Raw genomic sequence first — 143,722 nt, forward strand, 5'->3', positions numbered from 1 at the left:
TTCTCACACTTTGGTAGTACCCCACCTCCCCCCTTTCAATCCCTGGGACATTATATTTCATTCATTTGGTACCCAAGCACCTCTCTGGTTCTTGGCCCCAGACTTGCCCCACCCCTCAAGGGAGGCACAGGTGTGGAAGAGGCAAGAGGGAAGAAGGAAGACTAAAGGGCACTGTGTGTTCATCTGACATCCCCTGACTCACTCCCAAGACCCAGAAATTTCAACTGTCTTCAGGACAGATGTGGGTTTTAGAGGGGCACAGGAAGGGAGTGTTAATTTCCTCTGTGCAGCCTCAAGGGACCCCCAAGTGGAAGGTGGCTTGTGTTGGTTTCTGTCAGAGTGACTCAGTGATTGCAGGGCTCCCTGATTGTTCGGGGGCCTTGTTGGACGGGGACCTTAGGACCTACTTGGCCCAGATCTACTGAAGGAGCATCTCATGGGGATGGAGCCCAGGACCCCGCATATTTAACAAGCTCTTCCAGGATTTCTGATGTCTGGTTATTCTGATGCTCCTTCAAGCTTGAGAACCACTGCTTAAGGTCTGCTCTACTCAGACCGTCTGAATGAGCATCTTCCCCCCCGCGTATGGCCGGGATAGAGGGAAGATGGGTAGGCTCTACGCCCGAGCGTGTAAGGTGCCAGTAAGGGGAAAAATCTGGCTAAGGACAAGTGGACATTTTATTAGCAAAAATAAATACAAGCCGGGCAGGGTGGAAAGAATGTGGACTGCAGACACAGTGGAGACGTCCTGAGGGAGCCAGGGGATCAGTCTACAGGCTGAGATGGGTGGGCGCCAGGGATGACCCGGGACCTAGTCCCCCACCCAGCGGGGGCAGCAGCGCAATGAGGGGCGTCTCGCACTCCCCCAGCAGCACATCCCTGCGAAGTCCCGCGCCCCTGTCTAGCACCTTGGCCCTCAGGCTGCGGGCGGCCAGGTCCGGCGGGCCGAGCCCGTCGAAAAAGAAATCCTCGTTGAAGATGGGGTTGGCGCTGCACTTGACCACGCGGCTCTGCTGCTCCCGCGGCCGGACGCGGGGCCGCAGCCTCAGCACCACACAGCAGCCGCCGCCGCCGCTCCCGGGGCGGGACCGCGGCCGGGGCAGGCCCTCGGCGCTCACTAGGCGCAGCCGCAGCCGCCCGGGCCCGGCCTGATATTCGGTGGAGAGCCGCAGCTGCCCGCCGCGGGGCCCCAGGCGCAGGACGCTCTCGCGCGTGGGCCGCAGCTGGCAGCACAGGAAGTCCAGGTGGAAGAGCGGCGGCGTGGGCGGCCCGGCGCGGCGCGGCGGCTGCGGGCTGGTATCGGCCGAGCTCGCCTTTTCTGGGGACAGAGAGTGAGGCCTGGCCACCCGGCGCCGGCCCAGGCCCGGCCGCGGGGAGCCGAAGGGCGACGAGTCCGGCGACGAGGCCGTGTCGCTGTCGGGAGCCCGGCAGAGGCGCAGGTCCGGGGCGGAGACGTGCAGCCGGGACTGCGCCGCGGGGAGTCCCCCGGCCGGGGCGGGTGGCGGCCCGTGGAACAGGGATTCCCGCCGGCGCGTGTGCGGGCTCTCCGGCAGGAAGGCCCAGCCTTCGCGGCCCGCCAGGTGAGGCAGCGAGCAGGTCGCGGGGAGGCCGCGCCCCGCCACGTCCCGCCGGGCCACGGGCTCTGCGCCGCCCGGGTCCGGGAGCCGAGGCGGGATGAAGAACTGCGGGATGCGATCCGGGGTGAGGACGTTGGGGCAGGCGCTCGTGGGCGGGCCCGGGACGCGACGCTTGGAGAACAGGCCGGAAGGCGCCCAACGGGCCGCAGGCTCCGCGGCCCCCACCTTATAGCCAGCTTTTTCCAAGAGCCACATGCGGTGGGTGGGGTAATGGAATTCCGAATTCCGCAGGGTGGAGAGGGTCCAAATCTCGTCTCAGATGGGAGTGCTCGGCGGAGCGGGGCTGGGCGAGGAGAGAAGAGGAGTCAGAGGTGAGTGATGCTGGCGTACACCGGGCGGTCAGCCACCGCGCCCCTCTCTCCGGACCCACTGGGAGCGCGGGCCCCTATTTGAGCAGAAAAAGAAAGGGCGGCGAAGTCTGGGGGGCTGGGTAGAAATGGAGGGAGCGAAGGGCCAGTCAGTCACATTTTCAGATACGGGCCTCCGTCACCAAGTACACAGATTCTCCCGCTGGTACTAAAGATACCCCATTCACCTTAGAGTTAGAGGGCCCATATAGTACCCACTAGAACCCTAGGGTACTATTAGGACAAATAGGATAATAACCGCATTATACCAAAAGGACCCAGATCCCAAACCCCCTGCGACACCGCGCCCTAGGCGGGCTCACGCCCTTCTCCCCCGCCCATTTCGAAGACTTGGGTTTTCCTCTGGGATTCAGTCTGGCGCCCCTCGGGACTTCGTCCCTTTGCCAGGCTGCCCCGGCGCAAGCTTCTCTGGCCCTGAGCCATCCCTCAGTCCTAGCCCCACCTGCCTCCTCTGGCTCCTCCCTCCCCTCCTCGAGTCGCTCCAAGCCAGAAGAGGACTCACTTCTGCTCCTGGCAGCCAGGGGACACACCTGGCTGCTGACCTCAGGACACCCTGGGCTGGTCCAAGGAGACGCACCTCCCGGGGGCACAGAATCCCACCCCCCGTAGCCCTGACCGTCCAGCTCCCGCGCCTCCCAGCCCTACCGCATCCCGCGTCTGCAGGGCGGGGCCGGGCCGTTGGGTTGCCCCTCCCACTCTCCACTCCTTTTCTCCCTCGGAAACCACCGAGCACAAAGGCAGCATTGATTCTCCGCCACCCTTAGAGCGGTCTCCGGAAGGCTCCGCCACCACGCGCTCGCCTCATCCCTGCGCGGAGCCACCAAGAGCACCGTATTCCGACCTTCTGCCCTGGGATCCGAGCTCGCGACCCTCTCCGTCGCGCGCCCGGACTGCTGGCCTCACCTGTGGGTCGCCTCTGGGTTCTGGCCTCAGGCCCTGACACTTTCAGAGCCAGAGGGGAGCAGCTTTCTCTGCAGCTTGCTCCCCCAGCGCAGTCCTTCTGGGAGGAGCTGGCAGGGGCCTCCGCTGCCAAAGTCCTACCTCTTTTCCTGGATAAACACAGCTCTGTCTGCGCGGCCATCAGCCCGGTCTTCTGACTTCCTCCAGCTGAAGCCAGGTTTCTAGCAACAATCCATTCCTGTGCCCAGGCCTCCTTTGCTGAAGCTGGGCTGCTTAGGGGTGGGGGAGGGCTACGGAGAAGAGGCAGACGGCCATCAGTGGACAGTGGCCACTTCTTTGGTGCTCGGTTCCAACCCCAGCCCTCACAGGTGAAGTCCGTCTTCTGTAAAACCCTCCTGGTTGAAATCCTGCCTTGGCCCCCAGTGCCCTGTTCTGGAGCCATTCCAACAGCTCCAAGGCAGAGTGACTTGCAGTGATCAGTTCTCTGCATTATTCTGGCTAATAGTTTTCTGAATTATTCTGGCTAAAGGAAAAGTGGCCAGACTCAGGATTTCTGGACTTAGAAACACTGAAGATAAAGCTGGATCCAACAGTCAGGATCCAGCTGGCCTATGCCCTCCATCCCTGACAGATCTTAGGAAGCACAGGCCACCACAAACAAGATGAGACCATCAGTTGCACTCTAGACACACCTACCATCCTTCAATCTCTGAAAGGAAGCAAGGCTAGTTCCTCGCCTAGGACCACTCTTCCCCTTCATGCTTCAGCTCTGGAGGCCCTCATTGACACCCTCCCATCTAAATTAGGGGCACCTGCTGTACACTTTCATAGTACCTCATACTTTATGGCATTGATTACAGTTTTTCCCCCTCTATTTATGTGGTTATTTGTTTAATGTCTACCTCTCTTACTAGACTAAGAATCTTAAAAACAGTGCTTGGTGCAAAGCAGGTACTCAATCAGGATGTATTTGATGAGTGAAGTAGTAAGCAAAATTATACTTGAATCATTTTGTTCATCCATTCATTGAAGTGCCTAAAATGTACCAGGCACTGTGCTAGGGGGATACATAGAATAGAGAGCTGTCTAAGGGGAGAGACAGACAATAAACATGCAAACAACAATAAGACAAATTGTGAAATGCAGGAAACAAGATGAAACAAACCTAAATGCCATGATTATTGTGTCATATGATACTTGAAGATTTTAACAAAGCAAGTGTTTCTTTTGTGGCGATCCCTGGCGGCTTCCAGACCTTCCATTCCTGTGGCTTCTGACTCAGCTCAGCCCTGGTGTTGTTTCTGCGGGAGGGTCCGTCTTCTTGGAGTGCTGTAGTATTCATGGCTTTGGCATCAGTCAGATGGTCTGGGAATCTGGATTCTGCAACTGACTAGCTGTGTGACCTCTAGCATGTAACTTAATCTCTTTGGGGCTTACCTTTTCCATCTGGAAAACAGAAAGAATAAAACTCTCTGAGTTGGTATGAGGATTAAACAAGATAACATGTGGGCATCATTTAGGCTGACATCCACTAAAAGTGTGAGAAAACAGAAAACCCAACTCAGTCTGACTTAACAATATGGACACTTGACTTCCATAAGAAGAAGTCCAGAAGTAGGTAGGACCCAGGGAACACAACTGTTTTATTTTTCTTCCTTTTCTTTTTTCTCTTTAGGCTAGTCAAGTGAAGCAGTGGGAGTGGAGATGGAACGAAGAAATCTGCAACTGGTTGTGATCAGTTAGTGGTAAACACTACTGCACTTGGACCAACCTCTTCCTTTTCCTGACTGCATAGGAAGGATGGAATGTATTTCCTTCCTTCTGGGAGTGTTTGAATGAAGATTAGACTCTCCTTGACCCTGAATGAAGAGCAACCAGTTTTTTTAGTATACAGTGATTTAGACTCTGGGTCTAGAGTGTAGATATCATGGGCACTGTGAAAGCACAGAAGGAGAAAAGGTTTTTATGGGAGTATATGGGAGAGGAAATAGTTGATTGTCATAAGCTTTTTGGCTATGGCCTCCGGTACGTCTCTAGCTTTTGGAAGGCACTAAATTGAGGCCATTCAAATCCATGTCCACCTATCCTTTGCCCGTCGTGAGACTGATGGCTTAGGAAGCATGTGGTCTAGGTACTAGAGAGGGAGCCTGACCCACCTACCTCGCTGCTGCTGCTGAATTTGTGCACAACTGTCTGACCTGGTTCCATGTCACAAAGGGTTTCATTCTCTCTGATTCCCTGAATCCCCAGCTCCAGCCCCAGATCCTGGAGCCCTAGCATATGCCTGAAGCTGCATATTTCCCTTGCCAGAGTAAGAGTTTGTACATGGACTCTGCCAACTTCTACTGGCGCTCCTCTTAAACCGCGGCAGCGGCTGCTAGCTACTCACCAAACCCATTTTACTTTCTTTTTCTTTTCTTTTCTTTTCTTTTTTTTTTTTTTTTTTTTGAGACAGAGTCTTGCTCTGTCACCCAGACTGGAGTGCAGTGGTGTGATCTCGGCTCACTGCAACCTTCATCTCTCAGGTTCAAGCGATTCTCCCACCTTAGCCTCCTGAGTCACTGGGATTACAGGCGTGTGCCACCACACCCAGCTAATTTTTGTATTTTTTGGTAGAGATGGAGTTTTCACTATGTTGGCCAGGCTGGTCTCGAACTCCTGACCTCAAGTGATCCACCCACCTCAGCCTCCCAAAGTGCTGGGATTACAGGCATAAGCCACCGTGCCTGGCCCCCTATTTTACTTTCTTCTTTAACATAGTTTGAATGAAAACATGTTGAAGGGATGATGGCATTAGAAAATTACCACTGGCCACTATCACAGTAACAATTGCTTTAGGCAAGAATGATCAATAAAAGCTTATTAATTAATTAATGGGCAAAAGTATGACGAGAAACAGGATATTTATACAATCTCAAAGTGCCTCTCAATAAGATACTTATTAAAAAAGTAAAAATGGTAATTTTCAGTGGAGAAATATGGCAGACACCATAGTAACCAACTGATCAAAGGGAACATTGGCATTAATGGGACAAATCAGCATCATGTTTCTCGTGTCGTGAAGCACTGAGAAGGCCACAACATTGCTTCTGAAATATTGCTGACAAAAATGCATAACTTGAATCTAATGATGAGGAAACATTGGAGAAATCCAAACCTTGGAACACACTACAAAACAACTAACTCGTACTCTGAGAAACATATCAGTGGACTGGATTCCAAACAGTGGCTCATGCCTGTAATCTTAACACTTTGGGAGGCCAAGGTAGGCAAATCACTTGAGGCCAGCAGTTTGAGGCCAGCCTGGGCAACATAGGGAGACCCCATCTATATAAAAAATTAAATAAAATTTATCTGAGCTTGCTGGCATGCGCCTGTAGTCCCATTTACTTGGGTGGCTGAAGCAGGAGGCTCCCTTGAGCCCAGAAATTTGAGGCTGCAGTGGTCTATGATCACGTCATTGCACTCCACCCTGGGCAACAGAGCAAGACCCTGTCTCTAAAAAAGGAAATTAAAAAAAAAACAAACATGTCAAAGTCATGAAAGACAAAGAAAGAGGAACTGTTTCAAATTAAAGGGGATTAAAGAAACATGACAACTAAATGCGACATATGATTCTGAATTGGATGCTGAACCACAGAAAGGGTATTAGTGGGCAACTGGCAAAATCTGAATAAAGTTTGTAGATTATAAAAAAAAAACAGACAAAAATCATGTAGTTAGACCATATTTTCTTTTTTCTTTTTTTTTTTTTTTTGAGACGGAGTCTTGCTCTGTCACCCAGGCTGGAGTGCAGTGGCGCCATCTCGGCTCACTGCAACCTCCGCTTCCTGGGTTCAAGCGATTCTCCTGCCTCAGCCTCACGAGTAGCTGGGATTACAGGCGAGTACCACCATGCCCTGTTAATTTTTGTATTCTAAAAATTTTTAGTAGAGATGGAGTTTCACCATATTGGTCAGGCTGGGGTTAGACCATATTTTCTAACCACCTTTCTTTGCAGTTTGGTGGGGCTTTGTGACTGAATTCTGGCCAATGGAACCACTTGGAGGCCTGGCCCAGAACATCTTCCTGTGGATTCTCTCATCTGGCAACTGGATGCCTACACCAGGGGTGATTTTGGAGTCATGTGTTGGAGATCACAAAGCTTTTGTCAGTCAGGTTCCTGAATGACTGCTAGACACCACGGGCTGAACTTTATGTGAGTGAGAAATACATTCTATTTGAAGATATGGGTTAAGCTACAGAGATTTGAAGGCTTATCTGTTTCAACATTTGTTTTTACCATACCCAAGTCCTTTATGATACGGCTCGGGAAGCTCTAATTCTTTGGTAAACCTTCCCTAATCTTGACCTCTTGCTGAACATCCCCTCCACCTACTAGCCTCAGTGGAATTCTGGTTGTCTTAAGACAGGACACCTCTTACAGCTGTCCCTGTGGAAGCTGGTCCCACCCTTCTCCTCCCCAGGCTCAGAGGAGCTACAGACTTCTTCTGGATAGCCATTGCCTCCTCCATTGTTCTTCTCCCTCACAGCAAATCATTTCTCCTTAGAAATGTGTTCCAGCCATATTGCTGTCTTTCCTCCCCTTCCACTGTTCTCACCTGACTCATCCACCATTGCCCCTGGGTTTTGCCAGCTGGCTCCCATCTTCCTTTCTCCTAAGATTGGTGCCACTCCAGATACCTGTTTTCTACCAGCAGCTGGGCACTCAGGATGTCTTGGTCACACATGTACCTGGTACCTGTTTTCCTGATCCCTACAGTGGCTTTTCCAAACCATCCCCCTTCCTCCAGACCTCTTTCCCCACTGATGGCCTTGCCTTCCATTTCACTGAGAAAGTTGAAGCACCCTGGGTTGAATCCCCTCAACTTCCTGTCCTGCTCTGTACTCTACCTCCTTCCTTTCGGTCTCAGAGTCATGCTGACACTCTCCCATGGCTCCCAAGACAGCTCTAAGAGAGCTGTTCTGTTGGATGACATCTTTGTCCCTCTTTCTCCTAAAAGTTTCAGCCTCTTTCCACTAGCAATTAAAATACAATCAAATATCTTTCCTTGAATAACAACAGCATTCCTAGAAAGAAGCATCTACATTCATTTCCTCATTCCCTGTTCATATTTTCATCCACTGTAATCTGGATTTTTTCTCCCACCTCCTAAGATTGCTCTGGCAAAGAAAACCACATTTTCTTCATGACCAAATCCAAAGGTCTCTTTTTAATTTTATTATGCACTTATTTATTTTAGTTTCTTACCTTTTTTGTTTTTGTAGAGATGAGTGTCTCACTTTGTTGCCCAGGCTGGTCTCAAACTCCTGGCCTCAAGCAATCCTCCCACCTTGGCCTCCCAAAGTGTTGGGATTACAGGCCTGAGCCACCACTCCTGACTCAAAAGCTTCTTTTTAATTCTCATCTTCCTTGCCTTCTCCTCAGCATTTGATACTGCTGACCTCTTCCTCTTAAGGATGGTTACTCCTGTCCTGTTCTCAGCCTCTTTAGTCGATCCTTGGTTTTCTATCCCAACTTTAAGCCTTAGTGTGACGTAAGGTTCTGGTTCTATTTTTGACCTCTTTCCTTCTCCTTCCCTCCCTCCCCTTTCCCCCTCCCTCCTCACCTCTGTCTTTCCCCTTGCCTCCTCCTGACTTCCACTCTGCATAAGGCATTCCCAGGGGTTTCATGTCACATTTTTTTTTCTTTTGGGACGGAGTTTTGCTCTTGTTGCCCAGGCTGGAGTGCAATGGTGTGATCTCGGCTCACCGCAACCTCCGCCTCCCGGGTTCAAGTGATTCTCCTGCCTCAGCCTCCTGAGTAGCTGGGATTACAGGCATGTGCCACCACATCCGGCTAATTTTTTGTGTTTTTAGTAGAGATAGGGTTTCTCCATGTTGGTCAGGCTGGTCTCGAACTCCCGACCAGCCTCTTGACTCTGGAATCACTCAGGTGATCTGCCCGCATCGGCCTCCCAAAGTGCTGGGATTACAGGCATGAGCCACTGCGTCCGGCCTCATGTCACATTTTATATTGGCTCACAATTTGAGTCAGTAGCTTATCTCTCCAAGCTCCGTATCACAATATCCATGTTCCTGCTGGCACTTGCCACATGGTACAAGTTCCATGGGCACTTCAAGCTCGATGCATGTAAAACTGAGCTCATTGTTTACCCCCACCTTTTTCTGTATTTCCAGTGATAACCACCTGGAAACTCATAAGCCAGAAACTTGGAGTCATCCTAGACAGCTCGTCTTCACAGATCCGCATTGTATAACTAGTGGCAAAGTCCTGCACTTCCTGTATTTGTAACATTTTCTCATCTCTCTCAGCTTCCCAGCTCTGACCCCTGCAGGCCCTTACTGTCTCTAGTGTAAAGCCTGTAGGGATCTCCTAACTAGTGCTCCTGCCTTCAGTCTTGCTGATGCCTTACTGCCACTGAGTCATCTTTCTAAATAACAAAGCTGTCACTCCCCAGCCCAAGCCCTTTAGAGGCTCCCTGTTGCCTGCAAGACGAAGTTCCAGCTCTGCAGCAGGAATTATGAAGCCTTCCTGTGGTTTGCTCCTGCCCACCTTCTCTTTCCCTAAATGCCTGTCCTCCTCAACACCTTGCTCTTCTCCAAAGTCCCTGTACACTTTCACACCTCTGCACCTTTGTCTTACTTCCCCTCTGCCTGGGATATCCTCCTCTCCCCTGCCTGCCTAATGAACACCACTTAACTTTTGAGACAGTTCAGGAAGAGCTTCTTCCAGAAGATGTTTTCTGATTGCTTTTGTAGAGTAAAATTAGCCCTTCCTCCTGCTGAGATGACACTGCACTTATGATAGAAGCCAGGGTGGGTGTGGGAGGAGTGTGATAGGGCACTCTGACCTGGCACCTGGTTCCCGCATTGTGCATCTTAAGACCGGGGCCCTGTCTTTCACTTCTGGGTGCCGGGTGCCTGGTGCCTCACACAGTGCCTGACACCTGGCGGGTACTCAGTAAATCTTTTCAGTCGGTGCTGAATGGGAAGGTGGGTATGTGGGATGCCCTGGAAGGATTTTGATTTCCAACCACAGAAAGGCCCTGGACCAAGGATGGAACTGTGAGACTTTATTTACTCAGAGAAAAGAGTCCTTTCCCTCGCCTCACCAATTACTGCTTGAGGACCCCTCCCTGCTCTTTGGTGGGTCCCAGGCAGGCAGGGGAGGCAGTGGGAGGCTCTCCTGCAGGCACGGTGACTGTTACTGGGGAGACTCTTCTTCCAACTGCATCTGAAGGAAAACACCTGCAAGAGAAGGGTGAGCTGAGCTGCAAGAGCTGCACTGAGATGGCAGGAGCTTGATGGACACTCTGAGCATTTGGCTGCAAATTACCCATTACCTGGGTCCTGTCCTTTCGTTACAGGTTGGATAACTCATACATAGAAAAAAAAATCCTAGTTCTGCTCTCCCTCACTTCATCTGTGTCCCCAGTAGGTGCCCTATCCCACCCCTAAAGAAGCTGGACCGCAGCTTGGGATGAATCCTTGGCATCTTTTCTTCCTCCTGTTTGTTCTGGGGGTTGGTGGTGGCAGGATGGGGCCTGCGGCTGGGCTGGGGGCCCCTGTACCTGAGGACTTGGCATAAACTGTCTGCTGGTCTCTGCTGTGGGCGATGCAGGACATGTAAAGCTTCTGGTCCTCAATCTTGTCCACTTCTACGTCCATTACGACCAGAGAGCCCACGGGGATCAAGCTGGGAGAGGAGGCAGCTTAGCCCATCTCTCATGTGAACCCGGTCCCCCATCCCTTCACCCTCTGTGTCCTCTTCCCTGTCTTCATCCCTCCCTGCCTAGAGGACTCATAAGTGGCCCTGGGCTCAGGGCCTTTTTGTCAGCTCCCAAAGTTGGATAGCAGAGGCTGTGTCCTGGCCAGGGACTAGAGGAATTGCTTGGGAGTGGGCTGGAGAAGGAGAGTGGCAGGCAGGGCTCCTTACACCCCAGCTGCTGAGGATGGCCACTTCCAGGGATGAAAAGGTCTGTGACTTTGGCCAATGCCCCAAGGGCCCATACTTACTTTTTGAACCTGATGTTGAGGCTTAGTGTGAACAGCCCCTCTCTAGCCAGGAAGGCAGTTTTAGAAAAGGTCTCATCCATCATGGCTGCCAGGGACCCGCCGTGAGCAAACCTGGGGGCGGGGGTAAGGTGAGGAGCAAGGCCTGGGCTGGGGCTGCTGGGCAGACCCCCTCAGTGGGCCTTCCCTCCCTCCTGTGGTGATCCTACCTCTCCCTTTCCCTAGACCCTTCCAAACACAGACCTTCAGCCTCAGGGCAGCCAAATAGGAAAGAAGGAAACAAGACAGTCTTGATCTGTTGCCCAGGCTGGAGTGCAGTGGCGCAATCTCAGCTCACTGCAACCTCCACCCACTGGGTTCAAGCAATTCTCATGTTTCAGCCTCTCGAGTAGCTGGGTTACAGGCACTTGCCACCACACCCGTCTAATTTTTATATTTTTTAGTAGAGACAGAGTTTCACCATATTGGCCAAGCTGGTCTCAAACTCCTGACATCAAGTGATCTGCCCACCTCAGCCTGCATCCCATCTGATCAAACCCGTCAAAATCAGCTGAGCTTTTCTGTTTTGCTTCAGCATGCGTTTGTAGCCACTGATACAACATTTTATTTCATCAGGGAAAATTGTTTTTTTCTGATAAAGTTAATAGAAAACATTTTTCTGGTTCATTACCTAATTGCTGGCAATAATTGCCATAATTTGGAAGGATGGGCATATACAGGAAATGAAAAAGTCCCTGAACTTTTTGATTCAGTCTTTGAGGCACAACCCTGGGCTGTTTCTCACCTTACCTTAAGTCACTACAGCCAGTGCGAGGCCCACATCTCAAGATAAGTAAATGTGAAACATAACTTATGACCTATCAAGGGCTGGCATGACAAACTTCTGAGCAGCGTTGCCACAGAAAGCAGAGCGCCTGCTTCAGCAGGCTCAATGCTGAAATTGAGCTGAAATGCTCAAATGCTGCAGACATTTGCTTTATTTAGAATGCATAGAATGGCCAGTCGCAGTGGCTCACGCCTGTAATCCCAGCACTTTGGGAGGCTGAGGTGGGCAGATCACTTGATGTCAGGAGTTCGAGACCAGCTTGGCCAATATGGTGAAACTCTGTCTCTACTAAAAAATATAAAAATTAGACGGGTGTGGTGGCAAGTGCCTGTAACTCAGCTACTCGAGAGGCTGAGGCATGAGAATTGCTTGAACCCAGTGGGTGGAGGTTGCAGTGAGCTGAGATTGCGCCACTGCACTCCAGCCTGGGCAACAGATCAAGACTGTCTCAAAAATAAAAAAAAAAAAAAAGCATAACATGTTCATTCTTGCTTATGCAAGCTTTATGTCAGCTACTTCATGGTTGGCTAATTTGGGGAAAATAGGCACCCATTTTAAAATTCAAATAACACCAAACAGATTTGAGTTCCTGATTTTCAAAAGCACAGCCCGTTCTCCACGGAGCCAGATCAGCTGTCCACACTGTACTGTCATGGGTTACCCTCCTGCTCCTGTGACCAGTGGCTTTTCCAGACCCTTCCCTCCCTGCTTCTTTGGTCTCTACCCACCCAGTTGGACTCCTTGTCCCACAGCTCACTACCTGTTTGATCTTGAGCAAATTGCTAAACCTTCCTGAGCCTTAGTTTTTCCACCATGAATTTCACAATTCCGATCTCAGCAGATTAAATAAACAAATGTTTGCAAACATAATTTACACACTTCTTAGGCACTTCCCTCTCTGCCTCCCAAATTACTTGAAAGAGAGTGAAAAGAGTTGGTGTCAAAGAACTCGAGACCAACTCTCTCCTCCTTGTCCTTACTGGCCAGCCTGGAGACCCATTGGCCAGTATGTGGATCTGCAGAGTAGCTCTTGGCCAACGAGTAACTCCTCCTTCCCACTCCCCATGGTCTAGGGGCCTGGTGGATACTAATCTCTTCTCTAGACCCCCAACCCCTCAATCCACTGGCCTTAGTGTTGGATGGTCCTCCTCTGCCTCTTTGGCCTCACCTCCATCAGCCCCTAAATAAAAGTCAGCCATGCTTCAGAAGGGAGGGAGTCCATGGCCTGGGCAGGGCTCTGAGCAATTCACTAGTATCTGCACATCCTAGTGTGTGGAGCAGTGTCCCTGTGGAGGACTCCTTTGGGATGGCCAAGGTGACTGAGGGCTACAGTTGGCATCCACAGCCTCTGGAGGCCCTGACATCTATTTAGCACTCTGGATTCTATTTAACCCCAGTTAAGCCCCTCTCAGGCTTCAGGACCCTAAAGCCACTCCTGCCCTCTCTTGTCTCTCCCTTGTAGGAGCTCCAGCACCACCTCCAGCCTTCAGTGACCATCTGGAGCAGGGATCGGGATGGAGGAGAAGGGGGACAACCATGAACTTGGCGACCCAGGGTCAGCCTGATTTCCCTTGTGGACACATTTATGCCCAGTGTGCATTCCTCCCGAGGTCTGTTCCAAGTCTGGAGGCAGCAGAGTAGAGTGGAGAGAACAGTGGACTTGGAATCTCACCTCCCAGATTAGAGTCCTGGATCTGACTTTGATTGCTGGTGCTGCCTTGGGCAAGTTACTTTAGCTGTGTGCACCTCCATTTCCCCATGGATAGAACATGGGTTTTGGATAGAAGTGTCTGATAGCTGTACTGTGCTTTACGGTTCATGAGCACGCACACATAGGCCCATAATATCATATCTCTGTTTACCCTGGGAGGTAGATATTATTGCCCCAGGTGTCAGGTAAGAAGACTAAAGACCAGGGGTCAAATTGCTTGCTCAGAGTCCCACAGCCAGCAGCAGCCAGGCAGGACACCAAGTCAGAGTCTAGATTCCAGATCTTGCCCTCTTCCAAGTGTACCACATTCTTCTCAAAGTGGTCTCTCAGGTCTTTTGTCTAGAAAATTTTGAGACTTTGATGAGAAGCCCATATCTGCACACTGGGGATTAGGCCAGATAACCCTGTGTGTCCTTCCAGGCCTGGTATTATGAGGCTGAAGCCCAGTGCCCCACACTCCCATCCTCACCCCTTAGAGAAAGATAGAGATTCCAGGGCCAGCCTGGTGGGTGCTGAACCTGCCCTGCTGAGCCAAGCCCAGGAGGCAGCCAAAGTCCTACCAGTGACCTTACCCTGGGGGCCCCTCCAGGTAGGGACCTGGTTGGAAAAGACAGACCGACTTCTTCTGGGATGGCTGGAAAAAGATGACATACTCAAAGCCTTGTCCTTCCACTTGCATGCACCTGGTGAAGATGCGACCGTCACCTTTGTCTGGGGAGAGATAGGCAGTGTTGCAGCTGGAGAAGGGAGGGTATGGTCAGGATGCAGCACCATTTGGTTGAGTCTTGCCTCTGGTACAAGATTAAGGAAAGAAAACCAGAAGACACCAGGTCCGCCCCCAGGGAGCCTTCCCTCTGGGAGCAGAGGCACAGTTGCTGTCCTCACACAGCCTTTCTGTCTAGGGGAGAAACATACAGGAAGTGCCCTGGCTGAGAATGGAGATAGGATCAGGGCCAGGGCAAGACTTTAAGAGACCATAAGCATTGAAAATTGAAAATGTAATTACTCATGTAACTCACATATAATTCAAAAGAATAATACTAAACAGTAAAATAAGAGCAGAAAAGTCCATCGAAGTTCTGATTTTTTTTTTCCAAGACAGCTACCACTACTACATCCTTTTTTGGAAGTACTAAATTCGTTGAAAAAAAATTATGTTGGTATTCCTGCTTTGTTTGTGCCATAAACCCAAGGGTAGTCTGTCCCCTGTACCACTCCTTCATCACTAGGCAGGAAGACCACATATATGAACGAGAGAGACAGGAAGATACACGTGCGTGCACACACGAGTGCACACACACACACACAAGAAGGTGGAAGCTCTATCATTAGGATCATTAGGTGTTTCAGGGGTGCTGCTCCAGACCCCGCACAGCAGGGATGATGTGCAGGGCCTCCAGTGGAAGGGGTGTGGGGTCCAAGGGCTTTCATGGGGTTGGGGTGGAAGGCTTGGGATGAGGCTTGATAGTTAGGGAGGGGCAGTCAGTGAGAAGTCAGGGCAGGAGCTAGGCTGGCTGTCCTCCAGTGGGGACATGCTTGGCTGGGAGCAAAGGTGGGCCCACCAGGGTGTGCTGCTTCAGATGGGAGGAGGGGAGCTGGAGACCTGAGAGGACACCCGCCGCCTATTGCCTGGGGCTGCAGCATCAGGGGTGGAGTTGGACAGCAGGAAGAACTTGGCTGAGAACTGGAAGGCGGTCTGTGAAGTTGCTTCTCAGTCTTAGAACACAGGGAAGGGCGGCTGGGGTGTGTGTGCTCACGGTCCTGTCCTTACCTGAGGAAACTGCCAGTCCAGATGGGAGCTTGAGTCCCTGGATGTGGTCTCTGTTGGACTTGAAGGAGGGCAGCTTGATCCAGCCGCTAGACTTGGTCTTCTCCAGAAATTCTTGGTACAGGCTCAGCATGTCCGAACACCAGCTGGCATTGGGAAGAGCATAATCCTTCAAGTCTGTCTTCTCTGGCAAGAATCTTGAGAACTGGGCAGGAAAAATCAGAATGACTAGACAGCATCCTGGAGGGGGGCTGCTGCCTGGGCTCGGGACCTCTAAACAGCTGTTCCTGGGTGCTGGGGCTTCTCAATCCCTTCTGCCAGAATATCGATCCAAGGGAAAGGGCCCATATTCCTTGCAGGGGGGCTGCGGACCCCTATGGGTGACAGGGCACAGGGATGCTAAAGAGCAAGGGAAGGGCGGGCAGGGAGTGGGGCCAGAGATGATGGGCATGCTGCTCGATGCGGTGCCTTACCCTTATTCTGCTTAAAACATGTGAGCAGTTCTTTAAAGTTGACAACTGCTCATATTAGCCTCACTGTACAGATGGGGAAACTGAGGGAATATGGCCAAGGTTGCCAAGCATGTGACTGTGGGAGCTGGTGGTCGCACTAGACGCTGTCTCCTCTGCAGGGCAGGGTCACAGTTGTTGAGGACCATTCTAGCAACCCCCACCTCAGGGGCTACTCCAGCTCTGCCCACTGCTGTGGGCCTGCCTGGGCAGGGCGGCTCCTTTGAAACACATTTGGGCCCCCACAGAGGTGTGGTGCCATGGCTGGGGGACAGACTATGTGCCCGTCTGTGTGACGTAAGGAAGTCCTCTGTAGCGTCACCTGCTCACACACCAGTCACAACTGTAGACAGCATGTGAGCTGCTTGCCAATGCCACAGATGGGGTCCTCTGTCTGGGGACACCCCAGCTTTGCTGCAATAGTCTGAGTCCCACAGGAGGAAAGTCATTTGTTGGTGGCCACACAAGATTCAGAGCCAGATGCAGGTATCCTGGTGGTTTTAGTTTTGAATGGGGGCGACTTGGTATCCCAGAGCACCTTCTCTTTGCCAAATCAAATAGCTCCTCCGAACACTGCCTACCTGCCCTGGCTATGGGCTGGGAAGAGGAGATTTGGGGTGCTCCTTAAGCCCTAGGCTCCTGGGAAAACACTGCCCATCTGGCTGAGCTGGGAACTCACCATGGAGTCTGTGGAGGATCCAAATGCTGAGGCAGGGTTGAGTCTGGGCAGGATACGGGGGGCCCCAAGAAGGCCCCTGTGGTGGCCAAGTCTTGCTGCCACCTGAAAGCCTCTCCTTATCATGGCCAAGTGCAAGGATCCGGCCCTGCTTGGGTGGAGGGTCTTGGCTGACTCCCCAGGAGTGCTTTCAGCTGCACTTGGGGCCACTTCTCTCCCTTCTGTTGCAGGCTTTCTTTCAGAGAGCTAGGCAAGGCTGGGCTGGTGTGCTGCAACACCCACAGATGCTCGGCGTCTTTAGCTGGTCTAAGAGCCCCACCCAGTGCTTGGGGAGGGACAGATGCTGCTTGGGCATGAAAAGGCAGCAGGACTGGCTTGAGTTGCAAAAGGAGTAAACAAGTACATAAACAAATAGTATGGGGTATATAGAGCCTTGGAGAGCTGCCTGGGGGTTCTGAGGGAGAATCCAAGAATATTTCCAGAAGGATAAGGGAAGCCTGTCCCTTGATTGGAGGGTGCTGGTGGAGTGTTCTTGGTATGTGCTCTGCAGTGTATACCGGACTCTGAAAACTCTGGTATGATTTTGTGACTCAGAAAACCAACTCACAGGCTGGGCGAGGTGGCTCACGCCTGTAATCCCAGCACTTCGGGAGGCTGAGGCGGCGGATTACGAGGTCAGGAGATCGAGACCATCCTGGCTAACACGGTGAAACCCCGTCTCTACTAAAAAAAATACAAAAAATTAGCTGGGCGTGGGGGCAGGCGCCTGTAGTCCCAGCTACGCAGGGGGCTGAGGCAGGAGAATGGCATGAACCTGGGAGGCGGAGCTTGCAGTGAGCTGAGATCTAGCCACTGCACTCCAGCCTGGGCAACTGAGCGAGACTCTGTCTCAAAAAAAAAGAAAAAAGAAAAAAAAAACCAACTCACAGCCTTAGACACTTAGACGCCTCTTTTTTTTTTTTTTTGGTGAGACAGAGTTTCGCTCTTGTTGCCCAGGCTGGTGTGCAATGGTGTGATCTCGGCTTACTGCAACCTCCGCCTCCTGGGTTCAAGTGATTCTCCTGCCTCAGCCTCCTGAGTAGCTGGGATTACAGGCACACACCACCACACCCAGCTAATTTTTGTATTTTTTTTTTTTTTAGTAGAGATGGGGTTTTGCCATTTTAGCCAGGCTGGTCTTGAACTCCTGACCTCAGGTGACCTCCCAAAGTGCTGGGATTACAGGCATGAGCCATCACACCCGGCCAACACCTCTTTTTATATCCCAGACAAGGGTTAGCACAGGAGAGTCTCACCTGCTGGTCTCTGGCTGGGGATAGGAGTTGGAGGTCGGGGAGGGCTTGACAGGGAGGGCAGAAAATAATTTGGGAGGAAACAGCTTGGCAGGGATACTCTCATGTTTTGGGAATCCCATGCCCAGGGAGTGGCTGATGTCAGCAGGCAGTGCTGGGAGTGAGGTGGGCGCGGCAGTGAGGCTTTGTGAGTGGGAAGGGACACTCAGCCAACATCTGCAAGGCAGTGGGATTTGGTGGCGTTGTGTCTTCTATTGAATTTAAACTGCCAATTTTCAATGAAAAGTCTCAGTTTTAAATTGACTAAAATAAAAGCATGTTCTAAAGATCAGTCCTCTCGCAGTGGCTCATGGCTGTAATCTCAGCATTTTGGGAGGCCGAGTGAGACCCTGTCTCAAAAAAAAAAAAAAAAAAAATCAGAACTGTGCAAAGGTGGAATCATTAACAGTGATGATGATGATAATAATAGTTGTGATGATTATGACATTTTGGCAGGTTCCAAAAGATGAAACTGATTTAATGCAGAAATTTAAAAGATTTGGTTCACCCTCTGTATTTTGTTGCCCTAGAAGAAGACTAGAATATAAATATTTCCCCTCACCTCCTGCAAAGGTTTGAATTAAACTTCCTCAAGGACTGGGGGAACTAGTTTTTTTGTTTGTTTGTTTTGTTTTTTTTAGTCAGAGTCTCACTCTTGTTGCCCAGGAGTGCAGTGGCACCATCTCGGCTCACTGCAACCTCTGCCTCCCAGGTTCAAGCAATTCTCCTGCCTCAGCCTCCCAAATAGCTGGGATTACAGGTGCTTGCTACTACACCCGGCTAATTTTTATATTTTTAGTAGAGACAGGGTTTCATCATGTTGGCCAGGCTGGTCTCAAACTCCTGGCCTTGGCTGATCTGCCTGCCTCAGCCTCCCAAAGTGCTGGGATTACAGGCATGAGGCACCACACCCAGCTGGAACCAGTTTTTTTGGTTGATTCAGGCTCTGGGTCTAAGCAAAGATACTTGAGTTGGTTGCCATCCCCAGATAAGTGAGAATATCTGGCAGCACTCATTTTCAGCTCTGGGCCGCAGCCATTGCTGTAAGGCAGAAATTAAAAAAAAGAAAAAAAAAAAGTAAGTACTACATTCATTCACTCCAAGAAAAGTAACAGACAAGGCTATAAGAAGGTCATAGTGACCTAGTTTGAGAAGTAAAAGCCAAGGCCCAGAATGTGGCAAGGCAAAGTTTAAAAAGAAAGGAAGAACAAGTTTTTCTCTGCCTAGCAAGCTCACTTCAAAGACAATTATAAGATAACGCTGTTCGAGAAGTTGAAACCAAAGGAATAAGCTTCAGACATCCCCTGTCTGGAGCAAGGGTGAAGGAAAAAAAAAAAAGGACAAATGTCTGTCTGTATTTAGTCAGTTCTTGTTTTTTTCTTTCCATGCAGCTACAAGGCCACCAGCTATGCAAAGTCACAAGTTATGCCAAGTCATCAGTTATGCTATAGATTATGTGACCTGTCATTATATGATTAATTGCCTGTTTTGCTTCTGTAAGCCCGCTTATAAAAATCCTGCTCAGTCTTTATTCAATGCTCAGCTTTTTGGATGTGAATCCACTGAGCCAGTGCCTACCTTAAAATAAACATCGTCCTGTTTTTCCATATCTGTCTCTCTGGTCCTCAGTTTACCGCAATAGCTGTAGCTGGTACCCTGTGCCTGTGGCTTGCCCAGGCCTCCCCTGGCACTTGGTGCCCCTTCATTCCCTGGGTCCATCCTTGATCTGGAAGGATGGACTTGAGAAGACAGGATAGAAAAGAAAAATCCTAGGAAGGGTAGGTGAACTGGAGAGAAGTCAGAGGACAAGTGAGTGGGGAGCAAGAGGGGATCCTCAGGCGGAAAGAGCTGTCCTCCTAAGAAGAGTCAGTAGGGCCAGGCGCGGTGGCTCACACCTATAATCCCAGCACTTTGGGAGGCCAAGGCGGGTGGATCACCTGAGGTTGGGAGATTGAGACTAGCCTGACCAACATGGAGAAACCTCATCTCTACTAAAAATACAGAATTAGCCGGGCATGGTGGCGCATGCCTGTAATCCTAGCTACTTGGGAGGCTGAGGCAGGAGAATCGTTTGAAGCCAGGAGGCAGATATTGTGGTGAGCTGAGATTGTGCCATTGCACTCCAGTGTGGGCAGCAAGAGTGAAACTCTGTGTCAAAAAATATAAAGAGTCAGTAGGTGGCTGGGTGCAGTGGCTCATGCCTGTAAGTCCAGCACTTTGGGAGGCTGAGGTGGGAGGATCGCTTGAGCCCAGGAGTTCAAGACCAGCCTGGACAACATAGTGAGACCCTGACTCTACAAAAAAGAAATAAAAATTAGCTGGGTGTGGTGGTGTGTGCCTGTGGTCCCAGCTACTCAGGAGGCTGAGGCAGGAGGATCACTTTAGCCCAGGAGTTTGAGGCCATAGCGAGCCCAGATTGTGCCACTGCACTGCAGCCTAGGTGACAGAGTGAGACCCTGTCTCAATTAAAAGAAAAAAAAGTTGATAGGTGCACCTGGGAAAGGAAATTGCTGTTTCATTGGCTTAGTGCCACTTGGGAGCTGGGTTGTCACTCAGCGATTTTCCCATGGTGATCCCAGTGGGGTCTGAATCTCTTGTTGCCTCCTATGTTGGTTGTTTGACGATTTTTGGTTAAATCGACTTTCAAATATTTACATAATTATGATTATGTAACTTTTGCTGTCAGCCTTGCCACATACTACAGTTACATTTGTTTCCTGTATCACTTTATTTTCTTGAGTGGATAATTACCAAGGTTCAGCTGGATGATGTGGTCCAGAGGAAAACGGAGGAAGGGAAGGAGCTGACAACTGGTCGAGGTCAACTTTCACTTCTCTGCTAGGAGGGAAGAGCATCCAGGAGGGAGAAAATAAAAGAGACGAGGCTCTGGCGCTGTCTGTGATACTGCAGAGCAGCTCTAGTTGGATCAAGGGCATGACAGATGGAAAGAATTAGGATATCTGAGAAGAACATCCATAACTCATGGTACAACCATGGATGTGGCCCTGAATTAGGCTGGCTGGAGGAGAGTGAAGGAGGTTTCCAAGGCCATCTAGGAAGAGAAAGATTAGGATTATTGAGAAAGTGTTCCTTTCTCCCTTTCCAACTCTCCTCCCACCATTCCACACATCTTGTGGATGCTTTCTGCAATGCAGAGCCCTTCCTGGATGTGGGTCAAGTGGTCCACTCTCCAGGGAGGTGGAAAGGTGCTCAGCTAATACTTTGAATGGGTTTTGTGACAACATGAACTTTAGTCCCAACCCTTCCCTTCTCCTTCTGTATGAATTTAGCTCAGAGAGAAAAAAAAATTCATCTCAGAGGCAAGAAAGCCCTCCTCAGGCCTGGAGTCTCTGGAGAAACAGTCAGAAAAAAGAGGAAGCCAGTGCCAGTTAAGCACAACTAAGAACTCCTGCTGAGTTTTGGTTTAGCTTACTGCTGGCCTGGTTCATTTCCAGTTTGGGACATGTGGGTGCATGTTGAGTTTGAAAGCTTCTCTTCCTGGGGTATGACCTGTGCCCAGAAGCACGGCTTGGGCCTGATCTGCTTGTGGTCCACAGCAGAGCCAGCAGTGGTGTGCAGTCAAACATGTAACAGTCTGCCCTGGGGCTGGGGGTAAGGTGGGAGAAGCTCTGATTTGTAGCATTTGCCCATTTCTGCAGTGTAAATATTCCCATGGTGGCTGATTTCTAGCTATCCATATGAAGTCACTGTGCAGTTGGGAGGAGGTGAGCCCAATCAGCTTTTGCAAACCAGTAGGACCTGGCTCCAGCATACCACTGCATGAGCAAATTCTTTGGCTCACAGTGAAAGAGCAGGAGTGACCAAGGCCTTGGTAGGTTCAGCAGATCAGCTCGTTTCCAGATCTAAACTCACTCGCACTTCTCTATCTTCTGGAGTTGAAGTTTCCTTCCCTTGTAAGGCTGACTATGGAGTACTCAGTCTCCCCACCTTGTCCTCTTTGTTGCCCCACAAACAAATTCACAGGACATGTTTTGTTCAAAGACATTTACTGTTAACCACTAAGAGGAAACAGGAAGATGATTAACATTCCCAGAAATCTCCCAAATCCCTCCTTGTCTTGGGTGGCCCTGGGAGCCCTTCTCAGATCACCTTGGACATGTGCTGAGCTCCCCTGATGTGGACTGGCTGGCTCCCCATGGGATCGTGGGACTCCCAGCACGTTGGAGTGGTGCTGTCTGGGCTGATTCCCATCTGGCCATTCTGGATGAGGAAGGACCTTCTCTAGACGTCAGATCCCACCTGAAGATTCAGCCCCGGAGGCTTACCACGGGCAACTTCTGGAAGGCTCCCTGTCAAACTCCCGCCAAGGCTGCCCTGCCCTCAGGAAAGCTGGGTTCCTTGATCTGCAGAGCTAAGGGTCAGAGGCAAGCTAGGCAGGAACAGCTGTGCATAATAGGGGTGGTGGGCAGACCCAAGGGGACTTGGGGGCAAACCTGGCCTCAATCCATGTGGGAATTAGCATGATATAGGCCCAGCTCCCGGCACCTCTGCTTTTTCAAGAAAAGCTGGCACAAATCTAGATTTTTATGTGAAAACTTCTAACTTTTAGATGCTGCAATAGTAATTTATGAAAATACTGCCTGAGCCAAACCAAATGCTTCTGACTGGATCCTGTCCTGTGGGCTGCCGGTCCTGCCCCCTGGTTCTCAGCTCATTCCCAGGCCTTTCAGGAGTCTGCTGCCTGTCTGCCCCAGATCTAGTCTCTGACTCTTCCCAGATTAGCCATTTTTTTCCTGGTTCCCTCTGGGAGGGACCTTCTTGAGATTTGTTTTACACCTGGACACCCACAGGGGACTCTTTGAAAAGGAAAGTAACTGTTACATGTTGAAACGAATGAATCAGCTGGCTCTATGGGGCCTCAGGGTTTGTGCTTCATCTGCTTTCTAAGGTGTTTGGTCTTTGCTACAGGAGAAAGGTGCCAATGGGCAGCTTTGGGAAAGGCACAAACCCACCCTCAGACAGTCCAGGGCTGGTGAGGACTCACCACGACCGGGGAAAAGACTGTCTTGACAAAACATGGGGCACAGGATGGGAGCTAAAATAAATGGTTGCTGAGCACTCTGCCCAGAGGAACCCTGGGAGGCTGGGCTTGAAGGGCCCCTGGGCCATGGCACAGGGACCTTTTGCCTAGGGGAGCCACACAGCTGGTAGGCAGGTGTTGGCTGTGTGGGCAGCTGCCAGTGTGATCACAGGGCTGATGAGGGGGTCTCGGCAGGGAACAGAAACAGGAACTGTGTTGGGACTGAGGGGAAGCCCGAGGCCATTCCACAAATGTGGAGCCCTGACCACTGCTCAACTAGAACTGAGTTCCTATTTGTGAAATGTTAAGGGGCAGCGAGGCAGGACCTCCAAGCTCAGAAAGCTGTGGTGACATCCTGAAGGAGTGTGTGTGTGAACGCACACGCACGTGCTGAGGTGGGACTCAGAGGCCCTGGCCAGCCCTGTACTGCAATCCTCTCCACCTCAAATCCAGATCACAGCTTGAGAGGGGATACTTTCAAACCAGTGGGACAGCCACACAGTGCCACTGGCATATCTGCTTTACCAGCTTGGGGTACAAAGTAAGGCCACTTTCCTGTTAAGAAGCATATTAAATGACTGACACCCCTGACATCCTGAGCCCCTTTCTCCTCTGAGAACTCTGAAGCAGGGGTGTTTAGGTGCTTGAGTCAGCTCAATGGCCAAGCTCCTGAGGCTTCCAAGTACAGGTGATGTGGACTTCACCAGCCGCTGAGGACGCCCAGGAACCAGCCCCCTCCCTCAAGGTCAGGGACATCCCAGGGGTGGAGTGTGTTCCACACAGGATAACAGATGGCTATGGAGCAAGTCCCGTGGCCCCAGTAGGGCACTGTCCTTGCTGATAGTCACAGCAGTGGCCGGGACGAGGGTGGGGTGCAGGCAAGTCCTCCTCAGGCCCCAGGAGGCTCCCGAGGGGCTCTCGAGCACTGTCCCTGCAGGGGAGCCTCCCAAGGTTCTCCCCCAGCCACCCCTATCTCTGTGCTCCCCAGAAAAGGAGCCCTTTCCCTCTTTGGGCACCTTTCCCTGCCAGATCCCCGTAGCCAAGGTTCTCTATCTCCTCTCTCCCCAGTCAGTCCTCAGGCCTCTGTTCCGTCAGCGCTGGGGAGCCTCCCTTTCTTCTCAGAATTCTTCCCATTTGAGCCCAGGCAGGAATAATTAGCAACTGAAAAACAGGTTCCTTTTCCCCTGGGGGCTGGTAGGGCTCTATCTTTGGGCTTCTGCAGGATGAGGGAAAACAATGACACTCCATTCTTTGAGTGCCCTGAAAAGATTGGGTCATACTAAACCAGCCTGACCATGGCTTTCCCTCATGGAAGCTGGGCTGTCTGCAAGTGTCTGGCTCTGAGGCTGTCTTCGGTTCTGTCTATGAAGACATACAAAGAATTCATTGGGAAGTCCTTTCCTTCCTATGGCTGTGGCTCCTGGCCTTCAGTAGCGCAGGGAAACTCTGGAGGTGTGGCTTCCTTGGAGGGGCACTTCTGCTGTCCACAGCTGGGCACTGGGCACATGGCATGGCCACTGTGCCTTGGTGGCTCCATCAGCTATAGCTGCTCCAGTGTAGAGTTTATTGGTGCCAGGGTGAGAAAGAAAGCCTTGTGCTCTCCCCAGCACCCTCTGTTAGCCTGAGCTGGCCTGACTCCTTGGCACTGTGGGCTTTCCTCTCTGCCCCCACCTTCAGCAACTGCAGCTCCAAAGTTAACTGGCTCTTTTAGTACCTGCACAGGCACATGCAGTCACCTACACTGACATAGATACACTCACACATCCACAGATGTGGATATACATGCTCACACACATACATGCATGCATGCATACTCACACATGTCTATACAATATACACACAGGTGCATGCACACACTCAAATACACACAAATACATGCACACTCAAACACATATATAAACTTACACACATAAACACAAATGCACATACATGCACATACACACATTCACATATATATATGCTCACTCACACATTGACTCCATAATACCACACACAAGCACACACAGACCTTCCAAAGGCTGTGAAGGGAAGAAGACTGTGTGTATGTTTCTATGTGGGGGAAGCTTGGAGTGAGTTTAATAAATTGTGATGTTGACAGTTATTGCATCATGCATTGTTCTTCATAAAGTTTTGCTTCTCTTTTAAAATGTAGATATTCTAGCTGGGTTGGGTGGCTCATACCTGTAATCCCAGCACTTTGGGAGGCTGAGGCAGGAGAATTGCTCAAGCCCAGGAGTTCAAGGATCAGCCTGGGCAACATAGTGAGACCCCCATCTCTGTTACAATAAATAAATAAAATAAAATATAAATATTCTTGTGAAGGGTCATACTGTAAAAGTATATTACATTATTTTATTGTATTACATAATAAGATAAAATTAGTTATTGTATTTTACTTCTTAGTTTAAATGGGAACTTAAAAGTAGATTTTGATAAGGAGAAGGGCGAAATGATGGCAAAGGGGACAACCCTGTATCTAAGCTTATGAAAGAGAGATTTTCCCTGGATGCATAATTTTGCCAGGTATCTCGGCCCTGAAAGGGCATGGATGGACCAGACAGACTGACCTCATCATAGGTGAAGCCCCACAGAACCCTCAGACTGAATCTGGAGGTGCCTCCAAGAGCCTTTGGTTCAAGTCTCTTGTTGTAAAGAGAAGAAAACTCAAGTTCATTGAGGTTATGTGACTTGTCCATCCACACATCAAGCCTCATGGATGGCATTTCCAAAATTCATCCCAATCTGTTTTCTCCTTCACCTATCATCCACATATGAAATCCCAGGGAAGACTATTGTTAGGTTATATGCCTCCTCCTTGGACTAATGTCTGTGGTCAAGGGGGTGGGGAGCTATGATGATCAAAGCTTGTCAAGTGGCCAGGTTTGATTGGCAGTCCTCTCACCCAGCTTGACTCTAAGGGCTTTCTGCCAAGTCAGCATGGTTCTGTTTTCAGAAGACTGGGAGGAAGGGATAGAAGATGACAGACAAGAAAACAACTGGTGTCCATGATTGTATCTTAGTAATAGCCTAGACATTTCTGACCCAGAGATGGATAGGGTGCGGGTGACGGAGGAGGCAAGTCCCCATTGTGAACATTGTGTTTTGGGAGAGAAGGGATGAAACAGAGACAAAATAAGAGAGAGGAGGGGTGAAGGTGGTGTTTCTGGCTGAGGTTCATTTCCAAGTGCTACAGTTCAGTGTTTCAATCCTAGAGTTCTTTAGAAAATTGCTAAAGTTTGCAGGGGGACATGTTTTATAAATGAACTGAGGACTTGGGTGACTTTATGAAAACATTTTTCCTATATTTTAGATTTGGGTGAGGTAGATATTATTCCTGAATCTTGATTCTAGTATGTTTTCCTTTTGTCACCTTTATCTACACCTGCTGTGATGAGTTTTTTTTGTTTTCTGAAGAACAATAAGGTTTTTCAGAGGCAATCAACAGCCCAAGTGTTGTCTCCTAAATTAGAACACTTATTTCATTTCTATTCCTGACTCGGCTAATGTACATTAGGCTAATGTATAATTAGCGACCACTCTGTAACATCCACCCCAGTCCTTTACACTTTTATTTACTCATTACCTTATTATTCTAGAGGAGTTTTATTCTGATCCTAAAATTGACACTAATGATATGCCACTATCAAAATTTTCCTTATTATTAAAACTTTATCAATTTCTTTTTTTTTTTTCTCCTAGAAACAGGGTCTCGCTCTGTCACCAAGGCTAGAGTGCAATGGTGTGATCACGGCTCACTGCAGCCTTGACCTCCTGGACTTAATTGATTCTCCCGCCTCAGCCTCCTGAGTAGCTGGGACCACAGGTGCATGCCACCATGCTCAGCTAATTTTAAAAATTATTTGTAGAGATGAGATCTTGCTGTGTTGCCCAGGCTGGTCTTGAGCTCCTGGGCTCAAGCAGTCCTCCCACCTTGGCCTCCTGGCCTAAAACTTTATCAATTTCTTGATCGGGTATTATTCTTTATAAAATATAACATTTTCAAAATTGCAAATTGGAAACTCTGGCCTTAAGTGCAGTGATAAAGGAAATGTCCCTTCCACCTCTGCCTTCTCCAGGATCTGTCTCCACTTACACCATCACACCTTTATGCACTGCTGTGTTGGTCATCACGGAGGGGTAGTGAATCCTGATGCTGGAAGTTTGGGATCTGAAGCCAGGAGGACCCAGATACAAATCCCAGGTTTGCTTCAACTTCTGCATCTGTAAAATGGGAATAATAAAAGTACCTACTTAATGGAGTAGCTGTGTGATTTTGGGAATTTACTTAAGCCTCACAAAGTTTGTTCACATGTAAATTGAGGCTATCAATAGTATCTAAGGAGTAAAGAAAGTGACACAAATAATGTGCTTACACAATGCCTAGCAAACTGTAACTGAGTAATAGCTATCACTTTTTTTTCCACAATTAATTACTTGTATTGCAGTAGGTTTGAACAACTCAAGAGAAGTGTTATGGGCCAATTCATCTCTTTTTTTTCACTTGCAGATGGATACTGCCTCTTCATAAACAGCCTCTGTATGTCTTCTTTAACACTGCTTCTCTCAAGTAGGGTAAAAGCCTTGCATTAAATCTATTGCACATATGCTCATGAAAAGGTTCTTTAAGGTCAGCTGCTCCTGGAAGTTGACATTCCTCAGTTTTTGTCCCTCCCTGTCTGCACTTGGCCAGACTGCTGTGCTCTGGAAGCACAAGTGTGAGGACTGGGGAAGGTTGGCAGGAGGCGAGTGAACTGCCACCTTTCAAGGTTGGGCACATATTCCCAGGGCAGCCAGCAGGGACCTTCATTTTCATTAAAGTCATTCATAATTGTGCATACACTATTTGGGGTGTGAATACTGGTCTAACAGAAGGTGCCCCAAGTTTAGTGCATGAGCTGCAAAGCCACCTCCAACCTGTGCAGGCAGGCAATGTATCATTTCTTACCCGGCATCAGGGTTGCTCCTCCTGGCCTCCTGTAGGCAGCCCAAGAAGCCAGCAGCCACTAGGGCCAAGGCGGCAGCCCCAGCTCCTCACAGGGAAAACAGAGTGGGAGGCTGCTGAGGGGCCCATTGTGGATGCTGGTGCTGCTGTCACCTCTGCCATATCTCCGACAGTTTCCTGTGGTGACTGAGGCACGTCCTCCACTGAGCCTGTCTTTCTTCCACGGTGATGGCCACCCAAGCACACCCTTGCTTCCATGATGACAGCCACCACTGCTTTCTCAGGATGGGGTGAAGAAGAAGTTCCTCTCCCAAGAGTGAGGCTCACCTCCGGGTGCTCCCACCAGGTGGGCCTGGGTTCCCATTGCTATGATGCTTAACACACAGACACAGTTCTTCAGTTGTGGTCACACACGGCCGCTTCTTCCAGTTCAGATTCCACCACCCAAAGGGGCTGAATGGGGCCCATGTTGGAGGTGAGCCACTTCATGGCCCTGACTCTACAAACCCCTTCCCCTTCCAATTCTTGTCCCCTGCCCCTGCCTCTTTCTGCCCTCCTCCCTCCTGCTGCAACTCCCTCACGCCACCTAGGTGCTTCTAGACACGTTCCAAAAACTTTGAATCGCTTCTCTTCGCCATCTTTTCTCCTCCTATGGAGCCGCCACTATGTTGCCCAGGCTAGTCTCGAAATCCTGAGCTCAAGCTATCTGCCTGTAGTTCCCCCTGCTCAGGAGGCTGAGGGAGGAGGATCACTTGAGCCTGAGTTGTTGAGGCTGCAGTGAGCTGTGATTGTGCCGCAGCACTCCAGCCTGGGCAACACAGTGTGACCCTGTCTCAAATACATACATACATACATACGTACATACATACGTACATACATACGTACATACATACATACAGAGGAGCTTTTTGGTTTATTAGCTTGTTAAAAAATTAGAGAATTAAGTAAGATTCAGGTCATAGTACTGTAAGATTTTAGAGAGTTAAAGATAAGTGGGATGAATTTGAAAAAGTTCTGCTGGTGAAGGGAATGTTTAGGAAGGACCTGAGAAGGCAGAAATGGAAAAAAAAAGTGAAATCTTTTCAAGGTCCCTTGGTTGGGCAATCTTAATTTCTCCTAAGCAATAAACAAGATCTACAAAACACTTTAAAACAAAATATCACACACACGAGATTGATAGTTTCCAGACCACTTAATTTTAACAATTAAAAGTTGTATTTAGTATCAATACAAATAATATTTTTGCTTTCTTTCTTTTTTTTTTTTTTGAGACGGAGTCTCTCGATCTGTCGCCCGGGCTGGAGCGCAGTGGCACGATCTCAGCTCACTGCAAGCTCCGCCTCCCGGGTTCTATCCATTCTCCCGCCTCAGCCTCCTGAGTAGCTGGGACTACAGGCGCCTGCCACCACGCCCGGCTAATTTTTTGTATTTTTAGTAGAGACGGGGTTTCACCATGTTAGCCAGGATGGTCTTGATCTCCTGACCTTGTGATCTGCCTGCCTCGGCCTCCCAAAGTGCTGGGATTACAGGCGTGAGCCACTGCCCCCAGCTTATTTTTGCTTTCAATAGAAAAATCTTACAGTAGTATTTAAAGTGAGATCAGTGAAACTGAGCATGTCAGTCACTGTTTTATCTTTGTAACGTGGCTGGCAAAGGGCTCCTGGTAGTACAAGTGTCAGCTCTGCCATCTTCTTATTGTTTGCTTGTACTTGCATTTTTTTTTTTTTTTTTTTTTTGAGATAGGTCTCACTCTGTCCCCCAGGCTGGGGTGCAGTGGCGTGATCTCGGCTTACCGTAACCTCCATCTCCTGGGTTCAAGTGATTCTCCTGCCTCAGCCTCCCGAGTAGCTGAGACCACAGGCACCCGTCACCATGCCCGGCTAATTTTTGTAGTTTTAGTAGAAACAGGGTTTCACCATGTTGGCCAGGCTGGTCTTAAACTCCTGGCCTCAAGTGATCCACCTGCCTTGGTCTCCCAGAGTGCTAGGATTACAGGTGTGAGCCACTGTGCCCGGCCTGTACTTGCAGTTTTAGCATTATCTTTTTTGTTTTTTTAAACAGCTTTGTTTAGATAAAATTCATATAATACACAATTCACACATTTAAAATGTACAATTCAATGGTTTTTGGTATATTACAATAGCCTTCTGACGTTGTGGTAAAATATATGTAACATAAAATTCGCCATTTTAACCACTTTTAAGTGTACAATTCAGTGGCAGGAATTGCATTCACAATATTGTACAACCATCACCACTATCTATTTCCAAAACGTAATCATCCCAACTTTGTACCTATTAAACAATAACTCCCCATTCCTGCCTCTCCCTTGCCCCTGGTAACCTCTAATATATTTTCTGTCTACAATTTTGCTTATTCTAGATATTTCATATAAATTGAATCATACAATATTTGTCCTTTTAAAATCTTATTTCACTTAGCATAATGTGTTCAAGGTTAATCCATGTTGTAGCATGTATCAGAACTTCATTCCTCTTTATGGCTGAATCATATTCTATTGTATGTATATATCACATGATGTTTATCTGCTCATCTGTAGATAGACATTTGGGTTGTTTCTACCTTTTGGCAATTATGAATAATTCTGCAATGAACACTGAAGCACAACGATCTGTTTGAATCCCTTTTTTCAATTCCTTTAAATATGCCTACCACTAGAATTGCTGGATAATTCTGTTTAGCTTTTGGAGGAACTGCCAGAATGGTTGCATCATTTTGCATTCCAACCAACAATGTATGACGGTTCCAATTTCTGATTATTATTATTATTATTATTATTTTTGAGACAGGGTCTTGCTCTGTTGCCCAGGTTGGAGTGCAGTGGCATGTTCATAGCTGACTGCAACCATGAACTCCTGGGCTCAAGCAATCCTTCCACTTCAGCGTCCCAAGTAGCTGGAACTACAGGCGCATGTCACCATGCCTGGCTAATTTTCAAAATTTTTCTTTTGTAGAAATGGGGTCTGCCATGTTGACCGGGCTGGACTTGAACTCCTGGTTTCAAGGGATCCTTCCGTCTTGGCCTCCCAAAGCGTTAAGATTACAGGCATGAGTCACCATCCTCAGCCGAATCATTTAAAAATGTACAACTCATTGGCATTTAGTACATTCACAATGTTGTGCAACTACCACCTTTCTCTAGTTTTAAAAGTTTATCACCCTAGAAAAACAGTATTGTAAGTAATCACTTAAATCACTTCCTGTTCTCTCCTCCATGCCCACCACACTCATTCCCCTAGCAAGCACTGTATTAGTCCATTCTCACACTGCTATGAACTGCCTGAGACTGGGTAAATTTCTAAAGGAAAGAGGTTTAATTGACTCACAGTCCTGCATGGCTGGGGAGGACACAGGAAACTTACAATCATGGCAAAAAGGGAAGAAAACACATCCTTCCTGACAGCAGGAGAGAGAAGTGCTGAGCGAAGCGGGGAAAAGCCCTTTATAAAACCATCAGATCTCATGAGAATGCACTCACTACCACGAGAACAGCATGGGGGAACCGTCCCCGTGATCTAATCACCTCCCACAAGGTCCTGCCCCCAACACATGGGGATTACAATTTGGATTACAATTCAAGACGAGATTTTGGGTGGGGACACAGCCAAACCATATCAATCACTAACCCATTTCTGTATCTATGGAGTTGCCTATTCTAAATATAGTATTGTTTTCTTTCACTTCATGTGATGCTTTTGAGGTTTATCCAAGCTGCAGCATGTTTCAGTATTTCATTCCTTTGTATGGCTGAATAATAATCTATTATGTGTGTGTGTGTGTGTGTGTACCACAATTTGTTTATCCATTCATTCATTAATGGCCATTTGGGTTGTTTCCACATTTTGGCTATTACAAATAATGCTATTATAAACACTAGTGTACAAGCTTCTGTGTGGATGTATGTTTTCATTTCTCTTGTATTTATACCTAGCAGTGGAATTGCCGGGTCATATGGTAATTGTATGTCTTTTTGGGGAACTGCCAAATTTTCCGTAGCAGCTGCACTATTTTATATTCACCCAGCAATGTATGAAGTTTCTATTTTTTTTTACATCCTCCTTGACACTGTTTTTAAAAATGAAAAATTATAGACCAGCCTGGCCAACATGGTGAAACCCCATCTCTACTAAAAATACACAAAAAAATTAGCCAGGTGTGGTGGTGGGTGCCTGTAATCTCAGTTACTCGGGAGGCTGAGGCAGGAGAATCACTTGAACCTGGGAGGCGGAGGTTGCAGTGAGCCCAGGTCCCGCCATTGCATTCCAACCTAGGCAACAAGAGTGAAACTCCATCTCAAAAAAAAAAAATAATAATAAAATAAAAAAATCATAGGCATTTTAGTAGGTGTGGTCATTGTGGTTTTGATTTGCATTTTTCTAATGATTAGTGATGTTGAGGCTCTTTTCATATACTTGTTAGCCATTTCCATTTCCATATCTTTGGAGAAATGTCCATTCAAGTTCTTTGCCCATTTTTAAACCGGGTTCTTTGTTGTTGAGTTGTAAGAATTCCTTATATATTCTGAATGCTAACACCTTTTTGGATATATAATTTGCAAATTTTTTCCCATTCTGTAGGGATTTTTTTCACTTTACTGACAATATTCTTTAATGCACAAAAGATGAAGTTTTTTTTTTTTTTTTTGAGATGGAGTCTTGCTCTGTCGCCCAGGCTGGAGTGCAGTGGCGCAGTCTCGGCTCACTGCAAGCTCCGCCTCCTGGGTTCATGCCATTCTCCTGCCTCAGCCTCCTGAGGTGGCCGGGACTACAGGAGCCCGCCACCACGCCTGGCTAATTCTTTGTATTTTTAGTAGAGATGGGGTTTCACCATGTCAGCCAGGATGGTCTCAATCTCCTGACCTTGTGATCCGCCCGCCTCGGCCTCCCAAAGTGCTGGGATTACAGGCTTGAGCCACCGCACCCAGCCAATGAAGTTTTGTACCCTGCAATTTTGCTGAATTTATTTATTAGTGCTAGTTTTGTTTTTTTTGGTGAATTCTTTGGGATTTTCTATATGTAGACATGTCATCTGCAAATAGAGATAATTTTACATCTTCCTTTCTAATTTGCAAGCTGTTTTTGTTTTTCTTGCTTAACTCCTCTGGGTAAGACTTCCAGTACTATATTGAATAGCAGTAGTGAAGGTGGAAATCCTTACCTTGTTCCTAATGTTAGGGGAAAGCTTTCTGTCTTTTATCACTGAGTGTGATACCAGCTGTGCATTTTTCTAGATTATGTTCAGGTAGTCTTTTTCTATTCCTAGTTTTCTCAGTGCTTTTTGTCATGAAAGGGTGTTGGATTTTGTCAAATGCCATTCCTTGCACCAATTGAGATGATCATGTGGTTTTACTCTCTTGAAGTATTAATGTGGTATATTACATTAATTTATTTTCTTATGTTGAACCACCTCTGCATTTCTGGGATAAATCTCACTTGGTCATAGCATATAATCTTTTTAATGTGCTATTGGATTTGCCTGTTATCTTGTTGAGTATTTTTGCATCTATACTCGTAAGGGATATTGATCTGTAGTTTTGACTTTTTTTTCCTCTTATGGTATCTTTGTCTGCAGCCCACTTAATTTTAAATCTATAATTTAAGAGAAGGAATAAACCAATTCTGTAATTCTAAACTGGTCAGAGTAGTGCCAGACCAAGAATACTATCAAGTGAAATTTCAAACTTTTCTGAGACATCAAATTCACGACTTATTTTTAGTGACTTAAATTTGAAAGATTGCCTCATTGTCTCCATCACGGAGGATGTTGTATACTTGGTCCTGAAAAATATGTTTGACTAGGGTTCCATGATGGTCATCCATTAGGTAAGACAATAATTTGGCTTAGTAAGTCCCCAGAAGAGGTTAAGGGTCCCGAGAAGGTAATGGGGTAGGGAACATAGGAACGTGTAGGATATGAGCTTCCTTAATACAGAAGAAAAGGTTTTTCTTAACTTATATATTTCATTCCATCTTCCCATTAGAGAAAAACTTAATCTCATTTTGCTTTTTTAAAAAATTCTTCCAACAATATATTTCTGCACATGACTCTCATTTTACTGTTCCTTAGACATTTAGAAACCTGGGAGTAAGAGCAAAAACTCAAGTCCTAATTATGTTTACACCAATAGTTTAAAGATATTTTAGCACTAACCAGCATCAATTCCTAATATTCATTCAAAATGTTAGCACTTGGTATAAAGAAGGAAACAGGTTGAGCAAGGTGGCTCATGCCTGTAGTCCCAGTACTTTGGCAGGCTGAGGTGGGAAGATCACTTGAGCCCAGGAGTTTGAGACCAGACTGGGCAACATGGCAAAACCCCGTCTCTGCAAACAACACAAAAATTAGCTGGGTTTGGTGGCGCATGCCTGTAGTCCCAGCTACTTGGGCAGCTGAGGCAGGAGAATCGCTTGAACCTGGGAGGTGGAGGTTGCATTGAGCTGAGATCGTGTCTCTGCATTCCAGCCCAGGCGACAGAGCCAGACCCTGTCTTGAAAAAAAAAAAGAAAGGAAAAAGAAGGAAACAGGAAATGAGCAATAGTTCCATTAGGTCACACAGCAAGCCAGTGATGGAGTGGAGCTGGCAATTCCGATGGCATCTCCCTCCTTCTTTCTGCCTCTTCTGGCACCTTTTGCTATCTTACATACTTGTCAAAATACAACCTGTGGAAAGCGAGTGCCAGGGCATGGTGAAGGCTAGGAATAGTCTGCTGCAAAGCAGGGAAGCCATTTTTCCCTCACTGGCTATGGGGAACCCTATGTTAACAGTGACTGAGCTTTTTCCTTAGTTGATCTTGTGCAGCATCTAACCTGGATGTGAGCAAACCAGTGTAAGAAATGAAACTGTAAAGGGAAAAAAGTGGATACGAAGGGAGGCAGGCATACTTAACATGAAGAAAACCTGGTCATTTGGCACTCTTTCAGTTAGGTTCTTTCACTTGGCTGGAGGTCTGGTGTGCCATAGCAGTTCTGCAAGCCTGCCAGAGAAATCTAACGATGAGAGTACAGTACCTTCACTGTCTAAACTTCCTCCCAACTAGTTAAGTGAAACTAGCTAAATGAGCAGTGCTGGCTTATTCCTTCGGAATCATATTTTTTAACATGTGAAATATAATTATCGTAAGAGTCCACTCTGTTAAGTTTCAGGATTTGTTGGAAGACTGGGAATAGAGGGTGGCCGTTGCCAGACCTGTAACTTGTAGAGCTGTGAGCCCAGCCATCTTCTGGGGCACTTTCCCAGGCACTCTCAGAGTTTCCGGGAGAAGGAATTGCCAGCTTCACCTCTGCAGTGCCCCCATGTCTGCTGGGCCCTTCTTGCAGCTTGAGAACTGGTGTTGGGCACTAGAGACAGAGCTTCCAGGACCTGGGTCTTCTTCTGGCTTGGCCATCCCAGGTTAGTCAGCTCTGGCAATGGAGGGCTCCAGCTGATCTTTTGGCTGTGGAAGGATGACTGGGTATGGTACCACAAGGCTGTCCCTAAGTTATTAGGTTGAACCATAGGAAATTGTCAATATTTGACCATTCCAGCCGGGCACGGTGGCTCACGCTTGTAATCTCAGCACTTTGGGAGGCCGAGGCTGGCAGATCACGAGGTCAGGAGGTCGAGACCACGGCGAAACCCCGTCTCTACTAAAAATACAAAAAAAAAAAAAAAAAATTAGCCGGGCATGGTGGCGGGTGCCTGTAGTCCCAGCTACTCGGAGAGGCTGAGGTGGGAGAATGGCGTGAACCCGGGAGGCGGAGCTTGCAGTGAGCCGAGACTGTACCACTGCACTCCAGCCTGGGCGACAGAGCGAGACTCCGTCTCAAAAAAAAGAAAAAAAAAATATTTGACCATTCTGATCTTCAAAATAGTGATTTCATACGGTTCAGCTTAAATTTTTAATAAGGGGAAAGAAAGGAAAGAAATGGAAGCCCAAATAATCTATTGCCTGCATTAGGAAGCAGAATATATTTTCCAGAACATTAGTCTCTGTAGGGAAAAGAGAGATCAGACTGTTACTGTGTCTATGTAGAAAAGGAAGACATAAGAAACTCCATTTTGATCTGCACTAAGAAAATTGCTTTGTCTTGAGACGCTGTTAATCTGTAACTTTAGCCCCAACCTTGTGCTTACAGAAACATGTGCTGTATGAAATCAAGGTTTAAGGGATCTAGGACTGTGCAGATGTGCCTCGTTGACAGTATGTTTACAGGCAGTATGCTTGGTAAAAATCATCGCCATTCTCAATTAACCAGGGGCACAATGCACTGCGGAAAGCCGCAGGGACCTCTGCCCAAGAAAGCCTGGGTATTGTCCAAGGTTCCCCCCACTGAGACAGCCTGATATATGGCCTCGAGGGAAGGGAAAGACCTGACCGTCCCCCAGCCCGACACCCGTAAAGGGTCTGTGATGAGGGGGATTAGTAAAAGAGGAAGGCCTCTTGTGGTTGATAAGAGGAAGGCCTCTGTCTCCTGCATGCCCCTGGGAACGGAATGTCTCGGTGTAAAACCCGATCCTATGTTCATTCCATTCTGAGATAGGAGAAAACCACCCTGTGGCTGCAGGCGAGATACGCTGGTGGCAATGCTGCTGTTACTCTTTGCTACACTGAGATGTTTGGCTGGAGAGAAGCATAAATCTGGCCTACGTACACATCTGGGCACAGTACCTTCCCTTGAACTTATTTGTAACACGGATTCCTTTGCTCACGTATTTTCCTGCTGACCTTCTCCCCACTATCACTCTGTTCTCCTGCTGCATTCCCCTTGCCGAGATAGTGAAAATAGTAATCAATAAATACTGAGGGAGCTGAGACTGGGGCCGGTGCGGGTCCTCCGTATGCTGAGCGCCGGTCCCCTGGGCCCAGGGTTCTTTCTTTATACTTTGTCTCTGTGCCTTATTTCTTTTCTCAGTCTCTCATCCCACCTGATGAGAAATACCCACAGGTGTGGAGGGGCTGGCCCCCTTCAAGTCTCTCCATTCATTTTTTAGTCTTGTCGAGGCTCTTTTACAGGTTGAATTGTGTCCTCCCAAAAAAGGTGTGTTGTGGTCCTAATCTCCAATACCTCATAACATCACTTTACTTGGAAATACATTTTTTACAGAGAGGTAATCAAGTTAAAATGAGGTCATTCAGGTGGGCCCATTATGACTGGTTTCCTTATAAAAAGGGGAGATTTGGACACATAGATAGATCTGCACAAAGGGAAGACACTGTGGAGACACACAGAGGGAATGCCATGTGAAGATGGAGGACTGGAATGATGCATCTAGAAGCCAAGGAACACCTGAGGCTCCCAGAAGCCAGGAGGGAGGCACGGACAGCTCCTTCCCTAGCACCTTCAGGAGAATGGCCTTGGTCAACACCTTGATTTTGAACTTCTGGCCTCCAGAACTGACAGACAATGAGTTTTTGTTGGTTTAAACAACCCAGTTTGTACTACTTTGCTACAGCAGCCCTAGGAAATGAACACAGGCTCCTTCCAGTGATGAAAACCTATGCTGTTGGTAAGAAACAACAGTACAGCCTGGGTTAAAAATGGCACAGTGGTTTACTCTCTAGAATCTCAGACAACAGATTTGAGGTATTCATTCCTATAGGATCTGGCTGTGCTTCCTACACTGACCAAAAAAGATTCATGTGTTCAGATACAACAAAGCTAGCTTTCTAACTTACTTACAATGTATATGCTTATGAACATGCCTGTGTGTTCCTCGCCATGTATTTATTCTTCATGCCTGGTTTTCTAGCATTTTCAAGTTTGCAGTAAAAGTTTCAATACATGTTTATTTCTCTAGTCCGCAGTGGAGCAGTTACCTAAGGAGACAGAGTTTTTTTTTGTTGTTTGTTTGTTTTGAGATGGGTTCTTGTTCTGTTGCCCAGGCTGGAGTGATGTGGCATGATCCTGGCTCACTGCAACTTCCACCTCCTGGGTTCAAGCAATTCTCCTGCCTCAGCCTCCTGAGTAGCTGGGACTACAGGTGCACGCCACCATGCCTGGCTAATTTTTTGTATTTTAGTAGAGACGGGGTTTCATCATGTTGCCCAGACTGATCTTGAACTCCTGACCTCAGGCAATCCGCCTGCCTCGGCCTCCTAAAGTGCTGGGATTACAGGTGTGAGCCACAGCGCCTGGCCTGAGAGTTGTCAATATGCTCGCAGGAAGTGTTTCTGTGTTAAAAAGTTGAGAAGATGGAAACTGAATCCTCCTTGTATTCAGAAGGCTGTTTCGGAAGGTCACTGTTGGCAGGCTTCTCCTACAGGGATTCAGCAGTGAGGGAGCAGAGTATTTGGGGGACAACTGCTTCTTCTGGAGGGGAGAGAATGAGATGGAGCTCACCAGCAGCTCTTTATGTCAGACTTTTAGCAGGATTCAGCTTTATAAATAAGCCTAAACAAACAAAATAACAGCAGATGATTATATGTCAACTGACTTCAATCTGATGGACTACTCTAAATAGAAAGACATATACAAAAGAAGGATTTGATTCACATTTGTACCTTCAGTCTATCTGTCCACTCTCATTTTTCAGCCAAATTAAGAATCAACTTTTGACTTATCACAATACTGTATTACCTCTCCCTGGGTAACCAGGTCCTCACCACTTGGCCATTTCATGGTTCCTTACTACTTCCATTAGAGATAGCCAGGGAAATGAAAAGAACTAAAATTACAAGTGAGCCATCTGGCACCTTTATGATATTGAAAGGTTTAGTGAGACAGGAAGTACAAACCACAGCCTGGAATGCAGTTCTTAAATTGACTGTGGATTTAAGTTATTATTTTCCACCTGCTCCTTATATCCATCATTCCTGCAAATGCTTCGTACTTAAGAGGAAAAATAAATTTCTTAAACAAGATACAAAAAACATTAGCCATAAAGGGAAAAATGTAATAAATGCAACTAAATTGACATTAAAAATTTCTGTTCATAAAGAAGATACCTTAAAGCAAATAAAGGACAACTTACACACTGTAAGGAGGTATGTGCAACTTATATATCCAATAAAAAAATTGTTCTAATAGAAAATATGTAAAGAATGTCTATAAATCAGTAAGAAAATGAGAACAAATGGAAAAAAAGCTGAACAAACAAAAATTTCACAGAATGGGAAAAAATATGGTCAATAAACATATGAAGAAACACTCAACCACACAGGTAATCAGAGAAATGCAAATCAAGATCACACCGAGAAGTCATTTTATAATCATTTGACTGGCAAAAATCATGAAGTCTGACTTCACTAATTGCTAGAGAAGATGGGAATCTAAAGAATCTCATGTATTGCTGGTGGGAGTTTAATTTGGTACAGGCTTAGAAAACAATTTTGCATCCCTCTGTAAAGCTGAATACTCACAATACTCTACCACCCAGAAATTCTATTCCTAAGTATATGCCAAGCTCTTGCCCATGCACACCACCAGGAGACATGAACAAGAATGTTTATAGCAGCCCCATTTGCAATAGTCAGAGGCCTGTCATCGGAAGAGAGACATTCATTGTGGGATAGCCACACATGGAGTATTACACAGTGGTACAAACAAGTGAACACAGCCAACAACATGGATGAACCTCAGTACTCCGGGGAAGTAACAGGTCATGTGTGTGACTTTCCTGAGACAGTCTACACACACATAAGTATAGACATATTTTTCTTATTTATGGTATCACAATATTTCACCATTTTGTAATGGCACACACATACAATATAGTTTATAGGTGAGCTGTAGTTCTTTAACCAGTCTCCTATTGATGGATAGCTATGTTTGCTATGTTTTGCCATTTTTCTTGCTATTGCAAATAATGTTGCGTGAGTGACACAATCACTGGAACCCGCTAGAAATCTAACACACTATAATTTTGCAGTTATTATACCTGTTGAGATAAAGTCCTGGAGGTGGGTCAAAGGGCATATCACTTTGTAAAATTTTTTTTTTTTTTTTTTTTTGAGACAAGATCTGGCTCTGTTACCCAGGCTGGAGTGCAGAGGTGTGATCTCAGCTCACTGCAACCTCTGTCTCCTGGGTTCAAGGGATCCTCCCATCTCAGCCTCCCAAGTAGCTGGGACTACAGGCGCACACCACCATGCCCAGCTAATTTTTTGTATTTTTTGTAGAGATGGGGTCTTGCCATGTTGCCAAGGCTGGTCTCGAACTCCTGGGCTCAAGTGATCCTCCCACCTCAGCCTACCAAAGCGCTGGGACTACAGGCATGAGCTTATGCATTGGGCTGTAATTTTGATAGATGCTGGCAACTTGCCCCTTACTAGCAATGTATAAGAATATCTTTAACTGGTTCTTTGCATGACAGGGAATTAAGAATTTTTTGGTGGCCGGGCACGGTGGCTCACGCTTGTAATCCCAGCACTTTGGGAGGCCGAGGCGGGTGGATCATGAGGTCGGGAGATCGAGACCATGGTGAAACCCCGTCTCTACTAAAAATACAAAAAATTAGCCGGGCGTGGTGGCGGGCGCCTGTAGTCCCAGCTACTCAGAGAGGCTGAGGCAGGAGAATGGCGTGAACCCGGGAGGTGGAGCTTGCAGTGAGCCGAGATTGCGCCACTGCACTCCAGCCTGGGCGACAGAGCGAGACTCCATCTCAAAAAAAAAAAAAAAAGAATTTTTTGGCATGTATGGGTTATAATACCAGGGCAAAAAACCAAACCAAACCAAAACACCCCTCTGACCCCCACAAAACCCAAATCAACCAACCAACCAACCAAAACTCCCAACCCAACCCGACCCAACTAAACCCCAAGAAAGAGATAAGACCAGCTTCTTACTTGTCGCCTCTGAGTATAGGGTCTTCTCATCAACACTCTGAACATTACAGGAAACAAAAAATTTCCTTCCTTCAACTTTATCAAGTTGGCTATTTATCATAACAACAGAACAAAGAGGGATAGGTCTGCAGAATAAAAAGAAAAAGGAAAAAAATCAGTTTTTATCTGACTTATATAACATTAAAAGATGATCAAGTACATGACAAGGGGTAGAAATTTACGACACCTGACAACAATGAGCATTGACTGCCTTAGACAATACATTCCTCAAGGACTCTGACACCAACAGCCTCTCAAGCTCCCCTTCTCCCAAGCACCACTGCTGTCAGGTGGCTCCTGGGCTACAGTCCCTGGATGTCTCTCTGGGCTTGTTTCAAAGGGATCATCAGGAATTCCAGCTCTGTGATGGCAGAGACTATCCCATCTGGAGATCCACTGCAAAGTCCTAAGGGAGCTGAAATGCTTTAAAGAAGTGAAAACAGCACCAACAGATGGTCCCAGGCAGCTGCTCTCATTTCTTCTGTCATAATCAACATTTCTCATTCAATTCTGAGTAATGGTCACTAGAAAGACACCTAATAACAACAAATTGCTGGTAACAGCTTAATGCTCTAAGTCAGTACTGTCCAATAGAACTTTCTGTGATGATACAAATGTTCCATATCTGAGTTGTCCAATATGGTAGCCACATGTGCCTAATGAACACTTGAAATGTGGCTAGCATAACTGAGAAGTTGAGTCCTTAAATTTATTTAATTTGAATTAATTTATACTTTAAATAGCTACATGTGACTAGTAGCTATAGACGTTTCTGGGAATCCTAGAGATACATATCACAATGAAAAGGGTATCTCTTTAAAGGTGAAATTTCAGTTGGTTGAAACAGAAGGTAGAGCACGGAAATGTGTTTTGTGCTCCCATGGTACTACCAAGCAGATGACGGAACTACTCCAGGTAGAAAGGAAGTTATCACTGTGATGATCTTTCTGCCCAGTTTTCCTTTCAATGACCTTTTAATACTTCCACTCCCATTAACTTTTCCTTTGCTCTTTTGTTGATCCAATTCAACATTTACTAAGACCCAGGGGACATTAGGTGTTCTCGCCTGCCCAGGAACTCCCTTTTCTACTAATATGACTCTCTTCATTTATCCATCCCCTACCCTCCCTTCATTCTCTTCATATCTCTTTGATACACTCATGTACCCCTTTTGTCAGGGAACCACGTCTCCCTCATTCTTAGCCCATGTAGGTTGACTGGCATTGAATAATGATCCCTCTGCTCCACATACACATAGTGACCAGTTGTGGGGGTGGGCACAGGCTGAAATAGTCAATCCTGGAACTTGTGCTGGAGCCCTTGGGGCTGGGTTCTTTTTCTCTGAGGTGCTAGGCTTACAAGACACAAGCCTGGCTGGCCTGGCTGGTGGCCATTGTGCCACTACACTGGGAAAGGCTACATAAGGATGAAGCAGATCTAGAAGAAAATGTGGCTGAGATTCCTAATGACATCACTGAATATCTGCACTAAGCCACACCTGACTTCTCAACCATACAAGCCAATATGTTTCCTTTTTTGCTTAAGCTAGTGAGAGTTAAGAGTTGCCCTTGTAACATAAAGTCCTAGATTAGTAAAGAGACTACAGAAAATGTTTCAGAAAATACAAAATAATGGAACAACTATAGAGTATAATTTTCTAAATGTAACTAATATTTAGGCACAGATCAGTTTGGTTGGCACAGGAAACTGGCTTTAGCTTGTTTTCCTTCATTTAGCTAGGACACTTAATTAGATTTGTATTAGAGGCAGAAAAGTGATAACAAAGATAAAAGCAGCATTTAAAAAGAAAAAAATTTGTTTTATTATATGTCTATACACACACGCGCACACGCGCGCACACACACACACACACACACACACACACACTGGAAAGGCATAACAAAGCCAAAAGATAACTCTTTGAAAAGACTAATAATCTCTGGCAAGATAGATCAAGACAATGAGAGACAGCATACATAAATACTTTTAAGGCCAAAAAGGATATAGATTTAGCTGAAATTTTTTAAAAACGGAGAATATTGTGAATATTATGAATAACTTTATGTCAATACATTTGAAAATGCAGATGAAATAGAAAAAAATTTCAAAAATTTATTAAAACTAAGAATAAAATGATTAGAAAGCCTAAATAGTTGAATAAATAAGACACTGAGGCACTAAGAGGAAGGAGGAGTCTCACTCTGAAACAAGCCTGGGTCTCTCAATCACTTCATGGGGGTAAAACCCTCACTGACCAGGATAACCACATGGGACTATTAGGTAAACCAAAAAAGCCTATAGGTTTAAAGTAGTGAAATGTAGGAGTTACACTAGCTAATGTTACTCAAATTTACTATAGATTTTTTTAAAAAAGTTCTTTTTTTTTTTTTTTTTTTTTTTTACCTCAAATTCAATGTGGCCAGAACATTGGCTTGTAAGTTTCTGATTCTGTAAAATCTATTAAGACTTAATTTATAAGCCAATACATGATCAATTTTTGCAAATGTGTGCTGGGAAAAAGAAAGTGTGCTGTTCTCTAATTATTGGATGCAGAGTTCTATGTTTGTCTAATAAACCATACTTGTGATCTTGCAGTGTTTAAATTCTCCATTTTCTTTCTTTTCTTTCTTTCTTTCTTTTTTTTTTTTTTTTTGAGATGGAGTCTTGTTCTGTCGCCCAGGCTGGAGTGCAGTGGCGCGATCTTGGTTCACTGCAACCTCCGCCTCCTGGGTTCAAGCGATTCTCCTGCCTCAGCCTCCCAAGTAGCTGGGATTACAGGCGCATGCCACCACGCCTAGCTAATTTTTTGTATTTTTAGTAGAGACGGGGTTTCACTGTGTTAGCCAGGATGGTCTCAATCTCCTGACCTCATGATCCACCCACCTTGGCCTCCCGAGGTGCTGAGATTACAGGCTTGAGCCACCGTGCCTGGCCTAAATCCTCCATTTTCTAATTGTTTTTTATTTTTTTGGAGACAGGGTCTCAGCATGTTGCTCAGGCTGCAGTTCAGTGGCTATTCACAGGAGTTACCATAGCACACTGCAGCCTTGAACCCCCGGACTAAAGCGATCCTCCTGCTTCAGCCTCTCAAATAGCTGGGACTATAGATGTGCACCACCTCACTTGGCTCTGATTTTTTTTTTTTGTCTGCTTGACCTACCAATAATTGAGAACAGGCTGGGTGCTGTGGCTCACGCCTGTAATCCTAGCACTTTGGGAGGCCGAGGTGGGCAGATCACGAGGTCAGGAATTCGAGAGCAGCCTGGCCAGCATGGTGAAATCCTGTCTCTAATAAAAATAGAAAAAAATTAGCCAGGCATGGTGGTGGGTGCCTGTAGTCCCAGCTACTCGGGAGGCTGAGGCAGGAGAATTGCTTGAATCCAGCAGGCGGAGGTTGCCGTAAGCTGAGCTCGCGCCACTGCACTCCAGCCTGGGTGACAGAGCGAGACTTTGTCTCGAAAAAAAAAAATTGAGAACAATGTGTTGGAATCTCCCACTATATAAAGGTGGATTAGTCAACTTCTCCCTATGATTATATCAATTTTATTTATATTGTTTATTAGATGCATATTGATTTAGTTATTATTACCTACTATTGAACTGAATCTTTTATTACTATGAAGTAGCCTTCTCTATCCCCAATATTACTTTTTTGACAGTTCATTATTTTTTCTGATCCCTGCTTTCTTCTGGTTAACTTTTGTGTAGCACATTTTCTCTTCCTTTTAAACTTTTGGTGTCATTTCAAAAATGTCTCATACAGTTTTTAGTTTTTTACATTTAAAAATTCAATTTTATAATCTGTCTTTGAACTGATGGTTTGGTCTATTTATAGAGAGTCATTACTGATTTATTTAGACGTATTTCTATCATCTTATTTTGGCTTATTATTTGACTCGCTTTTTCTGACCCTCTTTTTTTTCCTTGCCTTTTTAAAAATTGAGTTTTACTACTTGTTTGATCTTGTATTGTTTCAGATATTAGTTATACACTCATTTTCTCTTATTTTAATCATTTTCTCCACTGAAAAATATGATGTATCTACATTAATTCTGTTCATCTCCTCCCAAACTACATGCTATTGTTATCCAGTATTTTAGCCGTCCTTTTGTTAATCACTATAATTTATTTATTGTAAATTTTTATTTTTATTATTTTTAGAGATGGGTTCTCAGTCTGTCACCCAGGCTGGAGTGCAGTGGCACAATCATAGCTTACTGCAACCTTGAACTCTTGGGCTCTAGCGATCTTCCTGCCTCAACCTCCCAAGTAGCTAGGACCACAGGCATGAGGCACTGCAACACACCAATCCTCAGAATTTAGACATCAATATTACTTATAGACTCTATTTAGATTTTAGTTATCTACATGTTTACCAATTAATTTGCTCATGATTCCTCCTTTCATCCTCCCGCCTGTTGGGATTGCTTTCCTTCTTTCTGAAGTCCACCATTGAGGAGCTCCCTGGGTGTTGTCCTGCTGTTCCATAAATTCTTTCCATTTGTTTGAATGACAGCACCTTCATTTTGTGCTCATTTTTGAACTTTAGCTTTGCTGAGAGCATGATTTTAGATTGACATTTTCTTTCAGCAGACGTTTTATTGTCTTCTGGCTTCTACTGTTGCTATTGAGAGGTTTACTGCCAGTGTAATGGTGCCCTCTTGCTTCTAAAAAGCAAGACTGCTCTGTAATGGCTGCTCTATCTTAGCTCTGCTTTTAAGATCTGTGTCTTAAGTATTCTCTAATTTCTCTATAATGTCTCTAGATATACTTTTAAAACCTAGCTTGATATATATTGCTTTCTATATTGTCAATTCATGATTTTCTTTAGCTCTTGAATATGCTGACCCATTATTTCCTTAAATACTGGATCTCTTCGATTCTCTTTATTCTATTTTTCTAGGACTCTAATTAGAGCATGTTAGATCTTTTTATTTGTCCACTATAGCTTACGCTCTCTATATTTTCCATTTCCTTTTTTCTCTGTGCTGGATTCAGGATAATCTTTTTTTTCTCTCTCTCTCTGCTAAACCTAGATCTGAAAATAATAATTAAAAAGCTTCATTTAGGCCGGGCATGGTGGCTCACACCTGTAATCCCAGCACTTTGGGAGGCCGAGGCAGACGGATCATGAGGCCAGGAGTTCAAGACCAGCCTGACCAACATGGCAAAAACCCATGTCTACTAAAAATACAAAAATTAGCCGGGCATGGTGGCATGTGCCTGTAATGTCAGCGATTCAGGAGACGGAGGTTGGAATGAGTCAAGATTGCACCACTGACTCCAGCCTGGGTGACAGAGAGACTCCATCTCACAAAAAAAAAAAAAAAAAAAAAAAAAAAAAAAAAAAAAAAAAGCTTCATTTACCATATTAAGCTGCTGGCTCCAAATACATTAACTGTGATCCTCAAAATATCTCTTTAAGAAAAGTATTATTGTCTTTGGTTAATGGATGAGGAAACTGAGGCCCAGAGAGGTTAGGTAATTTGCTAAAGCTATATGGCTATTTGGTGGCACACATGGGATTCAAATCCCCAACAGTCTGATTCAAAGTTCTGCTTCCCATTTTGCATTTGAGCTTGTTTTATCTGCCAAATGACTTAGTTGAGGTGGGCATGTTGATGTATTTATGGGATATATCTCAATACTGCACTAGAACAATGGAGCTGGTGACTAATTTAGTGTTTTTAGTAATACAACCACCACCACCATCACCGAGCATATGGATCTGACAAATGAACTCTTGATTAAATTTCAATGGAAGGGGAAAATAACTTGTAGGGAGAAATGATTTGAAGGTTTACTGGGCTGTGAGATTATAAAAATCATGAGAGTTTGTATTAGTCTGTTTTCACGCTAAAGAACTACCTGAGACTGGGTAATTTATAAAGAAAAGAGGTTTAATTGACTCACAGTTCTGCATGGCTGGGGAGGCTTCAAGAGACTTACAATCATGGCAAAAGTGAAGGGAAAGGGGAAGGGGAAGCAAGGCACGTCTTACATGGTGGCAGGAGAGAGAGAGAGAGAGCAAGGGGGGATCTGTCAAATGCTTTTATTTATTTATTTATTTATTTATTTTTGAGATGGAGTCTTGCTCTGTTGCCCAGGCTGGAGTGCACTGGCACAATCTCAGCTCACTGCAACTCCCAGGTTCAAGTGATTCTCCTGCCTCAGCCTCCTGAGTAGCTGGGATTATAGGCATACACCACCATGCCCAGCTAATTTTTTTTTGCATTTTTAGTAGAGATGGGGTTTCACCATGTTGGTCAGGCTGGCCTTGAACTCCTGGTCTCAGGTGATCCACTCACCTTGGCCTCCCAAAATGTTGGGATTACAGGCGTGAGCCATGGTGCCTGGCCTGCCAAACACTTTTAAACCATCATATTTTGTAAGAACTCACTATCACTAGAACAGCATGGGGGAAACTGCCCCCATGATCCAGTCACCTCTCACCAGGTCCCTCCCTTGACACATGGGGATTACAATTCTAGATGAGATTTGGGTAGGGACACAAAGCCAAACCATATCAGTTATAAAATGTCTAACTAAATTTTTAGTGAAAATAAAGGATTTAATTGTGCTTTTTTTTTTTTTTTTGAGATGGAGTCTCACTCTGTTGCCCAGGTTGGAGTGCAGTGGCATGATCTCTGCTCATTGCAACCTCCCAGGTTCAAGCAATTCTCCTGCCTCAGCCTCCCAAGTAGCCTGGCCTTAATTGTGCATTTTAAAGGAACAAACGCTGGGCACAGTGGCTCAAACCTGTAATCTCAGCACTTTGGGAGGCTGAGGCGGGTGGATCACCTGAGGTCGGGAGTTTGAGACCAGCCTGGCCAACATGGTGAAACCTCGTCTCTACTAAAAATATGAAAATTAGCCGGGTATGGTGGCCTATGCCTGTAATCCCAGCTACTTGGGAGGCTAAGGCAGGAGAATCACTTGAACCCAGGAGGTAGAGGTTGCAGTGAGCTGAGATTATGCCACTGCACTCCAGCCTGGGTGGCAGAGTGTGACTCTGTCTCAAAATAATAAATAAATAAATGAATAAATAAATAAATAAAGGAAGGAAGGAAGGAACAAGCTTCCAGAATATGTTGGCTACAAATTAGAAACACAGTGCCACAAGATTATTAAAGTGATCTAAGCTTCTGATAAAAAAAATTACAGAATGAAAAGCAATCGAAACTCTAAAAAGCAAACAAAAACCAGAAGCCTAGGGATTGTCATTTTCCCTTTTCAAGAAAACTATTGAGTGTATTTTTAAAGCTTTCTTTTTAAATTCTTGCAGTGGAGTGATATTTAGAAGTAACTCAAGTAACTCCTATGTTATCTATCCACAAGAATTCACATTTACCCCTCTTGTTCTTACATCAGTCAGGTATCAAAGAAACCTTTCTATATAGACTGCCCACAAGGTGGGGTAGTTATAATAGGAAAATGGAGAGAAAGAAATGACATTCCACAGCTTTTGAGTTTCTAGTAAATTCAGAGGAAATGTTCTGACCTTTACCAGCATACCTTTTTATCACGGTAATTTATTTAGTTCTATATTTCTGTTCACTTTCAGCTGTGTTTAAATAGTCCTTGAACCTATTCACTGAGGTATTTTTTTGTTTTTAAACAATTACACTTTCATTTCCCTTTTTTTTGTTTTTGTTTTTTTTTTTTTTTGAGATGGAGTCTCACTCTGTCGCCCAGGCTGGGGTACAATGGTGCAATCTCAGCTCACTGCAACCTCTGCTTCCTGGGTTCAAGTGATTCTCCTGCCTCAGCCTCCCAAGTAGCTGAGATTACAGGTGGGCACCACCACGCCCAGCTAATTTTTGTATTTTCAGTAGAGACAGGGTTTCACCATGTTGGTCAGGCTAGTCTTGAACTCCTGACCTCGTAATCTGCCCATCTCAGCCTCCCAAAATGTTGGCATTACAGGCGTGAGCCACTGCGCCTGGCCTACAATCTCATTTCTCAAAGTTTTATTAGGTTCCGTGGCAAACCTGCCTGATAATTTTTATAGTTTATCGTTGTTTTCTCTTTTTGTGATTTCATCTTTTATTTATTTATTTATTTTTTTGATGGGAGTATCGCTCTGTTGCCGAGGCTACAGTGCAGGGGCACAATCTTGGCTCACTGCAGCCTCCATCTCCCAGGTTCAAGCGATTCTTCTGCCTCAGCCCCCCAAATAGCTGGGATTACAGGCACGTGCCACCGCACCTGGGTAATTTCTGTATTTTTAGTAAAGTCAGGGTTTTGCCATGTTGCCCAGGGTGGTCTTGAACTCCTGACCTCAGGTGATCCACCCGCCTTGGCCTCCCAAAATGCTGGGATTACAGGCGTGAGCCACCGTGCCCAGTCTCATCTTTTATTTCTTTAAACATCTCATACTTTATTCATTTATATTGTGTATTTGATTATTATGATATCTTAAATCCCTGAGGCCTAAATCTTATTTATTGTTTCTGTTGATAGTCACCCTTGGTAGTTTCTTTCCTTGTGTATTTGCTACAGGATCTACTTGTTTTGAAGGAGGAATGTCCTTTAGCATTTCTTGTTTGCCATGTTGCATGAAGAAATCGAATCGGAGCTTCTCAACTCATGTGTCATGAATGGGTCATTGGCATGCTGAGATACTTACCCTTTCAGCTGGCTAGTCATCACTAGTTAGACCTGCTTTGTCTATTTATCTTAATGTGCTAGGCACAAGGAAATAAATCAAGTGGGATATTTGGATCAGAGGGCTGGAAATTATTCGAAATCATTAAGGAATAATCTTGCTTCTTAAAGGAAGCAAGGTAGATTAAGGCATCTGATGATTAATTGACACTGCAAATTATTTTCAATTAAAATATAATCCCAGGTTGTTACCTGTAGCATCCTGAAGGGCCATTAAGTAATCATATTAAATTTAATGTTATTATTACTATTATTATGAACCTAAATAACTGTATACAAAAAAACAGAGCCTGATAAATATTAAATTCTAAACTACTTATAAAACCCAATACTTTATTCTGGTCTTTAGTCATCAACTAACAGAAGACAATGGAGGCTATGTGTTGTAGTGAAGAGCATCAGATTTGGTGTCATAAGATGTGAGTTCTAATTCTGACTAAATTGCTCTCTATCCACATGACTTCAGGTAAAACTTCTTTTCAGTTATGTTTTCCAATTGTGGGGAACAAATGAACAGCAATGCAACTGATTTTTGTGGATGGTTTATTGGGTGGGACAAGCACTAAGCATAGAGTTTGGCAGGTTCTGTTTCCCATTTTGCATTTGAGTATGTGCTTAAGACACAAACACTTTTTGAGATAAACGGCAATCTAAATACTTTGTTTCAGCTTGTTTTCAAAGTAACCTTTTACATTTATTTTTTAGGAAGGATGTTGTACTTCATTATTCAACTTTATCTGAACATGGAAAAATATTTTTTAAAACATAGGACATGGAAAAATATAAAAAACTTAATTTTTAATATATTCTTTATCATGTTAAGAAAACCCAGATTTCTAGAATCTAATTTACAGTCATAACTAATATGAAATATTGACCATCTGTAAATATGTCAACTTTCCCCAAATTAATCTCTAGAATCAATGTAATTGCCATTAAAATCGTTAAAAGGAGGTACAATGACAATCTGGGTTTAAAGGTTAAAAATCTAAGGCACAACTAGGAATAGAAAGAAACTCTCTCAACATAATAAAGGCTATTTATGAAAACCCTACAACTAACATCATACTAAATGGTAAAAGACTAAAACCTTTTCATTTAAGATCAGAAACAAGACAAGGATGCCCACTTTTGCCACTTCTATTCTACATGGTACTAGAAGTCCTAGCCAGAGCAATTAGGCAAGAAAAAGAAATCAAAGGTATTAAAATTGGAAAGGAAGAAGTACAAAGATCTGTTTACAAATGACATGACTTTGTATATAGAAAGTCCTAAAGATTCCACAAAAACCTGTTAGAATGAATAAACAAATTCAGCAAAACTGCAAGATGTAAAATCAACACAGAAAAATCAGTTGCATTTCTATACACAAACAATGACTAATCCAAAAAGGAAATTAAGAAAACAATTAAGGCCAGGTGCAGTGACTCATGTCTGTAATCCCAGCACTTTGGGAGGCCAAGGCAGGCGGATCACTTGAGGTCAGGAGTTTGAGATCAGCCTGGCCAACAAAGTGAAACACTGTCTCTACTGAAAATACAAAAAATTAGCCAGGTGTGGTGGTGCATGCCTGTAATACCAGCCACTTGGGAGGCTGAGGCATGAGAATAGCTTGAACCTGGGAAGTGGATGTTGCAATGAGCTGAGATCATGCCACCACACTCCAGCCTGGACAATAAAGTGAGACTTTGTCTCAAAAAAATAATAATAAAAAAATTAAAAATTTAAAAAAAAACAATCAAAAAGAATAAAATACTTAGGAATAAACTTAACCACAGAGCAAAAGTCTTATACACTGAAAACTACAAAACATTGATGAAAAAAATTAAAGACACAAATAAATGGAAAGACATCTGTGCTTGTGGACTGAAAAGACTTGGTGTTTTGTGTGTGTGTGTGTGTGTGTGTCTGTGTGTGTGTGTGTGTGTGTGTTTTTGTTTTTGTTTTTTTTTACAGTTGGGGTCTTGTTCTGTTGCCCACCCTGGAGTGCAGTGGCATGATCCTAGCTCACTGTAGCCTTGAACTCCTGGGCTCAAGCAATCCTCTCAAGAAGCTAGGACTACAGATGTGCACTGCTGGGCCCAGCTAAATTTTTAAAAAATTCATTTTGTTATGTAGTAGATGTTGGTGCTCCACCCAGAGCCCCTTGGATCCTTTCTTCACTTGTTTTGGTTATTTTCCCTAGAGTGTGCTTTGCTCAAACACAGAGACCCTTAGAAGTACTTGGAAATTTATGGTCCTTGGGATGGCCCTGATCCTATGACCGATTCATGCGAGAGTATAAAGACTCTAGCTCCCTCATCTGAGATACAGACAATTCTGAGGCATAAATTTCATTCTAGAGCTCCCTTGTATGATCCAGCTAAAGCTATGCTTTGCTGGACTTTTGAGAGTTCAGCCTTGGTTGACTTCTTCATCTTCCCTGTCCTGCTTCTCCCACTCCCTTGCTAGTTTCCTCTGGGAGCACTTCTTTAATAATCACTTGAACACAAATTACGGTGTCAAGATCTGCAACTGGGAACCTGACTTAACAACACCTAAGGATAAATAGAGAATTACTGTGAATTTACCTTTTATAATTGATGTTGAGATTGGCAGTCATGACGATTCCCCCAGCCATCATTGCACACATACCAACAGTGGCATCAATCATGGTTGCAATGGCACCTCCATGAACGAATCTAGTTACAACAGGAGTGGAGGAGAAATGTTTTCAGAAGTTCGAAGATAGCCTCTTGAAAGAGAGAAATTATCCAAGCATCTTCACACAATTTACTTATGAAAGGTCCACTTAGCCCATGTTCAGTGTACTGAATGCCAAATACTATCTATGTCCCCAACTTTGTTTTGTTCACAGCATAATAGTATAGTCTTAAGTATTTGTAATAAAACCAGAATTTAATAGTAACCAGATCGCAAGCAAGCAAAAAGCTAAAATATAATTTAGAAAATTTATATTATGTTTTTATTATTAGTCAAGTGTGGTGTCATGTGCCTGCAGTCCTGGCTACTCAGGAGACTAAGGTGAGAGGATCGCTTGAGCCCAGGAGTTCGAGGCTGCAGTGAGCTATGATCATGCCACTGCACTTCAGCCTGGGCAACAGAGCAAGGCCTTGTCTCACAAAACAAAACAAACTATACTTATTCATTGTTTAGAAATTTAGGTAATGCAAATATGAAAAAAAAGAAAAAAAAATTTAGGACCCATAATACTACCAACCTAATCAGTGACAAGCCACTGTTAACACATTAATGATATGCTCTAAAATTATACTCTATTGCCCTATGCCCTATAATATTATAATGCTCATATATATAAATATTTAATCAATATTAATAATATAGATAAGATGTCCTTTAATAATGTATTATAAACATCTTTCCATGTCAATAAATATACATCTATGTGACCATTTGAAACTCTTAATTGTAGTCCATGGACAGGACACATGGGGGCAGTGTAAGATAAAAATCTTTTAGATCCACACTTTCAGGCTATCACTCTTACCCAGGTGGTCCTTCCAGGTAAGGGCCTCCTTGAAATAAGCAAACCATCCTTTTCTCAACATCATTGTAGAACATCACGTATTCAAAGCCCAGGCCATCATCAAAGCTTCTGGTGAAGAGCTGGGCCTGTGACATTTGTTCTTCTTTCATAAGCTTTGGGTCTATAGAAAATGAGGTGGATGGCAAATGAGAAACAAGGGTGAGAGAAATGCCATGGCAGAGCCAAGCACCTGTACCCTGCTAGAATCACATGTCAATAGATGATTGACTCAAATGTCCACAGGGTGCAAAATTGAAAGGAATGGGAGGGTCTCAATGAAACAGAAAATAGGATCTTTGCCCTTGTGGAATTAACAGTTCAACTGGGGACAGAGTAAACAGACATGAAATCAAAACAAAGTACCTACATATGGCAATCAGGAATATAGTATATAAATGCTAACAATATACTGAATAAAATGGTACGGTAAAGACGGAAATTCTTCTTGGAAGAACTGTGGTTTAAATGCAATTTACAGAAAATAAAAAATGTAACAGAAAGGAGGTTTCCCTGGCAGACATGAGTTTAGTCTGAATCAGCAACAGGGTCAGTTCTGCCCAATACTCAAAGCCCCCAAAACTAGCAGTTAGAACCATTAGGGTTCATGAAATCAGACTGTGGGTTGTAACCCGGATTCTTTTTTTTTTTTTTTTTTTTTTGACAGAGTTTCGCTCTTATTGCCCAGGCTGTAGTGCAATGGCGTGATCTCAGCTCACTGCAACCTCTGCCTCCCGGGTTCAAGCGATTCTCCTGCCTCAGCCTCCCGAGTAGCTGGGATTACAGGCGCCCACCACCACGCCTGACTAATTCTGTATTTTTAGTAGAGACGGGGTTTCTCCATGTTGGTCAGGCTGGTCTTGAACTCCTGAACTCAGGGATCCGCCTGCCTCGGCCTCCCAAAGTGCTGGGATTACAGGCGTGAGCCACAGAGCCTGGCCATTAACCAGGCTTTAAAAAGAAACAGAACACTTAGTTAACAGAACCATATACTCTGGGTAAGTAATAGTGCACTTGTTTAGACACAGTTTTTTTTCACTTACACAATTGTGAGCAAGTTGGGGGAACTGGATTGAATAAAAATATAGGTCACTTCAAAATAAAGATTGAAAGCCATTGCTCTCAAGAAATGCATTTATCCTTTTGTATCTATTTTAAAATTTAATCCCCCTACTCACCTTTCTTTCATAGCTCATCATGATTTGCCATATATAAAACTGTTTTTTTTTTTTTTTTGTTTCTATTGAATTTATATTTACAAACGTGGAAAAGGATACAGATGAGAAGATCCAGGAGAAGTGGGGAGAGGGACAGGAAGGATGCCTTTTAATTAGGTCATGAGCATCCCAGGGCAGCCATCCTGTCTTTTAGACTTTGCACACCCAACAAATGGCACAGATGTGCACATACTATATACACTTAAGCAGTTGTTGAGTGAATTGATGGTTTAGAAGGACAGACAAGGAAACTTAAAATTGGGGATGAGTATTATGGTGCAATGGAAAGAACCTTGGCCCGTGAGTTGGGAAAATTAAATTATTGGCCTACCTCTGGCCTAGAACTCACTCTTTTGCACACTTTATCCATACAATGAGGAGATAAAACAAAATGAGCTCTAAGATCTCTTCCAACTCTGACATTCCAGGACTTCAGGATAAGATAGGTGTTAAGCACTTATAATTTTTTTACTTAGGAGTTCGAGATTTCTGGTCTAGATTGGCAAACCTTGAGCTTATTTCATAAAAATGAGAAAAATAAGGTCTGGGTTGAGTTAAAATGTAGGTCATTTCAAAATAAAGACCAAAAGCTACTGCTCTCAAGAGGATGCATTTGTCCTTTGTGATGGTGAAAGAAGTCTGTTGGAAATGCAGAATCTCAGGTTCTACCTCTGACCTTCTGAAGCAGAACTTGCATTTTAACAAGATTCCTAGGTGCTTCACATTCATTTTTAAGTCTGAAAGGCAATAGTATTCTAAGAAATGGGATAGCACTGAAAATAGCAGTGGAATAACATGATGAGATTTGCATTTTGAATCATTCTGACAGTTGAGCGGAAGAAGGGCTTTGAGGAGGATAAGAATGGAGACAGGAGATGAGACTACGAAGATCACAATCACCAAACCTATCTGCTAGATGGGGTGATTTTCTCTAGCAATGCTTAACTATGTGAAAGCCTGTTCAAAGTAAAGATGGCAGATGGTTGGATTCATCCAGGGCTGGGGTTTTCCTAGGTTAGGTGGGCTACAAAAGGTCAGATAGAGGAGGGCTACGGGACCATGAGAAAGTAAAGGATTCAATGAACTCAGAAGGTCTTAATGAAATAACAATTGTTTCTGAGGGGCCTTTGAACAAGTAAGCTGCTGAAAGGAAAAATGCTGTCATCAGAAAACAGGATGTTTAAATGTATGCATCTGGAGGCTGTGTACTGCATGAAGATAAGGCTCGAGATGTTCATGGGAGTGTGTGGCTGTGGCTGGGGGATAAGAAAAGTTCATAGTGATGAGGAAGCACATAAACTGAGGAGCCACTGTGTGGATGCTCGAGTTGCTGAGAATGCTGAATGGAGTTGGGTAGATAGCAGACCAGCTGCTGAAATACTCAACATTGAGAGAGAAGTTGACAGATGACAGCAACAAGGAGCAGAAGAAGAGGAGGGTGACAAAGTTAGATGGTATAAACTGAAAGAAACAGAGGTTTTTTTTTTGTTTGTTTTTGTTTTTTTTTTTTGAGACAGAATCTTGCTCTGTCACCCAGGCTGGTCTCAAACTCCTGGCCTCAAGTGATCTGCCACTTTGGCCTCCCAAAGTGTTGAGCCACTGTGCCCAGCCCAGAGGGCTTTTTAAGATGAGGGGAAGTAATGGTTTGAAAACAAGTGTGGGTAGCAAAGAGGACCTCAAATTCCTCTTGATTCTGAGAGGGTCAAATTTTAGTCAAGAGCGAATGAGGGTTGGATGAAGAAACGAGCAAAATGTAGGAATGGAACCCTGGAAAACACTGACATTTAAGGAGCAAGTAGAAGGAGGAGGGAAGATTAGTCTGAAAGGTTTATGAAAGCCAAAAGAAAATGTTTCAATGAGAATGAGACAGGGAGGTGTAGTACAGTAAGTGCTGAAGAATGCACACTGAATTTGGCACTTCCATCACTAGTGGCTTCAATGAAGACATTTCAATAGAGCTGTTAGGGTAGAAGCCAGATTGTGCTGGGGTAAGGACAGTCAGTTGTGTGATGTGCTAACAGTTGGAAAAGAATTAGTAATACAAACCACACATTTTTCCTCTTCATTTATAAAACAGAATAATGCTTCCCTTGAGATATATCAGAGATTCTGCAAAGAAACTTAAGAACTCTATAATTTTTCTTGATTAGTTTTATTTTTGTTTTATTCATTCCTTCAGCAAATACTAAAGTATCTACCATGAGGAAACTGAGGCACAGAAAGGTAAAGTGCCTTGCTCAAAGTTGCACAGCTTTAAATTGTGGAACCAGAATTTGAACCCAGGCACTAAATTTCAACCATTTAATTAAGAAGTTGTCAACTTTTGGATGGTCTCTAAAGCTGAGAGACTGCATGAGATTACCAATGGAGTGTGGAGAAGAGAGGAGTACTAAGGACTGAGACTTGAGGGCACCCTAATATGAAGGGTTTGAGGATGGGGAAGAACCAGCCCAAGAAATTGAAAAGGAGGGACCAGTAAAGTGGAGAATGTGGTGTCCTGGAAGTTACGTTCAAATAGAAAGGAGTCACCAGCTGTGCCAAAAGCTGAGAGTTAGCAGACTCAGCAACATGAAGGTCACTGGTACCCTTGGCAAGAGCTGTTTTGAGGGAGTGGGTTCAAGATAGGCTGGGCACAGTGGCTTATGCCTGTAATCCCAGCACTTTTGGAGGCCAAGGTGGGGCAGATCACTTGAATTCAGGAGTTCGAGACCAGCCAGGCCAACATTGTGAAACCCTGTCTCTACTAAAAATACAAAAATAAGCCGGGCGTGGTGGCATGCATCTGTAATCCCAGATACTTGAGAGGTTGAGGTGGGAGAATCACTTGAACCCGGGAGGAGGAGGTTGCAGTGAGCTGAGGTCACGCCACTGCATTCCAGCCTGAGTGACAGAGTGAGACTCATTCTCAAAACTGAAAAAAAAAACCAACAAAACAAACAAAAAAAACCCCAAAACAAAACAGAGAGAGAGACTGGGAAGAGAGAAATGCAGCTGTGCCATGTTTATATGCTGATAAGAAACATCTAGCAGAGATGGATGTCCTTCAGTAGGCCAAAGAAAATGGAATGCAGAGCACAAATGGAAGGCTTGGTCTCCCTAAGAGTGTGGATGGTTCACTCACAGCAGGAAGAAGCAGAACATCAGGCACAGATGCAGGGAGGAGGATATGTGAGGCAATGGAAGACTGGAAGTTCTCTTTTGACTGCTTTTATTTCCTCTTAGTGAGATAGGAAGCGAGACCAACTGAGGGTGAGAAGGGAAAGTATTAGAGGCATAAGAAGAAAGAAAAAGGCAGAAAATACTCATCCAGTAAAGGAGGAGAGTGAATAAACTAGGGAAACATGAAGTATGGTTGCTGGGCAATATTGAGAGCCTTCTTTTTCTTTTTTTTTGTAGGGGGGAGATGGTCTCACTCTATCACCCAGGATGGAGCGCAGTGGCGTGATCTCAGCTCACTGCAACCTCTGCCTCCTGGATTCAAGTAATTCTTATGCCTCAGCCTCCCAAGTAGCTGGGATTACAGGTCCCCGCCACGACGCCCAACTAACTTTTTTTGTATTTTTAGTAGAGACGAGGTTTCACCATGTTGGCCAGGCTGGTCTTAAACCCCTGACCTCAAGTGATCCGCCTGCCTCAGTCTCCCAAAGTGCTGGGATTATAGGCATGAGCCACGGTGCCCAGCCCAAGGGCCTTCTTAAAAGTCAGTTAAAAAAAACCACCCACCACCTAAAGATGTGTTTGGATGATTAAAAGATAATGAGTAACTCAGAAATATCTGTGAATGATTCATTATACTGTAATGATAGACATCTGTCATTATACAGTTGTTAAAACCCATGGAAAACACAACACAAAGAGTGAACCCTAAAACAAACTATGGACCTTAATTAAGAATAATATATCAATATTGGCTCATCAATTTTAACAAATACACCACAGTAATGTGAGATGTTAATAATAGGAGAAATTAGGGGTGGGGAGGGGATAAAGGGTATATGGGAACTCTCTGTACTTTAGGCTAATTTTTCTATAAAATTATAATGCTAAAAAAGTATATTAGTAAAAAAACACGGAAGGATAGGAATTGCCATGTGTGTGTTTTGGGTGTTGGGTGGGTTGCCCTGGGGATTTAGATACTGGGAGATGTGGGTGTAACCTGAGTGTTCTGAGCTTCTTAGGGTGATATAACCAGATATGGGATAAAGGGTGAAATGAGATTAGATGACAGCCTCAAGACGGAGAGGTGATGAGGTTGTAGAAGGGTGGAAGCTCTCTGGGACCCTTTCTTCACTCTTGCTAATGGTGATAAGAATGCCAGGGTGGAAGCAGTCTTATTCTTGGCAATAGGCTTTATGCCCTCCAATCTGCAAAATTTATTGTTATTTCTGGTCTATAAAACTGGTGACTATAGAACCATAATCCTGCATTATACCCTTTCTTGTTTTCAGGTAATAACTAGTACTTCAATCTGTTCTTAGCTTTATATTTGATGCTCAGATATATTAATGGGAAAGTGGCTGTTTCTACCAAGAAAACGGGTTTTGAAGTCTTGAATCCTTTCAGTAGGTGTACGTTTATATGAAGGCAAACGTTTCCAGGAGCCATCTTCACATTTCTTCATAAACTGGTCAAAGAGCAGTCTTAGGTCCTTGTTCCAGCCGGGGTTGGGGACAGAACAGTCCTTAAGAATGACTTCCTCAGAAGAAAATGACCTCTAAAAGACAGAAGAAAAAGAAAAGTAAGTAATAGGAGGTGCATTCTATTTCATAACATATTCTCCCAATTTCTAAGATTCTCTTGCTGCTTTTCTTCTCCCCATAAGCTTGTCACTTCAAAATGGAAGGGAATTTCAGGGATCACCTGGTCCAACCTCCTTGGGAAAATGAGAGATTGAGAGAGGGAAAATGATTTGCTCAACATCACCCAGCGAGCTATTGACAGAGCCAGGATTATGCTCAGGTCTGCTGATTCCATTCTTTTTTTCCAGACTTTAATCAAACACAGGTAAGCCCAGCACACTGGAGATGGAGGTGAAGAACAGGCATTATCTTCTATGTTAAAAGCGCTTCCAGTGGCTATGCACAGGAAGTTAGGGGATAAAGGAGAAGTATTCATCTAGGATTAGGGGTTCAGGAAGGGGTCCTTTGACTTGAATATTGATTAGATAAGCAGAAATTAGCCAGCTGGAAAAAGTATTACAGGCAAAAAAAAAAAAACTGGAATATAGTTTGGATGTGTGTTCCTGCTCAAATCTCATATTGAAATGTAATCCCCAACGTTGGAGGTGGGGCCTGCTGGGAGGTGAATGGATCATGGGGGTGAATTTCTCATGAACGGTTTAGCACCATTCTCCTCAGTACTGTCCTCATGATAGTGAGTTCTCATGAGATCTGGTTGTTTAAAAGTGTATTATACCTTGTGCCTTGCACTCTTGCTCTTGCTGTGTCCACGTGAAGTGCCTGCTCCTGCTTTGCCTTCTGCCATGACTGTAAGTTTTCTTGCTTCCTTTTTTTTTTTTTTTGAGACAGAGTCCCACTCTGTTGTCCAAGTTGGAGTGCAGTGGTGTGATCTTGGCTCACTGCAACCTCCACCTCCTGGGTTCAAGTGATTCTCCTGCCTCAGCCTCCTGAGTAGCTGGAGTTGCAGGTGCCCTCCCACCACACCCGGCTAATTTTTGTATTTTTAGTAGGGATGAGGTTTCACCATGTTGGTCAGGCTGGTCTTGAACTTCTGACCTCAGGTGATCTGCCCACCTCGGCCTCCCCAAGTGCTGGGATTACAGGAGTGTGCCACTGTGCCTGGCTGACTGTAAGTTTTCTGAGGCCTCCCCAGCAGCCAAGCAGATGCTACCATCATGCTTCCTATATAGCCTGTAGAAATGTGAGTCTATTAAACTTCTTTTCTTTATAAATTATGCAGTCTCAGGTATTTCTTTATAGCAATATGAGAACAGCCTAATGCAGTGGGCAAAAGAGGCATGAAACAGTTTTGAGGGGACTTATTACAATCATATGAAGTAGGTACTATTTATTATCCTCATTTTGCAGATGATGAAATTATGGCCTAAAAGAAATTTGGCATTATTAGGGTGCAAGAGTAGGGGCAGATGGCTGCAGAAATGCATGTAAAACCTTAACACTAAGCTAACTGGCTTGAATTGTATCTGCAGTGCTCTCTGAGGGATTTTACATGGGGAGTAACATGATTATATCTTTCCATAATATAAAAGATAGTGGGAGTGTCCAAGATTGAAATCAGAGGGCCCTATTTGGAAGCTACTAGGGTAACTCAGGTGAGAAATCATGAGAGCATGAAGCAGAACTGGTGACTATTTGGATAAGGAGGGTAAGGGAAAAAGAGAAATATAAGACCCAGTACCAGGATTCTGAATCCTGCAGTGAGGTGAATGACAGAGCCAATTACCAAAAAATATAGGAGAAAGAGGAGTAGGGAGCTCAGGGGACAAGTTTTTGGTGTCACAGTAACCATAGCTTCCATCCATCTATTTCTGTAGCACCAAGCACTGCTATTATTCCAATGCCCAGGCAACAAATGGAACATTGCAGGGATCCTAGAGGATCTGGAAGACAAAGTGTGACTTACTAAGGAGCAGAACAAAGTGTATGCCCATAGACACCAGAGAGGAAAACTGGCTTTTTGGACTGCTGTAGATATCTTGGAACATGTAGGATCACAGAAGCTATTAACTCCACGGCATTCTACTTTCAGCCACCCTTATCAATTCATTCAGATTTAATGTACCTACAATACACACACTGCACCATAAAACCAAAACAGGGAGGTCACAGTATGATGGGAGAACCAGCTTTCTGCTGGCAGGGGCTGGCTCCAATGCTGGCTTGGTGGGAAGAATACAGGGAACCTGTCTCAAAAACTCTGTGGAAGAAGAGACAGCCTGGCCTCCCAACCTTTATCTTTCTTCCATGCTGGATGCTTCCTGCCCTCGAACATCGGACTCCAGGTTCTTCAGTTTTGGGACTCTGACTGGCTCTCCTTGCTCTTCAGCTTGCAGACAGCCTATTGTGGGACCTTGTGATCATTCTTAATTATTGTAGGAACATAATACGTGTTGGATTGGGCAGAGTGATTCCTCTAACTTTTTTCAAAATTGTATTAGCTGAGCATGTGGAGGCTTGCATTGTGTATTTTAGTTCAAGATTGACTGCAAGAACCAGCAATCCTGAGAGGACCCACAGACCCTCTGAAGGAAGCAGACTACTCCTGCAGGACCGGAAGACATCCCAAATACTGTGAGTGCCCCAACTGTGGAAGTGGGAAAGAAAGACCCTCCTCTCCTGAACACACACCCCCACTGGAGAAGCTGGTCTGTTTGCAGGAGAAATTTCTGACTTTACCTGGAGCTGAGTCAAGTTAGAGAGCTAAGCTGAGCGAAATACAGGGGTAGGGGAAGCAGCAGAAAGGTCCTGAGAGCTCACTGAGTCCCCAAGCAGCCCATACCTGCCTGGCACCACAGGGATCCATCAGGTGGGTAGCCAAAGGAGCAGGGGGTAAAATTCCACAGGGAGAAGAAATTCTGCAGCTGAACTTTGTAACAGTTTGAACTGGGGAGAAGCCTCCTGGCCAGAACTTGGGGAGGGCGTGAACCCGGCTTGCAGACTTCACAGGTCGGGGAAGAACTAAAGCCCTTTTCTTTGGCAGCTGGGAGGTGGAAAGCCTCAGACAAGTTTTCAATCCCGTCTTGCCCTCCACCTGGAAACAGACTCAGGGATGTTGGAAGGGCACAGTGGGAGTGAGACCGGCCCTTCGGTTTGCATGGGAGCTGGGTGAGGCCTGTGACTGCCGGCTTTCCCCAACTTCCCTGACAACCTGTATGACTCAGCAGAGGCCGCCATAATTCTTCTAGGTACACAACTCCAGTGACACGGGAATCTCACCCCCATCCCCCACAGAAGCTGCAGCAAGATCCCCCCAAGGAGAGTCTGAGCTCAGATGTGCCTAGCCCCAGCCCCATGTGATGGTCCTTCCCTATCTACCCTGGTAGCAGGAGACAAAGGGCATATAATCTTGGGAGTTCTAGGGCCCCGCCCACCACCGGTCCCTAACCATACTACTACAGCTGATGCTTTCTGGAAAGTGCCACCTCTTGGCAGAAGGCCAACCAGCACAAAAGTAGAGCATTAAACCAAAGCTAAGAACCCTCACAGAGTCCACTGCACCCTCTGCCACCTCCACCGGAATAGGCACTGGTATCCATAGACAGCTCACATCACAGGACTCTGTGCAGACAACTCCTAGTACCAACCCAGAGCTGGGCAGACTCGCTGGGTGGCTAGACCCAGAAGAGAGATAACAATCACTGCAGTTCGGCTCACAGGAAGCCACATCCACAGGAAAAGGGGGAAGAGTACTACATCAGCGGAACACCCTGTGGAACACAAAAATCTGAACAACAGCCTTCAGCCCTAGACCTTCCCTTTGACAGAGTCTACCTACCCAAATGAGAAGGAACCAGAAAACCCACCCAGGTAATATGACAAAACAAGGCTTGTCGACACCCCCCAAAAATCACACTAGTTCACCAGCAATGGATACAAGCCAAGAAGAAATCCCTGATTTATCTGAAAAAGAATTCAGGAGGTTAGCTATTAAGGCAATCAGGGAGACACCAGAGAAAGGCAAAGCCCAATGCAAGGAAATCCAAAAAATGATACAAGAAGTGAAGGGAGGCCCGGGTGTGGTGGCTCACGCCTGTAATCCCAGCACTTTGGGAGGCCAAGGCAGGCAGATCACAAGGTCAAGAGATCAAGACCATCCTGGCCAACATGGTGAAACCCCATCTCTACTAAAAATACAAAAATTAGCTGGGCGTGGTGGCACATGCCTGTAGTCCCAGCTACTTGGGAGGCTGAGGCAGGAGAATTGCTTGAACCTGGGAGGCGGAGGTTGCAGTGAGCCAAGATTGTGCCACTGCACTCCAGCTTGGGCAACAGAGTGAGACTTCATCAAAAAAAAAAAAAAAAAAAAAAAAAAGAAGGGAGAAATATTCAAGAAAATAGATAGCTTAAAGAAAAAACAGTAAAAAATTCAGGAAATTTTGGACGCACTTTTATTAATGCAAATTAACCTAATCCAACAAAGAGAAAGAAAAAAGAACAAGAAAATATGAACAAAGCCTCCAAGAAGTCTGGGATTTTGTTAAACTACCAAACCTAGGAATAATTGGTCTTCCTGAGGAAGAGGACAATTCTAAAAGCTTGGAAAACATATTTGGGGGAATAATCGAGGAAAACTTCCCTGGTCTTGCTAGAGATCTAGACATGCAAATATAAGAAGCACAAAGAGCACCTGGGAAATTCATCACAAAAAGATCTGCACCCAGACACATTGTCATCAGGTTATCCAAAGCTAAGACAAAGGAAAGAATCTTAAGAGCTGTGAGAAAGAAGCACCAGGCAACCTATAAAGGAAAATCTATCAGCTTAACAGCAGATTTCTCAGCAGAAACTCTACAAGCCAGAAGGGATTGGGGCCCTATCTTCAGCCTCCTCAAACAAAACAATTATCAGCCAAGAATTCTGTATGCAGTGAAACTAAGTATCATATATGAACAAAAGATACAGTCCTTTTCAGACAAACAAATGCTGAGAGAATTCGCCATTACCAAGCCACCATTACAAGAACTGCTAAAAGGAGCTCTAAATCTTGAAACAAATCCCAGAAACACGTCAAAACAGAACCTCTTTAAAGCATAAATCACACAGGACCTATAAAACAAAAATACAAGTTAAAAAGCAAAAACAAAAAACAAACAAACAAAAAACCCCAAAGTACACAGGCAGCAAAGAGCACAATGAACACAATGGCACCTCACACTTCAATAATAACATTGAATGTAAATGGCCTAAGTGCTCCACTTAAAAGATGCAGAACTGCAGAATGGATAAGAACTCACCAACCAACTATATGCTATTTTCAAGAGACTCACCTAACACATAAGGACTCAAATAAACTTAAAGGGGTGGAAAAAGGTGTTTCATGCAAATGGACACCAAAAGCAAGCAGAGATAGGTAGCTATTCTTACATCAGACAAAACAAACTTTAAAGCAACAACAGTCAAAAAAGACAAAGAGGGACATTATACAATGGTAAAAGGCCTTGTCCAAAAGGAAAATATCACAATCCTAAACATATATGCACCTAACACTGGAGCTCCCAAATTTATAAAACAATTACTAACAGATCTAAGAAATGAGATAGATAGCAACAAAATAATAGTGGGGGACTTCAATACTCCACTGACAGCTGCTGGGGATAGGCCCCCAAATCTGGCCATAAACTGGCCCCAAAACTGGCCATAAACAAAATCTCTGCAGCACTGTGACATATTCATGATGGCCATGACGCCCACGCTGAAGGTTGTGGGTTTACCGGAATAAGGGCAAGGAACACCTGGCCCAACCAGGGCAGAAAACCACTTAAAGGTGTTCCTAAGCCACAAACAATAGCATGAGCAATCTGTGCCTTAAGGACATGTTCCTGCTGCAGATAACTAGCCAGAGCCCATCCCTTTGTTTTGGCCCATCCCTTTGTTTCCCCTAAGGAATATTTTTAGTAAATCTATAATCTATAGAAACAATGCTTATCACTGGCTTGCTGTCAATAAATATGTGGGTAAATCTCTGTTAGGGGCTCTCAGCTCTGAAGGCTGTGAGACCCCTGATTTCCCACTCTACACCCTATATTTCTGTGTGTGTGTCTTTAATTCCTCTAGCACCGCTGGGTTAGGGTCTCCATAACTGAGCTGGTCTTGGCAGATACCACTAGACAAGTCATCAAGACAGAAAGTCAACAAAGAAACAATGGATTTAAACTGTACTTTGGAACAAATGGACTTAACAGACATATACAGAACATTTCATCCGACAACCACGGAATACACATTCTATTCAACAGTGCATGGAACTTTCTCCAAGACAGATCCTGATAGGCTGTAAACAAGCCTCCATAAATTTAAGAAAATTGAAATTATATCAAGCACTCTCTCAGACCATAGTGGAATAAAACTGGAAATCAACTCCAAAAAGAACCTTCAAAACCATGCAAATAGGCCAGGTGCTGCGGCTCACGCCTGTCATCCCAGCACTTTGGGAGGCTGAGGTGGGAGGATCACCTGAAGTCAGGAGTTCGAGACCAGCCTGCCCAACACGGCAAAACCCCGTGTCTACTAAAAATACAAAAATCAGGCAGGAGTGGTGGCATGCGCCTGTAATCCCAGCTACTCAGGAGAATGAGGCAGGAGAACTGCTTGAACCCAGGAGGCAGAGGTTGCAGTGAGCTGAGATTGCGCCACTGCACTCCAGCCTGGGCAACAAGAGTGAAACTCTGTCTCAGAAAAAAAAACAAAACAACAAAGCAACAAAAACACCCTGCTCCTGAATGAGCATTGGGTCAAAAACAAAATCAAGATGGAAATTTAAAAAATTCTTCAAACTGAATGACAATAATGACACAACCTATCAAAACCTCTGGGATACAGCTAAGGCAGTGCTAAGAGGAAAGCTCATAGCCCTAAATGCCTTCCTCAAAAAGTCTGAAAGAGCACAAATAGACAAAACCACAATGCAATACCACCTTACTCCTGCAAGAATGGCCATAATAAAAAAAAAATCAAAAAACAGTAGATGTTGGCGTGGATGCAGTGATCAAGGAACATTTCTAACTGCTGGTGGGAATGTAAACTAGTACAGCTGCTATGGAAAACAGTTTGGAAAAGAAGTCATTATTCGAAAAAGATACTTGCACATGCATGTTTATAGCAGCATCATTCACAATTGCAAATCATGGAACCAACTCAAATGCCCATCGCAAAATCATGGAACCAACCCAAATTCCCAGTGACCTGGATGACACTGGAGACTATTATTCTAAGTGAAGTAACTCAGGAATGGAAAACCAAACATTGTATGTTCTCAATTATATGTGAGAGCTAAGCTATGAGGATGCAAAGGCATAAGAATGATACAATAGGCCGGGCGCGGTGGCTCACGCTTGTAATCCCAGCACTTTGGGAGGCTGAGGCGGGCGGATCACGAGGTCAGGAGATCGAGACCATAGTGAAACCCCGTCTCTACTAAAAATACAAAAAATTAGCCGGGCGTGGTGGCGGGCGCCTGTAGTCCCAGCTACTCGGAGAGGCTGAGGCAGGAGAATGGCGTGAACCCGGGAGGCGGAGCTTGCAGTGAGCCGAGATTGCGCCACTGCACTCCAGCCTGGGCGACAGAGCGAGACTCCGTCTCAAAAAAAAAAAAAAAAAAAAAAAAAAAAAGAATGATACAATGGACTTTGGGGACTTGGGGGGAAGAATGGGAGGGGGATGAGGGATAAAAGACTATAAATATGGTGCAGTGCAATTGCTTCAAAGAGAATAAAATACCTAGGAATCCAACTTACAAGGGATGTGAAGGACCTCTTCAAGGAGAACTACAAACCACTGCTCAATGAAATAAAAGAGGATACAAACAAATGGAAGAACATTCCATGCTCATGGGTTGGAAGAATCAATATCGTGAAAATGGCCATACTGCCCAAGGTAATTTATAGATTCAATGCCATCCCCATCAAGCTACCAATGACTTTCTTCACAGAATTGGAAAAAACTACTTTAAAGTTCATATGGAACCAAAAAAGAGCCCGCATCGCCAAGTCAATCCTAAGCCAAAAGAACAAAGCTGGAGGCATCACGCTACCTGACTTTAAACTATACTACAAGGCTACAGTAACCAAAACAGCATGGTACTGGTACCACAACAGAGACATAGATCAATGGAACAGAACAGAGCCCTCAGAAATGATGCCGCATAGCTACAACTATCTGATCTTTGACAAACCTGACAAAAACAAGAAATGGGGAAAGGATTCCCTATTTAATAAATGGTGCTGGGAAAACTGGCTAGCCATATGTAGAAAGCTGAAACTGGATCCCTTCCTTACACCTTATACAAAAATTAATTCAAGATGGATTAAAGACTTATATGTTAGACCTAAAACCATTAAAATCCTACAAGAAAACCTAGGCAATACCATTCAGGACATAGGCGTGGGCAAGGACTTCATGTCTAAAACACCAAAAGCAATGGCAACAAAAGCCAAAATCGACAAATGGGATCTCATTAAACTAAAGAGCTTCTGCACAGCAAAAGAAACTATCATCAGAGTGAACAGGCAACCTACACAATGGGAGAAAATTTTTGCAACCTACTCATCTGACAAAGGGCTAATATCCAGAATCTACAATAAACTCAAACAAATTTACAAGAAAAAAACAAACAACCCCATCAAAAAGTGGGCAGAGGACATGAACAGACACTTCTCAAAAGAAGACATTTATGCAGCCAAAAAACACATGAAGAAATGCTCCTCATCACTGGCCATCAGAGAAATGCAAATCAAAACCACAGTGAGATACCATCTCACACCAGTTAGAATGGCCATCATTAAAAAATCAGGAAACAACAGGTGCTGGAGAGGATGTGGAGAAATAGGAACACTTTTACACTGTTGGTGGGACTGTAAACTAGTTCAACCATTGTGGAAGTCAGTGTGGCGATTCCTCAGGGATCTCGAACTAGAAATACCATTTGACCCAGCCATCCCATTACTGGGTATATACCCAAAGGACTATAAATCATGCTGCTATAAAGACACATGCACACGTATGTTTATTGCGGCACTATTCACAATAGCAAAGAGTTGGAACCAACCCAAATGTCCAACAACGATAGACTGGATTAAGAAAATGTGGCACATATACACCATGGAATACTATGCAGCCATAAAAAATGATGAGTTCGTGTCCTTTGTAGGGACATGGATGAAACTGGAAAACATCATTCTCAGTAAACTATCGCAAGGACAAAAAACCAAACACCGCATGTTCTCACTCATAGGTGGGAATTGAACAATGAGAACTCATGGACACAGGAAGGGGAACTTCACGCTCCGGGGACTGTTGTGGGGTGGGGGGAGGGGGGAGGGACAGCATTAGGAGATACACCTAATGCTAAATGACGAATTAATGGGTGCAGGAAATCAACATGGCACATGGATACATATGTAACAAACCTGCACATTGTGCACATGTACCCTAAAACCCTAAAGTATAATAAAAAAAAAAAAAAAAAATATGGTGCAGTGTATAATGCTTAGGTGATGGGTGCACCAATATCTCACAAATCACTAGTGTAAAGAATTTACTCATGTAACCAAATACCACCTGTACCTGAATAACTTATGGAAAAATAAAATTAAAAAATAAAAATTAAACAAAACAAATCAAAACTAAACTCTATGGAAGCTGAGGCATGGTGGCACACTTGTAGTCCCAGAACTTTGGGGGTGCCGAGGCGGGTGGATCACTTGAGGTCAGGAGTTTGAGACCAGCCTGGCCAACATGGTGAAACCCCATCTCTACAAAAAAACACAAAAATTAGCCAGGCTTGATGGTGTGTGCCTGTGGTCTCAGCTACTTGGGAGGCTGAGGAAGGAGAATTGCTTGAACAGGGGAGGTGGAGGTTGCAGTGAGCCAAGACTGCACCACTGCACTCCAGTCCGGGCAACAGAGCAAGATTCTGTCACAAAAACAAACAAACAAAAAACTCTACAGAATAAAAACGTCCTGGATGAACAAAAGGAAGTCCTGACTTTGGAGTATCAGAGGGTTGGGGATACATGATCAGGGTTGAAACCACTTTGCCCTTAGCCCAGGATTTGTAATCTTTTTCCATTTTTTTTTTTTTTTTATTGGCTCATCCTTTCAGAACCCAGCTCAGAAAATTTGGGAAAGAAACAAAAGAAAAAGTTTTAAACCCACCCATCTCTCCCTCTTAATATAACTAATGGCAAATTTTCTTTCCTCCAAATTTTTTAAATATACTTTTTCCTAATATACTTGTAATCTCAGTAAAAACAAAAACAAACAAAATTTCAAAAATTCCACAATTTTGCTTTCTGCTTTTACCACTTGAAATTATTTAATATTCACTTTCTCTGTAATATCAGTTATCACCATTTTCTTTTTTTAAAATTTTATTTTATTTTATTTTTATTATTATACTTTAGGTTTTAGGGTACATGTGCACAATGTGCAGGTTTGTTACATATGTATCCATGTGCCATGTTGTTTTGCTGCACCGATTAACTCGTCATTTAGCATTAGGTATATCTCCTAATGCTGTCCCTCCCCCCTCCTCCCACCCCACAACAGTCCCTGGAGTGTGATGTTCCCCTTCCTGTGTCCATGAGTTCTCATTGTTCAATTCCCACCTATGAGTGAGAACATGTGGTGTTTGGTTTTTTGTCCTTGCGATACTTTACTGAGAATGATGTTTTCCAGTTTCATCCATGTCCCTACAAAGGACATGAACCCATCATTTTTTATGGCTGCATAGTATTCCATGGTGTATATGTGCCACATTTTCTTAATCCAGTCTATTGTTGTTGGACATTTGGGTTGGATCCAACTCTTTGCTATTGTGAATAGTGCCGCAATAAACATACGTGTGCATGTGTCTTTATAGCAGCATGATTTATAGTTCTTTGGGTATATACCCAGTAATGGGATGGCTGGGTCAAATGGTATTTCTAGTTCTAGATCTGTGAGGAATTGCCACACTGACTTCCACAATGGTTGAACTAGTTTACAGTCCCACCAACAGTGTAAAAGTGTTCCTATTTCTCCACATCCTCTTCAGTACCTGTTGTTTCCTGACTTTTTAGTGATGGCCATTCTAACTGGTGTGAGATGGTATCTCACTATGGTTTTGATTTGCATTTCTCTGATGGCCAGTGATGATGAGCATTTTTTCATGTGTTTTTTGGCTGCATAAATGTCTTCTTTTGAGAAGTGTCTGTTCATGTCCTTCACCCACTTTTTGATGGGGTTGTTTTTTTCTTGTAAATTTGTTTGAGTTCATTGTAGATTCTGGATATTAGCCCTTTGTCAGATGAGTAGGTTGCAAAATTTTTCTCCCATTCTGTAGGTTGCCTGTTCACTCTGATGGTAGTTTCTTTTGCTGTGCAGAAGCTCTTTAGTTTAATTAGATCCCATTTGTCAATTTTGGCTTTTGTTGCCATTGCTTTTGGTGTTTTAGACATGAAGTCCTTGCCCAAACCTATGTCCTGAATGGTATTGCCTAGGTTTTCTTGTAGGATTTTAATGGTTTTAAGTCTAACATTTAAGTCTTTAATCCATCTTGAATTAATTTTTGTATAAGGTGTAAGGAAGGGATCCAGTTTCAGCTTTCTACATATGGCTAGCCAGTTTTCCCAGCACCATTTATTAAATAGGGAATCCTTTCCCCATTTCTTGTTTTTGTCAGGTTTGTCAAAGATCAGATAGTTGTAGATGTGCAGCATCATTTCTGAGGGCTCTGTTCTGTTCCATTGATCTATGTCTCTGTTGTGGTGCCAGTACCATGCTGTTTTGGTTACTGTAGCCTTGTAGTATAGTTTGAAGTCAGGTAGCGTGATGCCTCCAGCTTTGTTCTTTTGGCTTAGGATTGACTTGGCGATGCGGGCTCTTTTTTGGTTCCATATGAACTTTAAAGTAGTTTTTTCCAATTCTGTGAAGAAAGTCATTGGTAGCTTGATGGGGACGGCATGGAATCTACAAATTACCTTGGGCAGTATGGCCATTTTCATGATATTGATTCTTCCAACCCATGAGCATGGAATGTTCTTCCATTTGTTTGTATCCTCTTTTATTTAATTGAGCAGTGGTTTGTAGTTCTCCTTGAGGAGGTCCTTCACACCCCTTGTAAGTTGGATTCCTAGGTATTTTATTCTCTTTGAAGCAATTGTGAATGGGAGTTCACTCATGATTTGGCTCTCTGTTTGTCTGTTATTGGTGTACAAGAATGCTTGTGATTTTTGTACATTGATTTTGTATCCTGAGACTTTGCTGAAGTTGCTAATCAGCTTAAGGAGATTTTGGGCTGAGACGATGGGGTTTTCTAGATATACAATCATGTCATCTGCAAACATGGACAATTTGACTTCCTCTTTTCCTAATTGAATACCCTTTATTTCCTTCTCCTGCCTGATTGCCCTGGCCAGAACTTCCAGCACTATGTTGAATAGGAGCGGTGAGAGAGGGCATCCCTGTCTTGTGCCAGTTTTCAAGGGGAATGCTTCCAGTTTTTGCCCATTCAGTATGATATTGGCTGTGGGCTTGTCATAGATAGCTCTTATTATTTTGAGATACATCCCATCAATACCTAATTTATTGAGAGTTTTTAGCATGAAGGGCTGTTGAATTTTGTCAAAGGTCTTTTCTGCATCTATTGAGATAATCATGTGGTTTTTGTCTTTGGTTCTGTTTATATGCTGGATTACATTTATTGATTTGTGTATGTTGAACCAGCCTTGCATCCCAGGGATGAAGCCCACTTGATCATGGTGTATAAGCTTTTTGATGTACTGCTGGATTCAGTTTGCCAGTATTTTATTGAGGATTTTTGCATCAATGTTCATCAAGGATATTGGTCTGAAATTCTCTTTTTTGGTTATGTCTCTGCCAGGCTTTGGTATCAGGATGATGCTGGCCTCATAAAATGTGTTAGGGAGGATTCCCTCTTTTTCTATTGATTGGAATAGTTTCAGAAGGAATGGTACCAGTTCCTCCTTGTACCTCTGGTAGAATTCGGCTATGAATCCATCAGGTCCTGGACTCTTTTTGGTTGGTAAGCTATTGATTATTGCCACAATTTCAGAGCCTGTTATTGGTCTATTCAGAGATTCAACTTCTTCCTAGTTTAGTCTTGGGAAGATGTATGTGTCGAGGAATTTATCCATTTCTTCTAGATTTTCTAGTTTATTTGCATACAGGTGTTGTATTCTCTGATGGTAGATTGTATTTCTGTGGGATCGGTGGTGATATCCCCTTTTTCATTTTTTATTGCATCTATTTGATTCTTCTCTCTTTTCCTCTTTATTAGTCTTGCTAGCGGTCTATCAATTTTGTTGATCTTTTCAAAAAACCAGCTCTTGGATTCATTAATTTTTTGAAGGGTTTTTTGTGTATCTATTTCCTTCAGTTCTGCTCTGATTTTAGTTATTTCTAGCCTTCTGCTAGCTTTTGAATGTGTTTGCTCTTGCTTTTCTAGTTCTTTTAATTGTGATGTTAGGGTGTCAATTTTGGATCTTTCCTGCTTTCTCTTGTGGGCATTTAGTGCTATAAATTTCCCTCTACACACTGCTTTGAATGTGTCCCAGAGATTCTGGTATGTTGTGTCTTTGTTCTCGTTGGTTTCAAAGAACATCTTTATTTCTGCCTTCATTTCATTATGTACCCAATAGTCATTCAGGAGCAGGTTGTTCAGTTTCCATGTAGTTGAGCGGTTTTGAGTGAGTTTCTTAATCCTGAGTTCTAGTTTGATTGCACTGTGGTCTGAGAGACAGTTTGTTATAATTTCTGTTCTTTTACATTTGCTGAGGAGAGCTTTACTTCCAACTATGTGGTCAATTTTGGAATAGGTGTGATGTGGTGCTGAAAAAAATGTATATTCTGTTATTTAGGGTGGAGAGTTCTGTAGATGTCTATTAGGTCCACTTTGTTCAGAGCTGAGATCAATTCCTGGATATCCTTGTTAACTTTCTGTCTCGTTGATCTGTCTAATATTGACAGTGGGGTGTTAAAATCTCCCATTATTATTGTGTGGGAGTTTAAGTCTCTTTGTAGGTCACTCAGGACTTGCTTTATGAATCTGGGTGCTCCTGTGTTGGGTGCATATATATTTAGGATAGTTAGCTCTTCTTGTTGAATTGATCCCTTTACCATTATGTAATGGCCTTCTTTGTCTCTTTTGATCTTTGTTGGTTTAAAGTCTATTTTATCAGAGACTAGGATTGCAACCCCTGCCTTTTTTTGTTTTCCAGTTGCTTGATAGATCTTCCTCCATCCCTTTATTTTGAGTCTATGTGTGTCTCTGCATGTGAGATGGGTTTCCTGAATACAGCACACTGATGGGTCTTGACTCCTTATCCAGTTTGCCAGTCTGTGTCTTTTAATTGGAGCATTTAGCCCATTTACATTTAAAGTTAGTATTGTTATGTGTGAATTTGATCCTGTCATTATGATGTTAGTTGGTTATTTTGCTCGTTAGTTGATGCAGTTTCTTCCTAGCCTCGATGGTCTTTACAATTTGGCATGTTTTTGCAGTGGCTGGTACCGGTTGTTCCTTTCCATGTTTAGTGCTTCCTTCAGGAGCTCTTTTAGGGCAGGCCTGGTGGTGACAAAATCACTCAGCATTTGCTTGTCTGTAAAGTATTTTATTTCTCCTTCACTTATGAAGCTTAGTTTGGCTGGATATGAAATTCTGGGTTGAAATTTCTTTTCTTTAAGAATGTTGAATATCGGCCCCCACTCTCTTCTGGCTTGTAGAGTTTCTGCTGAGAGATCAGCTGTTAGTCTGATGGGCTTCCCTTTGTGGGTAACCCGACCTTTCTCTCTGGCTGCCCTTAACATTTTTTCCTTCATTTCAACTTTGGTAAATCTGACAATTATGTGTCTTGGAGTTGCTCTTCTCGAGGAGTATCTTTGTGGCGTTCTCTGTATTTCCTGAATCTGAATGTTGGCCTGCCTTGCTAGATTGGGGAAGTTCTCCTGGATAATATCTTGCAGAGTGTTTTCCAACTTGGTTCCATTCTCCTCGTCATTTTCAGGTACACCAATCAGACGTAGGTTTGGTCTTTTCACATAGTCCCAAATTTCTTGGAGGCTTTGTTCGTTTCTTTTTATTCTTTTTTCTCTCAACTTCCCTTCTCGCTTCATTTCATTCATTTCATCTTCCATCACTGATACCCTTTCTTCCAGTTGATCGCATCGGCTACCGAGGCTTCTGCAATCTTCACATAGTTCTCGATACTTGGCTTTCAGCTCCATCAGCTCCTTTAAGCCCTTCTCTCCATTGGTTATTCTAGTTATCCATTTGTCTAATGTTTTTTCAAAGTTTTTAACTTCTTTGCTATTGTTTTGAATTTCCTCCCTTAGCTCAGAGTAGTTTAATCATCTGAAGCCTCTTCTCTCAACTCGTCAAAGTCATTCTCCGTCCAGCTTTGTTCCGTTGCTGGTGAGGAACTGCGTTCCTTTGGAGGAGGAGAGGTGCTCTGCTTTTTAGTTTCCAGTTTTTCTGCTCTGTTTTTTCCCCATCTTTATGGTTTTATCTACTTTTGGTCTTTGAGGATGGTGATGTACAGATGGGTTTTTGGTGTGGATGTCCTTTCTGTTTGTTAGTTTTCCTTCTACCAGACAGGACCCTCAGCTGCAGGTGTGTTGGAGTTTGCTAGAGGTCCACTCCAGACCCTGTTTGGCTGGGTGTCAGCAGCGGTGGCTGCAGAACTGCGGATTTTCGTGAGACCACAAATTCAGCTGTCTGATAGTTCCTCTGGAAGTTTTGTCTCAGAGGAGTACCCAGTTGAGTGAGGTGTCAGTCTGTCCCTACTGGGGGGTGCCTCCCAGTTAGGCTGCTTGGGGTCAGGGACCCACTTTAGGAGGCAGTCTGTCTGTTCTCAGATCTCCAACTGCGTGCTGGGAGAACCACTACTCTCTTCAAAGCTGTCAGTCAGACAGGGACATTTAAGTCTGCAGAGGTTCCTGCTGAATTTTTGTTTGTCTGTGCCCTGCCCCCAGAGGTGGAGCCTACAGAGGCAGGCAGGCCTCCTTGAGCTGTGGTGGGCTCCACCCAGTTCGAGCTTCCTGGCTGCTTTGTTTACCTAAGCAAGCCTGGGCAATGGCGGGCGCCCCTCCCCCAGCCTCGCTGCTGCCTTGCAGTTTGATCTCAGACTGCTGTGCTAGCAATCAGCGAGACTCCGTGGGCATAGGACCATCCGAGCCAGGTGCGGGACACAATCTCCTGGTGTGCCGTTTTCCAGGCCCGTTGGAAAAGCACAGTATTAGGGTGGGACTGACCCGATTTTCCAGGTGCCATCTGTTACCCCTTTCTTTGACTAGGAAAGGGAACTCCCTGACCCCTTGCGCTTCCCGAGTGAGGCAATGCCTCGCCCTGCTTCGGCTCACACACAGTGCACTGCACCGACTGTCCTGCACCCACTGTTTGGCACTCCCTAGTGAGATGAACCCGGTACCTCAAACGGAAATGCAGAAATCACCCGTCTTCTGTGTCACTCAGGCTGGGAGCTGTAGACCGGAGCTCTTCCTATTCGGCCATCTTGGTTCCACCCACCACCATTTTCAATAGCAGAAAAATAGTCCATTAAACTGATATACTATATAATTAGCCATTAAGGTAGACATTTAAATTATTTCCCATCTTTTGCTGCTCTAAATGAAAATGCCCACTGGAACATTATGAATATAGCTTTTCCTCTATTTTGGATTATTTCCTTAGAATCCAGTCTTGATTATGTAAGTTTTAAAGAATATGAATCTAGAAGAAACCCAACAAAGACAATTCATCACAGATTACTATGTATTGACCAAAACATGTCAACTGAGAGGCAAAATAGTATGTATAAGCTTTGGAGTTATGAATTTGAACTAATCTCATTAGCCACTGTTCTCATCTTAAACAAGCAACTCCAGGATCCATCAGTTCCACTGTCCTTTTATGGACCAGTGATACAGAGCTAATTAAATACTTTTAGGAATTAGAATGACTCCCTTAACTGTGAGTTCTCCTGATTTTAACTTTTAAAGTCTGGGATTCAGTTAAATCCAAGAAACTTTTTTTGAGTCCTACTATATGCCCTGGTTCTATGTGAGGGACAGGTAAAACAGAGACAAGACTTATACCCTGCCTTCAAGTGTTAGCAGCCTTGGATGTGAAAAATACTACAAGAGAAGTAGATACAGGCATAGAAGGGATGACTTTCAGGGAAAACTTTGAAATGGTGGAGTGATTTCCTATGGATAAAAAGTTCATTAAGGAGAGAATGAGGAGGGGGGCCTGCTCCAAGCAAAGGCATAGGAGACTGAAATAATCATATCACATTGGGGAACTGCTAGGATTTCAGCCTTCATATATGTAAGGTGGAAAGAGAAGAAGAGCAGCAAGATGTGAAGAACAAGAGGGATCACACCATAGGGCTTAGATTTCATCTTCTAGGTCAGCATTTCCAAAGACCAGCATGAAAAATGATTTTAGGTGGCACAAGGACAAAAATATATGTATTTTAAAATATAACAAAATATATTCATATATTATAAAAGGACAGAAGTAGAAAACTCACACATGATTTCACCAATGTTATTACATAGGATTAAGTTAACTGAAGAAGTGGCATCTTTAAAGAATCATGAAAGTACTTGAATGATACAGCACCTTTTTCCTTTATGAGGAGACTTAAGGAGTTTTAAGCAAGGGAGTAATATGAACATAGGTTTTATAAAGCTCCATCTGGTGTAACGAATGAATTAAAACAGTTAAATGCAATGGTAGGGAAACCAGTTAAAAGACTGCTGCAAAGGCCCAGGTCAGATATGGTCAGAATCTGAACTAGGTACTGAGTAAAGAAAAGTAAAGTTTTAAGATATTTAGGACATTGGGACTGAGGGATGTGGGGAGTTACTGACTGGGAAAGAGAAAGCAGAAGAGTCTTGAATGATTATCTAGAGCTGTGGCTTTGAAAACTAGGGTGAATAGAATGAAAAGAAAGGTTTTTCTTAGTGTGCACATGTGGATCAGGAGAGAGAAAACAGGAATGGAACTATTAATTTTAGTTTGGCAGGGGTTGAGTTTGTTACTCCAGATGGACACTATAATAATGTAGAAATAGAAATAATAAAGGGTTCAGTTCAAGGAGGTGAAAACTAAGATATCTGAAGTAAAGACAAAGCATAGATTATACATGAAGTAAAAATGTTAGGGACAATGATTATATTTTGTTGTCCTGAACAGAGGAAAGGTCTTGCTTGACCTTTGATTATACATTTATAAAGTGGTAAGACAGCGAAGTAAAAAGAGCTCCCTAGAGAACCTCCCATCAGCCTTTGACTGGGAGAACAGGGTGGAGCCACAGAAGTTCATGCCATTAGCAGAGCAAGGAGCCTGGCCTCTTGGGTTCCTGTGTGGCAGGGTAGGAGCAGCTCCCTCTTCCTCTGCTGAGGTTTTTCTCTTTTTCCTTTTTCGCCCAATAAATTCCGTTATTCTCACCCTTCTAAGTGTCCATGAGCCTGATCTTTCCTGGCTGTGTGACAAGAACCTAGTTTTTAGATGAATTGAGAAGAAAGTCCTATACTGTGTTTGGCGCTCAAATGTGGGGCCCGAGGAAGTGAGGCAGGAAAGTGAAGAAAGCAAAATAAAATTAAAAAAGAGAAAAACAAGCTTTCTATATGAGGTTGACTCATCCCAAAGGCGGTAACAGGCAAAGCCCGGACCCGGGTGTAGTCTTGGTAACATTCTCAAAGAAGCCAGGGCTCAAAGGATGTGCTCTGGAGACTCTTCCAGCACTCCCTCAACAAAAGGATAAGAAAAAGTAAAGGTCCCCCTCAAATCCCGCCCCTCTTCCGTGTGATTGTACCTTGCTCTGCAAGTTTTATGAGTTTATAGATTCCTGTTTTCTGTAACTAGTAACTTCAAGTATTCTGTTTTATCTAAACAGCACAGTGAAGGTTGTAAGACATGCCTGAGTAGGCCTAGGCTGCGGCCGTCTGGGAACCATAGAGAAGATTATGAGATAAGCACTTGCAAGGCTCTTTTGAGTAAGCCTAGATAACAGCCACCTGGGCTGCATAAGCAAGGGTCATATTGAGAGGTGACAGTGTGCTGGCAGTTCTCACAGCCCTCACTCGCTCTCGGCCCCTCCTCTGCCTGGGTTCCCACTTTGGCGGCACTTGAGGAGCACTTCAGCCCACCGCTGCACTGTGGGAGCCCCTTTCTGGGCTGGCCAAGGCCGGAGCCGGCTCCCTCAGCTTGCAGGGAGGTGTGGAGGGAGAGGCACGAGTGGGAACCAGGGCTGCGCACGGCGATTGCGGGCCAGCTGGAGCTCCGGCTGGGCGTGGGCTTGGCAGGCCCCACACTCAGAGCAGTCAGCTGGCCCTGCCAGCCCTGGGCAATGAGGGGCTTAGCACCCAGGCCAGCAGCTGCGGAGGGTGTACTGGGTCCCCCAGCAGTGCCGGCCCACCGGCGCTGCACTTGATTTCTCGCCGGGCCTTAGCTGCCTTCTCGTGGGGCAGGTCTCGGGACCTGCAGCCTACCATGCCTGAGCCTCCCACCCCCTCCATGGGCTCCTGTGCAGCCCAAGCCTCCCCCATGAGCGCCACCCCCGCTCCATGGCGCCCAGTCCCATCGACCACCCAAGGGCTGAGGAGTGTGGACGCATGGCACAGGACTGGCAGGCAGCTCCACCTGCAGCCCCAGTGTGAGATCACTGGGTGAAGCCAGCTGGGCTCCTGAGTCTCGTGGGAACTTGGGGAACCTTTATGTCTAGCTAAAGGATTGTAAATACACCAATCGGCACTCTGTATCTAGCTCAAGGTTTGTAAACACACCAATCAGCACCCTATGTCTAGCTAAGGGTTTGTGAATGCACCAATCGACACTCTGTATCTAGCTACTCTGGTGGGGACTTGGAGAACCTTTGTGTTGACACTCTGTATCTAGCTAATCTGGTGGGGACATGGAGAATTTTTGTGTCTAGTTCAGGGATTGTAAACGCACCAATCAGCGCCCTGTAAAAACAGACCACTCGGCTCTACCAATCAGCAGGATGTGGGTGGGGGCCAGATAAGAGAATAAAAGCAGGCTGCCCGAGCCAGCAGTGGCAACCCGCTCGGGTCCCCTTCTACACTGTGGAAGCTTTGTTCTTTCGCTCTTTGCAATAAATCTTGCTGCCGCTCACTCTTTGGGTCCACACTGCCTTTATGAGCTGTAACACTCACCGCGAAGGTCTGCAGCTTCACTCCTGAAGCCAACGAGACTATGAACCCACCGGGAGGAACAAACAACTCCAGACGGGCCGCCTTAAGAGCTGTAACACTCACCGCGAAGGTCCGCAGCTTCACTCTTGAGCCAGTGAGACCACAAACCCACCAGAAGGAAGAAACTCTGAACACATCCGAACATTAGAAGGAACAAACTCCGGACACGCCACCTTTAAGAACTGTAACACTTGCCGGGCGCGGTGGCTCACGCTTGTAATCCCAGCACTTTGGGAGGCCGAGGCGGGTGGATCACGAGGTCAGGAGATCGAGACCACGGTGAAACCCCGTCTCTACTAAAAATACAAAAAAAATTAGCCAGGCGTGGTGGCGGGCGCCTGTAGTCCCAGCTACTCGGAGAGGCTGAGGCAGGAGAATGGCGTGAACCCGGGAGGCGGAGCTTGCAGTGAGCCTAGATCGCGCCACTGCACTCCGGCCTGGGCGACAGAGCGAGACTCCGTCTCAAAAAAAAAAAAAAAAAGAACTGTAACACTCACTGTGAGAGTCCGCGGCTTCATTCTTGAAGTCAGTGAGACCAAGAACCCACCAATTCCAGACACAATATGTAATCCTGAATTATGCACCTGTCACAATTTGATTAACTGCCTTTGTTCTGCCTCTGTATCCTTGCTTTCACGCCACTACGCTTCACGTCACTGTAAGCTTGTTTCAAGCTAGCCCACCCCCTTTTTGAAGTGTGTATAAAAGTCAAGTGCTGTCTTTGTTCTGGGCCCAGTTTTTGGATGTTAGTCTGCTGGGTCTGAGTGCACTCAATAAAGTTCTCCTGTCTCACCCTGTGGCCTCTCCAGTCCTCCTTCATTTCTGCAACAGAAGGATGAGTGAAATGGGAACTCAAAACCTCTCACTTTTGTTTCTGAGCCTTTTGGTCTTATGGCATTCCTCTTCTTTTTGGGGGGACAGCAACGGCACCTATTTTTCTTTTTACAATACTGGAGGTGGTCCACACCCACCCCAATGGTCACGGGTGCACTCACAAGGCACTTGGGTGGGGTAGCTTCCTGGCCCCACTTCTTTACTGGCTGGGGTGCATGGTGGTGTCTGCAGCATGTGTGTGTGGTGTCCAATAGCCACACAGGGCAGGAATGAGCCACAGCCACTGCCCAGGCCCCAAGGCGCCAGCATGGCTGGCTGGCGTTCCCTACCAGGTGCCTGCAGAGTCTCCCCCTCCCCATTCCAGGGAGTCTAGCTCTGTCCCACAGCAATTAAGCTCCTCTCTCTGGTGGAGGAACAATTTGCATAGGAATAAGAAGTTCTTCCCCCAGGCATCTTTATCTCCTCTCCATCCCATCAGCAGTATACTTTTAAAGGAGGTTTTTCTTTTCCTTTTGGAAGACGTTTTGCTCTGTTGGGAATGATGAGGATTACTGTTTATATTTTCTGTAGAGTTTTGTGAGAAAGGATTTGTGAGGTTAGTCTTAAGCTGTAGCCAATCTGTGTGTTTTGCATGTCTTTCTGTATGCTCCAGAGCAAACTTCGCTGCAGGCCTCCATCTTGTTTTACATCCTTGGGGGCATGGCCTGTAACCCCATGGCATAGCTTCCTTTAGCCTGGCGTGGCCCAGATTCATCCTGGCTTAGGGAATGAGTCCTTTCTGGTTTGGTATCTGTATACCCTTTCGCTATTTGTCGATTCCCCTGCCCTCTACCAACCACCTTGGATTTTCCTTTCTCTGAGCCTTTAAGTAAAGTTTGAAAGCCAGAAATATTGGCCGCTTGGTGGAGCTAAAGTTAGATAATAAGGGAGTTAAAAGAATTTTCTTAAGGAGTGCTTGGCTTAATTAAAAGTGGATATCTAAGTTGTAATTATATTTATAAGGCCTTTATGTTTTCCTTTTCTTGGACCTTATTTTGCTGGAAAAAGTGTTTCTTTTCGGTCAACTGAGTTATTGTTCTCCATTTTGCCTTGCCACTTTTAATGCCCGCATGAGAGGGGAGACCTTTGTTTTCCTCATGGAACCCTAAGAATTAAAAGCAGATAGATCCCTCTCCCTGTGATGAAAGATCTTATGGCAACTGGGTTTTCTTCTGCCTGTCTGTGTAGTTATATATGTGTTGTGTGTGATGTCTATAAAAAGCGCTCTAATTAATTAACCTAAAGGAAGATAAGCGCTTGGATCAAATATTTTTTTAAAGGGAAGATAAAAGCTGTGGTACCTTTTAGTTCACGTGACTTTAATCTTTGAAAAATAAAAACAGCCTCAAAGATTATTGGTAAAATATAGATGTTGTCAAAATATAAATAGATGGCCTAAATTATGCAGTTCAGGTAGCGCTCTGCCGACCCTGTCTCTTAAAAAACAAAAAACGGGGTCACCTTTCCATCCATTTTCTAACGGTTTGAATCTCAGGACTGAGTATTCCTAGGCCCCTGTTGCTTATGCTACCGTGCGGTGCCCAAGTGAGCTTTTATTCTGAGATTGGCTGGTTGGGGTATGGATAACAATCGAAGGCTCTGCTACCGCAGGCGTGTTTCTGACTGTGAGTCCTGCTCCCGCCCCATGCCCGAGGGTGCCCAGACTCACCAGCGCGGGTCGCGGCTCGCTACCGGGCAGGCGCCGGCCTACCGGCGGCCGGCGCAGGGCCCCCGGCGTGCGGAGGCACGCCGCGCAGCTCCTCAGCATGGCTCCGGGCCGCGGGGCTCCGCTTACTCTAGCCCTGGACGGTCCACACTACCTCCGCCACAAGACCGCGCATTGCGAGTTAACCCCTGGGGAGGACGCAGGGCGGAGCTTGGCGAGGAGGCGGTGCGCACTACTGGATGCTGGCTGGCCCGGGTGTGAGGCGGACGGGGGCCGGGTAAGGCATTGCTGTGAGTCTATCTTCTGGTTCCGGCCTTTTCTTTCCGAAGACTTCCCGCTGCGGCCAAGCGCCGGGCCACTTCCGGGGCTTCTCAAAGGCAGGAGGAGCGCGGCCGGAGCGGATCCCGGTTATCGTCTTGGGCCCATCAGCCCCTCAGCCCCGGAACCCGGCGCCGACTGGAGGCTTTGCGGTCATCCTTCCCGCGTGACCCGGGACGAAGGCAGTGCTCCGTGTCCCCAAGTAGTTATCCCTCCCCCGGAAGACTGAAGTCCCTGGGGCGGGTAGGAGCGCACGCTAGGAGTAGTATGAATAAAGTGTTTTCTTGGAGGTCGTGGACAAGTCTCTGAACAGGGTTGATAGTGCTGATTTATAGAGGGCAGTCTGGGCACAAAGAGCATTTATACGATCGAAAAGCTGCTTTCCCTGCCAACAGCCCCATACTCTCCCCAGGAGCGCGCTTGCGCCTTTAAAGACTCTTTTGTTATGTAAACTGACAGTTAAATTATATTACAAACGAAGGTAATGGATACTAAAGAGGTAATAGAGGTATTGTAACTATTTTACTGTTATCAATGCTTTTGAGGTTACTTACCTCTCTTGTATTCGTATGGTGGGAATACTAGGCGCATACCTTCTGAGCTTCGAATTCAGTAACCTCACTGGGACCTTGAAATCGGACTGGGTTGGAGTATTCCCTTTACTCAGATACTGCAAATCCAGGCCATCTTACCCCTTTATTTTTAAATGCTTACCAGTATGCCATAGCCCTAGTCCATCCTAAGGTGAAGACTCTAATGGTTTTTTTTGAGACAGAGTCTCGCAGAGATATTGCTATTGCACTTCAGCCTGGGCAACATACTGATGCCCAATCTCAAAAAAGCAATAAATTAAAAAGAAAACTCCGACGACCTGAATGCATTAGATATTTTGCCTTGATTCCTTTCCCATGAACAACTCCAGCAGTTTGTCAGTAGGTAAGAACACCTAGATACATTTTAAGCCCACACTATTAACTGGGGGAAGGTGTAACATTCTGAGACAAAGGGAATTGGAGAGAGAAGGCAATGCAGTTAGGAGGGGTCCCTTGGAATCCTAGAGCTACTGAACCGAAGATCAGGCATAAAGGATGGTTGTTGAGATTCTGTAATTCTAAGAGGTTGTATTCTGATATCTCCTAAGCACCCCCCCCCCCACCTCCCACATTCCCTTTATCTCAGTTGTCTTCCTTTTTAATATATTAATAGTATTGCAGTTTCCTGGTGGCAGGGATGGGGTCAGATTGCCTTATTAATTGTAACAACGTGCACGTAGTGCTTGAATACTTACTTAGCAGCAAGAATCCAAAGTATCTTTGGTGTCTGTTGTCTTCCCATGTTGTGCATGCCGAGTAGGTGGGATTACAGGCACGTGCCACCGCATCTGGCTAATTTTTATATTTTTGGTAGAGACGGGGTGTCACCATGTTGGCCAGGCTGGTCTCGAACTCCTGACCTCAAGTGATCTGCCTGCCTCCCAAAGTGCTGGGATTACCAGCATGAGCCACTGCACTCGGCACCTGTCAGCTTCTTAAAAGACCTTAGACTTAGGGCAATTATAGGTCAGTTACACTGAGTTTAAACTTCATTAAATTTTAACTCTAAATTTTTCAAGTAGCGGCAGCACATTTAGCTAAGTCATCCACATTCTTGCATGGCTTACTCTGGGATATTCGTGTTGACAGCACATATAAAATGTCTGGTCAGATTTGGAAGAGGAAGGGCAGGTTACAGTCTAGAAATAGGATTGATAGTCTATGGAAGTGGAGGAGTTTGAAGCTTGTATGGTTTAGGCAAGGAACAAATGTTCAATCTTGATAGAACTAGGCTTTGAATAAGCCAATGATATGAAACTTAATAGTCTTCTCACCATTCTTTAATTTTGTAGACAGCTTTATTGAGGTGTAGTTGACATAGGATGGGCACAGTGGCTCATACCTGTAATCCCAGCACTTTGGGAGGCTGAGGTGGGTGGATCACTTGAGGTCAGGAGTTTGAGACCAGCCGGGCCAACATGGTGAAACCCCGTCTCTGCTAAAAATACAAAAATTAAGGCCGGGCACAGTGGCTCACTCCTATAATCCCAGCACTTTGGGAGGCTGCAGCGGGCGGATCATGAGGTCAGAAGATCGAGACCATCCTGGCTAACACGGTGAAACCCTGTCTCTACTAAAAATACAAAAAATTAGCCGGGCGTGGTGGCAGGCGCCTGTAGTCCCAGCTACGCGGGAGTCTGAGGCAGGAGAATGGCGTGAACGTGGGAGGCGGAGCTTGCAGTGAGCCAAGATCGCACCACTGCACTCCAGCCTGGGCAACAGAGCGAGACTCCATCTCAAAAAAAAAAAAAAAAAAAAAAAAAAAAGAAGTTAGCCAGGTGTGGTGGTGCATGCCTGTAATCCCAGCTACTTGAGAGGCTGAGGTGGAGATTGCAGTGAGCCGAGATCGCGCCATTGTACTCCAGCCTGGGCAACAAGAATGAAACTACATCTCAAAAAAAAAAAAAAAAAAGCCAGGAGCAGTGGCTCATGCCTGTAATCCCAACACTTTAGGAGGCTGTGGCAGGCAGATCACAAGGTCAGGAGTTCGAGACCAGCCTGACCAACATGGTGAAACCCCTGTCTTTACTAAAAATACAAAAATTAGCTGGGCATGGTGGCGTGCACTTGTAATCCCAGTTACTCAGGAGGCTGAGGCAGAGAATTACTTGAACCCGGGAGGCGGAGGCTGCAGTGAGCCAGGATTGCACCACTGCACTCCAGCCTGAGTGACAGAAGGAGACTCCATCTCAAAAAAAAAAAAAAAAAAGAGATAGTTGACATAAACTGAACATATTTAAAGTATACAATTGGATGTTTTGATACAAGTTTACACTCATGCAAACATCACCATAATCAAGATAATGAGCTACAAAATATTACCCACAAATTTGCTCATGCCCTTTTGTAAATCCTCCCTTCTGTCATACAGTATTCTGTCACTGTAGATTAATTTGCATTTTCTAGAGTTTTATATAAATGGAATTATATAGTATGTACTTTTTGTGGTCTGGATTTTTTAAATTCACTATAACTATTTTGAGATTCATCCATGTTTTGCTTATGTTGAGAATTTATTTTTTAAAATTGCTGGGTAGTATTCTATTGTATGGATGTACCACAATTTTTCTATTCACCCATGGATGACCATTTGGTTTATTTCCAGTTTTTGTGAATTACAAATATAGCTGCTGTGAGTACAAGTCTTTGTATGGATGTATGCCTTCATTTCTCTTGGGTAAATATCTAAGAGTGGAATGGTTGGATCATGTGGTAGATGTATGTTTAAATTTTTAAGAAACTGCCAAACTTTTCCAAAGTAGTTGTATCATTTTACCAGCAGTGTATAAGGATTTCAGTTCCTCCATATCCTTGCCAACCTTTGGTATGGCCAATCTTTTATGTTTTAGCCATTGTAACTAGATGTGTGTAAGTATTTTATTGTGGTTTTAGTTGGCATTTTCCTAATGAGGAATAATGTAGGACATCTATGGGCTTATTTTTCATCTGTGTATCTTCTTCATTGAAACGTCTATTCAAATATTTTGCCCATTTAAAATAATGAGGTATTTGTATTCTTATTATTGCACTTATTAATGCACCTCTGATAACATTTCACATCTAAATTTTAAGTTAAATTTCAAACCTTGCATTTATAAGAAAACTGAATAACAGTGTGATGCTGGCTGCTTTAATATTTCTTGCTGAATTTTTCTTGGATTTGTTGTCATAGGTCTCACTCTTGGAAAGGGTGTATTCTTGAATTGTTATCCATGGGGCAAGGCACCAAAATGAGTCTCCGGCTGGGTTAAGGGTCCATTTTCCCTTTCAGTAGTGGAAGAAGGGTGACTGTGAAAGAGGAGGTTGAAAAGAGGAATTGCAGGTTCATTTTTAGGTAGATACAATTTATCTGCATCATTAGTATTTTAATATAATGTACAGAGTTATTGTGTGGTCCTTTTTTTTTTAACCATCATACAGTATGTCCATGTAATGTCGTATGGTTCTTGAAGCCATTTTAATCACATGGGGGAGAGGGAGATTTCTACTTGTGGGGTGTCAGGTAGATGGTATTGTCATTTACTACCTGTCATATGCTTTAGCTGCACAGGTCTCCTTTCAGCTCCTGGAGTGCCGCAGGCTCTTTCCTGCCCCAGGGCCTTCTTGTGTGTTGATGTTCTGCTTATAATGCTCTTTCTGCCTACTCTTTCGTAGCTAACTCCTACTAAATTTTTGGTGTCAGCATAATTGCCACTTTCTTAGGGAGGCCTTCCTTGAACAAAGTGCTTACTAGGTTTCAGAGAGTATGCTAAGTGCTTTATATACATGATTTTATTTAATCTGAATTAGGTCTTCATTAAATTCTCTCAGAGTGCTGAAACTTTTCCTTTAAAGCAATTATTATAGTTTGTAGTTAAATATATATTTGTGTGCTACCTTTCTCTCTGAGGAGACTATAGGCTTTTTCCATGTCTCTTTGGTGTACCCATGCATTCAGTGATGTGCAGATCTTAGACACTCAAAAATAATTGTTGAATGAACTAATGAGTGGGAAACATTTGGAAGGAGGGCTGGAATCTTCTTTTCTCTCTCAACTTTTTCTCTTTAGTTATCTCATCAATTCCCATGGTTTAAATACCTTTTATTTGCTGATAAATCTTAACTTTTTATCTCTAGTTCAAAGTTCTCTTCATTTAATCATCAGGATAATCATGTGAGATTACCATTATTATCCCTATTTTACAGCTGAAACACCTGGAGAAAATTATATATTCCCATGCCATCATCAAATGTAGGGTTTCATGGATGTTATGATATATTCCCAAGAAAGTTCTGCTATATCATTGTCATTACAGAGTGCTGCAGCACCATAAGACAGGGTGAACATTTAAAAAAAAAGTTAAAAAATACAGAGTGCTGGGTTGGTCTTTTTCAACATTGCCTTTGTTGAATTTGGAGTTAAGGGCATCTGTAGGATTTGCTATGTAAAGACACCTGGATTGACAGACCAATCAAGCTGTTACATGAAGATTCTGGTAATGAGTGAGGTGGGATGAACTGGATAAGCAGCAATCTTTACAGAATTCCAACTTAAGAAAGCTTATTTTTGCCTTGGTATACTGTGAATAATAAAAAAGTATCATTTATAAATACTTACAAATGCTTAATATAGATTTTGAGTCACCAACATGTGACTAAAGGAACAAATCCACTTCTGTAGTTGTAGGATCACTGCAGGCCAGACTTCCTTTAGTATTGTATGAAACCATTTAGGATTGACACTAATTCAAATATCTTAAGAGTCTCAAAAAGAAAACCTACAATAGATGAATAATGAAACTGTCCTTGTGCAAGTTACTAAATCCCTGAGCAGGTAACGTACAAGCTGTCTTGAGGGACAAGTTGGAGTTGGCCCAGCAAATGAGGCAAGAGAGGACATTGCAGGTTCTATGTCAAAGGACAGCATGAAGTCACCTGGCAAGTTCAGGACACTACTGAGAGTTTCCGTGGAGTTTGGGCATCCAGTAAGAGGGGGATGTGGTGAAAGATGAGGCTGAAAAGGCTGGAGAAGCAGCCTGGGGTTTCAAGATCCCAAAGCACTCTATTCTCCTATATGTGCTTAGAGATCACTCTGGAGGAAATGGAGAACTACAGGAAGACTGTTAGTGGAGGACTGGCATTATCTGATTGATATTTTAGAAGGATCATGATAGAGGCTATGGGGAAATTGCACTGGAATCAAGGAAACACTTGCGTGCTTTGTGGGGGTTGATAGAGTGAGGGGATTTGGTAATGGATGAGGCCAAGGGCAGGGGAAAGAAGGAGGACTAAAATGTTATCCAGGTTTCTTGGACTACAAATAGTGGAGGTACCCTTTAGAAAGGGAAAAGGAGGAGTATGTTTAGGGGCACAGGGAAGAAAAGTGAGTTCTTTTCTGGGTACGTTGTGTTGAAGGTACCATAGAGATAATAGAATAGTTTGGAACTTAAGATAAAGGCCTGAAAATGTCCTTTTTTTAGAACATAGGACATATTAGAGACATCAGTAAGAGCAGCTGAGGTGGGGAGGTGAGGCTGGAGGAATGAGTGGGAGGTAAACATACAAACAGGAGTAGACTGACTACTCTTCAGACCTCTTATAGTGAGAAGAGAGGACAGCAGCCAGAGGTGAAGAAAGGATTGTTTTTAAAGAAACATGGTGCTTTCTGTTTTTTAAATACTGAGAAGAAAGTCTAATGATCAAGTTTGATGAGACTAAATTTATGTTGCAAACATATTAGTCTTATAGTGTTTATCTTTGATAGAAGTGGGGGTGACTGTAAAAAGAATAATTATGTTTCTGAAGAAAAACTATAGTACACCTATTATTAGGTTGTACTCCTATTGTTTTCAAATTTTTATTGTCTACCTGTATACTGGACTGGATCCCATATTCTAGTTTCCTTCAGTATCTGGCTATAATTTTCCAACTAAGAACAAAAATTGCTCTGTTCCTAAAGCCCCAAAGCTACAGCTGGACAACTCAATGTAAATTTTAAGGGACAAGCCTCATGCCTGACTTGTGGACCATACCAAGTTCACCAAACTGCCCAATGCCATAACCAGAGAAATTCAAACTACAAACCCAAATGAGTTGTTAACTTTATCATGGGGAGTTTTTCTCAAGACTGTCAGAACAGCTGAGTGCAATGGCTCATGCCTGTAATCCTAGTACTTTGGGAGGCTGAGGCAGGTGAATTGCTGAGCCCAGGAGTTCGAGACCAGCCTGGGCAATATGGCGAAACCTTGTCTCTACAAAAAATACAAAAATTAGCCAGGCACGGTGGTGCATGCCTGTAGTCCCGGCTACTCAAAAGGCTGATGTGGGAGGATGACTTGAGCCCAGGAGGTGGAGGTTGCAGTGAGCTGACATCATGCCACTGCCACTGCACTCCAGCCTGGGTGACAGAGCTAGACCCTGTCTCCAAAAAACAAACAAACAAATAAACAAACAGACGAAACTGTCAGAACAAGACCCTGCCATAATGAGACTATTATTTCCCTTAATTTTTCCTTGTTTATGCCTATCTTTTTTGTCTGGCAGAATAATGCTATAGTTAGAATTTCACAATCAGTAGCTTCTGTGGGTGACTTGCAAATTGTCATTCCATACTTTAACTCAGTCATGAGATTTTCTATTAGCTGAACAGGAAGGAATCGTTGCAGTTGCTAACACTTCTTGTTGCACAGGGATACATATATCAGGTATCATAGAGACTGGGCTGAAAAAATAGACTGGCTACTTGGTTAAGATGGATATACTCCTCATCTGGCTCATTCTTCAATCTATTCTATTTTAGTTGGTTTGTTTCATGAGGACCCTAGCTAAGGAGCATACTCCAGACTCTTGGTATTATCCTCCTGAGAGTAATAATAGTAGTCTCTCTGTTGCACTGTATGCTCTCAAAAAGTTTTAAAAGTTTGCGGCTGGGTGTGGTGGCTCACACCTGTAATCCCAGCATTTTGGGAGGCTGAGGTGGGCAGACCACCTGAGGTCAGGATTTCGAGACCAGCCTGGCCAACATGGTAAAACCCTGTCTCTACTAAAAATACAAAAATTAGTTGGACATGGTGGTGCGTGTCTGTAGTCTCAGCTACTTGTGAGGCTGAGGCAGGAGAATCGCTTGAACCTGGGAGGCGGCGGTTGCAGTGAACTGAGATCACACCACTGCACTCTACCAGGGTGACAGAGCGAGACTCCATCTCAAAAAAAAAAAAAAGTTTTAAATGTTTGCATACAGCCGTCTGTTGAATGTCAAATAGTCTGTCTTTGGCTGGAGTAACAAAAAACTCAAAGAAATGCATGATGATGAGGACACTAACCTATGAATGATGTGTTGAGACTGGAAACCTAAAATGATGGTAACTGAGACTAGTGCCAATGCCCTTAGTTTTGGTCAGGTTCTCACTTGAGCCTTGACCAAAAGGGGAAAATTGTTAAATAAAAATTACAGGAGGCCATTGTTTTGGACTAAGCTCCTGCACTAGGCCCCAGCAGATCGGAATAAAAATCAAAATGGAGCCAGTCATACTAAAGTTTAATGTAACCAAACCAAAACTAAGTTGTTACTTGATTTTCCTAGAAATCAGGAGAGAGAGAACAGCCTAATTTCCCAAACGGGCATGATAATAAAGTTTCGTCTGCCCTAATCATTACCAAAAAATGTAACCTGATGTTAACCAATTAGTTATTTCTCCATTGTTCTGTTTCCTCTTCTCACTGTACAAGGAAAGTAACTGTGAAATGAGTTATCCGCTCTTTGTTCTTTGTTTCTGCTTTCTTCAGCCCTTCTCTGTCTGTAAAACCAATCTCCTCTGCTGAGCTCGTCGGAACACTCATTCTGTTTTATAGAATGAGAATTTGTCTTATTCTAGAATTGCAAATAAAGCCAATTGAGATCTTCAAACTAGATATTTTGGAATTGTATCCTTTGACACCCCCATTAAGCACTTTCTGTATCTAGCTTCTGCCTGTTTCAACATACTCAAACCTCTTTCACATAATACAACAATCATGACAGCAGAAACCCTCGCACCTATACCCTTCATCCATTGCTACCCCCTTTCCACCAAAGACAAAGTTCCAAAAAAAAAAGGAAAACACAAACCAACCTGCATTTAAAAAACTCTTTTTGTTCTGGCCCCAGGTACTATTGAATTGTCATTCACAACTGCCAAGTTTAGTGAATATTTGTCAAGCCTTGTCTTACTTAATGTCTTCACAACAATTAAGAGTATAAATCACCTTTCTTTAAACTTCCTTTTCTCTTGGTTTCCATACCAACTCATCTAAGTTTAATTCCTATATCTCTGGAAATTTGTTTCTTCATGGAATCACCTACTTTCTTATTAAATTTGGGAACATTTGCCCTTTGGACTCTCTTTTTATATTGTGTGGTCTTCTGGCAACATTAGCCACTCTTTGCCTAGATTCTGATAGAAAACTTGGGTTTAAATTGGACTCTGACCCTTCCTGGCTGCGGGACTGGTTTTTCCAAATAACAACCAATTCTTCAGTTCTCTGACACCAACGGGGTGTTCTACATTTGAATTAAAATCTGACACTAACTACACCGGCTTAGCACAGACCCCATGTTAACCTTGTGCTTAATCCCACAAGACTGCCCTCACTTCAGATACCACAAATGGGATTCCCAGACTACCTACACTTTTGCCTAACCAACTATTAATTCTGGGGTTCCCATGACCTCTTCCCTCTTTAGTAATTCCCTATGCGACAAGAAAGAAAAAAATAGATGCCCCTTTATCAACTAATATGGACCCAAAGGTGAAGGAAACAAAATTACCTATGGGTCAAGGGTTCAGGGCCTGGCTGGCATGGCACATTTCGAAATTCCTATGACTAAACTCCCTAAAAATAGGAGCAATCAGGCCGGGTGCGGTGACTCATGCCTGTAATCCCAGCACTCTGGGAGGCCGAGATGGGTGGATCACCTGAGGTCAGGAGTTCAAGACCAGTATGGCCAATACGGTGAAACCCCATCTCTACTAAATATACAAAAAACTAGTCAGGCGTGATGCTGGTTGCCTGTAATTCCAGCTACTTGGGAGGCTGAGGCAGGAGAATGTCTTGAACCCAGGAGGCGGAGGTTGCAGTGAGCCGAGATTGCGCCATCGTACTCCAACCTGGGCAACAAGAGCAAAACCTTGTCTCAAAAAAAAAAAAAAAAAAAAAGGAGCAATCACTTCTGATTTACAACCAAGATCACTGCAACTCTGATTGGACACAGGACCAGTCTTAGAAACATTCTTTCCTAATAAGCAACTACAGACCTCAAGCCAGTTTTAGCCAGCTTATAGAGGCTGCACACAAACCATCTTTGTGTCCTACAGCTCACCTTTTGACATAAAGGCCAACTTCTACTTCATTTTCATTCTAAAATTCTGCCCCAAAGTGAACATAGGATTTATGTAACTATGTTTACCCATTAAACATATATGGGGCTCCCCTCATAAATATGTATAGCCTTTCTCTCAAACTTGCTGAATATCTATCTATTATACTGGTCCTGTGAGGCATAAACTCCAACGTATTCTTTCCCTTTGTTAAATGAAGTTTAGCCTAAAGCTACATATTTTAAGTTCTGCCTAAATGTTTCTCTGTACATAGTGAACAGTAAGCTAAATGGAAGTGTAAACAGACTGCAATCTACTCTTGTGCCAGCCACTGAGTTTTGGTCAATCAAATGGGGCAGCTGTTCAAACTGTGTTCAAATAAGGCAATCGCCAAGTTGTAACCAACCCACCTGTTTCTGTACCTCACTTCCGTTTTCTGTATGTCACTTTACTTTTTCTGTATGTCACTTTACTTTTTCTGTATGTCACTTTCATTTTTCTGTTCATAAATCTTCCATCACTTGGCTGCACTGGAGTGTCTCTGAGTTTATTCCAGCTTGGGGCCTGCCTGATTAATGAATCGTTCTTTGCTCCATGAAACTCTGATAAATTTAATTTGTCTAAGGTTTTTCTTTTAACACCTTGGAAAAGAGTGTTTTCTTTTAACACCTTGGAAGAGAGAGCACCTTTGGTCCACGGCTGGAGCCTCTCTCCTGGCTTGCAAACTTATATCACCAATAAAATTCTCTTTTCTACTATTTAGCCATTCTGATGGTCTTTTGGATGACACCTAAAATGATTCACAGAGCTCAGGAAACACTATACTTATGGTAACAGTTTTATTATAAAGAATACAACTCCAGAACAGCCAAATGGAAAAAAAGATGCATGGGGAAAGATACGGCAGGGATGGGGGTGTGGGGTATGGAGAGGGTGACATAACTTCCATGCCTTCTCTGGGCACGCCACCCTTCCAGCACATCAAGTTCACCAACTTAGAAGCTCCCCATGTTATAGAACCGAGCTGGGGTCCCCTAGCCCAGTGCAGTAAGAGCAGATATCCACACTGAGGTTTTGCAGCTATGGAAAGGAAGGCATTTGTTTGCAGGGCACCAGACAGCTGCTGCTTAAATCCTGACCCTCTGATGGCTTACAGGTAATAGTTTTTATTTTTATTTATTTATTTTTTTTGAGACGGAGTCTCGCTCTGTCCCCCAGGCTGTAGTGCAGTGGCGCGATCTCAGCTCACTTCAAGCTCCGCCTCCTGGGTTCACACCATTCTCCTGCCTCAGCCTCCTGAGTAGCTGGGACTACAGGCGCCCGCATCAAGCCCGGTTAATTTTTTGTATTTTTAGTAGAGACGGGGTTTCACCATGTTAGCCAGGATGATCTGGATCTCCTGACCTTGTGATCCACCAGCCTCGGCCTCCCACAGGCAAGATCATAAATCAATACATGAAGGCTACACATTGGTTTTGGCCTAAAGTGGCAGGATAACTTGAAGGGGATGGCTTACAGGGTCATAGGTAGACTCAAAGATTTTCTGATTTGCAATTGGTTAAGGAAGATAAGCTTTGTTTAAAATTTGGGGTCAGCAGAAAATGTTATATTTGTTTTGTGGTTGTGACTCCCTCCAGGTTCCTCAGGAAGAAATTTAGAACAAAGAATTGAGGCAGGAGCATAGCAGAGGGAACTGGAGGTGAGATAAAGGGTGGAATGAGTAGGAGCAGAAGAAAGATAAAGAGGCAGGTGAGCAAAAGCAGAAGCAAGATAAGAAGCAGAAGTTGAGCAAAACCAGAAGTAAGATACAGAAGTGAGTAAGGAGCCCCATGGTTGGCTAGATCTGGACCAAACCAGTAAGGGGCAGCTCCTAAGAGATGGGCATGCCCACTAGAGAGAAAATATATCCTTAAAATGACCCCACAATTACCCATGGTGATTAGCTACTTAAGGATCATGCATATATACTGTATATCATGCATGTACTTAAAATTATGGAATGGAAGTGTCACGCAAATGCACAGAGGCCAAGAAACTGAGCAACTCACCTGTCAATCAAAATGCACACGCTGGCTAGAGATTAGGTAGTTTGGGGAAGAGAAGAAAAAAACAGGCTGGGCTCAGTGGCTCACACCTGTAATCCCAGCACTCTGGGAGGCCGAGGTGAGTGGATCACTTAAGGTCAGGAGTTGAAGACCAGCCTGGCCAATGTCGTGAAACCCTGTCTCTACTGAAAATACAAAAAAAAAAAAAAAAAAATTAACTGGCCATGGCGGCACACACCTGTAGTCCCAGCTACTTGGGAGGCTGAGGCAGGAGGATCTCTTGAACCTGGGAGGTAGAGGTTGCAGTGAGCTGAGATTGTGCCACTGCACTCCAGCCTGGGCAACAGAGCAAGATTCTGTCTCAAAAAAAAAAAATGACCCAAAATACACCAAACTGATCTCATTTTTCAGAGGTCAGCCTGCTCTCCCCTCTCCAAGAGTGTATTATTGTGCTTGATAAACTTTTGCTGCTTTGCTATTTGTGCGTGTCACTTCCACTTCTTTGTTCAGGACACCAAGGGCCTGGAACTGTGCAGGACTATCCAGTAACAGAATGGGTGGTCAGAGTTCAGTCTTCAGTGCTCCTGTAACCACCCAGTGGGTTCTCCTTGCCTGCTGCCTAGACAGAGACAATTTATCAAGACAGGAATTCCAATAGAGAAAGGCTTTAATTTGTGTAGAGCCTCTGTATGGTAGACTGGAGTTTTATTATTACTCAAATCAGTCTCCCCCAAAATTTGGGGAATGCATTTTTTAGGGATAATTTGGTGGGTAGAGGGTTGGGAAGCAGGAATGCTGATTGGTTGGGTGGGAGATGAAACGGAATTTAAGCTGTCCTCTTGTGCTGAGTCAGTTTCTGAGTCAGCCACAAGACCAAATAAGACAGTTTATTGATCTGGGTGGTGCCAGCTGATCCATTGAGTGCAGGGTCTGCAAAATATCTCAAGCATTGGTCTTAGGTTTTATAATAGTGATGTTATCCTGAGGAGCAGTTTGGGGATATTCGGAATCTTGGCAGCCTCCAGCTGCATGACTCCTAAACCATAATTTCTAATCATGCAGCTGATTTGGTAGTCTTACAAAGGCAGTCTAGTCCCCAGGCAGGAAGGGGATTTTTTTTATGGGAAAGGGCTGTTATAATCTTTGTTTCAAAGGGTTAAACTATAATAAGTTCCTCCCAAAGTTAGTTCAGCCTGTGCCCAGGAATGAACAAGGACAGCTTGCAGGGTAGAGGCAAGATGGAATTGGTTATGTCAGATCTCTTACACCATCATAATATTCTGAGTTATAATTTTTGCAAAGTCAGTTTCAGTCCCTCCCTTTGGGTTTCTAAAGGCAGGAGTAAATTTCAGGAGTAAATAAGGTTATAAAATACCTTCTTCTTAAGATGTGGGCTATGAAGATGGGAAAGGGCGATTAATGACCTCTCTAGCTTCTTCCTGCCAACATGGGGCATAATGGGAGTAGGTGTTGACCCCAAGGTAAGAGGAGTGGAACTGCTTTACAGCTGTTTGCACATGCTCAAGTGCAATGGGGTTTCAAGGCTTGCATGATAAAGGCATTAGTATTCTCATTTATAATTTTAGCACAGCACTTAAGTGAACAGTGAATTAGAAGGTAAATAATGAGTCCTAGGATAAAGAGTGAAACTCCTGGCTTCAGAAGTCTTCGTATAATTGATCTTAATCTCTGAGGGATCCAGGTAAATAGCTCCAAGAAACAGTCAGACAGGGATCACTAGCAGAGAGAGATTTAGGTCAGAAGTTGTCAGACCGATTGGGATAGATGGGAAAGAGCATATTTAAATATACCATTCCATATATTTTTAGTCAGTTTCCTAGTCCTGAGACTAGATCAGTTCAGTTAAATAGCTATTTCTCCTATCAGGAGAGTGGCAATGCAGATGGGCTAGGCCTCTATATGTGATGAAGGCACACAGATTTTAAATAAGAGGCATTTCTATGGAACGGAAGAAAAATGTTAATGTTGGGCATAACTTATCCGGATGTTAGACTCAAAATACCTTTAGTTGTAGACGAGGAAGGCACGGTAATCTGACACATTTTTGTCACCCGTAGGACAAGGAATAAGCTTTAGCTTGCAGGGCCTCTGGAAAAAGGTAGTAAAAATTTCATTGAGTGGAAGTCAGAAAAGTGGAAGAAAAATTTGAAAGCATTAGTTTGGGGGCTCATAGCCCACAAAGAATTCAGAATTTAGTACAAATTGTAGAAAATAATAAAAACTTAAGAACAACAGACAAGACTAGAATCTTTTTTTTTTTTTTTTTTTTTTTGAGACACAGTCTTGCTCTGTCGCCAGGCCCGAGTGCAGTGGTGCAGTCTTGGCTCACTGCAACCTCCTCCGCCTGCCAGGTTCAAGTGATTCTCCTGCCTCAGCCTCCTGAATAGGTGGGACTACAGGCGCCCACCAGCACACTTGGCTAATTTTTGTATTTTTAGTAGAGACGGAGTTTCACCATGTTGGCCAGGATGGTCTTGATCTCCTGACCTCGTGATCCACCCGACTCGGCCTCCCAAAGTGCTGGGATTACAGGCGTGAGCCACTGCGCCAGGCCCAAGACTAGAATCTTAACAAGTATACTACAGTTCTTTTGAAACATAATTTTTCTCTCTCCAGCACCCCATTTTTTGAAGACAAAATATAGGACAAATTTACTTGCAAAATAAGTCTTAGTTTTAAGACTTATTATGCTTGGCCCAATTATTTGCATAAAGTAGAGTAAGAGTAACTTTTTTGCATATTAGAAATATTTATTCAGAATAATGGCATTAATTGCTTTTAACAGTTTAGAAAAGACCCATCCCCCAAACATCCAGGGCAGCTCCTCTAAGTAAACACAATATGCTGTAGTAAACTATATGCATATTTCCACTGAGTAAAGATTATAAGACGCCTCAGGTCAGGTCTTACCACCAAATTCCTAAACACTTGGAATGCAGGTAGCCAGGGACATTGGCAGGTTTTGTCTTGATAAGCAGATGAGAATGGTAGGAATGCTGGTTGATTATCACCCAATCTGCTTTTTTATACTTGAAGTATTCACAGCAACTTATTTTAAAAAGCTTTAAAAAGTTATACACCTCCATCCCCTACAACCCCCAATCCAGAATGTGGGACAAGGGTGTTGAGCAGTATGATGGACTTGGTCTATTCTTAACATTTTACATTTAATACTTCTAACCCCTGTGTGAGGTGGGTACTGTTATTTCCATTTTACAGATGTTGAAACTGAGGCAGAGAAGAAATTAAGCTAGGAAGCAAGGATCTGAAAACAATGATTTCTGCCTAGGAAAGGTAAGAGGGGTGGAGCTTAGGATTTGAAAACTGAAAGCTGATCTCTTAATTTATTCTGAAACTTGAAAAGAGACTTGGCAGGGAGTGGTTTAAAAAGTTGTTTGTATCAAGATTTTTGGTATAGACAAGTTCCAGGGCTTGAAAGTAACAGTACTTGTAGGCCATGTGTTTGGTCATTGCAGGTCTTGGGATACACATTCTTAAGGTACTTTCCAGTGTTTGGGGAGTTTCTAGTCTCAGTGGATTCTTGAGAAACATGTACATTAGTTGGGTGCTGAAGACAAACCAAAGTAGGAGACTAACAAGCTCTTAAGGGGGGGTTTGACCCCAAATCTGGAACTTTATTGATCAGGGACTATGGCACTATATAAAACTGTGGGCTTTCTTCCTTAGAGGAAATAGCAAGAGACTAGGACTCCATGGGCTGGATGATCATAAACACCTTGTAAAATCAGCAAAGCAGAGCAGACTGGCAGTTATTATACAACAGGTCTACGAGACCATTTACAGTCTTTATTGATTCCACTTAAGGGGCCATTTTGTTGTAAGAATATTACAGTGTAGCAAGAATAATTATTTGCCAAATAGGCTCTTTTTAAAATTGGCTTTGCTGAAACTTTGTTCTATAAGGAATCTCAGATTATACTTTTTAAAGCCTTGAGTCCAGCCTTGGATTTATCTAAGCCTGTAAACACCTGTATGAGTTGGATGAATGTTCTTTCTTTTTTTATTTTTTTGAGACGGAGTCTCACTCTGTCACCCAGGCTGGAGTGCAGTGGCGGGATCTCGGCTCACTGCAAGCTCCGCCTCCCGGGTTCACGCCATTCTCCTGCCTCAGCCTCGCCTATAGTAGCTGGGACTACAGGCGCCCGCCACCACGCCCAGCTAAGTTTTTGTATTTTTTTTTTTTTTTTAGTAGAGACAGGGTTTCACCATGTTAGCCAGGATGGTCTCGATCTCCTGACCTCGTGATCCACCCACCTCCGCCTCACAAAGTGCTGGGATTACAGGCGTGAGCCACCGCGCCCGACCATGTTCTTCCTCTTGAGGTCCCAAGATAATGTAGGGCTCCTGGGCCTGTCAGAAAGTGACATTGTTTACTTAACACAGGTCAGGAACTCTGTACAAGGACTGTGTAGACAAAGTATGAGGCCAGCTATCCCAAGGGGGTTTTATTGGCTCTGTAAGTAAAATTTGATTCCTTAAAGCAATCTGTTTATATTTGAAAGCATGCCATTCTAGTCAAAGCCTTGGTAGAATAACCAGAATCTCTAACTGTGTTCTGTTACAAAAGAAAACAGAATCTTTTTGCACTTATGCAAATAAATATACTGCCATAAGTTGAGAATACTCACAAAATCTTTCTAAATTCTGGAGAAATCAGGTAGGGAGAAAGCAATATGCTCCAAATTTTGTTCACAGGAGTATACTCAATTGGTAAAGTTGTAAATAGTTCAAAAGAAAAAACTTGTATTAACTGAAAAACAAAAGGATTAGCAATGTTTAACATTATCCACCTCTCCATGAGAGTCTTAGAAGTTTGTTTTTTTTTTCCTATTACAATGGTGCAATTTCTAAAGTTATCAGAGACTGGTATTCAAGAGTACCTGTCAGAGTTCTAGGTTTAATTATAAACTGCCTTGTGAAAAGGATTAAAGTAGAGAAGGCATCAGACTCCTTTTTGGGGAGAAACCTCTGTTTTCACTTATGAAACCTCATGAGTATAAATAGACAAGTTCCTCTCAGATCTTAAACTTCTTGATTTTGTATTGTGCTACCTGATTTTTTTTTTTCTGAGTGAAAATAGTTATTACAGCAGAAGCTACTCTTGAATGTTTAAGATAGGAAAGAGTGTAGTTTAGACACTTAGAGAAATGGCTTTGTCAAAAAAAAAAAAAAAAAAAAAAGGTACACCGTAAAAGCATCACTGGGTCTAGCCTCATGAAAATTCTTTTTTTGGAGACTGAGGATTCAGTGTGGGCTCTGCCCAGAGCTCAGAGATCCTGTTAAAAGATAGAGACTAAAATTAGAACTACCTATCTAAATGAAATTGGTCTCATTATACAACTCTATGATAGATTTCTATAATTTTATGTTTGACTTGGCATTTTTTTTTTTGAGACAGGGTCTCATTCTGTTGCCCAGGCTGGAGTGCAGTGACACAATCTCTGCTCACTGCAACTTCCGCATCCTGAGTTCAAGTGATTCTTGTGCCTCAGCCTCCTGAGTAGCTGGGACCACAGGTATATGCTACCACATGTATGCACTACCACACCTGGTTAATTTTTTTAGTAGAGATGAGGTTTCACCATGTTGGCCAGGCTGGTCTTGAACTCCTGACCTCAAGTGATCCACCTGCCTCGGCCTCCCAAAATGCTGGGATTACTGGCATGAGCCACCACGCCTGGCCTGGCGTCTGTTTTACTTTTCCTCTAGCACAACAGACTTTTTCTCTCTATTCTGAGATGCAAATTTTGCTGATTTTTTTCACCTAAAAGTTGTTTCCTTTAATATGCAAATTTAAGGCTATCTAGCTGACAACTGCCTATGGTAATGAAACAGGTTATTCAGATATTAGAAGTTGAAAATAAGAGGAAAAAAAAGAAGTCTTATGAATCTGTAACATTTACTTCTATCTGTGTGCCTAATACGTCTGTGTATTCATGTGTTGTGTATATAATGTTTCACTACTACAAATATGTAAACGAGCTCTAATTAATTGGCTTAAAGAAAAAAGTGCTTAAAAAATAGAGACATTAAGTCAAATGCTCTTTCAAGTTCACATGACTTAAGTAAAATGTTAAGCTGGCTTTAAAATTATTGGTAAAATAATTATTAGAAACATCTTAAGAATTGTTAGTTATTTTTTGCATTTATTGATCGAGAGGTTTATACTTATCCCTGCAGAATACTATAAGGTGTCAAAATTTGCCATAAGGATTATAAAACTATAAACCTAGCCCAAAACAAAATGATCTTTGCTTGTTTAATTTTTGATAAATAAGACATTTAATGTTGGTTTAATGAAAACAGCTAAATCCTGAGTTATTGGTTAAATACTCATACTTTTAACCATAAGTTCCTTAGTTAGGTAAATGGCTGAAATTAATAGGTTATAAAAATGATTAACAGGGAAATAACTTTAAATAATGACTGTCACAGTTTTCATAAATAATATAGGTAAACTATCAAATAATTTAATCAGGTAAGTGTAATGGAATAAATGCTTGTAAACAAATTTGTCATAATTTAGAATATAAGATTATATTAAATATTAATTAAATGTATATTCCAATTTAAACATTATAGGAAAACATTTTAAAAAGTGTTCTTATTAAAGGTAAATATTTTTTGTCTAATTCAAAGGTTTTTTTTTTTTGAGACGGAGTCTCGCTCTGTCACCCAGGCTGGAGTGCAGTGGCGCAATCTCAGCTCACTGCAAGCTCCGCCTCCTGGGTTCACGCCATTCTCCCGCCTCAGCCTCCTGAGTAGCTGGGACTACAGGCGCCTGCCACCACGCCCGGCTAATTTTTCATATTTTTAGTAGAGATAGGGTTTCACCATTCACAGGATGGTCTCGATCTCCTGACCTTGTGATCCGCCCACCTTGGCCTCCCAAAGTGCTGGGATTACAGGCGTGAGCCACCGCACCCAGCCAATTCAAAGGTTATTTAAAGGTTATATATAAAACAAAGTAAAAGGAACCAAGAAGTAAGAGAAATGTAAATTTATAGATATAAGGAGGTATTTTGGCTAAGAAAGGTTAAATGAAAAGTGATTTTATATGAGAAAGTGTCTTGTATGGTGAATTTTTTTGTACTAAAATAAGATAACTGGTTGCTCCAGAAAGAGAGGTGTTTAGGACAAGCCATAAAGTTGAAGCATGTTATGAATGGCCTATGTAAGTTGTAAATAAGGATAGTAAAAAAAGGAATTTATTTTTAAAAAAGGTTATATAATTCAGTTGGTGATAATTAAATGTAATAGACTTTCTAGAGATGATATTTTGATATTAAAATACACGAATACAAAACTGAAGAATTGGTTAGAACAAGATTTTATTAAAAATATTGATTTACTCTTAATGCAAGAAGTTTTTAATTTTTAAATTCTATAATCTGTCTCTTTGAAATTCTTCAGATTACTGTATCAGAAGTTTAGCTCTTTCTCTCTTTTGAAAAGGCCTAGGAGGTAACTCTCTTCTTTACCTTTTTTGTGAGATGGACTCTCACTCTGTTGCCCAGTCAGTGGCATGATCTTGGTTCACTGAAACCTCTGCCTCCTGGGTTCAAGCAATTCTTGTGTCTCAGCCTCCCGAGTAGTTGGGATTACATGCATGTGCCACCATGCCCCACTATTTTGTGTGTGTGTGTGTGTGTTTTTAGTAGAGACGGGGTTTTTCTATGTTGGCCAGGCTGGTCTAGAACTCCTGACCTCAAGTGATCCGCCGGCCTCGGCCTCCCAAAGTGCTAGGATTACAGGTGTGAGCCACTGCACCTGGTCTCTTCTTCACCTTTCGTTGGCCCCTATAACTTTTTTTTTAAATTAATAATCTAAAGTAAGGGACATAATTTTTTTTGGAAAACAGGCAAATGAAAAATCCTTTGGACTTGCCTTTTTAATTCTGTATGCCTGTTATATCTGTATGTTATATGGGTCATGTGGAAGTGATATTTCACTACCAAACTATGTGAAAGAGTTCTAGTTAGTTGACTTTAAAAAAGTAAGCACTTATCAGACTGCTAGAAGCTAGCTCAGATGCCTTTTAATTCACATGGCCTTGATCATCTTTGGTAAGATTAATTTGGTATTTAATCTGAAAATTCTCTCCAGTAGTTTAAAATCTCCCTAAAATGTATAAAATCAAGCTGTGCCCTGACCACCTGGGACACATATTCTCAGGGTCGTGTCACAGGCCATGGTCGGTCACATTTTGCTCAGAATAAAACTCTTCAAATATTTTACAGAGTTTGATTTTTTGTTGACAGTAGGCTCAGAGACTCTAGCAGAGACACGTGGTGAAAGATTTATAGACAGAAAAAGGAACATGATATACACAAAACAAAAGTGAGGTACAGAAATAGCTGGATTGGTTACAGCTCAGTGTTGCGTAATTTAAACACAGTTTGAACAGTTGGCCCCCTTTGGCCAAAACTCGGTGATTGTCAGGAGAGTAGGTTACAATCTGTTTAACCTCCATTTAGGTTATAGTTTACTGTGTGCAGAGAAACTTTTAGGCAGAACTTAAAATATGGAAGGAGGCAGCTTTAGGCTAAACTTGATTCAACAGTTTCCATATTTTGGTCATCTTCTCAATTTTGAGAAATTGACCAAAACTTTAGTCATTGTCACCATCATAAATGTACTTATTTAGTCTTCAAACCCACTGGTAAATAGCAGACCAGTGGGTTTTATAAGGTGGGAACAAGAGCTTCAGGTTATTTTTTTGGTAAGGGTTAGAGTAGAGGATACCTCCTCATGCTAGAATCTTCTGTTTACAGGAGGAAAATAAAACTTGGTCTGTTTTAGGATCTATCTGTTTCCTTAAAGTCTTAGTTTCATGTGTCACATTTAGCATGAATGATTCCATTTTGGTTTGATCTGGTTTGTTGGGGCCTAGAGCATGAGCTCAGTCCAAAACAATGGCCTCTCATAATTTTGTTTAAAAACTCCCCGCTTTTGGTCAGGTTCTCACTTAGGTGAGAGTATAACCAAAACTTAGAGCCGTAACGCTACTCTCAGTTACCACCATCATTTTGGGTTTTCATTCTCAGCATGTCATTCATAGGTTACAGTGCCCTCATGGTCACACAGTTCTTTCAGCTCTTCTCATTCTAGTGGAAGAGAGACCATTTAACACTCTAGAGATGGCTGCATGCAAATATTTAAAAGTTTTGAGGGAATACAGCAGACCGGGGAGACTACTATTATGACTATCAAAAGGATAATGCCAAGAGTTTGGCTTATGCTCCTTAGCCAGGGTCCCCATGAACCAAACCAACTAAAATCAAATAGATCAAAGAATGAGTTAGATTAATAGTCTACTCACTTTAACCAAGCAGCCTGTTTATTAATCCCCTGTAACTGAGTCTTTATAATACTGTATGAATTTCTCCAAGGGCAACAAGAAGTGCCAGCAACTGCACAGATACTTTTCTGTTTAGCCAGTTAGTAATCTAGAGCAATTCTATTATTTGGCATAACTTTCACAAGAGAATTTATTTATTTTATTTATTTTATTCTTTTTTGAGATGGAGTCTCACTCTGTCACCCAGGCTGGAGTGCAGTGGCATGATCTCGGCTCACTGCAACCTCCACCTCCTGGGTTCAAGAGATTCTCCTGCCTCAGCCTCCTGAGTAGCTGGGATTACAGGTGTGTGCCACCACGCCCAGCTAATTTTTGCATTTTTAGTAGAGACGGGGCTTCACCATGTTGGTCAGGATAGTCTTGAACTCCTAACCTCGAGTGATCCACCCACCTCAGCCTCCCAAAGTGGTGAGATTACAGGTGTGAGCCACCAAGTCTGGTGTGGAAGCTTGCTTTCTGAGATTCCAGGCTGTTCTCTTCAACTTGGATAAAGACCTTCTCTTTGGATCATCTCTCTTGTCCCTGTACTGCTCATTTTTAAAAACTGCATTCCCTGTAGTTTCTCCCTAGTATGAGTCCCTGTCTTGGAAGGGAGCCTTGGCAGATGAATTTTGAGTTCATAGGGGCCAGACTGCTCCAGCCCTCTCAAGTCCTTACTGTGGGCCTCTTGTACTTACCTCCTATTGGAGAGATCAGATCTTTCCCTTTGCGGCTATGTCTTCCATACCTATTACTACTGGAGAGTTCTCAGGTCCATCAGACACTGTCTCCATTTCTTCATTCTTCTTCCTCACACACTGATGCAGAAACCACGCAAGGTTTGTGACTGCTGGTTTGTCCCCACTTGTTTGTATTTTGAGGCTCATGGGAATACTTTGTCATTTTGGTTTTTTGTAAATGTCTGTAGGGTTTGGTTTTGCTATCTAGTTGAGACTCAGCCTATTCAGGCTGCTATGACAAAATACCTTAGAGAGAGTAATTTACCAACAACAGAAATTTATTTCTCACAGTTGTGGAGGCTGAGAGGTTCAAGATCAAGGCACTGGCAGACTCAGTGTCTAGAGAGGGCCTGTTCTTCATAGGTAGTGCCTTCCATGTGTCCTCACATGGTGGAAGGGGTGAACAGGCTCTCTTGAGCTTCATTTATAAGGGCACTAATCCTATCTGCGAGGGCAAAACCCTCATGATCGAATCCTTTCCCAAAGGCCCTACCTGTTAATATCACCACCTTGGGAGTTAGTTTTCAATATGTGGATTTTGGGGGCAGGGGAGTCACAAACATTCAGACAATAGCAAGTTGCTCGTTTGTTTTTGTGTTAGGATTAGGAAAGATTGAACACCTATGCTGTTGCCCCTGCTGCTGCCATCTTCCCAGAATCTACTATGCTACAGTGTACTTTGCTTTTTGTGTGTATATATATACACACGTATATATGTGTGTATATATATACATATATATGTATATATGCTTTTGTGTATATATATACATATACATGTTTATATATATACATATATATGTTTAAATTAATAGACTTTATTTTTTAGAGCAGTTTTAGTTTCACAGAGAAACTGAGTAGTAAGTACAGAGAATTACTATTTACCCCTACCCTCTTCAAACTCAAACAGCTTCTTCTATTATCAATGTCATGCGTTCGTGTAGTGCATTTATTACAATTGATGAGCCAGCAGTGATATTTTAACCAAAGTCCTTAACTTACATTAGGGCTCATTCTTTTTGTTGTATCGTTCCATCGCTTTTGACAGCTGTATAGTGCCATGTGTATTATATTTCTGTGAGCGTTAAAAAGAGGAATGACCCTCTGCTTAGAAGCAGCTTACCTGTTTCTGGTACAGATACCTTAACACATGGATTTATGCAAGGGTTTTCATGGAGGGGATTCTATGTAATGCAACAAATAACAACCTCAAAGAATCCTAACTGTAAAGACAACAAAAGTCTCACAGGGCTAAACCATGTAATGTCTCTTAATTAAGCTGATGGCATCAAATTTCAGTGAAAGAAATTCAAAGGGAATGGAGGAGACCCAGCAGAGGGGGGCAAAACAATATAGTACAGTTATTCAGCTTTCTGGTAATCTGGCCTCAGAGAAGCATGTACTGTGACTTATATATACTTCAGATAATCTTGCATAAAGTTTTTTGATAGATATTGAGAGGCAGCACTAACAATATAAATGTTTTCTTATTAGACATTCTTTCTCAAATGCAAGCCATTGTTTTGCTTGAGATTCTAAGTCTGGGTTCTCTGCAAGAGGAGAGATGGGCTTTAAACATGGGTAATAGTCCACTGACAACTGTGACATTTCACCAGCTAGTGTGGAAAAGCATTGGGAATAGCACCAGATTTCTTGTAGCCTTTTTTGTTTTTGTTTTTGTGTGAAACTGTTTGCAGCTATATGTTCCATAAAGTTTTAACCTTTCCAAGTGGTTTTAACCTTTCCAATCAGACTATATTAATAGTAACTGTTTTCCATTTATTTAAAAAAGTTTTTTCTTCCATTTCTTTTGAAATTACCTTATAATACCACTGACTATACACAAGGGGGAGATCACATAATTTGTTGACAATTTTGATCAGTATGTTCTCACCAAAAGTGCACATCAACCCGAAAGAGCCAAAAGAGTGTGTATGTTTCCTCTTGTTGCTATAACAATTATTACAAACTTAATGGCTTAAAGCAACACAAATTTATTATTTTACAGTTCTGGAGGTCAGAAATTTGAAGTGGGTCTCAGGGGGCTGAAATCTGGGTGTCAGCAGAGCTGTACTCCTAGAGGCTCTAGGGAAGAATCTGAAGAACCTGTTTTCTTCCTTTTTCCAGCCTCTAGAGGGTGCCCACATTCTTTGGCTTGGTCCCTCAGCCCGCAATCGTAAAACTACCTCTGCTTCTGTTGTCCCATTTTCTGTAACTCCTCTGCACCCTTCTTCCTTGCACCCTACACCCTCGTTATTACATTGGGCCCGCCCATGTAATCCAGGATAATCTTCCCATCTCAAGGTCCTTACTTAATCACATCTGCAAATCCCTTTTGCCATGTGTGGTAACGTATTCACAGACTCCAGAGACTTACTTGGACCTTTTTGGGTGCCCATTATTCTGACCTCCACAAGTGTATTTAGATAATTATCTGGTTCTTCCATTTATTTTTGTCCTGAATCTTCTGGATTTTTGGTTAGTAGGTAAAATTTTTGACTATTATAAATTTCCTTTGAGTAATTAGGAAGATTTTATACATTTTAAATTATTTCCTGGTGAACTTTTAGGCTGATATTCATCAATAAATGAATAGGTTATATCTATCTCAATACCTAACAGTTTATTCTTTAAGTGATGACTATTATCTAATTAGGGACTTGGAAGAACTTCAAAGCTTAGTCTTCCAGATTTTACAAAGTGATAGATTGCTCTATTATTTATCATTTTGTTTCCAAATTGAGTATAAAATAGTCAATGGATACGGAAAATGAGACCTCGGAGCTGTTTCCTCTTTTGCAAAGTGAGCAATAAGATGCTCCCCACCTCTCTGTCCAGTTCTTGCATTCAGTAGAAAGACTAAATACGCCTAGAAGACAATGAAATATGTTGAGTGACTCAAAGTTGCTCAGAAATTACCATGAGGAATACCCATCCTAGCTTTCCTTGAACCCTGGACTGCAGTGCTCATCACCGTTGAATCTCATGGAATATCTGGTGGGATAGATTTTGAGTTGTTGCTTTTTGGGTACTCTGCCAGGTGGTACTGTACAGCAGACACATTAAGAGTGACTGAAGTGCAATATTTGTGTCCTCCCCTGAGTGGGATTAGAATCAGAGAAAGCAGGTTCTAAGACATAGAAACCTGTCATGTGAAAAGTCTTCAGGTGAACAAACTGCAGAATATTTACGGTTGCAAGAAAAAAGTACAATGAGTTCTAAGACCCTCCTGGAAAATGAGGTTGAGTCATACTGAGGATAGTGCTTCTCACAGGGGAGCTGGGAGGGGAAGGAGGCAGGGCAGAGCTGGCAGCTGCAGGAAGCATGGGCTCTGCCTGTAGGAGTTTTCATTCCACAGCAGAAACCGTGGAAACTGCAGCCATCTTCAGCATGGAGAGGGCTGGGGAAAAAAAGGGGGGGGAGAATAAAGAATGGGAGATTATCACAAAACTATTACTTGTATTCCCTTGGTTTCTGGTATCACAAGGGTTGTAGAGCACTTAACAATTTTTTTTTTCCTTGAGATGGTCTCGCACCCAGGCTGGAGTGCAGTGGCATGAACATAACTCACTGCAGCCTTGACTTCCCAGACTCAAGCAATCTTCTCGCCTTAGCTCCCCAAGTAGCTAGGCACACACCAACGTGCCCAGCTAATTTTTGTATTTTTTGTAGAGACGGGGTTTTGACATGTTGCCCAGGCTGGTCTCGAACTCCTGAGCTCAAGCAATCTGCCTGCCTCAGCCACCCAAATTGTTGGGATTACAGGCGTGAGCCACCGTGCCTGGCCACAATATATTTTTCTCTTTGGAATGAGGTAATAAAAGCAACCACTTACTGAGGAGCTCCCAGGTACTAGATATTAAATGAGGCACTTTTTTCAAGTTCAACAGAGCTTAAAGGTAAAAGAAAAAAAAAAGAAAGAAAGAAAAAGAAAAGAAAAAGAGACATTTTATACCTATAATATGTCATTTAATTCTCACACATCTATTTAGATACCTCCATTTTTAAACGTGAGGAAACAGCTCCAAGAGATTTATAAGCTTTCCCAAGATCACACAGCCAGTAAGTTATGGAGCAGGAATTAAAACCAAAATCTCTATGACAAGTTTCATGCTTTTTAACTAAATCACAGCAAACTACACTACCAGTCTTTTATACATGATGGTGAAATCTCTCAATAAATATGGAGAGTGCCAAAGCTAATTTCATTATCATTCCCAGAAACATACTGGAACAGGAATTAAAAGAAATTAAGGAGTGTATAAGCAAAAACTCAGTTGTATATTAAAAAACCCAGTTCCCCCTGAGAAAGAGAAAGAGCTGGAGTCCTTTAAAAATTAACTGCCTGTTTTTCTGTGGCCAATAAGCCTTATCTCTCCTCCTTTCCCAAACATTGTAAAAACCCTGTTTCCCTAGCTATACAACTACAAAGTCACTAAACAAATAAACTCAAGGCATAAAACATGTTTATCCTTAAAAAATAAAAAAAAATATGTCTCAATTAACTAAATAACTGCCTTTGTTTTTCGCTTCTATAATATGCTTCACCCTGCACAAATCTCCCCCTGCCCCAAAAAATACTTAAAAAATAACTCTTTATTCAAAACTCAGTCCTTTAAATATTAATCCGACTGGGCCAATACACCTAAATAGTTAATAAATATCCTTCTAAACCCCATCAGTCTCTCTAATTCCTTAAAAATCGCGCAACAAAACAACTGTTGAAACCTGTACTTACTCTCTCATTGTTAGACCCAGGTTTCTATATGAAGGTCAAACATGGTCTGATAAGCTTCGTTAAGTAAAAGAAAGCAAGTTGCCTTGAGGTCCTGCAGGAAGCATCAGACGCCCCGGAAGCTTGCGACTCATTTATCTTTAGCACAGTTCAATAGGGCCAAAGGGCACTGTGATAGGAATAGTCCTCTGTTGGGGGATGAAGGGTAGGAGTAAGACAAAGGGAAACTTCCAGATGGAGAGAGGAGATGTCTCACTTTCCTCCCTGCTGTTTCCCTATCATGTTTCCCTTTCTTTTCTTCCTAATGCTGTCCACTATAATTATAATTTGCTTCTTACCTTAACTAAGCTTCTTTATTTCTTATAATCCACCCTCCCCCCTGTCTTCTTTCCCTCTTAAGATTATTTCCTTTATTTTTAAGCATCTAAATATATTCCTAAAATGTAAATTTTAAATTTAAAATACACTCTTTTAAAATTGTCTCTGTACATGTAAACTGAAGGTAACTGATAATATTAGCAGCACTGATATTACAAAATATGTAATTACTACCAAGAGAAGAGAGTGCTAATAGGTACTCACTAATTTTGAGGGGCTTGGGGGAGAACTGAATTAAAATAAAATGTAATTGAAAGTAACAGCAATACGGCCGGGCGCGGTGGTTCATGCCTGTAATCCCAGCACTTTGGGAGGCCGAGGCGGGCGGATCACCTGAGGTCGGGAGTTCGAGACCAGCCTGACCAACATGGAGAAACCCCGTCTCTACTAAAAATACAAAATTAGCCAGGCGTAGTGGCACATGCCTGTAATCCCAGCTACTAGGGAGCCTGAGGCAGGAGAATTGCTTGAACCTAGGAGGCGGAGGTTGTGGTGATCGAGATCTTGCCATTGCACTCTAGCCTGGGCAACAACAGCGAAACTCCATCTCAAAAAAAAAAAAAGTAACAGCAATACTTATAACTTAGAGAAAAGGAAAGTTTAACATGGAAATTAAATTAAGAGAAATTGAGATTGTGATTTCTTTTGCTGTTTTAGGGAAAATTTTCCAGTGGTCTGATTTCACAAAACTGTTCCCAGCAATCTAAAAAATTTATGAACTCAGGCAACCTCACACACATACATAAAAGGTATGAAGCATTAAATTTTATTTAGATTAATGGAATCAACAGACTGTTAAAGCTGAGTGAGACCTCAGAGACTTTTTCTTCCAGAGTGACAGAAACTCTTTGAGACCAAGGACAATGTCTTGTTCTTTGGCTGTAGAAAGCAAAGCCCCAAGCCCAGTTAGTACTAGGCGTTCTGTAAATATTTTTTACCTGAATGAGAAAATGTGAGGCCCAGAGAGATAATTGACTCATAACTTCATATAGCAAATTCGTTGTGGAGACGGGCCTACGACTGGGGTCTCCTGAGCCTTGTCCATTAAAAAAAAATTTTTTTTGTCCTTTTTGCTCGTCATAGACTTGAAGCTCATGGCTTGTTCATTTTGAGTCACCACAGCTCCACACTCTTCATCTGTTTATCTATTTAAATTCAGCTTCAGGCAGTGTTGTGTGTGTTTTCCGAATTCTGCTTTTTTCATATATGTATATTGCAGGTATATTGGTTCTTTATTGCTGCCGTAACAAATTACCATAAATTTAGTAGCTTAAACAACATGGGCCTGGTGCGGTGGCTCACACCTGTAATCCCAGCACTTTGGGAGTCTGAGGAGGGAGGATTGCTTGAGCCCAAGATTTCAGAATCAGCCTGGGCAACATGGTGAGACCTAGTCTCTACAAAAAAGAAAAAAAAAATTTAGCAGGATATGGTGGTATGTGCCTGTAGTTTCAGCTACTTTGGAGGCTGAGGTGGGAAGGTCAATTGAGCCTGGGAGATTAAGCCTGTAGTGAGCCTTGATTGCACCACTGCACTCCAGTTTGAGCAACACAGCAAGACCCTGTCTCAAAAAAAAAATTAATTTAAACATAAAAAAGAAAAACAGCACAAATATATTATTATGTTACAGTTCTGTAGATTAGAAGTCCAAACTCGGTTTCACTGGACGAAAATCAAGGTGTCAGCAGGGCTATGTTCCTTTCTGGAGGCTCCATGGAAAAACTTGTTTCCTCACCTTTTCTAGCTTTTAGAGACCACCCACATTTCTTGGCTAGTGTCTCCTTCTTCCATCTTCAAAACCAGCAACATTGCATCTCTCTGTGCCTTACTTTCATAATCACATCTTCCTCTGGCTCTCACTCTTCTGCCTCCCCTTTCTACTTTTAAGGACTTTTGTGACTACATTGGGCACACCTAGATAATTCCTATTGCAAGGTCATTTGATTAGCAACTTTAATTCTATCTGTAACCTTAGCTCCCTTTTGCCATGTACTCTCATATACTCATAGGTTCTGGGGATTAGGACATGGACATCTTTGCAGGGCGGGGGGCATTATTCTGCCTTCCTCATCCAGTACTAACATAGTTGACATTTTTAACATCATTTTACTAGTTAAAGAATTTAGCTGGCCAGGCCCAGTTGCTTACAGCGGTAATCTCAACACTTTGGGAGGTCAAGGTTGGTGGATCACTTGAGCCCAGGAGTTTGAGACCAACCTGAGCAACATGGTGAAACATGACTTTACAAAAAATACAAAAATTAGCTGGGTGTAGTGGCATGTGCCTGTAGTCTCAGCTACTCAGGGGCCTGAGGTAGGAAGAACACTGGAGCCTGGAAGGTTGAGGCTGCAGTGAGCTGTGATTGCACCACTGCACTTCAGCCTGGGCCACAGAGCAAGATTCTGTCTCAAAAAAAAAAAAAAGAATTTAATTGTTTGTACAATCTGGCAATTAATGAATGTCCTATTTATTTATTTATTTATTTATTTATTTATTTATTTGAGACGGAGTTTTGCTGTATCACCCAGGCTGAAGTGCAGTGGCACAGTAATAGCTTACTGCAACCTCGACTTCCTCAGGCTCAAGCGATCCTCTTGCCTCAGCCTCTTGAGTAGTTGGGGCTACAGGCCTGTGCCAGCATGCCTGGCTAATTTTTTTGATTTTTAGTAGGCATGAAGACTCACTATTTTGCTTAGGCCGGTTTTGAACTTCTGAGCCCAAGCAGTTCTCCTGTCTCAGCCTCCCAAAGTACTGGGATTACAGGCTGAGCTGCTGCTCCCAGCCTTGAATTCCCTTTTCAATGTGGGCTCTGTAAGTATGTCCTTCCATCATAATGGTCCAACATCCTCTTTTTGTAACAAACATTTTGTAATGCTCCCTTTGCTCTCCTGAAATGAAGTTCATAGATAATATAACATATACATGCCTAACTTAAAAAACCAAATGGTCATGTAAAGGAGAAATAAAAGGGAGGTAATTTATGATAAAATGCTGTTAATTTCAAGAAAGTGATGATGATTGTACCACTTTGTGAATATTATTAAAACCACTGACTTGTACATTTTAAGGGCAAACTTTATGGCATGTAAATTATATCTCAATAAAGTAATAAAGAATATGGCTATTATAACCTAAAAAAATGCTGTTAATTCCAATATGTAATTTCTGAAACATAGCTACTTAGAAGACATAATGATAGAATAAGACTCTTGCAAGTACACATAGAATCACTGTGGTTGCAATAACTACAGATAGTGGATGATACAGATTAATTACGCTGGCAAGTCAGATTTGTTGTTAGTCATCTAATTTTACAAAATGTGAACAACTCTTGGGAACATTCCAAACAACATGAAGTTTAGTTTTACTTGATTTACATGACAGTTGCATTCCTGGAAAATTTGGTAATATTTACGCTGTACAAAAATGCTTTGTGTTTATATGTAAAATGAAATTAGGCTCCAGGTTCAGATAATCATAAACAGTGTTTTTACTTACATAAAGACAGAGAGGATTTATAAAGTTGTGTAGGACGTGGGGGCAGTTTACCATTGCCCTGACCCATGGATTGCACAACATCTAATATGTAACCCTAACACTACCCAGAAAATGCTGGCAGTGCCTGCCAGTCATTGTGACAACCAAAAAAAGTTGAGACTCACTCTAGAAGTGAAATTATCCCGGTTGAGAATCACTGGTCAGTGGGTCAGCACTTTTGGGTTACCTGGGATTTTCATTAGGAGAGACGACAATAATAAAGTTGATATTTGTTGACCATTAGTTATGTGTCATATGCTGTTCTAAACGTTTTGTCTATTTTAACTCATTTAATCCTCTTACCCTATAGTCTAGAGTCTATTATTATTCCTAACTTACAGATGGGGGAATTAAAACTCATTGAGGTTAAGTAACTCATCCATGAAATCATAGCTAGTAAGTAAAGAAATCAGAATTCAAACCTAGGCAGTTTGGTGCCAGAGCCTGTGTAAGTAACCATTGCACCCCACTCTGTTATGGTAGAAGCTGATCAGTCCTGAATCAGTTCCCCAAAAATACAGTGATTTAAATAAAATTTATTAGTGTATCCTAAGTGAATCTGACTAAGCCTGTTGCTGGGGAAATCGGTCAAGGTCATTTGACTCCATTTCTAGCTGCCCTGCCTGTTTCTCTCTCTCTCTCTCGCTTACACACACACACACACACACACACAGTCTTTTTCAAGGTCATTTGGCTCCCTTTCTAGCTGCCCTGCCTGTTTCTCACTTAAACACACACACACACACACACTCTCTCTCTCTCTCTCTCTCATAGTATTTCTTCCCCTGTCTGGCTCACTGGAAGAAATGACAATGTCATGGCTGCTCTAGGTCTGTGAATGATGGCAGTAAGGACTGGTGAAAATGAGTCAGGAGTCATTCACTGGAAAGATTGTGTATGTATTGTATTTTCGCCACTCATATAGTAACTTGGTTATGTTGCTTGGTAACTATACACTGTTCTAAGTAATCCTTAAAAACTGGCTCTGGTGAATGCCCACAGAGATTTTTCCACCTCTTTTTGCAGCCTCTAGTTCTCACGACTGTAACAGGGCAACAAAAATCCCATAGTCCTTATGTCATACCTTTGCCCACACTCCTCCTTTGTGTTTGGCATCCACTCTTAGCACTCTTTTGCCAAGTTCTGCAAGTTAGGAATTTGAACCCATGGCATGAAAACACTTCTAATAGCTCTTAAAATTACTATTTTTATGTGTTTAATGGCAAAATTCCAACACTGCTGTCCCCTATTAAAGGAGAATAATTAAATAAATTTCATATTTTGAGTGGAAGACACCTGACCACACTGAATTTGGATGTTTTAGTTCCCTACTCTGAGAGGCAGGCTCAGTGGAATCCCAGGACATTAGGGCTGGAGGAAATAGGGAACTCCCTGCTCAGAACAGAGGGCTGCCCCAGGACAAAACCCTGCTGTGTGTTTTCTGTGTGACTTTAGGTAAATTAGTTAAGCTCCTCAAGACTCAGTTTTCTTATCTGTGAAGGCAGATAACACTAGTTCCTAACTCACAGTGTTGTAGTCATGGAGAATGAAATGAGAGGATGGGTGTACAACAACAAGAACATTGGGTACCCAAGGCAAAGTGATTGGATGGAACAAGAAGTAAAGATCACACAGGTGCTCCAAGGTCACTCAACTTTAAAGGTCTGAAGCATGTGCAGGGGGTGCCATCAGTGGCTAGAGTTTATTAATCAGGGATCTCTACATGCTTGGTTGTCCATGCAGTTCTTATTTATTTATTTATTTATTCATTTATTTTGAGACAGAGTCTTGCTCTGTCGCCCAGGCTGGAGTGCAATGGTGCAGTCTCGGATCTCTGCAACCTCCGCCTCCTGGTTTCAAGTGATTCTCCTGCCTTAGCCTCCTGAGTAGCTGGGACTTCAGGTGCATGCCACCACACCCGGCTAATTTTTGTATTTTTAATAGAGATGGGGTTTCATTATGTTGGCCAGGCTGGTCTCAAACTCCTAACTTCGTGATTCTCCCGCCTCAGCCTCCCAAAGTGCTGGGATTACAGGTGCAAGCCACCGCGCCCGGCCCATGCAGTTCTTTAAAAACGTTTTAGTAATTTGCCTACCTTAAATTCAGGAGATTTCATATAACAACCTGAATTTTTGGCTTCTCTTGAAACTGTGGGAAGGTCTAAAAATCCTCTGCCCTCTTTCCTGTATGGCCAGATAGGAACTGGGTAGGGATTACCTCCAAGGGCATTCTCTCTTTAAGTACTTGTGATCAGCAGCTCAAAGGCATTTGAATTGGCTGTTGCCCAGCACGCAGAACATCTTACCCAATAACTGCACATAGCAATGATAAGAGCCAGCAGGGGTCAAGTCCTTCTCATGTGGAGGAGATAGAAAAGCAAGAACCCAATACTGAAGATTACTAACCACATCATCTAAGAACTCCTGTAACTGAAGTAGAGTATCAGTAATCTTAGCCATTCACCAGAAACATTTAGTCCCATTCATCAGAAATGTTTCAAGCTAGTGAACAAGAATGTGTTTTCATGCCTGTCATATCAGGGCATTCAGTTACATACTCAAAAGGAAGTCCTTGAATCAGGAAAATGGCTCTGGTCAAATAACATTTCTATGGTTTGTCTTTTCCTTTTTCTAATACATCTAGAAAAGTCTAATTTTAAAATACTCCAAGGATGCCTCGTTGATCTTATTTGGGGAAGGGAAGAATAGGAATGTTTGAAATTCTCAAAATAATCTTAAAACATAATTAAGGTAAATATTTGATTTAACTAAACACTCTGTCATTTAGTAGGGAATGATCAAAGTGGCAAGAACCAAGTAGCAATTTGGGGGACTTCAGACCCTTACTCCCACAAAGACACCCCACTCCCCAATAAATATTCAATCCAAGTAAAATAATGGTTTTTTTGCCATTGCAAATGAGGGGCAAGACAAGTGCCCAAGTGCCACATCTCTTCCCAGACTGTTACCCTAGGTCCTTCCTTTTTAGAAATTTCCAAGAGACAATGAAGAGGTTGATGGCTGCCTATACCCCTCTCTCTGAAGGGAGTTGTGAATTAAATCAACAGGAATTAGGTCTCATTCCACAGAATCATTCATCTTTGCATTAGTGAATTTATTGCAAATAATGTGGCTTTATGGTTTGTTTTGTTGAAGTCCATCTGACTCCCTGTTTTGAACATGATACAGGTGCTTGGTTGGAACTGTGATCAGAATTACTTTTTTATTTTTATTTTCTAAATTTTATAGAGGTGGAGTTTTGCTATGTTGGCCAGGCTGGTCTTGAACTCCTGGTCTTACGTGATCCTCCCACCTCAGCCTCCCAAAGTGCTGAGATTACAGGCATGAACCACTGTGCCTGGCCCAGAATTATTTTTAAAAGTAATCATGCTTGACTTAGCCCTGTTAAGCCTTCAAAATTCTGGTGAGGCTCCTTTGGTTGTAAATACTTAGAAAAACTGTACATGAGCAAAATAGAGAAGAATTAGATAAACATGGCTTTGTATATAGCAGTGTCCCAGTAAGCAAGCAAACTGATATTCCTTACATACCCTATTTCAGAGGGCAGGCTGAGGGGCGCTCAGGCAGAAATACAGTAAGTTCAACTGAATGGCAAGTTCTTCAATCCAAGATTGAAGTGTGTGGCAAGACATGCCAGGAACTCTTACAAGCAGTTGGCATGAATTAACTTCTTTGATTCTCACAGCAGCCCTAAAAGTAGGAAATATTATTGTGTCCCTTTTACAAGTAAGGAAACCAAAGGACAGAGAGGGAAAGTAACTGCCCAGTCACACAGCTAGTAAGTGGCAGAGGTGGGGCATAGACCCAGGCAGCCTGAAGGTTGCACTCTGATAATGAGACGAATTTCTGGCAAGCGCGTTTTGCTGACCTCTCCAAGGCAGACCTAATGTGGTGACAAAACCTATCACACTTGCTTACTGTGGCACGCTGCTTTTGCGTTGTGACACAGCATAGCTACAGTGCTTACAGCACAATGCTGTGAGCCCAGAGGAGCTTCATGTCACCTTTAGTGACCCAAATTAGACCTAAGAAAATTGTTAGCCAACAATGACAGCATCCTTACATCACGTCAGCGCTTTAAAAAGTGGTGAAATTTAATACTCGGTTTGCTTTTGAAATCAGGTTCACCCAACCTCCACTCTTAGCTGTGCATTAAATAAATGTAGAAATTGCCTCCTTTTTCACCTTGAGTCTCAAACAACAGCTCTGGACTCAGAGCTAATAGACTTCCCGAATCCAACCAATTCAAGCAGTCAATGAGGCATCCTGGCAAATGAGGACATTTCTCCAGGGGATGAGGCTGTCCTTGGTGCCCTTGCTCCCCTCTGCCAGCAGGATAGGTTCTGTGAGTTATGCTTCTGGTCATGTTGGTGGGTTTGTGCTGACCTGTCCCCAGTAGACTCCTTTGTGATGAGGGGTGGGACTGATGAGATGCCTGGCCAAAGTGGCAGAATCTGTGACTGTGAAAGATGGTGACACTGCCAGGTGTAAGGAAGGACTTAAGTTGATGGGCACCAAACAGAGAACTTTCTCCATGCCTGTGACTGGAACAAGTCCATCTTGGTAGCCATGTCTCCACTACACAATTCAGTTTTTGCTCCCTTAGCAGTTAACTGTCAAATTAGAAATCCATCCTGTTTTAGTCTTTAAAGCCTTGATATAATTTAACTATAGTCAGCAGAAACAAACAAATGAACAAAATCCAACAATAACTTGTGAGGCTCTTCCTTTCCTATAACCCGAGGTCATCAGACATAGTGGTTAAGGGTGTGGGTCCCTGGAAGAAGACTGCATGGCTTGAATCCTGGCCCTGTTACTCACCAGATGCATAACCTTAAGCTCTGGGTATCTCAGTTTCTTCATCTTTAAAATAGGAATAATGATAATTGAAGACTAAGAGTGCCTCATAGTAAGACCTTAGTAATTACCACTATCTCTGTTTCCAGTCATCCTCAGGTAGTTCAGTGTAATCTGGTAGAGACATATACTAGCTGTGAAGAAGTAATTATGTTATTTTGGCTCTCCCCTTTTTCTCTTTGCTTCTTGCACTGCTATGTGACAGCTCTCGGGTGCCAAACAGCCTCTTCTTGTGACTAAAGTTTCCAATTTATAACAAACAGAAACAAACAAACAAAAAAGCGGTAGTACTTACTCTAGCCACACCCTAAGTGAGGGCAGATGCAGGACTGTTGCCATGGTGATGCAGAGTATTTTGTAAAACACTTGGCCCGGGGGCAGTTAATGAGTCATACTCAGGGATGGGTGGGGAAAGGGCAACTGCTTTCAATTAAAAGGGACAGGCCAATAATAGTTGAATTGGGAGACTGCCTTGGTTCCTGCAGTACATCAGAGACACCTTGGGGCTGAGGGTTTGGTTATACACTTGGTCCATTTGTTGTGTGGACATTTTCTATTTCCTTCCTCTGGGTAGAGGGAGCGATACAGTAGATTCCCTTTTGCTCTTCCGCTTATATAAAAAACTTCCAACTTAGTTCTGATAAAATAAGTTCTGTTTTCCTGTGAAGTGTTGACACAACTAAAGCTAGTGAAAGGATTTTTGTGACTTTCTTCCATCCCCTGTGTCTTTGCACATATTCATGGTCCATAAGTAAGGCATCTGAAACATATTATTCAGCATTATCCTAAACTTTTCAGCGGGAAGTGTTTGAACAACTATACGCAATGTAATTTCAGGATGGAGGATCTATACCTTACATGACTCCTCTGAAATTTCGTGCTGGTTGAAGTCAGTAAACCTGCCTCAAGCACGCTGAGAAGGGATTACATGTTGCCTCCTGATAGGGTGTGTCATACACCTCAAGTGGTTAGTTATGATTAATATTGCTCAATTCTCATTGACTACTCATAGCATATTGGGCAGGAGCAGAGTGTGGACATACCCTCTAGGAAATGACATGCTAATAAATGTCAACCACTCAATCACTTAACTAGGTCTTACTGAGCTGTTGCCATGAGAAAGGCACCATGCTAGAATATAATCAGGAGTTTAAACATAGTAAAACACAGCTCTTTCCCACTGAGAGCTTATAATCTTAGATGAGAAGGAAGAGAAAAAAGTAGGAAAAAATAACTTGCAATAATATGATACGCATGGTAATATTAAATGAATAGTACCAGAAATGGGTGATACGTGTGTAGAGGAGGGAGAAATTACCATGGGCTGTGGCGGTCAAGGAAGGTGGGATTTGACATAAGTTTTGAAGTATGAGTAGAGAAGAGGGTGAGGGCATTCAGGAAAGGAGAAAAGATCAACAGCACAGAGATTGGGCCTCATCCCTGGAACTTGGTCCATGTAAGGATGTGAGGACCGGCCAAGGGAGGGCCGGAAACTGGGGACAAGACAAGTCATTTGGGTGGGGTGCTATTAGCATATCACGGAGGGTCATTAGTACAGAGGGTAGTACTTCTGGAGCCAAACAAAACCAGAAGAACTATGTGGAATCCAAAGGAGGCTATTCAAAAACTTGCAAGTTATGGGCCTGCCAAGGAAGGAAAAAGTGAAAAGAATAGAGATTTCAGTCAACCCAAGTCATACAATCAAGTGCAGAAATTAACAACATAATTTTATAAGGTGTGAAGGATCTGATGAATTGGCATGGTGACATTACAATGACTCAAAAGCCAAATGAAAGCTCTCATTAATCAGAAAAATATGTATACTAAATCTTCAATGTCAGTTTTATAATATTTAAGGGCATTTGATTATTATGAAAGGCACTCTTTAAAAGTGATTGTTGAGTTTTGCGTGACTAAAAACTAGGATATGAAGATTTATACTTAAGGCACAAAAAGATGAAAAACCTGGGTTTCTTTTTTTTTTTTTTTTTTGAGACGGAGTCTCACCCTGTCGCCCAGGCTGGAGTGCAGTGGCGTGATCTTGGCTCACTGCAAGCTCCACCTCCCAGGTTCACGCCATTCTCCTGCCTCAGCCTCCCGAGTAGCTGGGACTAGAGGCGCTCACCACCACGCCCGGCTAATTTTTTGTATTTTTTTTTTTAGTAGAGATGGGGTTTCACCGTGTTAGCCAGGATGGTCTCGATCTGCTGACCTCGTGATCCACCCGCCTCGGCCTCCCAGAGTGCTGGGATTACAGGCATGAGCCACTGCTCCTGGCCAAACCTGGGTTTCTGAAATTTAATTTATTAAAATTAAATTAATAAGGCAAATATTAATTTTAAAAATCAAAATTTTGCAAATAATTTTTTCTATGTACAGTTGCTGCCTTCAAGGACACCAACAGCCCCACATCACTCTGGAGCCAGTTTTAGAAGCAGACTTTCAGGGAGCAAGTCGGGCGGGGGAGGGGAGGTGGGTTGCAATGGGAAAGGCAGAGATTGCTGCAGGTGAGCACAGCACGGAGGGTGTCCATGGAGGCCAAAGGTGATTCAGGCCAGCAGGGGTGGTAGTGGGAGACTAGATATAGGATCTGTCAGTCCTTGGGAGTGGGGCTTGCGGAGGGACTTTAGTCCCTCAAGGTATTGTAAAAGTAAAAGAATCAAAATTGAGGCCGGGCGTGGTGGCTCACACCTGTAATCCCAGCACTTTGGGAGGCCGAGGCAGGCAGATCACAAGGTCAGGAGATCGAGACCATCCTGGCTAACATAGTGAAACCCTGTCTCTACTAAAAATACAAAAAATTAGCCAGGCGTGATGGCGCCTGCCTGTAGTCCCAGCTACTCGGGAGGCTGAGGCAGGAGAATTGCTTGAACCTGGGAGGCAGAGGTTGCAGTGAGCCGAGATCGCACCACTGCACTCCAGCCTGGGTTACAGAGTGAGACTCTGTCTCAAAAAAAAAAGAAAAAAAAAAGAATCAAAATTGAATCACTTGTGTTAAAAATTCTCACAAATGGAGCTGGGGAAGGTTCTCATGCAGAAAAGAATCTGCAAAACCCACAATCTTTTGCAAAAGCCATCACAAACTTACACAAAAAAAATACTTTTGTGAGGACATCTGCCAGCAACTGCCTGTCCAACTTGCGACTGGTGCCACTAGTGTTATTGATCCTTGTAGCCAAGGATAATTGATTCAAAACAATTATGTAATCCCCCTCTTTTATTCTTTAAAAATCTTTATCTTCCTTTACCTCCCTGAATATGCACGTTTACTATGGCATGTGTATTCCCATTGCAATGCCCATTGCCAAATAAATATGATATAATATAATTTATTTATTTTGAAACAGGGTCTTGCTCTGCCACCTAGACTGGAGTGCAATGGCACGATCATAGCTCACTGCAACCTTGAACTGCTGGGCTCAAGCGATCCTCCTGCTTGCCCTTCTGAATAGCTAAGACTGCAGGGTGTGCCACCATACCCAACTAATTTTTAAAAATTTTTTTGTAGAAAAATTATGTTGCTCAGGCTGGCCTCCAACTGTTGGCCAGAAGCAATCCTACTGCCTTGGCCTACTGAAGTGTTGGGACTAGAGGTTATAGGTGTGAGCCACTCACTGTGCCTGACCTCATTTTCTTTTCTCTTTCCTTCTTTGTTTCTTTTTCTCCTCCTTCTCCTCTTCTTTTTTCAGAGCTAGCTGTTTCTTTATTTTGGAAAAAAACAATTGAATTGTTTTTTAGTTGGGGGTATGGGCAAGAGGAGATACCCCAGGGGAGGCTAGGGCTGAGCCGCAGGTGGGTCTCTTGTTCCCCTTGCTTCCCTACACAGCGGCCTCCCCTGCAGGCTCTGGGGCAGCCACAGGAGCAGGAGGCTGGGAGGGGCTGCCATGACCATTCACTGGGGCAGGACAGCAGAGGGCTGGACACCAGCTTGTTATTGCTGGTTTGGATCTTTTTCAAAACCATGGCCTTGGAAGAGCTGGTATGACTGAAGGAGGCAGAGCTCTTGCCAGAGTCAAAGCTGGAACCCAGGCCGTGGTTGAGGCCAGAGCTTGTGAGGCCCAGTAGGCCGAGCTCAGCCCATCTGAGCAGCCACTGGTGGTCTTTGTATGGATACTCATGTTCTGCATCCCAGACTCCAGGCTGCTGTCCTTGTCCTCTGGCAGCTTCCCGTAGGTGGTGAACTCAGTGTCCAGTGGAGCCTGGCGTTCATCAGCTCCTGGCACTCGCGTACCTGCTATGTCATGCCCTGCTTGTCCCACTGCAGGGTGGCCTCCAGCTCTGCCAGTGTGGTGTTGGCTCCTTAATAGCCAGCTACCCATGCGGCTTGACTCTGCGATGGTGAACCGCAGGGAAGCCCTCTGGCCTTTGAGGCCCTTAGTATCGGCTGGAGCCAGATGACGTTCGGGTTCATTTCAGAGATCTGCGTCTTCGTGCACCACAGGGCATCCCTGTGTTTCCCAGCCAGTGTCTGCAACCCCTCACACTTAGATCTGGTGCCCTCTCAGCCTCTCCCGGCTGCTTTGGCCATCTCCTCCCATTTGGGGACTTGGCCATGTCGCTGTCCACGTCCAGCGTGCGGCTTTTGGCCATAGATGGGACCACAGATGTGTCCGAGTCTGGAGGTCTCCTCTTCATACAGCTGCCTGAGGAGGCTGATCTCATCAGTCAGCTCTCCCAAACGAGACTCCAGCTCTACTTTGTTCACTTAAGCTTCATGCGTGTCCTTCTTGATGAGGACAGATTGATTCTCCATCTCTGTTGGCTTATCAGTCTCACCCTACTACTTCTTCTTGAAGTCCTCCAGCAGCCTCTGCTTTTCCTGGCCCAGAGTCTCCAGCTGCCACCCAGGGTTGTTGATGTAGCTATGGAACATGCTGTCTATGTTGCTCCCAGCCTCCTCTCCTGCTGCTGGAGGCTCCACTTGGTCTTCAGCATCTTGTTCTGTTGCTCCAGGAACCCCCACGTTGTCGATGAAGGAGGCAAACTTGTTGAGGGTCTTGATCTGCTCCTTCTCCTGGGTGCTCACGGCTTGGATGTTGGGGTCCACCTCCAGCTTAAGGGGCTTAGCAGGCTCTGGTTCACCATGGTGGCTGTGATGCCTCCCATACTACTGGCCCTGGCATAGCCTCCACCCAGACCCATGCTGACACCCAGCCACTCCAGAAGCTGCTGCTGCTGCCCATTTGGGAGGAACTCCAGAAGCTGATGCAGGCACCAGCCCATTCATGTAGGAGCAGCTGCCGAGGGCCCTGGGGCCAAGGGGGACACCCTGTAGGACTTCCAGGTCACCCTGGTAGACATGGTGGAGGCAGAAGTGGAGGCAGGCAAGTGGAACCACATAGAGACTCGAGAAGGAGCCGAGAAGCTGCTTCTAGGTGGGCCTTGTCTTCTTTTAGAGAGCCTCTTTCTGTCTGTTATTTAGGTTGACATAAATGGTGCCAGAAGCAAGACCAAAGCGAGCTCACCTCAGATGGATCCACAGACACTGGAATTGAGTGCAGTTCCGACTGAGCTGTTGGTGCTCTTTGCTTGTGTGAGTCACCTGTTCTGCCCTGCTGAATTTTCTTTTGGATTCTCAGACTCCCTCCCTTTGATGGGTTCTTTTTTTTTTTTTTTTTGAGATGGAGTCTTGCTCTGTTGCCAGGCTGGAGTGCAGTTGCCCTCACTGAGACCTCCGACTCACTGGTTCAAGCAATTGAACCTGCCTCAGCCTCCCGAGTAGCTGAGATTACAGGCACGTGCCACCACGCCCAGCTAATTTTTGTATTTTTAGTAGAAATGGGGTTTCACCATGTTGGCCAGGATGATCTTGATCTCCTGACCGCGTGATCCACCTGCCTCAGCCTCCCAAAGTGCTGAGATTACAGGCACGAGCCAGCACGCCTGGCTGGGCGGGATCTTTTGACTTTATTCAGGATCTGTTTGGTTATAAGGCTGCTTTAAGTAAAGGACCTTGCATCCGTCTTAGGACTATAGAAGACTTTGTTGTCAAGCCATGTCCTTTGGAAAGTATTATGGTTTCACCAGAATTACATTCTGTCTGTGAGATGTGTCTTTTTTTGTGAATTCATTTTTTGTTCTTTTATTTCAATTTTGGTTCAATATTTTGTTTGGTTTGCATGCCTGGCTTAAAGTGTTTGTGAGTACTTTTATTTTGGTTTCATCTGATTTTGTTATATGTATCTGTAAATGATTTGGCTTTTAAATTCCCACTCCACCCTCCAAAGCCCCTAACTACTATTTCTGAACATCTTTCAAGAGCAAAAAATAAATATTCTAAATGGTGGAAACAAGATGGAATGAAAAGCCACTATAGTGGTCACCACCATCAAAGCACCAGTCCAAACTCCTGGTATTTTGACAGGATTTATAAGATTTTCTTTGCTCTGGAGAGATTAATAAGAAAGGGAACAAGATCTTCAAAATTCAAAAGCATATGAAACCTTTAGTACTCCAGCTGGCTATACATTCAAAACTTATGGCTCATTTTCGAGCACTTTTTTTTCTTTTTTTTTTGTGATGGTGTCTTGCTCTGTCGCCCAGGCTGGAGTGCAGTGGCATGATCTCAGCTTACTTCAACCTCCACCTCCTGGGTTCAAGCAATTCTTCTGACTCAGCCTCCTGAGTAGTGGGGACTACGGGCGTGCACCACCACACCTGGCTAATTTTTGTATTTTTAGTAGAGACGGGGGCTTCACCATATTGGCCAGGCTGGTCTCAAACTCCTGACCTCATGATCTGCCTGCCTCGGCCTCCCAAAGTGCTGGGATTACAGGCGTGAGCCACTGCGCCCGGCTGAGCACATTTTTTAAACTGATGGAAAATTACATCAAGAAAAATTCAGAGCTCGAGGGACATTATTTGAACTCTCTAAGCTTAGTTTTTAAACTGCCAACAACTATAGAGCTAACATGTAGGGCCTTCTAAATTCTCTATTTTTTTCTGCCTACTTTGAATCTGCTGACTTTTCTGCTGGTATTAAGAAAAATTCTCTGCTTTTGACATTCCAGCCAACATAAAAAAAGAAGTCTTAAAAGACTTTTAAATTAATGACTTTACAAATTACAATACCTCTGTGAAACTAAATAACCTAGACACCTAAGAGTCAAACCTTTTGAAAGTGTAAATTTGGCTAATAATAGCTTAGAGTGATGAAACAGTTAATTGAAGGATTGCTATTCTGAAAGAAATAAACTAAATAAATATTTATAAAAGTTAGGCTCATAGGTTGAACAGGTAAAAATCTTGAGCAATAATATAAGGTAACTCTGTCTGGCATAAAAAAAAAATTAAACTGCCATGCAAGGGCCAGAAATAGCTAGGAAAAAAACCTACAAATAACTTTTTCTAAAATGCTTTCACAACTGCATTGACTAGTCAAGCAAACCAGACTGACAAACAAACCTACAAATAACTTTTTCTAAAATGCTTTCACAACTGCATTGACTAGTCAAGCAAACCAGACTGACAAACAAAAGATAGATTGTTACTAATTCAAGGCTGCTTGGAAATTTTGGTTTCTTATACTCTTCAGTCAGTTCTAGCTAAAATGTAAACATTAAAAAATTTAACCCCCTAAACTCATTTGAGACAAAAAAGGGGGTAAAAGAGATTTTAAAAATCCAAACTACTTTTCCCAATATTTTGGTCCACAGCCTTCGTTAGATTACCTATCAGAGAAAATAAAATTTAGCCATGTGAACAGGTACCATTTTGTCAGAAATATAATTTGAATACAACTGTCTATTATAAATGGGTGTTCTGTGTGGGAAACGCGTGAAGGGAGAAGAAAGGACACACACACAGTACCTTTAAGGGTAAACAACCTTTATCCCACATAAATGGTAGTGCAGATATAATAAGCAAATGATATAATAAGCAAATGATATAATAAGCAAATTGCAATGGGAAGGGGAGAAGGAAAAAGATATATATATATATCTTTACACTCACCAGACTGTGGAGGATTCATCAGCAGACTGGGAAATAACAGCCTGGGCTCCAGAGTCGGACACTCACCACCAGACTGGGAAGCAACTGCCTGGGCTCCAGAGTCCACCACTCATCCGTGCACAGACGAGGAGCGGCCTCATGAAGCTTCGGCGTGGTCTGGGACCCTATCTCTTTTTGTAACGAGTTGTTTGGCATGAGGTCCAGTCAGGAGGGCCCTTCGCAACTGGGCTCAAGGAACACAAAAAGGTCAACCTGTTGCTGTGATTGTCTGTTGTTTTTCAATAACTAATGTATAGGAATAGATCGAAATAGAGATTTTTCTGAAACAGCGCTGGGTGAATGCCTCAAGGGGCTCAAACCACCTGTTCCAGGACTTGGTGACTGTTGTTTGTGTTCATGTTTAATTGAGTTCAAATTTAATATTTAACTTTTCCTCCACAATGGGTGAGTTTGTATTACTATGTTTTACTGTCCCATGAATAAAATCCTAAAATAAAAGCCGTAAAATCTTTGTGTTTAGGTGTGCTTACACATATGTACATTTATTATTTTCTGTGTTGTATCTACATGGTAAAACCTGATGTAGTCAGTAGAATTCCCTTAAGAAATTCTATTCAGATTGGCTCAGGTAAGTGAATGCTCATATAAATTGTTAAAATATGTAGTAACTAACCCAAATGCATTTTAGTTCATGTGACTTAAATCTTTGATAAATACGCTAGTTTTAATTCTGTTGATAAAATAAAAATAGAAATGTCTTCAGAATTGTCAGCATATATTTTTGACTGAGTTTACTGATTAGACAGTTTTATATTTGTCTCTGCTAAATGTTTTAAGGGGTCAGGATTTGACACAAAGTTTATAAAACTGTATATCTAGTCTAAAAATAAAATGATCTGGCCGGGCGCGGTGGCTCACGCTTGTAATCCCAGCACTTTGGGAGGCCGAGGCGGGCGGATCACGAGGTCAGGAGATCGAGACCACGGTGAAACCCCGTCTCTACTAAAAATACAAAAAATTAGCCGGGCGTGGTGGCAGGCGCCTGTAGTCCCAGCTACTCGGAAAGGCTGAGGCAGGAGAATGGCGTGAACCCGGGAGGCGGAGCTTGCAGTGAGCCGAGATTGTGCCACTGCACTCCAGCCTGGGTGACAGAGTGAGACTCCGTCTCAAAAAAAAAAATAAAAAAATAATAATAATAAATAAATAAATAAATAAAAATAAAAATAAAATGATCTTTGTGTAACTCTTTAATAAGTAAGACAAATTTAATAATGTTAATTTAATAAAACAGCTATTATCAGCAAAATTTTTGTTATCTTGTTCTCAGCAAAATACCCATATGTTTATCTGTAAGATTCTTACTTAGGTGAATACCTGAAATCACATACTGTAAAAATAGTTAATGACAACAACAAAAGGTTGAAATGATGACTAGCTTTGTCTAATAGCTCAGTTTTCATAAGTAATCTAGGTATAATTGCTAACAATAAATAAATTAGGTAAACCTAATGGGATAAACATTTTTAAATAAATTTTTCATGTAATTTAAAATCTGAAAGTTACGTTACATTAAATTAAGTAATACATACTCATTAAATGTCTGGGTCATTTCCAGATAAGATAAAATACTAAAACACAAATTGTTGAACATAAATATAAGTTTGTTCTCAGCTTCTTTTCTTTTGAGACAAGGTCTGGCTCTGTCACCCAGGCTGGAGTGCAGTGGCGCAATCTCAGCTCACTGCACCCTCTACCTTCTGGGCTCAAACAGTCCTCCCACCTCAGCCTCCCAAGTAGCTGGGACTGCAGGTACTTGTCACCATGCCCAGCTAATTTTTTGTATTTTTAGTGGAGATGGGGTTTCACCATGTCACCCAGGCTGGTCTCAAACTCCTGAGCTCAAGTAATCTGCCCACCTTGGCCTCCCAAAGTGCTGGAATTACAGGCATGAGCCACCGTGCCCGGCTGGCTTTTTAAATTTAATAAAAAGGCTAGACTAAATATATTTGGGCTTATTAATACATAGAAAAACATGTTTCTAAAAATTATTAAATGGTTCTCGTTTATAAAATGTATGTGACAGTTCAAAATGTCTTGCTTTCTAGGTTTTTGCTAGAAATTAATGTTATTAAGAGTTGACAATTCTGGCCAGATGCGGTGGCCCATGCCTGTCCCTGCACTTTAGGAGCCTGATGCGAGAGGATTACTTGTACCTAGGAGTTCAAGACCAGGCTGGGCAACATGGGGAGATCCTGTCTCTATAAATAATTGAAAAATTAGCCAGGCGTAGTGCCACATGCTGGTGGTCTCAGTTACTTGGGAGGCTGAGGCAGGAGGACTGTCTGAGCCCAGGAGGTCGAGGTTGCAGTGAACTGTGATTATACCACTGCACTGCAGCTTGGGTGACAGAGAAAAACCCTGTCTCAAAAAAAAAAAAAAAAAAATTCCAATACACACACATATATATATTTTTGTTAACAATTTTTTATTAAAAAATACTTAGAAGTATAAAAATGTGTTGTTTATTAAAAAGTGATTTTGTCTAAATTCAGACCTTATTTAAGGTTGTTTCAAAAAGTGAGTTTAAAAAAGAAACAAAAACAAGATAAAAAGAAGCCAGTAAGTATGAGAGACAGAGATGTGAAAAAAATTTATAAGTATGAAGATGTATTTTTGGTAAAGAAGGTTAAAAATAAAAGAGAATAATTTTGTATGAGAAAGAATCATGTGTGGTAAAATTTTGTCCTAAAGTAAAATGATTGGTTATTTTAAAAAGAGGAAGTATAGGACAAAGCTAATGGTCTTAGTATGTTGTGGAAGGTCTGAGTAAGTCATGGAAGTAAAGGATGAATTTATGAAAGAAATTTTGTATGTGATAAAGATGGCTATAATTAAAAGGGAATTATTTATAAGTCTTTCTGAAGATTGAGCTTTTTTTTTTTTTATTTTTTGAGACAGAATCTTGCTTTGTCGCCCAGGCTGGAGTGCAGTGGCATGATCTTGGCTCACTGTAACATCTGCCTCCCAGGTTCAAGCGATTCTCATGCCTCAGCCTCCCAAATAGCTAGAACTACAGGCATATGCCACCATGCCCAGTTAATTTTTGTATTTTTAGTAAAGATGGGGTTTCACTGTGTTGGCCAAGCTGGTCTCGAACTACTGACCCTAGGTGATCCACCCACTTCGGCCTTCTAAATTGCTGAGATTACAGGTGTGAACCACTGCACCCAGCCTGATTTTAAATATATATATAAATACACTGATACAAAACTAAAATTTCGTCCCCTATGTTAAAACATCAAGGTTTTCTTGAAGTATTAATCTGCTCTTAGTAATATTTGCAAGAGGTTTTAATTTAATTCTGAAATCTGTTTTTTCAAAATAATTTTCAGCCATCTTCTGAACTTTACAGCAATATTTTCTTTAATAGAACTTGATTCTGTACTCTTGGCTTTTCTCTTGTGTTTGAATTATTCCTTGTGACCAGGTAATTTTCCATGCTTTTACTAAGAATCATGTATTCCCATGCTCGATGTACTAGTATTCTTGTTTGCATTCCTCTGTAACATGGTGCACACTCCTAACCTTGGACACACACTCTTCCTATGTCTGATTAAATTAAAACATCTTTTCATCAGGCTTGACTTCCAGGTTATCTAAATGAGCTTCCCAGAAGGAGAAGCAATCACATTGTAGGAGGTTTTTCTTTACCTTTTTGGTAACTGGCCCAAGAAAGAAAGATTTGGTGTTTTATCAAGATAATTCCCTCTGTTTCATGTTGCTTTTATTATTACTTTTTATTACTTAGGAGAACTGTGGTTAGAAAGAGTTTTTTCGGCATCCATGTAAATTTATGTATTGCTTTTGAAGTCCTTTGATTATCACTCTGGTTAAATAAATGACTAATATTTTACAGTAATCTGTGATCCTGTTTTGATAAGGTATTTTAAACCTTTTGGCATCTTTGGCAGGCTTCCCCAGGATCAAGTTCTAAATTAAGTCTTTCTTGATCTCAAACTAATGTTGGGATGTTTCAGAGGGCCCTGGAACATCTCAAAGGTTTATAAAAGAGAAGTATTAAACGAAATCAGGCTTATTTGAGATGTTGAATTATATGGAAAACATTGTCAAATAGTAAGTGATGCTAGATTCTTCTTTCAGTTACACTTATGGGTATGTTATTGATATGAATGTTCAAAAATTGTATAAAATTCTTAAACATTTAATATGTCCTCAGTCATAATTCTGGTTATTATGTATGTATGTCACAAAAATAACTAAGTTTCCTTGTCAATTATGAACTCTCATCGAATTTTTAGTCATGGCTAATCTAAGGTTTTTGTCATCTGTAATCATTGTTTTAATTTTTTTCTAAAGACATCTATGGTCAGATTAATGGAAAAAACTGTAACAATTATTCTTTTTTTGGGGGGGGGTTGACCATTTTTATTTTATTTTATTTTATTTTATTTTATTTATGTATTTATTCACTACTGATCAGAAGGCAAGACCATTTTCAAACTTCTACAATTTGGTTCCATTTCCCCTAAATGACCTGATCTCTTGTTGAATTCTAGCTGGAGTCACACATCCCAGTTTGCTAAGGGCAGTTCTCCAAATAGTCGTGCTGTACTCATGTCAAAATGTAATTTTTAAAAGTAGTTTTATTTATTTTTCTCTTTATATATTTTTTGTTTTTTCTTAAGAGCTCACACCAAAGACTAAATGTAATTATTAATAGTGCCCTCTTTCATTATCAAAAGTGCATCCATTTGCATGATAAATTACATGGTTACCCTCTTTCTTTTTTTTTGTCTTTATTTTTTTATTAATTTTTTTTGCACACAAAACAATAAACATTTTTTAAAAATACATACAAACAAAAAGATGCATATGAAACATATTAGGAAGGTTGCACATGGGAAGACAGGGAGTAGAAATGGGGGGTGGGAATTAAAGAAAATAAATGAGAGAGGGACTTTGTATGGATCAATGATAATAACTCAATCCTCTATTTGACAAAGAAGAAGAAGGAAGAGGAAGAAAAAGCAAGTGGGATAAAGGATCAGAAAGGGAGGAAAATAGAAAAAATTAGAGTATGACTCCAGGGTAGACCTGTTTTGTTGTCGCTTGGTTGGTTGGTTGGTTTGTCTGTTGTAGTTTTCATATGTTTCGCCACGTTGGCCAGGCTGGTCTCGAATTCCTAGCCTCAAGTGATCAACCCGCCTCGGCCTCCCAGAGTGCTGGGACTACAGGCATGAGCCACCACGTCCAGCCCCCACATTGAGTCTGGCCTCCGTGGTAGACCTCCCAGACGGGTCAGCCGGGCAGAGGTGCTCCCCACATCCCAGACGGGGCGGCCGGGCAGAGGCATTCCTCACTTCCCAGACGGGGCAGCCGGGCAGAGGCGCTCCTCACATCCCAGACGATGGGCAGCCGGGCAGAGGCACTCCTCACTTCCCAGACAGGGTGGCCGGGCAGAGACGCTCCTCACTTCTTCCCAGACGGGGTGGCCGGGCAGAGGCGCTCCTCACTTCCCAGACGGGAGGGCCGGGCAGAGGCGCTCCTCACTTCCCAGACGTGGGGGCCGGGCAGAGGCGCTCCTCATTTCTTCCCAGATGGGGTGGCTGGGCATAGGCGCTCCTCACTTCTTCCCAGACGGGGCGGCTGGGCGGAGGCGCTCCTCATTTCTTCCCAGACGATGGGCGGCCGGGCAGAGGCGCTCCTCACATCCCAGACGATGGGCGGCTGGGCAGAGACGCTCCTCACTTCCTAGACGGGGTGGCGGCCGGGCAGAGGCCCTCCTCACTTCCTAGACGGGGTGGCGGCCAGGCAGAGGCGCTCCTCACTTCCTAGATGGGGTGGCGGTCGGGCAGGGGCGCTCCTCACTTCCTAGACTGGGTGGCGGCCGGGCAGAGGCGCTCCTCACTTCCCAGACGGGGCGGCCGGGCAGGGGCGCTCCTCACATCCCAGACGATGGGCGGCCAGGCAGAGACGCTCCTCACTTCCTAGACCGAGTGGCGGCTGGGCAGAGGCGCTCCTCACATCCCAGACGACGGGCGGCCGGGCGGAGACGCTCCGCACCTCCCAGACGGGGCGGCGGCCGGCAGAGGCTGCAATCCCAGCACCCTGGGAGGCCAAGGCAGGCGGCTGGGAGGCGGAGGTTGCAGCGAGCCAAGACCACGCCACCGCACTCCAGCCCGGGCAACACCGAGCACCGAGTGAGCGAGACCCCGTCTGTAGTCCCAGCACCTCGGGAGGCCGAGGCGGGCAGACCACTCGAGGTCAGGAGCTGGAGACCAGCCTGGCCAACACGGCGAAACCGCGCCTCCAGCCAAAGGACAAAAAGCAGGCAGGGGTGGTGGCGCGCGCCCGCAATCCCAGGCAGCCCGCAGGCCGAGGCAGGAGAATCACGGGAGCCGGAGGCAGGGAGTCTGCAGCGTGCCGACTATACTCCAGCCCGGGCAACAGAGGGAAGAAAGGAAAGAAAGAAAAAGAAAGAAAAGAAAAGAAGAAAGAAAAGAGAAAGAAAGAAAAGAGAAAGAAAGAAAGAGAGAGAGAAAGAAAGAAAAGAAAGAAAGAAAAAAGAAAAGAAAGAAAGAAAGAGAAAGAAAGAAAGAAGAAAGAAAGAAGAAAGAAAGAAAGAAAGAAAGAAAGCACAATTATTCTTTAATACAGGTTTCTGATAACTTTAAGATCTTATCAGTGGACTAAGTAAAAATTTCCAAAACTCAAAAGAAAAAACTGATGAATTTGAAACTACTAAACAAGCTCAAGCAAAATGAAAATTAAGTACATGAGATTAAATAACTGGTAAAGATGTTTTTATATATTTTATTTGAAACATTGTTGGTTCTTTACTTAAATTAAAAAAAAAGCTTATTGAATGAAATACTTAAATGTTTTGTTTTCCACATTTAAGAAAACTTTTTCTCCTAAACTATCTATAGTTTGCAGTAATTTTAAGGTATACTTTCTTTTTTTTTTTTTTTTGAGGTGGAATTTCGCTCTTGTTGCCCAGGCTGGAGTGCAGTGGCACGATCTTGGCTCACTGCAACCTCTGCCTCCCAGGCTCAAGCAATTCTCCTGCCTCAGCCTCCTGAGTAGCTGGGATTAGAGGTGCCCACCACTACACCCGGCTAATTTTTTGTATTTTTAGTAGAGATGGGGTTTCACCATGTTGGCCAGGCTGGTCTCGGCCTCCCAAAATGCTGGGATTACAGGTGTGTGCCACCGTGCCCGGCCAAGGTATACTTTTATAAACAAAAGTAAAAGCATTTACTTTTTCTTTCTACTTGATCCTTCCACAATTCAGAAACTATTCATGAATATTCTTAATTTTTTATGGCAGTATGGTTCTTTGCATAAGTTCAATAACAGTTTGCTCTCTTTTTATAACAGGATACAATTGGAAACATTGGTTATATTACCAAAGCTTTCACTGGAATATCGTATTTGAGAATATACATAAAATGCCTGACTTTGAGTTCCCAGCCTTACAGTGAGTGAATAAAAATTGTTACTTCGTGGCAGGCCCAGGAACCTTAAGACAGTAGGCAAAATCTAAAGTCTGCCTTGGTTTGGCTTTCTAACCTTGAGAGGTTTTAAATCTGAGATTTCTATGTGACCAATCATTATTCATGCTACACTTACGTAAATGATCAAACAAAAATTTGATAAAACTAAACTTTTTTATGAACAAATTTGTCTTACTCTGATTACCTTTGTAGCAAGCAGGATAACTATGGAGAGAAAAGTTTATGTTTTCTTTTTTTTTTTTTTTTTGAGATGGAGTCTTGCTCTGTCACCCAGGCTGGAGTGCAATGGCGCGATCTCGGCTCACTGCAAGCTCCGCCTCCCGGGTTCACGCCATTCTCCTGCCTCAGCTTCTCCGAGTAGCTGGGACTACAGGCGTCCGCCACCACGCCCGGCTAAGTTTTTGTATTTTTAGTAGAGACGGGGTTTCACCGTGGTCTCGATCTCCTGACCTCGTGATCCGCCCGCCTCGGCCTCCCGAAGTGCTGGGACTACAAGCGTGAGCCACCGCGCCCGGCCAAGTTTATGTTTTCTAAAAAATGTTTTAATACACTTGTTATTATATCGTAGCCCTATATATTGTATTTTAGTTTTCATTATTTACCTGTAGACTGGACTGGATCCTAAATTCTTCTAGGTTCTTCCAATCCAACTTTCTTCCACTGAATTACTAAAAATGGAACTGTTGTTCTCCTGAAGTTCTATAAGCTGAAACTAGATACATTTTAAGGGACAAGTCTCATGCCTGATGTATGAACCACACAGAAAATCCCCCAAACTATCTGATGCCATAACCAGAGACATTCGAACTGCAAAGCAGGACAAGAAGTTGACAGGTTCCCACTGTAGACAGCTTTCTCCAAGACATTGGAACCAGAATGCATATCATAATGATACTCTTATCCCTTTTACTGCCCTCTTAATCGCTCTTTCTCACTTGACAGGATAACGGCGTAATTGAAATTTCACAAGCAGTGGCTTCTGCTGGTAACTTGACAAAACCTGACCAAAGGGGTTCTTTAGTCTACCTAGAAGGTAACTTTGGCAACATCTCTAATACAACTGTTGCTCACTCTGCTTTAGCTCAACCCAGTCATGGGATACTAGATAATAAGATTGTTTTACATTTTCTATTGGTTAAATAATGAAATGTCTTGTACTATTACTAATACTACATGCTATATCTGGATAAATTCCTCTGAGAAAGTTTAGAACCATATACACAAAATAAGAAAATAGACCACCTGGTTACAACAGGGCTTACCTAACTCTCCATGGCCATTTGACTCATTCAATTGGTTGCCTGTAAGTCTGGGTTCATGGCTCAAACCCATTATTCAAACTGAGATGATCATATTACTGTTAATTTAACTTTGTATTTTTATTTTTAAATTTTGTGCCCACTACTTGTTAAATTTCTATAAAAGTACAACTCTTAACAATAACGTTGGCCCAGCATTTTTTTTTTTTCTTGAGGTAGAGTCTCACTCTGTCACCCAGGCTGGGGTGCAATGGTGTGATCTCGGCTCACTGCAACCTCTGCCTCCTGGGTTCAAGCAATTCTCCTGCTTCAGCCTCCCTAGTAGCTGGGATTACAGGCACCCACCAATTAAAAAAAATAGTAATTTTTGTGTTTATTTTATTTTATTTTATTTTTTTTGAGACGGAGTCTCACATTTTCGCCCAGGCTGGAGTGCAGTGGCGCCATCTCGGCTCACTGCAAGCTCCGCCTCCTGGGTTCACGCCATTCTCCTGCCTCAGCCTCCCTAGTAGCTGGGACTACAGGCACCCACCGCCACGCCCGGCTAATTTTTTGTATTTTTAGTAGAGACGGGGTTTCACCCTGTTAGCCAGGATGGTCTCAATCTCCTGACCTTGTGATCCGCCCACCTCGGCTTCCCAAAGTGCTGGGACTACAGGCGTGAGCTACCACGTCCAGCCATAATTTTTGTATTTTTAATAGAGACAGGGTTTCACCATGTTGGCCAGGCTGGTCTCGAACTCCTGACCTCAGGTGATCCACCCACCTTAGCCTCCCAAAGTGCTGGGATTACAGGTGTGAGCCACTGTGCCCAGCCTGGCCCAGCATTTTAAGGTTATAACCAACACCTATGGAACAGACAAAATTAAACTTAGCAATGGACTCCAGGTAGACTTAGCCTGAGAGCTACTCCCTCCAAGCCTCCTTTATGGCTCAAATATGTCTAAAAGGGTTTTGACACTGATTCCCAGTTGCCAATCACCCCCTCCCACATAGGACCAGACCAATAACTTGACACACACTGAGGGGACAATCAAAACCTAACTACAGAATAACTGATCAGCAATGCTTTTGGAGAAGGATCTTGATTAAAAAGGGGAAATGTGAAAGTTGTCAGAATCAAAATGAAGTGGCTTTTGTTAAAAACTCTGACGAATTGAGCCAGGGAAGGCTATAAAGAGAGGGTTCTCATGCACCAGTACCTGATAACAAGAACTATCACCAAATACTACAAAAACTACAACCTTGCACAAATACTTCTGTGGCGGTCACTGATGCCACCCTTGTTATTGATCCTTGTAGCCAAGGTTAATTGACTCTTGATTCAAACAATTATGTAATCCTATTTTTTTTTTATCTTTGTCTTCTTTTACCTCCCTGAATACACACATAGTTTACTATGGGATGTATATTCTCATGGCAATGCCCATTTCTGAATTAGTGTCATTTTTCTTTTAGATAGCCTCTTTCTGTCTGTTATTTAGGTAGACAAGACTGAGAGGAAAAGGAAACATTAACAGCATAGGGCTAGGGGCAGGAAATGGAGTTGGATGCCAGAAATTATAAGTGGCAAAATGTTCTCTCTCACAAGGTAAACAAGCACGCGGAAAAGAACTTCTTTTAGGAAAGCACCTGTGGAAACTCAATGGAATATTTTGCTTTTACTTCACATCTAATAAAGACCTATAGTAACCAGGAATAAAACTGGTACTAGTTTCTTTGTTATATTGGGCATTTATTATCATTAATCTGGACCTTTAAGTAGAATTCAGTGTGTGCTGAGAGCAAGCCAAAATTTAGAGACACTGTGTATAGCACATTAGAATAGGAGAGCTTTTAAAAAATAATACAGATTTGGGCCCCACCCCAGACCAAGTGATTCAGAATCTCTAGGGGAGAGGCCAGAATCTCTGGGTGTTTTTTTTTTTAAAGTTCCTTAGGTGATTCTGTGCACATCCAGGGCTGGGACCCACCAGTGTGTTGGAAACCAAGCCCTGAAGCGGAAGCCAAAAGACTGGGTTTAGAGTCCCAGCTCTGACACAGCCTGCTGTGTGTTCTTGGGGAAGTCATCTGAACTCTCTGGGCAACTGTTTCCTCTGCTATGAAATAAGGAGATTCAACTAGATGACCTCAAGGACGCCAACAGTTCCTACATTCTCTGAGAAACTGCCCTCTTTATGAGCCCAGATACTGACCTACAACACCCCAATGGCCCACTCATTCTTGAGTAATTTCACACAGAAAAGATGGTACTAGCAGTTACTCCAGAGGGACTCAGGGACTTTAATAGGTGGTGAGGAAAACAAATGAGAAATCAAACAGCAACAATAGAAACAGGCTCCCTTCCTTTGGCTTCCCTGTATATTTGTTTCTAAAGTGAACCTGAATGGGGAGTGAATAATTAACTCTTAGGTGGAGGCTTATATCTTGAATTAGTTTTCTACTGTTGCAATAACAAATTAACACAAGTTTAGCAGTTTAAACAACACATTTATTTTCTTATAGTTCTATAGGCCAGGAGTCTGACGTAGTCTCAATGGGCTAAAAGCCAGGTGTCCATAGAGTCGCATTCCTCTCTGGAGGCTCTAGGGGAGGATCTGTTTCCTTGCTCATTTCTGTTTTTGGGAGAATTGAGTTCTTTGCTGCTGTGCAGCTGTGATCTCTGATTCCTTGCTGGCTGTCAGCTAAGAGCTGTTCTAAAGGCCATCAACGTTCCTTAACTCATGACTTCTTTTTCCACGTTCAAAGTTGACAACAGTAGGTTGAATCCCTCTCACCTTTCAAATCTCTCCTTTGTCTCCCCTCTCATCTCTAACCCAGGCAGGAAAGTTTCTCTGCTTTTAAGGACTAACAATGACAAGATTGGGTTTACCCAGATAATCTAGGATAATCTCCTATCTCAAGATCCTTCACCTTAATCAAGACTCTTTTTTTTTTTTTTTTTTTTTTTTGAGACAGAGTCTCTGTCTCTGTTGCCCAGGCTGGAGTGCAGTGGTGCGATCTCGGCACACTGCAACCTCCGCCTCCTGGATTCAAGCAATTCTCCTGCCTCAGCCTCCCAAGTAGCTGGGATTACAGGAGGGTGCCGCCACGCCCAGCTAATTTTTATATTTTTAGTGGAGACAGAGTTTCACCACGTTGGCCAGGCTGGTCTCGAACTCTTGACCTCAGGTGATCCACCCACCTTGGCCTCTCAAAGTGCTAGGATTACAGGCATGAGCCACTGCACCTGGCCTGCAAAGTCGCTTTTGACGTGTAAGGTCATACATTTCACAGATTCTCTCAGAATGAGGACACCTTTGGGAGAGGGGTGTATTATTCTGCCTACTTTATGCCTCCAGGGAAAGATTTTTTAAAGACAAGGAAAAGGAGTTGGTGCTTGTGCTAGGTAAGTCATAGATATGTCTTCTGAGTCACTGAAAATTGATCCTGGGAGAGATGAAAATATGTATCTAATATAAATGGTTTCCCTGGGGTAAGTAGAGTAGAATCCTAGGCACTGGGATAAGAAAATAGCATGCCTAATTCTATTAGTGTATATTCGTTCAGTGCAGGCATCGGTGACTGACACACCCTCTCTTCTGGGCCAGATTTTTTTTTTTTTTTTAACCCCAGTCCCACAGAATTCTCTGCTTTTCTTTCTTTCTTTTTTTTTTTTTTTTTGAGACAGAGTCTCGCTCTGTGGCCCAGGCTGGAGTGCAGTGGTGCAATCTCAGCTCACTGCAAGCTCCGCCTCCCGGGTTCAAGCAATTCTCCTGCCTCAGCCTCTCCGAGTAGCTGGGACTACAGGCGCCCGCCACCACGCCCGGCTAATTTTTTTGTATTTTTAGTAGAGACGGGGTTTCACCGTGGTCTCGATCTCCTGACCTTGTGATCCGCCCGCCTCGGCCTCCCAAAGTGCTGGGATTACAAGCGTGAGCCACCGCGCCCGGCTGAATTCTCTGCTTTTCTAGGGATCCTTTCGAAAGAAAGTCTGGCCCTGTTGGTCATGCTTAATTTGCCTCCAGCTCATCTTCAGCAGTGACAACATAAGGGAATGGAATTTGGGGCATTGAGAAAAATGAATTTACCTTCTAAAAAGATTGAAGTAATTTCTATTTTTCAGATCCTCCATCTACTTTTGGTCTGAACTCCAGGACAGATAGCTTGGAACTCTTAATACAGGAATGGTGAAAATGCACTCATTCAATAAGTATTTATTGGGTACCTACTGTGTGTAAGACCAAGCAGTCTGAAGATCTCCAAGGACGAGGCAGGGTGGTGTTCTAATCAAAACAGCTATCTAGCCAACTCGGTGTTCTGTGAAACAGCTGGCCTTGTTCATTTGGAATTTGTGCACCTCCCTCAATTGTTTAATAATAAGACAGGAACCTGATTCTTCCTAGAGTTATGCCCCTTTAGTCAATTAATTATTTAAAGGATTGTTTCCACTTCATAGCAGGAGGAAAAAAGATACTGTCCTTTAACATTTTCTTAGCAGTTCTTAGGAACAACAGTTTTTTCTAGCATGCTCTGGCAGAGAAAGGAAACAGATTTTGTTTTGAAGAGGATAGAAGTATTGAAATCCAATGCTTTCCACTCTGGTGATTGACTTTGATAAGCAGAATTTGGGAAATGTTGTTCGAAAAAAATGATTTTTCCCAATCTTCCATTAAAATGTTGTGTATGACATTTTTCTATGTTAATTTGACATCATCGTTGACTTGAGCAATTTTTCTTCATAGAGGAAAACATTTTAATTCTGGATATTGCAGAATGCTAAGGGAAGAGCAGGCCTGGATTCAAACCCAACCGTGCCACTCCTTAGCTATGTCTTATTTGTAGGTCACTTAACCTTTCTAAAGCCTCAATTTCCACAGCCGGGAAATGAGATAATATCCACCTATATCAGCCAGAGTTCTTAATTTATAACAACAGAAACCAGTTTTTTATATATATATATATATAAAACTAATTATTTATATACAACTAATTATATATATACAACTAATTATATATATACAACTAATTTTATATATATATATACACACATATATATATATATTCTTTTTTTGCAACAGGGTCTTGCTCTGTCACTCAGGTTGGGTGTGTACCCCCATGGGTACTACAGGCATGTACCCCCATGCCCGGGTGAAATTTTTTTATTTTTTGTAGAGCCGGGGTCTTGCTATGTTGCCCGGACTGGTCTCAAACTCCTGGCTTCATGTGATCCTCTTGCCTTGGCCTCCCAAAATGTTGGGATTACAGGTGTGAGCTGCTGCTTCTGGCCCAGCTACACATTTAGTTGCCCATTTATTTAAGCACATTTAAGCAGAATGGAGTTTACTGATAGGGTATTGGATAGCTCACAGAGTCTCTAGAAAGGAAATATACAGGAACAGAGTAAGCCAGGGAGCCACCAGGACTGCAGCTGGTGTTACAGAGCTGGTCTGGTGGAGATGGCAATGCCCGTAGCTGGACACTAATGCTCATTGGCACTCCTGGCCCCTCTGCTCAGGAGCAGAACTGCTCAGTAACTCAGGATTGCTGCCCTTCTACCCTGCCTGCCAATGCAGTGGATTCTCTGAAGTCTCTTAGTGGTGCTCACTTCCAGTTCAGTGTTTGGGGCAGGGTGTGTCTGTTTGGAGGACTTAGGTCATCTGCTATTTCCTATTAGTGATGGAGTCTAGTAAAGCCAGTATCTAGTATTTCCGCTTCTGTAGTGTGAGGTGGCTCTTCCCATCCACCAAAACTCCTAGGAATGGAGAATTTCTAAACATAAGGACAGTCAGACACCAGGTGGCTTCCTCCATCACCAAAAAAAGAAAAGAGAAGAAAAAAATTTCTGCTCTGGTCCATTCCTTTGGTTGTCCAACATTGCCCTATTTCCTTTTCCCTATGTTTACACTTTAAAAAAAAGTTTCTGTCATCCAACCTGATGTAACTATGCTTTGTGTAACTGAAAATGCTCTCATCCCTTCCTCAAGGAGCACACACCAGTCTCATCAGCTATTGGATTCATCTCCAAATTTAGGGTCTCTAGGTGGTCTCCATTCCTCCTTCAGTTCTGACATTTATATGGTTTGGCTGTGTCCCCACCCAAATTTCATCTTGAATTGTAGCTCCCATAATTCCCACGTATTGTAGGAAGGACCTGGTGGGAGATAATTGAATCATGGGGGTGGTTTTCCCCATACTGCTCTAGTAGTAGTGAATAAGTCTCATGAAATCTGGTGATTTTATAAGGGGTTCCCCTTTTGCTTGGCTCTCATTCTCTCTTGTCTGCCACCATATAAGAAGTGCCTTTTGCCTTCTGCCATGATTGTGAGGTCTCCCCAGCCATGTGGAACTGTGAGAAAACAGACTAATACAGACATGATCCCATCTCAGTGTTGTATAATATATAGACTGAATTGTAGAGTTAACCATCACTGGCATATCTTATATAAAATAGAGGGGGAAAGAGAAAATTAGTTAAAATTTGTAAATACATACATGATATAGCAAGAAAGAAAATACTGATAGATGCTATATTCCATGCTTCTGCATCAGATCACAAGGCCAAAGTAAGTAGTTTAGATTTCCCTCCTTCATTCCCCATCCCACATCCCCTTACCTTTAACCTTTACCTTGGCTGACGTTCTTCACACAGTGGTATTACCCAAACCTTCACTCCTGGGGGATCCAGGTCCTTGGCAATTCTACCAATATATCTTTCATTTTAAAATTTTTATCTTTATATAATTTTTAATGCTACCAAATATGCAGTCAATTCCAAATAAACATTGTGATATAACACTACTACCCTTACATATGGGTTCATTAGTTGACCAGATGAAGATCTTTAGAGGCTATTTGTCTATTAGTTATGGTATATCTCCCTAAGAAACAGTTTAAGATACAGTTTTCTGCAACTTGATCAGTGGCCTTTTCTGGATCATACAACTGAATTTTGCATGCTCTCTCTCTCTCTCTCTCTAGATACACACACACACGCACACACACACACACTATATCTATATATCTATACCTTTTAATTTTGGCCGTTGGACATGGTGGTACTAGGAATTGCCCCAAGGATCTCCTGGATCCAGCTGTACTCTTCCCAGCTCATTATGTGGCAGCATCCCAATTTCCTCAGGATATTTATGATTAATCATCTCAAATAACACAGTAACAAGCACAAAGCCTGTTTTCCCAGTGGCACAAGAAATCTGAAAATGACAGTCTCAGTTTCCAATTAAATTGAAAAACTGCTTCTTTTGATAGGATCCTTTGGATATTAATACCTATAAAACAGCAAAACTCAGTCTCACTGAGATGGATAAGGAGGTGGAACAATATCCACAGAGCAGGTCACATCTTGTCCATCTGTTTAATAAAACCTTTCTCTATGGAGGAGAACTTCTGGTCAGCATTCCCATGGGATATACACAGTCACACACTCGAAGCAGGTTCTTAGAGGACCATCTCCACACCTCTCCCCAAGCCTCCTTGTCATCAGAGAGGGTCAAAATTCCTGATCATCAGATAAAACCATTAGTTACTGACCATGAATTAGTATAGGCATTTACATGAGGCCATCTCTTTTTTCAGAAAAAGTAGATGATGAGATGTACGGCTCAAAGTCATGCTCCGGGAAGGCTTTCTCTTTCCCATCATCCTTCAGTGCCACCATAGTGGGGCCGAAGAGATGCTGCCTCCACTTCTGGTTGATGTCAGCATATCATGTGGAATAATCTATAAACTAGGCTCTAATTTTTCCCTCCAAAGTCAAGAAAAAATTCAGTGATTAGTGAACTAAATTTTTATTATTTTCCTTCTCAAAAAGAGGAAATAAGTTTCCATGAGGTTGCAGGGGAGGATTGAAGGACAGGTGACACTGGCAGGAGTAGGTGCTCTAAGTGTGAGCCCCTTAAAAGTACAATCTCTTTGTGCTTTGTAGGGCCTGGCCTCATTTCTTCCACTTCCATTTTATGATAGAACATTGCTGAACACTTCTGATTTTTTGGCTAAGGGGATAAAATAACACCTAAGTTTATGATTGGCAGTTCAGATCACATGGTGCTCTGATATTCCATGGTGAGTCTGACCAAACCACAGAGTCTAGGCCAGCTTCAAGGATTAGTAGGAATGATGATTAGGACTTGATCAAGGTTACTTTCATTTTAGTTTACTACAGAACCAGAAGACAAGCAAAGCACATGATAGTCACCAGTTCGAGGATGGTGGTATGAAATACTAGATACTTTCTTTCCCAGGCTTCTTGGTTCCTCCCTTTCTCCTTTGTGCCTGAAGTTCAATGGTCTCAGAAGCCAATGCAGAGTAAGACATTCAGTGAGATAAAGGAGCCCAGAACTACAAGCTTTCTGCCTTTTGGAGCACTTTAGGTTGCAGATGGTGCCATATAGCCCTCAAGGATCCAATGTACTGGCATAGTAGAAATTTCTTGTTATACAGCGACTCTATGATTTGGCTACTTTCACGTCTTATGCATTACTGCATAATGGGGCTGAATCAAAGAATTGGTGTAGAAAGTCTGACCATGCCTTACCACACATGGTCAGGCTATCAATAATTTTTTTTCAAAAGGATAATAAAAACTGCCTAAAGAGAACATGGGTTTGCTCCAAAAAACCTAGGGGATGCCCGTGTGATTCTCCTATTGGAGCTTGCCCTAGGCTTTACACCGCATCTTGATCTTCTACAGTCAGTGTGAGCACCATTAGATGCACTGGGTCATGGGGGGCCATGTGGCAGAGTTGTTTGCACTATAGCCTGGACCAGCTGGAGAGCCTTTGCTTCTGTGGGTTTCAATCAGAGTTGTCAGTCTTTAGGGCTATTCTGTAAATGGAAAAGAGCAGCACATCTAATTGAGGTATGTATTGCCTCCTACATCCAAAGAATATCACTGTGCCCATTATCAATGAGTTCCCTCTTAGCTCCACATGTACCCTTCCCTTTTTTGCTTTGCTTTGTGATATTGGAGCTGGACCTTGTAAATATTTTTTTTTTGCCACATGGAGCAATGTTTAGCTTTGTCAATAGAGGGAGCTGGAGGAACGCTGAAGGTGAAAGGGGCTTCTCTTCCTGTGCCTACTGTGCCTTCCTTCCTGCTTGCACCTGCAGTCTGCAGCAGTTAGCACCATGCGGGGCACCCCCCAGCAGATTTCAGTAGCACGCCTGGGAGTGGATGCCCAGCAGATTCCATTGATATCCTAGAAGGTGGCTTCCCAGTGAGTTCCACGGGCATCCCTGTTGGAGGTTTCCGAGAAACACCCAGCAAGTCTTGCAAATAGTCCAGTGAGCTGCTTCCCACCAAGTTCCTTCAGCACCCTAGGAGGAGGTTTCCTGGTTACCAGCCCCAGCCTGTGGTACCTCAGTAAATTCTACGTCCTCCAATGGGCCATGGCTGTACCCTTTCCAGTGAAGTCCTAACCAGCCTTATCGGCAGCAGCAGGGGTGGGGGACTCTTCTGAATTCCTTGGTTACTGTGATAGTGACAAACATTTAGTTAGTCTTTGTCCCAGTTTCCTGACAAAAAGATTCTAAAATTCTTGGAATCTCCAGAGTAATGAATGTTTTTTTGTATGCTAATGAGATGACTGGTGGCTGGGGGCCTC

The 143,722-nt window shown here is 43.4% G+C and overlaps 3 protein-coding genes and 2 long non-coding RNA genes across 9 annotated transcripts; 1 reads left to right on the forward strand and 4 right to left on the reverse strand.

The window, feature by feature from the left end:
* Positions 1–660: 660 nt before the first annotated feature.
* On the reverse strand, positions 661–4,549 carry C2CD4D (C2 calcium dependent domain containing 4D). Of its 5 annotated transcripts, XM_063624754.1 has the most exons (3): positions 4,071–4,549; positions 3,047–3,195; positions 994–1,920 (listed from the first exon to the last, which is right to left on the reverse strand). In XM_063624754.1, exons 1-3 carry the CDS (start codon positions 4,079–4,081, stop codon positions 1,118–1,120), a joined length of 963 nt encoding a protein of 320 aa, XP_063480824.1. In that variant the 5' UTR covers positions 4,082–4,549; the 3' UTR covers positions 994–1,117. The 5 variants fall into 5 exon arrangements, with proteins under 5 accessions (XP_063480822.1, XP_063480823.1, XP_063480821.1 ...); XM_063624752.1 differs by lacking the exons at positions 3,047–3,195; positions 4,071–4,549 and adding an exon at positions 2,909–3,040 and having other exon boundaries at positions 661–1,920; XM_063624753.1 differs by lacking the exons at positions 3,047–3,195; positions 4,071–4,549 and adding an exon at positions 2,651–2,693 and having other exon boundaries at positions 661–1,920.
* On the forward strand, positions 1,460–4,612 carry LOC134733890 (uncharacterized). The gene is made up of 3 exons (XR_010117409.1): positions 1,460–1,580; positions 1,869–1,948; positions 4,581–4,612. It is a non-coding gene; the product is annotated as an uncharacterized lncRNA (long non-coding RNA).
* A 5,349-nt stretch (positions 4,613–9,961) lies between these two features.
* THEM5 (thioesterase superfamily member 5) lies at positions 9,962–16,724 on the reverse strand. Its single transcript, XM_063624755.1, has 6 exons — positions 16,415–16,724; positions 15,230–15,431; positions 14,031–14,169; positions 10,925–11,035; positions 10,480–10,604; positions 9,962–10,156 (listed from the first exon to the last, which is right to left on the reverse strand). Exons 1-6 carry the CDS (start codon positions 16,535–16,537, stop codon positions 10,113–10,115), a joined length of 744 nt encoding a protein of 247 aa, XP_063480825.1. The 5' UTR covers positions 16,538–16,724; the 3' UTR covers positions 9,962–10,112.
* Positions 16,725–17,094: 370 nt separating this feature from the next.
* On the reverse strand, positions 17,095–28,513 carry LOC134733891 (uncharacterized). The gene is made up of 4 exons (XR_010117410.1): positions 27,729–28,513; positions 26,877–27,004; positions 20,494–20,794; positions 17,095–18,092 (listed from the first exon to the last, which is right to left on the reverse strand). It is a non-coding gene; the product is annotated as an uncharacterized lncRNA (long non-coding RNA).
* A 1,322-nt stretch (positions 28,514–29,835) lies between these two features.
* On the reverse strand, positions 29,836–84,384 carry THEM4 (thioesterase superfamily member 4). Its single transcript, XM_063626372.1, has 6 exons — positions 81,437–84,384; positions 58,505–58,691; positions 52,725–52,884; positions 51,787–51,897; positions 40,511–40,635; positions 29,836–38,117 (listed from the first exon to the last, which is right to left on the reverse strand). Exons 1-6 carry the CDS (start codon positions 81,533–81,535, stop codon positions 38,077–38,079), a joined length of 723 nt encoding a protein of 240 aa, XP_063482442.1. The 5' UTR covers positions 81,536–84,384; the 3' UTR covers positions 29,836–38,076.
* Positions 84,385–143,722: the final 59,338 nt, after the last annotated feature.

The sequence above is a fragment of the Symphalangus syndactylus genome, chromosome 12 (genome assembly GCF_028878055.3).
Source record: "Symphalangus syndactylus isolate Jambi chromosome 12, NHGRI_mSymSyn1-v2.1_pri, whole genome shotgun sequence".
In the NCBI taxonomy this organism is placed as follows: Eukaryota; Metazoa; Chordata; class Mammalia; order Primates; family Hylobatidae; genus Symphalangus; species Symphalangus syndactylus.

Excerpts from the sequence above, each read along its gene's own strand:
- C2CD4D (XM_063624750.1), bottom strand. The coding sequence starts at position 3,395 with ATGCAGAGAACTGATCACTGCAAGTCACTCTGCCTTGGAGCTGTTGGA. Across the intron at positions 1,921-3,046 it reads GTGTTTATCCAGGAAAAGAG|CCCCGCTCCGCCGAGCACTC; the intron begins GTAGGACTTTGG and ends CTCCTCGCCCAG.
- THEM5 (XM_063624755.1), bottom strand. The coding sequence starts at position 16,537 with ATGATAAGGAGAGGCTTTCAGGTGGCAGCAAGACTTGGCCACCACAGG. Across the intron at positions 15,432-16,414 it reads GATCCTCCACAGACTCCATG|TTCTCAAGATTCTTGCCAGA; the intron begins GTGAGTTCCCAG and ends TTTCCTGCCCAG. Across the intron at positions 10,605-10,924 it reads CTCAACATCAGGTTCAAAAA|CTTGATCCCCGTGGGCTCTC; the intron begins GTAAGTATGGGC and ends CTCCTCTCCCAG.
- THEM4 (XM_063626372.1), bottom strand. The coding sequence starts at position 81,535 with ATGCTGAGGAGCTGCGCGGCGTGCCTCCGCACGCCGGGGGCCCTGCGC. Across the intron at positions 51,898-52,724 it reads TACCTGGAAGGACCACCTGG|ATTCGTTCATGGAGGTGCCA; the intron begins GTAAGAGTGATA and ends TGTTGTAACTAG. Across the intron at positions 38,118-40,510 it reads CCTATACTCAGAGGCGACAA|GCTTATTTATAAAGCTGAAT; the intron begins GTAAGAAGCTGG and ends TTGTTTGTTTAG.